We start from the raw sequence: 103,169 nt of genomic DNA, 5'->3' as shown, positions 1-103,169 counted from the left end.
CGATGATTCCTTCGCTATAATCGATAATACTGCACAAATTTTATCAGCGAAACGATGTATTGAAGATAGTTCCATTATTCTGAATGATCGGGCGTCATCGGGGTCATCAATAACTACGCACGAAAATCAGTTTACCGCTGAAGAGGTAACAGCGCATTGGCCAATTGAGGATTTACCGCTGTTTCCTGAGCTGCATTTGCTTCCTGATATTGTCACAGTGGATGAAAATGATCCACAGATTTCCACAAATAATGAGCAGCGAATAGAATCATCCATATTTACAAAAGCACAACTTCCATTTTCTATGGAGGAAACTATAAACATATCAGATGATGGAAATGATCCACAGATCCCAACAACTGATGAACTTCAAGAAGAACCAAATACAGAACAGCATCCAACTGTGGAAATTTTAATGGAGCCACCACAGTTCCAAGGCAGACTTATGCCCCAAAGATACAACACGCGTATGAAGGTAAAAAAAAACCTATCAGACTTCATAGTTCAAGAACAGGAAATGTTAGACAGAGTGAGAAAGAACCAGCAGCGACCAACTGCACGTGTCGCATCCACTCCACACAATCAATGGATCCATTCAAAGGATTGGGTTCATATAAATCTACTCAGAGTTAATCCAATCAAAAAGCTCCCAAACTATTCCCTAACAAAGCGATACAAAACCAGAAAGACTAGTTTCAAAAATTAGCTTGTGACCTCTACCACCTCAAGTGCCGTGTGTTCAATTACTACTTCAACAATGGGCTGTGCGAAAAAAAACATGAAATCAAAAATAAAACTTGGCTGGTTAAAATAATCAGGAAATCCTGTAACTTAAACGTTAGTATTTACATAATAATAATTATTAGATAAAGATAGGTATAATTAAGTTTTTTAATGTGTAAATTATTTCCAAATTTTCTAGGTTTTAAATTAAATTAAAATAAATATCATTGTTTTAACATTACCCTCATACTACCTACATACGGCGTAATTTGGTGTCACATTATAAGACATTTATTATACTAGAACGCCAGCTTCCGGTTGTATAATTTTAAACGCTCTGGCTTTTACCCGTTGGCTGTAAAATTAACTGAATCAAGTTTAACATTATACATTTTTTAAATAAATATTTTAAGTTTATTACTAAACATTAATGTAATAATATTATTTTCTAGATACATAAGATCAATAATTGTATTCATCGTCTATATTCATTATTCAAGGGCGGTGTTAAAGAGAAGCATAAAATAAATGTATACCTATCAAAAGCTAGTACATAATCATTACATCCTAATAGATCCTAATCAAAAAAAAATTTTTCTCTACCTAATTTACATTCCTAGTATTAATTGTTTATATTTGTAAATAGATGTAATAAGAAATCTAAATAAAGTAAAAAATATGTATATATTAAGAAAAATATAAACAGTTGTTCCAAAAATCGCGTACCACCTAAATAGTTCTTTGGTAAATCAAAATATCTTAATGTGGATTTTTCATATGTACATTTTTCATTAAATTTATACTTTTATATTAGAACTTTAATTAAAAATTATTATAGATTTCTGTCGAAAATATTACATTTAAATATTCATTCACTTCAAAGATACATCGGGTGATGCCGATTTGGGATATCATTCGGGCCATACTACATAATATCATATTACGTAATTCATGTAAAAGAATTATTTATTAGTTTATTACTGTTGAAGATGGTATTTTATTTCAGTAGTTAATACCTATGTTTTGTGTTTTAAATAAACCAATTTTTTTATTAACCCCTGAATTTGCTCACATCCCAAAAATACAAAAAGGGAGATGTAATTGAATGTTGAAAATTACATTTTATTAGCTTAGTACAAATACTAATACTGATGTCTGTGCAATTATAATATAATGTATAATTATAATACTTGTCCAGAATTCAAGGAATTCGAAGAGATATTGTACTATATGAATAAGTTCATTTTTAGTTCACTATATAGATTAAAATATGTATTATGTACCGTACCTAACTACTGTTACGAGACCGATATACGCCCTTAGCCAGTTCGTTTTTTATTAAGTGTAATTATTTTTGTATTGACAGTTGATAGTCAATGTTCTGTACGCTATTTCAGGTTTTTCCGCCAAGGACTTAATGTTTACATTTTATGAATTAATATTTTTATTGATAATTGTTGAATTTGATCAATAAATGAATCATCTTTTGATTCCATCAACACCCTAAATTTTGTAGTAATATTGACTTTACATATGTCCTATACCTACGACCTACGTATTATAATAACTAATAAGTGTTTTAAGTTGTTCACCAAATTATGAAACATTGAAGACATTAATGCATTGATTGTACTATTGTAGTGGTCAACATATTATTAGTGATGATGCGCTACATTATAGAAAAAAAAAAAAGGAAAAAAAATGTATACAAGACAATTAATATGATAGGTACAATAAGTTTTCTGATAGTATACATTGTTTGAGATATATTTAGTATTAGTGTTATATTTTTTTCAGCAGGTTCGTTCAACTACTGGAACATTTTTTAGTTACGGTAAAGAACTAAAAACTGCTTAAGTGGAACCTTGTTTTAAATTTTCAATCCTTGGCTATACAAATTGAAAATGTTATACATTTTTAACTACGATATCATTTTCAATTTTCAATTTGATAAATATTGTTAACATTTGAAATTTAAATGCTTATAAAAAAAATCGTGCCTATATATACTTGATATTTTCAACTTTTATTGTAACAATATATCAAGAGTCTTGTATTCAATTTTCATGCTTTTTAACCCAACCAATAAAATTTTATTGACATTTATATAAACAGCAATTTAAAAAAATGAAAATTTAAAATGCCCGTCCACAGATTAAAACGAGTTAAAATATTTTGAAAAATTTATCAAACATATAGTGTAAATTTCAAGTGTCCACAGTAATTTGCTTTTGAATTACAACAAAATAAGAAAACCGCTACAAGAACTGTTTTTGCTTAAAAATTCCCTTTTTCCTCAATTTTTTATCTGTTTTTCCTATTGCTTTTGACAACTATTGGGAATTTTTAATTTTGACCCTCCCGAATGCACCAATTAGATTCACTTTCCTACCAGAAAAGTTGCTGTTAAAGAAAATACTATAAGAAACCGTGATGACAGACACAATAAATAAATAAATAAATATAAAAACACATATCATTGTAAAATCAATACATGTTTGCATCACTCCACTCAGAATCTAAGATTTCTAGTAAGTAATAATATTAAACATTTGAATGTAGACAATCAACAAAAAATTCATGTCACTAAAAGTTACTAAATAAAAGAATCTTGAACTTATTCGTAGAATATCAATGGAAAACTACTTGTACTATTGTGTTCGTGATCAGTGGACTATTGGGAGTAATAATATTATTGCAATATTGCATAATTTTGGAAAGTTTGCAATACTTATCTGTCCACTTTAACAAAAATAATATCTGTCGTTAGTCGTTACCAATCACTTTAAGTAAGTACCTGTATACCTGTACACAAATACATTATACACTTGTCAGTTGCTTGAACTATATGCGTATAGGTTAAACAAATATTACCAAATCGATATCCTTCCAAATATAAACAAATTTGTATTTTGCACAGAGAAATTGATCACAATTTAGACGAACTCAAGTGAAAATAAACTAATTAATAAAATTGATTATGTCACACTATATTTGATGATTTATAAGAAATGTTATGGTGTAGATAAAATAAAAATGATAATAAAGTAGTATCTCAAATTTCACCCAGTTGGTTGGGTAGAGGTGGGTATAGTCTGGTAAGACAGGGTTATATCTAATTCAGAATTTTTTGAACTGTGTTCCTCGAAACTTAAGTGTTTTTTTTCAAAATGTTCAAGAACATTATTTTAAAAATCTAATTAAAGATTAGGAGAAGCTAGTGGCAAAAAAAAGGTTTTTATTATAAAGAAAAAAAATGTTTTTATACTAAATAATAATGTTTATAGTATATCTTAACTTCTATAGTGTACTTATAGTGCTTAAACAGTATACAGAAATAATATTTGAGCGTCATTAATAAAAATGGATCAACAAAAACAAAATACAGCAATATCTTTGATGTTGAACCTTATATCCAAGTAGAACTTTCATCAATAAAGCCCAATATCAAGAATATTTGTAATAATAAAAAGCAATTTCACTTATCTCATTAAATTATGTTTATTATATTATACTATTTTTATTTCTTTATTAAAATCATTTTTGAATTAAATACAGTATAATCATTATTATTACATGCAATTATTATAATTTGTATTGCAAATAATCCTTAAATTAAATAAACACATTGTAATGTATATGTTACGCCGAATTTATGAAATTGCTGATTTCATGGAATCGGCAGAAAAATTGACGATTTCATGAAATCGGCAGAAAAATTGACGATTTCATGAAATCAGCAATGTTGTTGCCGAATACGTGAAATCGGCAACTCAAAGTGCATAATACCGCCGTTTGCGTGAAATCGGCATGACCCAAAACTATAAAACATAATTGAATTTAAATAAATTTGTAAAACACTGGAAACAAAATAATAAAATATAATACTAATGTGTAAAAAAAATTTGTATTATATTTAAACATTTTGGCAAGTATGGCCGGGATGGCATGCCGAATTGCACATCATCTTGTGTTCATTTTCTAGATGAGCGATTTGTACGACAAGTACAACGTCGATAGCCTTGTCCGGTCCCAACTGACCCCAATCTAACAAGTTCCCGTAATGAATATTCACTTTGTTGAACGGCTGCTATCGTCAGAGAATAGTACTTTGTAGCTGCCGAACTGTTCCGCTCCAGCCATGTGCTTAGAATCCCCTCTTTAGTCCCGATACGAAATTTGTCACCTTTTTCTTCTATAATAACTGCAAGAAGGTTGGCCGCATCTCCTCACCCTCAATCAACCGACGGGATTGACACCAGCACATTGTCACCAACTTTTAAAAGAGGGAGGATGCCTTTGCCTCTAGTTACCATCCTGTCCGCTTGACATTTTAAATTTTGAGCTGCAATGTTGCGTCGGTTAAGAGCAGGATGATCGAGTTTCGTATTGGGAATAATATTATGCTGTAAACACGCAGTAGTGGCTTCTAATACTTCGAATACTTCCCTATCATTATAGAATAGTTAAAATATTAATCTCGCAACGTAAACGCACTTACAGAACCGTTCAACGTTCGTACTTCACTCACTGTTAGCACCAGATGAATCGAAGACTGAACGTTAAACATGTAGGTAATGTTTGTAGTTACAACATTATTTTATCAAAACAATAAAAATGGCTCAGTAATTAAGATAAAATGCTTGTACGTATCATAGCGTCAATCATCATTGGTAATAAAGATTGCGAAGTGGTAATGCCGATCAGCACTATTTATGATTATATCATAACCATGTGTTACCGAATTCAAGCAATCGGCAGAAAAAAGTCTGCCTAATTCACGAAATCAGCAATGAAAATTTGCCGATTTCTTGAATTTGGTAATCAAATTGCCGATTTCACAAATTCAGCATAACATATATAATTATTAAGATAAATATACTTACTATTATTCATTATAATATAAAACGCCATAAATTATAAGCCAGTGGCTCAACCAAAGAGAGTGTTTTGGGCGTCATCATAACCACACACTTTCAAAAAAAGGTCGTCATTCAAAACCGCACACATTTTCACCTTAATCCCACGTATTTTTCCAAAATCAAACCGTTCAATACCGCATATATTGATATGTATCAATAACGTATACATTCATCTAAACTTGAGTAACTTGGGGCTAAATAATCTTATCATTTAGTACCACACACCAGATAATTATATTAAATCAAGATCACAAAATCATAAAAATAAAACTTTCGGGATTATATGCAGATTACTATAACTACACGTTTTTCATATCATAAGACAAGATACGATCATAGATTTTATTTTCCCTATTATAAGTAGGTACCTAATAAGTAATAAGTTAACAACATTTAGTGTGATCGCGTCTCTCTTCGGCTTCAAGTACAATTTGACAAGAATTTACAGTGCCTACAACAATTTAACATAAAATTCACATAATGGACGACATGATACAAGTGTACACAAATAATAAAGGTGCGCAATCAATAATTTATCAAAACTATGCATATCGACTTTTGCGTACATATAAAAATTCCGGAGACTTAGTTTGACAATGCATTAATAAGTTATGTAGTGTTATGGTGACGACAAATGCACAAATAAATGTTTAAATTAAACAACATAAAAATGAACATAACCACGAAAACAATGAAATTAATCCAAATTTAAAAGAAATGCGCGCGGTGTGCCCTTTAAACGTAGGTCGCAATTACAATTATATGAAAGACCATTAAAAATTATATAGAAAGAATTATATATGTCTTCGGGAGTGCAGATAATATTGATGCTATAAGACACTCTATGTATCGTAACACGCGAAAACTTCTACCCCCTGTGCCTGTGTCACCATTAGTTGTTTAGATGCTCTTAATAAGATAAAGGAGTCAAACATCATACTAAATAATGGTGAACGATTTGTGTTTGTGAATTAGTCATCTCAAATAATTATAGTGACATGTAAAACAAATCTCCAATTTTTATGTAATGAAATTGAATTTATATTAGCAGACGGAACTTTCACTTATTGTCCGAAACATTTTTACCAACAATATACCATCCACGGTATTTGTAAACAATATTATGTACCACTTGTTTTTTGTTTTTGTACCATAGAAAACAAAAGAAATTTATAAACAAATGTGGGAAACATTAAAAGATTTATGTTTAAATTGTGCTAATAGCGTATTCCAGTCTTCTTTCTTACTATTAGATTTTGAACACGGAGCTCACATTGCTACTAAAGAAGTATATACTTTAATTATTATTAAAGCTCGTATTTTCCAACTCGGTCAACTATGGCACAAAAAGTCAGTTCTATTCCAATATTTAAAAAAAATTACGATAATATAAATTCACAATCTGGATTATGGAAAAATAAATAAATAATAAATATATCTTGAGTTAATATTAATTAAATGTTGTTAATTTTATTTTTTTCAGATAGATGTGTTAAAACACCAATAGATACCTAATGACTGAAACCAAATTTCGACTCATACAAAACGGCCAGGTGAACCGTACGCGCGAAGTATGTAGGGAGAAATAAAATCGATTTTAAATATATTTAACCGTTTCATTAACAACGAAATTAGTTTAATTGATTATTTAAAAACATTAGGCTGTACATTTATTTCAATTTAATTATATGCTGAATTATTTTTTATAGTTATAAATTAGGCGTCATTGCCTAAAACAATGAATTGTCACGTCTATATAGTAATGTCACACTCACTTACGTTAATGATTTTGAGTAATCATAAGACAAATACAACAATAATCTCCGAATACAGAATGATAAAAAGGGGTAGAAATCCTGTAAGAATCGTAATATATTAATATATCTATACACATTATGGTCGTAAATCAATTATTATCATTTATCATATCATAATAATCTTTAGCTTAAACCATCCAAGAGGAAATAATAACAATAATTTAATAATCTAACATATGAAATATTCCCCAAAATATGAGGACGCAATCGGAAAAATAAATGAGGAGGAGCTGGTCCTATCAGGAGAGACCTAGCTAAACCGGAGGCGTCTGCTCAATAACGAGCGTGCGTAGACAACCGTGTTGATAGCGAACGCTATTGTGCGTCAACGGCCACACATCCACCCGCTAGCATTTATGTGAGAACTCTTTGGTAAGAATGACGATATTACTATACAGCAGCCCATACAACTACTCATGAGTTGCTTCTTTTTAAAATCCAAAGTGGGGTTCTAAATCGAGTGTTTGTTATTTCAAAAGTTATGATTTTGACGAAACAATTTTTCGTTCACATAATAATGAACATTTTCTTTGCTGCAATCGGTACCTAGTCAGGTAAGATGTATTATTATATGAATTACATTTCTGGAAATATGATATTTATTATATTTCAAAATATATTATTATTTAAAGTACCTACATCATATTGTAATTTTAGGCATCATAATTGATGCGCAACTTTCATTCTCAAGATAAATGTCACTAAGTTCCAACGACCATCTAAATAGCTTTAAATACTAGATACAAAAAAAATTCACTTTATTCACCCATATACTTAAGAAATTACTATTGTGAGTGAAATTGATTTTAATAATAATATCTTAATTCAACCAATATCAGGCGTGTTGAATCTATTTTAGAAAATCTAGGTTGGATAAGAATATAAGATAATTAAAAACAAAACATTAAAGTAGTAAAGCGACTGACGAGTGTCTTCAATTTAATAATACTTGACATTATATAAGATAAATATTTTAATATTTATAATATTATACTTGCAATAATGTTTTAATTGTAATAGGTCATATCATATGACATTTTTTCTGGTCAAATTTATTTCGCAATTTAAAATAGGTAAGTCTAATGTATATCATCTATGAGAGTTACCCATCTGCCTTAACTATCCCCCATCAGTAATATATCCATAATCCATCGATCAATTTTTTGACCGTATCATAAACACAAGAACACTTTATTTTTAAAAATAAATAACTCATAAGTTCTATACCATATTTTAATGATACTAATGTAAATTAAATTATATTATTAATTACATCCTGTCTAAATCACATAAGCAAATTTTGGTATTGAAACTTTTTATCTTATTGTATCACAATACACGTGTATTCAAGAAAAACGTTTTTAATAAAATTGATTGAAGATTTTTTTTTAATATTTAGGATTAGCATTAAATGCATTATGTACATAATACTTTATACTCAATAAAGGTTTTCGCACGATTTGAACCTTGTATAACCTGTTGAGTGGTTGGAACACCCGAGGACCCGACCACTTTATATTTGAATATAAAAATAAATAATATATATTCTACTTTTCAATATACGAGTTAGTGCACAGGTGTACTTATATCATTATGCTGACAGTACTATTATTGATCTCACCATCCCATTAAACCAAACAAATAACTTTTGACAACATTTTAAAATATACAGTATTATTTAATTTAAAATGTATTATAAAATAAAACCTGCAGTCTGCAAGATTCAGAGTTTGTTTTTTAAATGCAGTGTATAACTAATTAACTAATTAACTACCTAGTGTAATACCTAAGATAATTTTAAATAACTCCATAATTTTAAATACTAATTGAGCTTGGTAAATCATTTTATTCAATAGCACATATGTAAAAGATATAACAATATTTTTATTGAATTATAATGAACATGAACAGTAATAATACATATATAATCTAATGTACACAAATATATACAATAGTCTATTTTTAGTGTTTAATTTAATATAATTCGTAATTTATAAACAAATAGTTTTTTTTTCGGATTAAATAAAAACAATTCGTTTGTAAATTTTTTCGATCATTATACAATGAACGTCAATAATAAATAGTACATTTATAATAAACCCAATATACATAAACATATAAAATATAAATACAGCGCAATTGGTATACTGACCTAAAATACAAATTTTGTTTTAGGCGCAACTGGTCCATGCTCACCTAACTAATGTAGTAACCACTGGGCACTGGTACTATTCTGACCCAGCATGTGCCGTTTAAAAAACCTCGAGTACGGTGGCATAGGTAAAATAAACTGTATATAGGTAATTATAAGTGAACTATTAATGTATGGGTTGTATATTAATATAATAAATTTGTGCATACCACTATTCATAATTTAATAAATATATTAACTATAATAAAGTATAACATAATATTATGTTTGGGATTTTAAATTGCCCCATATTTTTAACTTAATATTTAATATCTTTTAACGTAACTATCTTTGATTTTTATTTACAATTAATACAGATACTGCTCACTAGTTAATTTTTAAATAATTAAGGTTAAAAGTTATTAGTTATAACTTATAACTAATTTACAAAATAACTGGTTTACTTTATAACAAATAAAAATAACTAATATTTATCTAACCCCTTTTATACTAAATATTTAAAATTGTTATCAAATATAATTTTTTTAGTGTTCTAATTACTAGAAGACTAGATTAGTGATGAAATTAACAATTTGTGCTTTATCAATCTCAATTTATTTTACAAGTCATTACTCATTATTAATATTAGTAGAACTACATTTTGCCGACCTATAGTAGAAGTTACTTTTAATTTTACCAACTTTACCTCAAAAATCCCATTTCAAGTGATACCTAAGTTTAAAGAAGTAATACCTATGCACTAACATAGATAATAGGTATATACTATATGTTATATGAATTATCTATTTATTATCTTATATTAATATATTAACATAGACCAGAGAGCCTTGCCCGGAAAAAGTTATGATTGAATAAATGTCTCTTTAAATGTAAATCGTATTATATTATAATTTATATCCATATCCCGCCTGCCGTTGCCTGTGAGATTCGCTTGTGATTATGCTAGAAGTATATTAGCAGGTGGATTGCAGACCCCGCGAAATGCGTATGTAAATGTATAATTTAACTCTAAATTATCAAAATTAGACCTAGTTGTATATACATTATACACAATGTATCATCTAATATCCTCTAGATTGTAGCGGACAAGGCTCGAAAAATAGCTTTAGGAATACCGTTTTTACTAAGTTATAACTTATAAGTTTATAACTAATAATTGCCGTTGGTTACAAAAAAAATATATTATTATTTAATTTATTTTTTTGCTGCAGGACAGATGACGTCGCTAAAATTTCATCACCACCTCTCATTCCTCTCACAATCCCAACTTCATCGTTATAAATTGATGCCTAAAAACCTGCTCCGTGATATCCTCTTTAATTAAAAAAAAAAAATTAAGATGGTCGGTTGAGTAGTTTTCGAGAACATTAGCGTCAAAGGTTTCAATTTTCACAACATGTAAATAAATTAAAATTAAAATAAATAAATCGAATAAATTGTTCACAATAGATAGGTAACCAGAAGAAAATGATTATTCATCTCATTTTACCCGTGTACCTATTTATAATATAAAATTAATAAATTACTAAATATGTATAAAATATTATTATATTAGATTTTAAGGGATTCGATGGGTACCTACAGTTTTTAAAAAGTTCAGTACATGCAATTTATCTAAGAGTACCTATACGTACCTAGTAAGAGACAAGTATGACCATTGATTATAAATACTATTTATTTTGGTAGAAACCCCAGTGATCGAATCTCCTTTATTACCTAGTAATAAAGTACCTATAAGCAAAATTATTTAACTATTCCAATAATTGTTATAACTAATATTAGAAGGTTTTTGTCCACCTGTATACAATTTTTTTAATTTGTCTAATTAATTCAAGGTGTAGTTTTTAAACTTAGCATTGATGTAATGATGTTAATAAATATGCCAAGTATCCTACTATAATATGTACCATACTACCATGAATTTGTTAAGAGAACTAGTCGCTGAACGTAGCGGATCGCAAAGCCTAGTGTTTGCTGTTTAAAGACATTTAGTTAAAAATATAATGAACTAGAAGTCTTGAAGCACTTACACTATTCTTTGAAAACACTGCATTTAGCTCTATTGTCAAGAAATAATTTGGTTAACCGAACTGTTTTTATAATATAAGTTATATTGTATTTATTTTATTATTTAATAATTTAAATACTTGACAGAAGTAAATAGCTTAAATATTTAAGTATGAAAGGTTCATGACGTCACTGCTTACCATAATAGGTGTATTGTAAACAATTTTGTTTATGAGCGTCTAAAAGTAAAATGTTGACAAAATTCATCAAGTACAAGAAATTGGCAAACTATTTCGTGAGATTTAGTCAAAAGAGACATGCAGGAGCTGAGGCTATAGATTGGTATGAAGGCATGGACCATGTGTATAATAGAGTAGAGTAAAAAAAAATTTGTATTGACTGCAATGAGCCTAAATGTTCTGTAATGCTAAAAAAAAATAACCAACAAATCTAAAAAAATTACAAACACTGTTATTTTTACGTACATTTTAAGTTCAAATTTGAACACAGTTTTTTTTATAGTTATTTTAGTTTCAAATTTGGACGAAATTAGTAATTACATATTACTCCTAAGGGCTAAGAGAAACAGCTTTAGTTATTTTGTTGTGATCTAAAATATTATTTGTGGGTGTATGAATCTTTAAGAGTACATTATATATTTTATTTTATACTAAATACTAATATATTATAGACTGACACTGTCGGGCGTCATCGCCGTCTTCACTCAGAACCGTTTATTACCTATATACAATGATAATTGAATTCAAATTTAACGTATCTATTACAGTGACCCTATAGACACCAAATGTACAGCAGAGTGTTACATAATTACCCACTTTTCTTTTTATTTAATCACATTTCATATCTGTTCCATAGTATGATTCCGGTCATCATCATCCCTCCATTTCTCCGTTTCTACATAGAAGACTATGTTATCGGCAAACCTAAGTGCATTATGATTGTTTTGCAATATATTCTATTTTAAGTTCTAACTCCTTACTTAACTTGTATTCTTAGTGCATCCATCACTTCTTGGATATCTAAATTAAAAACAAATAATTCAAAAACAAAATAAAATTCAAAAGATTCACAATAAATTTAAAAACGTTTAGTTAATCTGTAAGAAAAATGTGTACATTTGCATATTATATGAGTAATTTGTATTCTTCATGTTTAATTTCACTAACTATAGTTGAAATAGATTTAAATAAATAGTATTTCATGAGCTGTGGTCAATGTGTCATAAATGAAAACATTTTAGCAAAAATAAAAGACCAGAAATCTTTGAGATGTGGTACTGACTACTGAAAGAGTATAAAAGGATAAAAGTTGGATAGATATTAGAAAGGAAAGCATACGAAAAAGTAATTACAGTAGGGTCTCGATAATCCGAACGAGATTGGGCAAAAGGGTCGTTCGGATTACCAATTTGTTTATTTTTTTTTTTTTTTTAACCTATGGCTTCAAAAAATCAATTTAATTGTAATTTAAATTATGAAATTTATTTTTTCTGTATTAATCATGTAAAAACTCGTAATTTAAAAAGACAATGAATACAAAAAAATTATATAATTATAATATAATATATATTGCACAGCCAGCTAATATAACATTTAATGCATAATATGAACCTTATTACTTAAAATATTGATTTATTTTTTTTTTATACTGGTTCCTATTTGGTGATTAAATGCATTGTCCCGCAAACGTCTAAGCAAACATTGGTTTAACACACAACTTTCAACGTTTTGTTCAGCACATTCGATGGGCGTATTCAAGTCTTTTGTGCGATGTACAAACGTAATCGACAAATTTCATAACCGGAAAATACTATTACATATTATGATACACATACATATTACGTATTAATATAGCGATGCGATAATTCTCAAGCTCGTTGAATTACAGCTTCTTTCGGATTAGCCTATGTTCGAATTACCGAAACCCTACTGTACCTACTTAGAATTGTTAAAGAAAAACAAACATAGATGAAATTAGAGCAAGGCGTTGAAGAATAGTTGGATATGACCTGAGACACACAGAAGAGTTGGCAGTTGCATAATATAATATTATATTATATATATGTATAATAAAATGTATTGTATTATAATTGTAGAAGGTATCTACAATAAAAGGAAAGAGCACAACAGGGTGTTAACAAAAATCTTATGGTATACAGAATCAAATTAAAAATTATCAAGTGGCAAAATATTTATGTACTTAATAGACCTAAAAGTCTATTAATATAAAATGTATAATATTTTCATGTACTTAAGGTAATTTGAAATTATCTACATTTCTATTGAAAATTAGACAACTTTTTTAAAGTGTGGTTGAGTCCTTTTAATTTTTCTAGAAAGTGAAAACATTTCTGAACGTTGATTTTGAACTATGATTGTAAGAATGATAATTATAAGACATCATCTTTAATGTATAAAAACTTTATAAACAAATTATTATTACCTTGCTTATAGTTTTAAATATTTCAACAAACTTACTTTTATCTTATATATTATTACCTACCTACTCTATCTAAACAGCTTTATTTAATTTATAATATTTAATACTGTTATATTATTAAATAGTATCTTAATTTATTATTTAAAATTGTATAATTTCTTATATGATTAAATATATTTATTATTATTATGAATCTTATGTAAAACAATAGAACTTTAATCCCCGCTACAAGCTATAGCTTATATAGGGGACTAGTAACTCTTTTATTTAATTATTATGTATAATGTACATATTATGTTTTGGTTACAATAAATTATTATTATTATTATTATTATTATTATTATTATATTACAATTTGTGGTGGGCCATAGAGGGGAGACTTTTTAGTATAGGACTGGGCCTACCCTAGTCCACCCCTGGCTCCCTCATGTATCAATAACGCACTAAATGAATATTAAAAGGACGCTATACCCGCATGTGTTGTCTCCGTCTTACAAGATATAATAAAAAGCCCATGAGAAGCATTCCATAATAATCTTATCTTTAATTTTTAAAAACGTAAAATTTGATATATTTACGGAGACAACACATGCGGGTCATCTTAACAAATTATTTTGTTTACTTTTTTGTGTAAAGTATATTCAATTTTTTTCCAAATGCGTCAACTGACCTAGTTACCCGATAAAATGTCTAATAACTTATTTAAATTTATCTTGAAGTTTAATTAAAAACAACTATCCAAAAATGTTTTAATTAATTTTTTGTAAGTTCAATATTATAACAGTTAAAAAATGTTAATATTTCGCATTTTGAAGGGTTGAGAGTTTAAATTCAAAGAATTGAAAGTCATTTTCCAGTTAAATTCTTGAAAAATTCAAATATTTTATCAAAAGTTGTGTACAATAAATTACTATGATAATTAAAATAAGATTTTTAGAAAACACAGACATAATCAGATCCCATTAGTATATAGTATTAGTTGTAACCAAATTGTTTTTTTTAAATTGTAATAAGTATTATTAAGCATCGATCACTTGCCTGCAAATTTTAAATTTGTCTAATCAATTCAAGGACTAGTATTTACTTTTAACATTGATGATAAAAATATGTAATGTGCGTACTATACCTTGAATTTGTTATGACTTATGAAAACTGATCGTTGAATGTCACAGATTGCAGAGCTTAGTGTTCAAAATCTTGAAGTCAAACAGTTTAAAAAAAATGAAGTAAATGTCATGAAGCCATCATACTAGTAATGGAAAAACCATATGTTAAGAAGTTTAGCACAACCTATTCTTCAAGAAGTCATATGGCTAACTAAACCATTCTTTTAAGTCATATTGCATAAATTGTATTATTTAATAATTTAAAAGCATTAATGTACAGTATACCTTTCACAGTTATTCACAATATTTTAAACATTTATGACAATTACTTTAACAATGTACACATTTTGCACATTTAATGATACAGCACTACTATAGGTAGTTACAATGTATTCAATTAAAGATCTTTCATTAAATCTAAATTGTTATGCATTTCAATGCATTTTAATTTAAAAATGTTTAACTTAAAGTATTAACTCCTCGTTGAAAATTGAGTGCAAAGAATTTTAGACAATTGATAATAAATTGATAACGTTTTATAATATAGAATTGTTTAAAAAACATTTAAATACCTAGACAAGTAAAATTTATCAAATTGATTTATACAAAAATAATTTATAAAATACAATATTTTTAAAAACTTAAAATTTTAAAGTAAAATTATCTAGAAATTCTCTAGGCTAAACTGGTATATAAAAATAATGCACCGGGATGTTAGAACCATATTATTCACATGGTTTATCATCCCGATACAGAATAATGTGGGATAATTTTAAGGCGGTTTAGTCAAGCAAATTTCTAGTATGTAAAACTTTACTTTTGTTTTTGATAAATTTTTTTATAATATCAATTAATATCTAAGACCAATTCACGTGTAAATAATATTTTTGAGGGTAAATACAAAGTTATTTTTATTATATTATTCAAAATAATATACAAAAATATTTATAGTGTACTTGTGTAATTTATTTTAATTTTATTTAAATCTAGGTTACAGAAAAAAGTTTTGATTCCAGATATACTGATTAATATGTAAACAATTTTTAATTCTAAAATTTGACAATATCTAAGTATTAAAAACTACTAACAGTTATTTAAAAAAATTATAAGTTTTATATGATTTTAATTGGTATACTAAGGGAATAGATAATAATATTTAACATCAAACTAAAAAAGCCGCCATACCTGCATGTGAGAATTTTAAACAACATTTCAACAAATCACAGTTGTGTTCAGAGGAATCCAATATTTGTTTTTTCTAAGTTTAAATAATATAGTAAATTGGCCTATTTTAATGGTACGAATATTACATAGAACTGATCTAGGCCTAATGAGTATTAAGTATGTAAAATATTATAATTTGAAATGTTTATAACACAAATTTTCAATATATCAAGTTTAAATATCAATAAAAGCCCAACAAATGCCCTAAATAAGATCTTCGTATTATTATTATCTTTAAATTTGATAATAAGTAAATTCACTTTTATTATTAAAATTAACACCAAGTGGATTCTATTAGATACAAATGTTCTATGTCATACATTTATGAGGTGGAAAAACACATATAGGTGTAAAATAAAAATACAATTTTTCACTTTCAAAAAAAATGTATGTTCTACATTACTTTAATTACCAATTGTTATTAAATAGCATCAACACAAAACAAGGGTTTAAACAAATTTTTCATAATTTACCTATACAATATTTTTTGTGATAAATAACCATTTTCGAAAAACTACATAGATTTAAATTTTTTCTATAAATTAATATACATTGTATATATTATATGTATACATATTTTTTGACTAGTGACAAGCTTAATATTTTATTGATTTAAGTTTTAAATAAAAATGCAAAATCCAGATGATCCCATGATCTCAACTACATTCATCAAAGTTACAACACTGTTTTCAGTATAACATCAATTCCACAGAGAAAGACTGAAATTAAAGAACAGTACATTCACATGTTTTAGTTCAACATTAATGTCAATAATAAACAGATAATAAAATCATAACACAAACACACGCCCATAACATTTTAATACATCTTGCTGTTACTCAAAATGATTTATGTCTTCTTTTCTTTCTTATTAGTTTTCGATGTTTCTTCTACATCACTATTTTTCTTCTTATCCGCTAACTTGCATTGATTATACACATTGTTCAAGTCAAAAACTGCTTTGAAATTGGGCTGAAATATTAAAAAATGAATGAATTTTTTTGTTTTGAATCTTTTAATAAGGCATACCTCAGTAAAAAAAAATTTAAATATTTTTCCTTTGCTATCATAAGTTGGTCTTCTAAGTTCTTCTACTCCATTTTTGAACATTATAACAGTTGGCAATTGTCGACTTAAAGATGAATCGCTAATATTATATTTTTGAGCAGCATCAGGATATCGACTTATATCTATTTTACCAAATTTAAGATATTTTGTATCATACCTGCAACACAGTTTATAATATTTTAATTTTTATTGTTTATCACTTGCTACAAATACTTAATTTATATTTATATGAGGGGTAGGATAAAGATACCTGGGCACACCTGTATATAGAAACCCATAACTAATTATTTTTTATTTTCTAAGAGTTGAGGTTGGGTTACTATATTTTATACTTCTATGTTAAAAAAAAATATCATCATTTATATTTTCCGGGATGCATGAAAAATGTATTAATTTAATGGTCCAATAAAATTTAATGGACCAATCGTGGACCACTAAACTATGTTTAAGGGATCATTAGCTCATTATTGATTCGATGTGTAGTGATTATTCATGCATAACTTTGTTATTATTTTAAAGCTATAAAATGGAAATATGTATTTATTTATTATTTTATTATTGTAATCAATTATATCACTACAGTAGAGTCTCGGTAATCCAGCAAATATCAGAATAGAGGACTTCCGGGTTATTAAAGTTTCATATAAAAACGTATTTTTTCTTTCAAATACTAGGGACATTTTGATGTAACAAGTAGTACAATACAATAACAAATCATTACACAATACACACATTAACAATAACTGGGGGAATAAATAGGGGGACGAGGTGACCGAGTGGTCTGACTCTTCCGCTGCGACTCAGCCGGTCGCGGTTCAATCCTCGGCCACCGGGCGGCATTTTTCTCCGGACAAGTCGCGGTGACCGGAGAGCAAGTGCTGCCATCCCCCACCCCCGGGGCATGGCAGAAACCTACGGGTGCCCCATTCGAAATTCTGCCAAAACAATCACACACGCGTGTTCCCCCCTACCGTACCAAAAAACATACAAAACCATCAATACAAAAAACCTACAGTACCTACTAATAGCTAATGGCCACAGTTGCTGGGTTCAGGATCAATTAAAAAAAATAATAAAATAACTGAATAATAATAATAAACCAATCTAATTGGTTCATTCAAACTTAAATCAGTTAGTTTTAATAATTGTATGTTTTTAGCAAAAAGTAATCGGATTATTGAACATACTTTCTTATTGCACTGTGGGGTTACCGAAAGTCTACTGCATTATTATCGGAATTATTATACTATCATAATTTTTATTAATAAAGAGTAGAATAATTATATCAAAAATGAATAGTACTCTATGTTTTTTATTATTTCAAACTTAAATATTGTACGTAAATAAATATTGAGACTTTTGTTTAAGAGCTTAAAATACCATTTTCTTAAATTTAAAATAATAACATTATTATAAATGTTATGGTTGTCGTATAATTACGATACACCCTCACTATACAATACTAGTATTTACAATATTGCAAATGTTATGAACGCATTTATTTTAATGTACATTTGTTTAATTTGTCCATAATCAATACATACTGAACAGATAATTGTGAAAATATTGGAGCAAAATTAGCACACGTAGGATTCCACACAGTATAAAAACAAACAAGCCATACAGTATGCTGTTTATTTTCTTTTAGAGCTTCTTCTAAAGTGGCCAATGATCTGAAGTACAACACATTTTCTGGGCCTGAATATGTTGGCTCTGGTAGACATAAGCTTACAACTATAAATTAAATAAAAATTTAACAATCATTACTTTCATGTGCAAGCCAATATTTTGATATACTGCAATATTATAATACAATAATAATATTTATATTATCATTGATTATAACTCATGAAATCAATAGGTAATACAATGTTTTGTTATTTAATCTGTTTAAATAGGTATTAAGTTTGGGAAAAACGTACAGGTAAGTTAGAAAAAAACAACATTAATGTAAAAACTTATATAAAAATGAGTGTATAGCTTATTTCAAAAATTAATTGAATTAATCCTAGATACCTATTTTATTCATTTTCTATTTTTTTTTTAAATTAGTATACTGATTTTTCACAGCAATCTACCACTTATGAAAAAATATATAAAACTGCATACCAATAATAACAGCAGTGAAGAATAAACCAAATCGAACATCTGCATAGAACCACAATAATAAATTTGCTCCTTTAGTGTACAAGAAACTGGATGAGAGATAAGCTAACATAGTGACACTTCCAGCTTTTCTTGTCCGAATCATTACAACAATCATGAGGAATAGTAATATTTCCAATTCTTTCTGTAAGTAACAAGAGTTAATTTTTAAATAATACAAAATTGAAAACCATCATCTTTGATTGGTTATTCAACGAATAAATTACTTACAGCATCTAATTCGCAAGTCTTTTCAGTTGGCGAGAATATATATTGACAAAACATATCCGTCTTTTTGCAAAACACATACGAACACGTAAGTATTATGTTAATCCAATAATAAGGTTTTAGTAAGAGAATCAACTCTTTCTTTTGTATCACCATTGTGAATAAACAATGGCTTTTTGCACTTGTATAAAAGCAACTAGATATAATAGATGAAGATGAAGTTCGTTATCGTCGATCGGAATGTTAATTAATGTAAACCAACGAAATTACTCCAGAAGATATTCAAAAGAAACGAATTTTGTTTCTATTCAACAAAATATTACAAAATTGCAATATTGCATTATTGATATTTAATAACACATTAACACGGTGCCATATTATCACGAATACAGGCATACAACGATCAGCTGGTTTTGATGTTAAGAGGACGGTACACCCGTCCCGCATGACGTGTTGTTTCTGTCTTACAAATGTATGACATATTATCAAAAACTGTTTAACTCATAGATAATAAAGATATCTTTATCATCTATAGTATATATTATAATTCATAACCACCGTCCTATTATATTTGTCTATGATAACCACTCAGGCTATTGTCTAAGCTGAACAACCAAATTTTCACACGATAAAGAGGAAAACATGTTAAATTTTACAACTTGGCCTTAAAACGTGGTTTTTATTTTTCGACATCACAAAATATACTAAAAAAGTTCCTTATTCAAGTTTGAAAAACTAATAATAATGAATTTTTAAATAATAGAAACTTTTTTCATATTTGTGATGTCGAAAAAATAAAAACTAAGTAAATGTTCTCTTTATGGTGGGGAAATTTAGTTGCTTAGCTTGGAGTATAGCCTGAGTGGTTCTATCCCAAGCAAAACAGTTTTTGCTATATTATATATTTGTAAGACGGAGACAACACTTCATGCTGGTTGAGCGTCCTCAAAGGCTAAAATTACCATTTTATATTTATTACGTATAATATTAATATACATAAACATAGCACATAGATATTACAGTTGCCATCCTAAATACTATACTAATTTAGTAAATGAGACTCTATGGCCTAAGATATAATTATGGTAAATACTTGTATACAAGTGTACAATATAACGGTAACTTGACCCCTCCATACCAAACAAATTTTTTTCAAAAATTAGGCTAATGCAGTTGTTAAATAAGATATATAAGAGAATAATAAAAATAAAAAAAGAAAGATTCAAAAATATAAAATGTATATATTTATTATTTATATTTTATTCTTACTCAAATTTCACTAACACTTTATTTTATATAATGTTGTTTACAGAAAAACATGAAATAAAAATTGCAAATGACAAAGTGTCACATATAAAAAAAAAGCGTCATGAAATCAACTAATTTGTAACTGAAATTGTAAACCATAATTTATTGAAAATATTGTAATTCCTGTATAGGTTGCAGAGCTGTATAGTATAGTATGACAAACACAATTATTTTATAATATCAAATATTAAGCATTAGGTTTTTGTTTTTATCCTTAAACTTGTATGAATTGAATTAATTTGTATTTGGAATTTAAGTATTAAAATCTCAATGATACCATTCCCTACTAAGATATAAAATTTTAGTTGAGAAATAAAATTACAATGCATTAATTTAAGTTCTTAATAAATCAAATGTAGATAAGTGAGAGCTGTTTAAGTATCCATTTTTAATTATCATTGAATTTATTTCATTCAACAATATTAATAAGTAAAATATAATTCTATTTTTGAAAAATATGACCATGTACCTACCTCAATAATATTGTATGTAAATTATATTGGTGTAAGATCCAAATGCATATGAAAAAGGAGAAATTATTGCTTTAATTCAATGTTAAAAAATAATGGGAATTTGATATCAAGGAAATTAAATATGGTGTTTATTCAGATATTTTAACTATAATACATTTATGATTGTATTTTTTCAAGGGAGCATTATGCCCGTTCTTAAAATAAAAACAAATAATATTATTATGTTATTATATAATTTTCATGGGACATGGGAGGTACTACAGGGGGGAAAATTAGGCAACTGCCCCTCTTGCCGACTGTACCTATTTTAATATTTAGTTCCTTGAATCTCGGTTTCCTAACTCTAAAAAGATATATTTTTATTGTATTTTCTATACAAAATTTGTTGCAGTAACATAAATAGGCTCACAAGCATAGATAATGAATCGAGAAAAATAAGACAACGGAAAAAATTAAATATAAATGTGAACACACGTACCTATACTCATGTCTCATACTCCTTATTAGTAATTACTAATTACCTTGTGATGTGCGCCTATAGCAAAATATAATTTTATATTATAATGAAAATATTGTCATCAATTATCATGAGCAATTTTTGTATAAATGTAGTGTATTGTGTATATACACCTAAGATGTTATACTTATACCCCTGATGTGTTTTTACTTATAACTTAACACTGTATATTTTGTATAGATAAGTTTAAATTTATGTTTAAATTCTTTTTTCTATTAAAAGTTGTTTTTCATATACAATTAATAGTTAAGTATATGCCATATTCAGACATAAAATTATTTATATTTGAAAATTTTCATTGAATAAATAGATAAAAAAATGTTTCATATTAATTGAGTCTTCACATATAAAATTTCCTGTATTGACTATAATAATTGATGAGTTATTAGTCACTAATTAATAGTAGAGTATAGGTACATGTGTTCATATTCATATTTAATTTTTTTTTCTGGGCTTTTTTTTGTGGACTTTTCTTCTGCCTACTAAATTAATTGTATTTAATAATTTAGGTGACAATGATCCAGATGATCAAGGACGCATGGAGTTATAAGATAATTAAATAAATATATAAATTCTTATTATTTTTTTTAAATACAATTTAGATACAACAATTATTATGAATTAAGTTCATGTTATTTTTTCCAATAGTAGGTATTAGGTACTAGCCTAAAAATGTAGACTAATTTAGTGATATAAACAGTTAATATTTTCTGCCCCCCCCCCCTACTAAGAGAGTCTAGTACCACCTATGATGATTTTTACCTAGAACATTTTTAATGTACCTATTTTAATGATTATTTTCGCTATCATTTATTATTTTATTTTATTATAAGTAATTATATGCCTTATGAATACGGGTTATATATTATTTCTTAAAACAATTGTACCAATATACTTCTTTTGTTTAAATGCCTAAACATTCAATCATTTTTGTGATTTTCTAATATTTTTTTTACTTCAAGTTAGAAAGAATTTAATTTGGTTTTATTTTAAACTGTATTTTCATTAAATTTAGTTTTATGATGCTTTTTAAAATGTTGAGATTGTCTGCTTGCTGATTTATACAAAAGTTTCATTTATTTAAAGGCATTTAAATCATAATTTATGAAAAAGAAAAATTTAATTGGTGAATAAGCCTTATAGTTATTTTGAGTCTTACATATTCAACTATTTTTATGCCAACTTCATCTTATGACTTATGGTTTAAGCATTTTTACCTCTGATTATAAAACTTTTTAAGCCCATTATTATTTTTTCTTTTTATAAATTGGATTTTTATACCAAATATTTTTGATAATTTTTCAATATTTTGAGAATACCAAACAGTTAAGACGTATTTGACTATTATTGTAACCAATAACTATTTAATGTAATTCTAAATAATATTCTATGTGTACTGTTACTGTGTAGTATTAAAGAATTTAATAATAGTCGGATAAGCACACCCCGTGACTCTTACCTACTTATACAACTTATATTCATTCAGGGACTTTGTTTAATTATTGATTATTCAGTTTTGGAAGAGTTTTTCATCTGGTTAAGTTTGTTAAGGGATAGAGGCCCATTTTCTTTGTTGCACACCCCATAGCAAATTCCCACTTCCTATGCACACTTATGAGTATAAGACTGAACTAATATTACAAATTGAAAATAATATAGACTACAGAGCATTAAATAGTAGGTAGGTATAACTTAAAATTAACTTAAAATTTAAAGTAGTATAGAAAATTATTTTTCAACTTTTAATTTTTATAGTTCAAATATAAGTATGCAGGGGCATCCGTAAATAGTTTTGATGGGGGGAGGAGAACCTATTTTTTAAATCAATAATCTGGTTATATCTCGATAAACCAATTTCAAACGTTTGGAGAACTTAGTCAATTTTATCAACTTAAATTTTTTTTATAATAAGACTACATTAAAAAATATATTAATTTTGCATTAATCTCTCTGATCAATCTTTTTAAAATGGGTATCTAAGTATCTTTAATGCAATAGGTACCTCATCATAATTCTGTGCACAAAATAATCGAGTACCTAGCTGGTGTATACTGTGTAGTAAAAACATCATATACTACCTACTCTATTAAAACACGTGCACGCCTATGCTACAGATATAACATTTGAGAATACTTATAGCCTATAGGAAATAGGACCGGTCTTACCATCTCCGATTAAAGTTGATGGATATTGGATAGTATGTAAAGAAGCATTAATTTATTGTGTTTATGGATTTAAGATCGAATGTTTCTAATGATATTGTTTTTTAAATGTATGTTTATTTTAGTCACTAGCAAAAGTGATGATGATTTAAATAATTCTTTCCAATAGTTCCAACCATATCAGCATTATCAACTATATGAGACTTAGAGATTAAACATTCAAAGAACACTTCAGAATGCACAACCATACATTTGATGTACATGCTTAGGTAATTACTAATTTATAATTATTTTCATTCACCAATGGTAGTAAATACAGCTGTCATAACTCATAATTTTCTATATTTCACAATACGTATAAAGTATGTGTTTTATTATTAAATAAGCGTTTTACATTAGTAAGAATATTAGATCAGTCAAAGTATCACTATATGCATCCAATTGTATAGGTATTTGTATGGCTACAGGCTATCCCGATCTCCTATAAAAGTATTGCTGAGAGATTTCAAATGAACCATAGTATAGAGTACCTACTTAGTAACATGTACAGAACGATAATTTCTAGTGTAGCTTGTGAACCACATTAAATGGCCCACAAACGAAATAAAAGGTGAGGTGAGAACTTGTACTTACTTATTGGAATACGTATTCGAACTTAAAACTATTATAAATGTTTACAATAGCCAGTAGGTACCTACCTTACATGTAGGTACAATATATTTTTCATTGATCCAGCGACTGTATAATATTTTATTATTGTATTTTGAAGTTCAATTCCGAAAAAAAACCGTTATGAGTTGTATTATCTAGTTAAATTGAACATTGTTTTTATTATACCCGCTATACCTACAATATCATAATTTAAACACGAATAAGTATAAATCATAAATTTAATAATTTAAAATGCAAATACCTACTTAAGTACCTACTTAGGTAGTGAATAAAATATTAAAAAATGTTTTAATTTTAAATTACTAGTAAGTATAGTCGTATAGACTATGGTATTACACAATTTATAATTTAATTAGTTAATATAATTTAAAAAAATTGAACACAGCCACACTGCAGGCAACAACAACAAAACCGGGTAAATGGATGTCGCTCTGCTGTGCAGAAGGTTACAAGTGGGTCACTGTAGTCTGTAATAGATGTAGGGTTGGGCAGTATCTTCGATACAAGTATCTTAGCCCTTAGGACTTAAATACATTATTGTATCTTGTATCTTATATATTAATATATTATATGAAGTATCGAGTATCTTGTATCTCGATACATTAATGCAATACTTTGAAGAATTAATTGTTTACAATTATTTTCATTCGCCTACCTAGTAGTAGTACATTCCCATGGTTAAATAGTAAATAGCCATGTACATACCAACCACGACTATTTGACCATGTGTAAAAGGCGCAGCAAATTTAAATTTATGTTTACCATAATTTAATTACAGTATTAATTTATTTCAAATTATCAACAATCTGGTTTTCACAACCATAATTAATTATATTTTACGATTACAAATACAAATACGCAGTTACAGGTGATTTTTCGAAAGCTGTAGCCTACAACTTTTAGGGAATTATTTTTTAACCCATTAGCCATATTTAGTTATATCTGTGGACTGTGAGACACCACACATGCATTTTTAACGGGACTTAAAGTCTTTACTGTATAGATACCTATACGACTATATTAGATATCCGTAATCTGTACGGCATAGTTCATAATTATTATTATAGTGCTGCATCGTACATGTATAGTGTATAGTCTATACCTTTCGCGTAATTGATGACGGCGGTAAAGTATGTAATGAACACGATAAGATTAGTAGATGGGTACTATAGATACGTACCTATTGGCTATTGCCTATATGTAGTTTATGACTATCTGAATAATTATGTACATGAATAATAATAAATTGTGTTGTAGAATATTACTATTAAGTTATTAAATATATGGTATATAATAACTAATTAATGTATATATTCCAAACTGTGTATAGATACAATTTTTAAAAAAAACCTGTGACTAATTTTATTTCGAGGTACCGGTATTGAGTATCTTAATACTTAAAATGAAAGTATCGAGTACCTATTATCTAGTATTTCGATAGGTACTCCAAATCAAAGTATCTACTATATTTAGTATCGAGATATTGACCTTTGAGTACCTTGCCCATCCCTGAATGGATGGTGTTAAATTTGAATTCAATGATATAAAATCATTGTATAGGTAGGTACGAAAAATGATTCTGAACGAAGGTCATCATGTCTAAAATATTACTAGGTAATTTAGTCATTTAGAATACTTGATGAGATTATTGCGATTAATAAGTAATTCATTTTACTATTAAGGAAACGTAATACAGTAGGTCGAAACTCATTTTTGCCAAAAAAAATACATTTGAAAAGTTATTGTGTGTATAAAGTATATTAATATACTCTTAAAGTTGTAAGTACAAATGAATAATATTTTTAGACTGCAATAAAATAACTAAAATTTTTATTATTGATTATTTAATATATAATTTCATCCAAATTTTAACTTAAAAGAGCTATACAAAAAAACTGTGTTTATTTATTTTTTAGATTTTTTGGTTACAGTATTATAACTTGTGTAACTATACTTATACTTATGTGCAACTTTGATGTAAATTGTTGATGCTTATCTGTAAAAGTTGAACATTTTATAAATATTAAACTACAAAATAATTCGTACATTTTAAATTTGATAATTATTGTTGTCAAAATTTGAACTTTAAATGCTTATAAAAATTTTATGGAATTTGACTTCCAGGTAGAAGTTTTTTTTTAAGATAAACAAACTTATAATTAATCTTGTATTGCATTTTAAAATCTTAGATATAAAAATAAATTTTATTATGAATTTCTAACTCAAAATAATTTGTCAATTTTCGTGATTTTTACGAATTTTGTCAAAGTTCTCAATTCAAAAGCTCATAAAGAAATATATTGTGGATTAATGGTTTTTTTTAATTTCCACTAACAACAACAAACAACAAATTGTATACAAATTCAGGCAACTTTCACTAAATGTATGATCAATTTTATACCTACTATGATCTACTAGGTGTCTAGGTACCTATTTATTATCTATAAATATAAATACAATTTCTTAAATATAGTCAACTTTAAGAGGAGAAACCAGAAACGTTTCAAATTTTAAGTTCACAATAATACATTTTACTCTATTATTCTTAAAATTAGAGTGAATTTACCTCTTATAAAATTTGAAGGCAAGAATATTATCTAGGATTTTATTGATATTTATATTTTAAGTAAGTTATGGTCATTTTAAAATGTTTTAATAGGGCTATGATTAATAATATACTGTGTAGGTACAGGTTTATTTTATTACAACTGCGAAACTCTGTGCAGGCCATCGTATAATAATATACTATTATTACTCGTTGGGTATTGTTAAGTTGTTTACTTCTAATTTAACATGTAATATTAAAATGTGACAATATTGGGTCTGTTTCTGAATTATTATTTTCTTTATCTATATGGTGTAATCCTATAGTTACGTTACATAAGAATGCCCAGTACGACGTACTCGGATAGTCCGCGGATGTATCCTGTAGACAACTGGACAAATATTATATATTATTATTATATTATTATCATTGATATTATATAGGTACACAATATATAGTATTGTGCGAGGATTCGAGGACTTAGAACTTTAGAAGGTAAGGAACTATATAAAAAATAAGTAGGCGGAACAGTAGGTGCTGCTTGTGTGACAGTACTGTCGTATAACCATATGAGTTTATGACAGTATTATCATGACAGTACTGTCCCGTGAAACTCGCCAAGGACAAGGCGACAACGGAGACGCAGCGACCAGACGGCAAGACGGGTGCGCCGCCCGTTGGTGCCTTGGAGGTAGATCACACGCACGCACGCACGCGCAACGATCCGTTCGTTACGAAAAGTCGCGTCCTGTACGTCATGTTGGTACGCCGCGTCACAGTGGACGCATCGACACGGACGCAGACACGCAGTACGCAGACTCAGACGCCGCCGCCGATCGATCCGCACGACGCCGACGCCTAAACGTCGTGTGCACTGTGCGAACGCCGAACGGTACGCGCAGCATATTTTATTGAACGTTCAATACTTCAATACGCCATCGCTCGGCAGTCGGCGACCGACGTACACACAATTCTCGTTCCCCCCCATCCGTTCGTCCGGTGTGTCGCGTTTCCGTTCATCTCGTTCGGTGGATCAGTTGTAACCGTGTTTTATTATAATTATTTTCTCATTTGCGTGCAAGCTTTTGTGCGCCCGCCATTGCCATTATAGACTGTAGTCCAATACGGTCTGTACTGATTACCTTCACACACGGGCCGGCTACCGCCATCACATATGCTGCTGTCGTAACACGTCGCGGCGCCCATCGGCCATCACTCCGGGACGTAACATAACAATGGCAGCCGTCGAGATCAAACCAAATTTCGTGAAAAGCGTCTCCTGGTAAACTATCAAACTCTGTTTATTTTAACTATCAGTGAACAGTGGTCAGAGACATTTTTTGTTGCCTTACGAAACATTGACCTGACCAAGCAAAGTGATTCGGTGTTGTTCATGAATGTCTATACGCAATGTTGTTTATAGCACCAATCTTAAGTCCAATCCATGTCTTAAGCTTTTTTTATGACCACTGTTGCTGAGAAATTCTCTGTTCTAGTTGTGTACAAGTGTACCTATGTGTTATGTACCTATTTCACAACTCAAATCATTATCAAACCTATTTATATAAAAAAATAACTTAATTTAATTTCCTTAAACATAATGTAATGATGAATCCAGTTAATCGTAATAAAAATAAAATCCGGAATTAGTTTGATTGTGCCCGAAAATATCAAAATAATTTCTGTTGACAAGAGGGGGAAATCTACTGCTGTTATTTAAAGCACAACGAATATGTGCCCACCGCCTAGTGCTCACATACTATGTACGAGTTGTAGGTAAGAACGCCTACATTCAAACTCGTTTTTTTATTACGATGATATCAGTAAAATATGCTAAAAAAATATTTTGATAGAATTCTATGGAAATAATGCATTACATTTGAATTTAATATAAATTCTTTAGTAAATGTATTTATTTCAATGTTTAAGGTTGGGCACAAACCTGTGTTGGCAATTGAGTACTATTAATTAGTTTAAGTTACTTATTATATTACAATAAATATCATTATCCCACTGTGTATTAAACAAAATAGTAAAGCTCTTTTATGTCCAATTAAAAGGACACCATACCCAATATGTTGTGTCCATTGGACTAACACATAACATCATCCCAAACAATATATTCAGCACTTCTAATTGTATTGTAATCTTGAATATCGGAGAAAAAATTGACCTATTATGAAATTTAAAGGTAAAAACACAGATAATTAATATATTATGTGTCATAAATCTTGTTAATATCCATTATAAATATGTATAATATATTGTTGTCAAAAGACCACTTAGGATTAACTAATCCTATATACTTAATAATAAATTAAAATAAATAAATAATGCTTTTACCTTTAAGTTTTATACAGTGAGTACGACTTTCTTTTAAAGAGAAAGAAAATTACTTAGTACATTTATCATAATTTTATTAAATAATAATATATCTTGTGTCCATACCTACAATAATGGTAACAAATTGGTACACCAAAGTACCTATTATTAATTTATCTTTATATAAACCCCGTAACTGTTTGACATTAACTCAGTTCAAAAATAAATAAAATTGTATTGAATTTTTAAATGGTTTTTAATTATTATTTATGTACTTCGCTATACCTATTTTGTTGTTAAAAGTTAAGAGGACGTGATACCCGCATGTGTTGTCTCTGTCTTACAAGTGCGTAACATAGCAAATTGTACGCTTAGCAGAACACGTGTAGCTCCGTTAATTTAAAAATTAAAGTGAATTGACCTCTTGGCTCTTATAAAATCTAAAGGTAAGATTATTATCTAGGCAACCTCATAGGCTTTTTATTATATTTTTATTTTAACGCGAGTTATAATTATTTTAAGATGTATAAAAAATTAACAATTTTAAAATACTCATAACTCGCGTTAAAATTAAAATATAATAAAAAACCTATGAGGTTTACTAGATAATAATCTTACCTTTAGATTTTATAAGAGGTCAATTCGCACTAATTTTTAAACTAACGGAGCTACACGTGTTCTGCTGAGCGTAAAATTTGCTATGTTACGCACTTGTAAGACAGAAACAACACATGCATGTATCACGTCCTCTTAATAATAATTATAAATTTATATGTAACATTTATATTCATTAATATACCTATTATTAAATGTTTTGGCCTAGAAGTTGAAATGTTTTCCATTGCTATTCATTACGTTTTTTCTTGTTTAAATCAAAATTTTCTGGCATAGGTAATTACTTTACTAAATGGTATTTTTGATTAATTTAAACATAAATGGAAATCCTTATAAATCACTTTAGTTACTAATTGGTAGTAGATACTAATAATAATTTACCAAAAAAATAAGGACCTATTTAGGTACCAAATAAATATTATTCCAAGTATTATGAGTCTCAAAATTAATTTGTTGTGCCTGTATATTTTATTTGTTTATTTTTTTTTTTTGATAACCTATGTACTTAAATAAAAATAAATTGTTTCTAATATAGTATTTTATTTATTATTTTAGTTTTATCAATGATTTATCTTACCGTGAAGCTGTTGAAAATTCTGTGAATTATAACACAAGATTATGTATAGAACGGCGATTAAGAATGCCATTTTTGGATACACAAACAGGTACTTATGAAATAATATTTATGGTTCTATGAGTATTTTGCTAATAAAAACTATTTTTCATTATGCAACTAATCTTAAATTATAATTCTGATACCTATTTATTAGGTGTAGCTCAAACACATTCAAGTTTATTGATGCTGGAACGACAACGTATGCCTGGGTTAAATAACGGTCAAGTTTATACATATCCTTCCAAACGGTGGAAGAAGAAAAGAAGACAATACTTGTTAAATACTTGTAATAACAGCTCTGTAAATTCATCTGTATTCAATTCTGGAAGACGTAAAGAATCTGGTTAGTCTATTAGAAGTAGTACCTATATTAATAATGTTATAGGTGAAATATAATGTATGATGTAATAATTTATTTCTCATCTCTAAATTATTTTATTTATAAGGTTTAGCAAGTGGTGGTGATTCTGGGGATGGAACTAATTCATTCAATATTGATTTACATACTGGAGATAGTCAAAATGCGATTTCAATCAATGAAGATAGTAAAGATAGCCTTGGAACAAATACTATAGTATCTAAAGATGATCAGGCCAACCAAAACAGTTCAAACACTAAAGTATCTTCTGTAAGTACTAAAAATAATTTAGTCTAGTTTGTGATACTAAATAAATTTTAAAAAAAGTTTGATTTATAATATTTATTAACAGAGACATTTATTATTTTTAAATTCATGTTGCATTCCTGTTCCTATAAGCATGTTCTAAGTCCAAACACTACGAAAAGACATTCTAAATTATTTAAAATTCTTATTAGAGTATTAAACAGCATCTTTTAACCAGCCAATAATGCTATGACAAAATTTGTCTTTATCAAATGTGTTATTGTATTAAATATTGAGTTTTTTGTTTAAGGAATGGTATTATGATGAATTTGAAATGCAAGAAATCGAAGGATTTGAAGAACCTGATGCAGATTCAGATTATGATTATGAAGAGAGTTACACTAAACGAAAAAGGCGAAAAGGTGGGAAGCCTGGTCGTAACAGTACAAATAATGAAAGTACAAGTGGTCGCCGCAGTACAAAAGTGAGTAAATATTAATAATTAACTATTAAGTAAATGTAAATGATATAGGAATATAATATGTAAGATAAGTAACTATTTGATAAACCTATGAAAAAATCTTTCTAACTTCTCCAAGCTTCTTGTAATGATAAATAAGGTATTTAAAATATAAACATATATGTATATATATATATGAACATTTATGAAAGTATTTCAGTACATAAGTTCTCTGTGCTTAGCTCTTCACTAACAAATTTTACTTATTTCTAGATATTCAATGGTCTTTTATGTTTTTTTTTATATCCATCCATTAAACTTTATTAGGTTATGTGTTTAATTGTATGGTATTTTGTAATATCTGGTCTACAAAAAAAAAACGTGATCAACCATAGGTTACAATTGTTAACATTATTATATTAATATTATAAATCATTTAAATTTAAATCAAACAATTTTTTTCTAAATAAAATAGTTGGTATTATAATTAGTATATTATAGTGTAATTATTACTAAAAATCATATTACCTATATATTTAATAATATCCACTTAAGACACTATCCGAATATAAAAAACTAAATTATTCATTTATTTATCCCTCCACATAAATGACAATATAACATTTGGCGATTCGCCCCAATGATTTTTCTTATGCCTCACATTTTTTAAAATTACCATAATACTCAATAGTTCATAACCAAGACGCTTTTTCAAGCTTAAGAAATAATCTTCATCAGTGGTACATATAATTGCAAAACTCTTTTGATAGCAGCAATTAGTGCTGGCCATCTGATTTTACTTAAGTCTAGTAATATCTAGTTTTTGGTACTCGGTCGCCCAACAAATTTTTTTGTTAATTTTTGGGCTACCTTCTAAAAACCGGGCATTTTAGTGTCGCAAAGATTTCCAAAGGGACAAAGGTACAAAAACAGGAAGTATGGTCACCCTACAATATATGCATCTACTATATAGATGCTATTTTTAATGGTTTTGATTTTTTAATTTGGATTGTGTATTTTTTATGCTACAAAAATCGACCGATTTAAATGCCATGTATATGTACACAATCACTTTTAGTGTAGAGTTTTAGTTTATGTGTTTTACTAAATATAAAATTAAGTAGACTTAATCTGGAGTCCAAAATTAATTTTGATAAAGTTACTATCGGTTGTTATTACTTGTTTAGATATCATAGATTGTCAACATTCATAGCTTTTAAAATAATTTTTTGCATATTTTTAATTTTTGAGTTCACATTTTATAATAAATTATAAAAGTTCATTTTTTTACACTTTCTATAATTTTTCTTAATAAAACTATGTAAATGCTTAAAATTGTATTTATGCAATTTATACAAATATAAATAAGTGATATTTTTAATGTTTTATAATTAATTGTTAATATGAAGGGTTCAACATCTGGAAGAGGAAGAAAAAAAGGAATGAGTGGTTTCATTGATCTTCAAGATCCAGATAAACCGTATGCATGCGACCGTAAGTACATTTTTTTGCATTTGTGTTATATTTTGGTTAATGCTATTTAAGTCATTTTTATGTACCTATTGTGGTCTTAACATTTTTATAGTCGTGCACAAACTTTACCATAACCAAAGATTAACTTGCAATCAAATATTGCATTTATTTTTACCCTAATTATTTCAATTATGTCAAATGAGCATACTATACCATAATGCATGTTGTGTTAGCAAAACACAATGAGGTGGTATTATTCATACAAATAAAATTTAATGTCGGTTCCCTCTATATCATACATTTATTATAGGCAGGTATAATTAAATTAGAACTTAAATTTATTGTAACTTTAAATTAAGAATTACTATTAAAGTTTCTAATTAAAACAATTTTAAATAGTTATTTTATTAGTCTATAAGGGTCTTAAAATTCTTACACAAATTTTGGTAGTCATTATCCTTAATAGTATTTTGGGTTGAACAGTATAAACAAAAGAGTTATAGATATATTTTTTAAAAATGTTACATTTTTTTTATGAACAGTTAATTCTTTTTACTTAAATATGGTGTTTTATTTATGTAAAAAATATTGCTTTTCTTAATTTATTTTAAAGTCTTATTTTATATCTACTTGGATTTTTTTTTATGATTTTGTAATTTGTATTGCGGTTGTCACACCGTGTCAGTACTCTAGTTTAACTTGTTTGCGTTTGAGTGTTTTTGTTTGTCGTGACCATTATTCCGGCTGTATGAGGGTGTTAGCGTATGCTAATGTTTCAGTATGTGGAGCTCGTTACAAGACTCGACCTGGTCTTACTTATCATTACACTCATTCACACAAGGAAAAACCTGCTGCCAATATACCTGTAGCAGATGAAGAGGCCAGTCAAGAGAGTGGTTTAGTATCAACCCCTGTGTCTCCACAAACACAACAGTCTCAACCATTTGAACAACAACAAACTACAACAGGTTGGAGCAAATTCCAGGACAGTTATGTCACCTTCCTTAATGCCCCTGGTAATCACTAAATCGCTTAAAATAAAAACTTTCTTCCGGCTGCACGCACTTTAGCCCTGCCTTTTGCTAAAATATTTTTCTTGTTGATTCAAAAAAAAAAATCATAACATCCATAAAAATTTGTTGATGTTATAATCTGATTAAATCAAATAGTAATACATAATTTACATTGTTACCATTTACAAATATTTAATTTAATTTAAATCATTAAATTAGACTACAGAAAAAATATTTAAAAATTTAATTTGAATTACTTGAACATTTGTTTGAAGAATATTTTTATTCTTAAGCCAAATCCATACCAAGGATACGATTGTCCTAAATATATTTCTGAAATTGTCACAAATATTATTGATTATGCTACAGTTCAGGATAAATTACTAACATTGTCATTGATAATGTCAAAAACATATGTTAACTGCAAATGTATCCTGAGTTGGGTAGGTCGTAAAATTAGCCAATCAAACTATATGATAGATGGAAAATGTATTAATTGTAAACAAAAGTGTTTAAGTCAGACAAATTCTTGTTTATTTTGCAAATGTAGTTTTTAAAATGGTTTACAAAAGTATTTTATATTGTTATTGTGATAGGCAGTATTTAACATTATAAACGTAAATAAGTTGTTAATATTTAAAATATTTAAAGTTATGATAGTTTTTGAATAAAAAAATTATTATAATTTATTTGCATGATTATTACATACATTATTCGTGCAAATTTAAATTAAATCTAAAAAAAAAATTGCTATTCAATCGAGAAATTCGTTGTTATAACAATAAATTGGTAATGAATAGTTCTTCATTAATTTTGGACCTTATTTGAGAAATTTTTTGATCAATTTTTAATCATATTTTGGTTTAACATGTGTCTTTAATAATTAAATACTCAATATTTCAATGTTTTTTGAAATCTTTTAATATTATTTGGTGATTAAAGAATGTTTAATATTTTGGGTTTCCTTTTTTTAATATGCCATCTACTATGTACACTTTTACATAATTTCAAGAAAGTAGGATTAAAATTAATTTTCAATGAATAAATTACATCATATTCAAATGTTAACTGAAATACCCTACAATTTATAATTTTAATTTATTTTTTTTTACCAATATTTATTTTTATAAATTAAAATTAAAAAACTTAATTTATGCTTTTTGCTTTGCATGCAATAACTCTCTTAGTTGTTTACCAGTGGGTTTCCTTTCTATTCATATTGTTTATGTTATGCAATCTGAGTATAGATCATAGTCCAATACTTGTTTTATCATGTGATTAGCATTTATGAGTGTCACAATTATTTTCTGTTGAACATGTATTTAGTAAATTATAAAAAGTTTTTGCTTACAATGAATATAGACTACTTGAGCATTATAATAACCGTATTGCATTTCTATTAGTAGTGTGAAGTAAACTAAGGCCATTTGATGTTGGATTTTATCGAGTCTTAATCAACTTTGTATTTATAAATTAAATACCACCTAGAGAATTTACTGCATGTGAATGCTATTGTATGCATTAAACTGTAATATTGAAGTACTTTATTAAAAGTTTAGTTGCTTAAGATATTATGTTGAATTTGAAATAATTTTTAGTTTTTCTTTAGTTTGATTTAAAACAACATAAAAAAGTTAAATTGGTACTTATTATGTTACCTGAACTGTATGGTAAACAATTATTTTGAATCCCATAATAATACCACCTAATTTTCTAAAAAAAAAATTTGATTGGCTTTACAGTTCTATCAACTCAATTATGACTTGCTTAAACATTTATTTTTTGTTGTATTGTGTTATATGACTGCTGTATATTCATGAATATTATATTATTCAAGCACTTGATTCATGGACTTATTATTGGTATTTATAATATGTATTAATTTAAATCTAAGGCAATTAATATAATCATACACAGCAACAATGTAATTTAAATTTGGTAAGCGTTAGTCGTTTTATACTATAAACCTAAAAGTTTAGCACTAAAATTTAATTTTTCTATGTAGTTTGTACTATGTTATTTATGTTGTAATTTGTGCTTATTAACAACATAATCAACAGTATACATATTATGAGGGGTACATGGAAACTAGTAATATTCATGCTAAAAATATCATTAATTCGTATATTGTGTTTATTCAAATTATTTAGCAATAGCCAATATTGTTAAATTATTTCCAATACCCATATTATTTTATACTACTATAACTTAAAAGATTAATTTAATAATATATTGGGGACATTTTGATAGTTTTTCAAAAGTTCAACTCAACATTTTATAGATATGGGGTGTTTTCCCTGTACCTCTCATTTATATGCAGAGCTGGGCATGAATTAAAATCAAAAAGACTTTAATGCAAGTGTTAATTGGACTTGTAATATTAAAGCCTTTTTGATTGTATGGATTGAGGGGTTGTGATTTTAAGCTCCGTCTCTTCGAACCAACAACGTTTTGAAAAGTTATCGATCTTTAAAACGACAATGCTTTACCAGTGACTTTGATAACCCTTGGTAATGAATACAAATTGATTTAGGATTTAACTCATTATTTTAATCAGAATTTTTCGTTGTCCGTTGATGATTGGTTTGTTTGTCTTATTAATACAAATTGTTTTCAAATTTAAATCATGATTTGTCCCAGCTCTGTGTATGCATGTGTGACGAGTGCATATGCGCTTGAATGTGACGTTAAACAAAAACATATATTTCATTATTAATTTTCAAAGAATAAAAATAAAATAAAGCCCCTCTTTTTGTTTGTTTTTGTTTGAAGGATAAGATGGAGGTGGCAGACGTCCCGAATGACAGAAAATATTATTTAAGGGTTTAGTGGTGAAGGTCTGGGCCATACCTTGTGTACATCAATTTATGGCAACATTATCATTATAATAATGCTGGTGGCAGTGACTTAACCACGGTCCTTAAACCAAAATAATAACATCACAATAGCATAGAATACTCTAATAGCTATAATTTGTTTTATTTTGTTAAAATTAAATGTTTTTTTTTTTTATTTGTGGACATCAGACATTCCTACTTATATTAGTGAATTTTAACCCTATATTGTACTGAATTAAATCACTTAGTATAGATTTTTTGTATAAATATTTCCATGTGTACTACTAAATAATTATTGCCTTATTATGAAACATGTTAAACCAGCATTTAAATGCTTAATATGTAGCACATTATAAATTCAGTATTACACATATAATCTGGGACAAATCATGAGCTTCCCTCCAATGTACAGTCATATATGAATTTTAATTTATTATAATATATAGATAATTATGTAATTTATAATGATGTAAATTCTAAAAAAAAAAATTATTGTGATATTTTATAACTACACCAATCATTTAACTAGGCAGTTGACTTATTTATTTATTTTCAATTTATAATATTATTAAGAAACATCTATTTATTATTTATTGGCGAGTTAGAAAAGAATATAGTGAGTTCTTTAATTACAAATGTTATCGTCGTTAGAGCATATGAGATGCATAGTTTTTCATAACAGTTAAAATGTTAAAAAGTATATTATATTATTTATGAAGTACCGGAATTTTTTATTTTGTTTTGTTACATTATACTTTAATTCTTTGAATCTTTTATTGGTTCAACTTGAAACAATTAAATTTGATATTAAAAAAAAATACTTTTTAAAATTCAAGTGTTTTATTAAAAATATTGGAACCTAAGCAATAAAATCTATACATCTTATTAACTGTTTATTTATAAACATCTACAAGCAATTAAATTCAAGTTTAAGTAAACAAATGTGATTTTTATTTTTAAAAAGATGCATACAAATGTGTTAAACACAAATTTACTTATTTATGAAATTTTTCTTCTAAATTATAAATTAAAACATGAATCCATAAAAAGTGTTATTTATTGTTTATTTATGTAATATTTGTTTTCTCTAGTCTGTTTTTTACAATATTATTTGTTTTTGTTTAAATCATTTTTTAAATTTATATTAACACATTGAATTATTTAATAGTACAACTTTTGTCAAATTAATTTATAATTTATCTAAATGATAAATTAAGATTATTACCTATAAAACATCTTAGGTATATTTTTTTTAAAGTATTATTTACATCAGTCCAAATTATTACAAATTGAATTTTTTTTATACTTAATCTGTTGGTAATACAGATATTTAAATGGGACCTATTTTTGCATACAATTTTGGATAATATGTACAGTTAATATAGTAAAAATAAGCATTAAAAATTAATATTTCTCTTTACTCAAATATAATTTTCCAGACCTGCATCAAATTATTATCATAAATTGTATTTTTATCAATTGGTCACTTTTTATTTCAATGAGTGATATTATATCCCCTATTTTTTATGAAAAAAAATCAATCAATTATAGTTAAAAATAGATGAATGTTTGTAATTTAGAAATATTGGTTAATCAGTTGTTTATTGATAGTATATAATTAAATTTATCATGTTTCAATTTATTAGTTATTCAAATACTATAAGAGTAATTAAAATCATAAATACGTTTATGTATACTTTATATATATACACTACACATCATAATAATTTTTGTTTTTAACACAGTTGTCCGCGTACCTGGTAGTAGTAAATTTTGAGTAAACCTAGTATTTTTTGAGCAATGAATATAAATTTATCATCAAATGTTTTTAAATAAGTAAATTATGTTTGGGAAATCATATTGCATTGAACAAAATCCATTTTTAAGATGGCTCAATATAGAAAAGTGCTCTGATTTTAATTTTTACTTAATTTAAAAAAATATATTCAAACATGTGTAGTATAGTACATATATAGTAATTATTTCAAAGACATATCTTTTTTAGTTAAAATAAATAACTAAGTTCATTATCATGTCATATATTATAGAGTTGTCTTAAAATTGGAAATTGTCCCTTTGTGTTCAGTTCCGAGTTAAACTCTTGACTATTTTAAGTCCATATAATTCATTAAGGCAAGGGGTGCTGTACTATGGACATATTTTGGGTTATGTATACAAATTGTTTAATTCAAATAAACCATGAAGTTACAAATAATTATTGTTTTCTTTTTTATAGTTATCCTTTTCTTTCTTCCTAAAACATCTAAAAATGTTTTTTTTTAGGATAATTATTTCATACTTATTTGTTATTGTACTATTGCAAAAAATTAGTAATGAAATATTTTATTTTAATAGAAATTTAAATTTGTAATAATTTTAAATTATTAAACTTTCAATAATAGTATGAAAACATTAAAAATCCCTGTTAAAATATTTTTAATATTATATTTTCATTGCTTCATCAATTGTGTAATATGTATTCATATAAAAATAAAATGTTGATTGATGACAGGAAAATAAGATAAAATAGCTTAACACTTATTTTTGGTAGTTATATTTAGTATAGTTAAGTTTTTCAGCTGGTTTTATTTAGTTATAGAATTGTATTATTACTATTACTATTATTATTATTATTATTATTATTATTATTATTATTATTATTATTATTATATTATTATTTTTATATAAATAATAATAAATTATAAGAGTAGGGAATTAAGTTACTGTGCAAGTTGCAGTGCATCACACCTCTGGGAATAATTACTTCCCTACTACAAGACTATTTGAAGTATGCATTGTGATTTGTAGACCCAAATGCATGGTTTGGTCAAGGTACAATTGGACCGAATCAATGGTGATATGTTTCAGGTGCTTCAGGCAGCAACAATACGCCCGTGGCTTCTCCTGCTCCTCACTCAAAACGGGTTTCAGCTAGGATGTCAAACCATCAAAACAATTCTCCACTGGTGACATTGAATCCAAATGAAGCAGCTTCGAGCACTGCAAGTTCAACTTTCCCATCAACTGCTACTCCAGCTAAGACTTCACATAACAAAGCAGTTTCAAGAGAAGTAATAATTTGTGTTAAAATAATTAAATGTATGCAAGCATTTTAATCATTGTTCTATTCTAGGGATATACTAAAACAAAATCTGGAGGCAATAATAAATCTGCAAATCCATCACCATATTGTGATTTTTGTTTGGGAGATGAAGTATCTAATAAATCTGGGCAACCAGAAATATTGATTTCTTGTTCGGACTGTGGCCGTTCAGGTAGAAGTTTTTTTGAATTTTATTTTGTTAAATATACTTACTTCTTATGTCTTATAGGCCATCCAACGTGTCTGCAGTTTACCGCAAACATGATTATTTCTGTTGGGAAATATCGCTGGCAGTGCATCGAGTGCAAATGTTGTTCGATTTGTGGAACATCAGATAATGATGTAAGTATAATATTTTTATAATTATATAATACTGCAAAAGCTATAATTTTTATTTTGTTCGATAATAGGATCAACTTTTATTTTGTGATGATTGTGACCGTGGTTATCATGTTTATTGCTTAACACCACCACTTACATCACCGCCAGAAGGTTGCTGGAGCTGTAAATTATGCATCAAAGAATTCCACTCAAAATAATTTATGTCTATCCTAAAAAGAATTTTTTTTTTAACTTATCAACCTTTGGGCTGTATAAATGTCATCTTGAATAGTTAACCAAATTATGTTCCATAAGGTTTGTTTACAAAATATAATTGAGTTCAACCATTGATCACTAGATATTTATGGTCAATCAGTATTATATAATTTAAGTTTTTTTTTTTGTAATCGTACTATTTTTATAATTTTATAATTGCCAAATTTGGCTCACATAAATTAGTTCAAATTATAATTTCAATTAATTTGTTTTGAATCTATTATTATTATTTTTACTTTTTTTTTTTTAAACCATTGTGTGTAATTGACTATTATAAGTGATTTTTTTTCAATATTCAATGATTAAATTTATTTGTTTCTACAGCTAATTATTATTTTTTTTTTTTACTCAGCTATAAATGTATGGTTGTATTTCCCATTTGTGATTAATAATAAGACACAAAATACAAAACTTCTATTTCAAATGTTGTCATTATGTATAGCTAAACTGATGATCTTGATTAATAAACAATTAAAAGCAAACATTATTTATGTTTACCAATTTTTATTTAATTACTGTCAAAAAAAAAAAAAAAATGTAATTATCCAAATAATTTGTAGTCCTTGTGAAATTTAAAATCATTTTGTGTTATAATTTATTTTACTTTGAGTATGATAAAACAATTTTTTAACAACATCTGTTGTGAGAAATATTATAATAGCAAATTATTGTTTGATGTACAGTTTTATTCAGAAAAGAAAACTTGTAGTAAAAAATCTAAGTATTATTAACTATAGATCACATTTTATGCATAGCTTAAATTTAAATTATAAGTGATTAAATATTAGAGATGATTTAAAATTTTTACATTCATTGTTCTGATTTTTATATTATAAAAAGTATTGAGATATTAATATTATAATATTATCTCCTAACTTTCTTATTCACTTTGTCGTATACTTCTGGAAAGTTGTATTCACAATTAAGCTGCATTCTTACACTCTGATACAAACAATGATTAAACATTTTCTTGAACTCATTTCTATTCAAATGAGTACCAACATACATCATCTTAAACCTAAAATTAAATTTTAAAAAGAAATATAATTATATTTGTAAAAATACACACTTTTAAAATTTAACTTACCCTTTCAACTTCAGTACAAATAATTCTAAATCCTTCGCAATACCTGAGTTATAATTGGATACATTGGGCTCACCATATAAACCAATATCAATGTACATATTGTCTACTGATGCATGTGAGTGCACGAGACCGTAACCTGGATTTAAAACAGCTGGGCATACCCAGATAGGATAAATCTAAAATTATAGTGAATAAAATTTAAATTTGTTGTTGTTGTGTAATGTGTTAATATTATAAAATGTCTTCTCAATTACATTCAAATGTTCATGAAATTTTTCCACAGATTTTTTCAGACAAGAAATTGGTAGTATGAAGTCATCTATGAAATGATGTTCATCGTACAATTTTTTAATGGTATCAGTCTGTGTTAATTTCAGTAGCGCCACTTTTGCTGGCATTATCCATCCCAATAGATAACGAAATACTATATGGTTTCCAAAAGGTATTATATCCTATGTACAAATATCATACATACATTACTGTTGGTACATCCAAATTCTATAAAATGTGTAATTATAACTGTATATTACCTGTACTTCCCAGAATAATGAATTATTATGTCTAAAGTAATAATCTTTTAAAGGAATATATTCTTCGGCATTCCTTTGTGATAATAGGAATGATTCAACATGTTTAAAAAACCACGGTTTGTAAAATCGACCAATTTCATTAACGTTTTTCTAGGAAATAGAATTTTTTTAATAAACAAATACAGTTTATATTTAGGGCTGTGAATTTAATGCACTAATAAACCAAGAGTTAAATCCAAATTAATTAATGTACTTAATAGTTTGAAATGTACAAATCTAAATTATGTTTCTTCTCTTTTGCTAATTAATTGTATTGGATCACCAGTTTTATATGTATACCAGTTTTCCAGAATCCAGATTGAAATGTTAGATCGTGGATAGTTACTTAAAGAAAACCATGGCTAAATGAAGTCAATTACCTAATATTTATATTTAGACATGAAGACATGTACTTAAAAAAAAAAATATGACGATAGGTAACCATATTTTATTAATAATTAGATATTTTAAAGTTATCATTACATGAAATACATTTTATAATGTTAACTATTTATTTAATAACAATTGATTTTATTTAAAAGTATTAAATACATTTTTGTATGCTGCATTACTGTTTGTTATTTATGTTACAGTTAAAGTGTTGAATCAGTTCGTTTATGAAATAACTAGGTAATTTATAAAATAACTAAAACTTGTAGGTAATGTATATAATTTATACTTTAACTAGTTATTTTATACATTCCCTGGTATCACTTCGTTAATGTGTCAAATTGTAAATAACAAAATATAATAAATATAGTTCTAACATTTTCATCAATTTAATATAACAAAATCAGATAAGATTGACCTAACCTTTTATTTTTTATCTATTCGATACCTACCTACACATTATAATTACAAGAGTGTTATTACAACTATACTCTCGATCCCAGTTCACAGTTCACAGTATGTTCAGAAAATTTGTTAGCTGTAGAAGTTCCAAATAAAAGTATTACATTAAGATCTGCGGCAACTGCGCAGTCACTGGGAACTGGTCAGGGTTTTTTTTAAGTGAACTTGTACCAAAACATGTGGCACGAAGCGATATGTTTGTAGAAAAAAAAAGTATTGTGCAACTCTAAATGCCATAATAGCCTTACATGAACAAATATAAATAAATAATATAACTATAATTAATTCAGTAAAATAAAATATTTTAATATATAGGTACTTTAAATTTTAATGTATTTTATACTTTAACGGATATCAAACTGAAATTGTATATAATAACTAGATATTCTATGAAATAACTAGTTAAAGTACAATTTTCATGTATTGTTTCATACTTTAACTAACATTCGTAGGTAATTCATGAACTTCCTAGTTATTTCATAAAATAACGGAATTCAACACTTTAACTGTAACATTTATATTGTTTAGTAATTAGGTAATATTATGTATTATTTGTAATGATATACAACAATATCATACTTCGATATTCAACCAATTTTACCTACATGGATGTGGCTAATTTATCGAAGTACATCGATATTCAATATTATTTCATAACAGCTTTAATATTCTATTAATTTAAGTTTTGACAATTCATTTAGGGCAAAGAACGATAATAAAGGCATACACAACCCAAAAAACGCGGGTTATAGACCCACAGTACCTCTCCACTAGGTAACGTCTATAATCTGCAATATTCATTCAAATGATAATGAATAACGATATATATAATATATCGTATGTGTGTAAGTAAAAAGGTAAAATATAATTAATTACCATGCTTTGATTGCCGTCTGTCATTTTTCCAGTCATCAGAACTCCATCATTTTTACTATACATTAATAGCTCTACAAAATCATTATTTTCCGTATCAAGCGTTTCTGAGATGAGGCTGGATTGAATTTTTTCCAAAGAACTAATCGGGCGATACTGGAGTCTGACATATCTAACATTTTTTAATATAGGTAAGTGGTAGGTATATAATATGGTTAATAGGGGAATAAGAATAATTACGCAAAAACTTTTTTTACGTGCTGGCAAGCAAAGCAACTTAATATATAGGTACCTATATAATATTATGTATCTAAGATAATATAATATAATAGGTACAACGTGTGTAAAATAAATAATAATTATTTTTATTGCTATAAATTTCTATTTACTGCAGAAGACTTTACTATACTATAATAGTGTTTTTAGTAGAAAGACGTAAATTGGTGTCCGAGGCTTATTTTAAGTAATATTATTTTTGTGATAGACGATAATTATACTTACCCAAGAGCCAAGGGACTAGGGACAACATGATAATAGGTTACATTTTTTTAGTGGTAGTTACCTACATAATAATAAAGCATAACACAAACAACTGACTAAAATACTATACATAAAATCATTGATAGGTTATAACTCATATAAGTTATAACATAACAATTATAGCGATAAAGTTTGACTTTTACACCAATAAATAAAAACCGTGTCTAAAATAAATATCAATGAATTCAAAAGGTCATTAGTCATTAGTCATTACTCATTATAGTTGACTATTAATATGTGGGCGAAATTTACTGTACCCATTTTAAAAATCGGGTACAACATATCATTTACTATACTAGTGTCTATACTCTTGGTCTTTTTTACTACATACAAGGGTACCCAAGACCCACGTATTCACTGTAAACTCAATTTACAAATGTCCACCGCGGCTATGCTAGAAATTAATAATTATATAGCTAGAGGTTAGGTTAGGTTATGTGTTGCTGAGAATAATTATTCTAAGGATCTGCCATCGTCCACCTTATGTAAGTATTTTAGTCTTATTTAAGAAAATTACTATTATCCGCCAATAATTAATAATTTATTGTAATAATATTCAAAGGTACCTAACACAAAATGGAACACCTGCTACCTGCAGTTTGTAGACCTCTACAGCACCAACCCACACTCAATCTTGTACTTGGTGGCTGAGGCAACATGAAAACATAACCCGTATGATAGTCACTTGTAGGTGTTATGCAGATGCAGTTTTTTTTATTCATAATTGATTTGATCCAATTTTTTATACCTACTTTTTTGCGGGCATTATTCTGATGTCGATAGCTGTCAAAAATCCCAGTGTACCATACGAAAATGGAATACTTTCAAAAACGTCTGGATTCTCTGCCTACAATATATCAATAATTAATATATTAACTATAAAAATTACCAATAAGCATAGGCGTAATTTCAGTTTTTGACTTGGGGGGGGGGGGCTATCCATATATACAAAAACCCTCACACCCCTCAAACTAACATAATCTATATAGCATATACAAATATACAATATACAACAAGACATACTTAGAATTTATATCTAATCACCTTTCTTACTTTTACACTTTTCCCACTAATATGTATAATTTAATTAAAAAAGTATTTTATGAAAAATACATATACCTAATAACACACGTATTTTGTAATTGCTAGGTAATAAAATAATTAAAAAGCGGGTAAGTGACTAAGTGAGCGACGCTTTGCTGTACACTGTACAGTAGGTTACAAGTGGGTCACTGTAATGGATGGTATATTGGTATCAAATATGAATTCATTAATATAATATCTTTGTATACGAAAAACGATTCTGAGCGTAGACGGTTTGGCGGCATAGGATATTTTATATTATATATCGTTATTATTACTACTGAAACCAATACGTTGAAATAATATTATTTGCATATTATCATATTTGTATATAATAACATACATTAAAAGTTTCAAGTACCCACGAATAATATTTTTAAAACACAACAATATAATAAAAATCGAAAAAAATTGATAGTTAAAAATGTCCGTAAACAGCTTATAAAAAAACAAGCCTAAATAAGAAAATCATTCCATGAGAAATCAAGTGAATATCCAATGTTATAGAAATTTGAACTTCAGACGCTTATAAATATTTGATTTGACTTTATTTTAATAATAATACATTCTTTTTTTGATAAAAGTGAACAGACTTATGATGAATCTTGTAAGAATTTTCAAATCTTAGATATAAAAAGAATAATTTTTATGAATTTCCACCTCAAAACAATTTTAAAATGTTCGTAATTATTGCGAATTTTGTCAACATTTAAACTAAATTAACTTTTTTAAATACAAACCATTATTGGAGCTTAGCCACCCAAGCCACCCTCACAAATTGCGCTTATGCAGTTATGCTAATAAACACGAATTGAATCTTTCACATACGACATAATATTATATACTATAATATAATAATACATACCTCTGAACATGTGATCAAATCACCGTCGGCTGTGACGAGTTCGTATCGCGTACACGTTTTATGAAACAACCCAAATTTAAAAGACGAAGATTCCAATCCAATGCCCATAACTAGTCCTCCTAAACAAAGAATAACATAATATTAATACTATGATACTTACCACCTATATTAAAACCATTATTATTTCTAATCATGATCATTATAAAATAGGCATAAAGATATTTCATATACGATGTACCGATAGTCAAGTCTTCCAATTCTAAGGCGACGGGTACTGTCCATCCGGATTGGATTAATATTGGAATTAATTGGCCCACTGTAATACTTGGTTCAACCCTTACTGTCTATAATTATATGAGCAACAATTAAAACGAAAAAACAATTGTCAGCCCGTCACGAGGTTACATAATATAAATAATATATTAATATATTATACTAAACCAACGATCAGACCTTATTATAACAGTTAGTATAGGTATACAGAATAGAGAAGGTAGTTGGTGGACTTACCCAGTAGCAAGGTTGGGCATATCATAATTACATGTAATTAAGTTACAAGTTACTCATTTTCAATTTAACTTGTAACTTGTATCTAACTAAATAGGTAGTGCATTTAGAAGGAAAATAATTTTTCATATTGTATAAATATATATGCAAACGCTCCTGCATTCAAAAAAATTGTGAACACTGAACAGTGTCTATTATTAAAATTGATATAGGTACAACTATATACAAGTAATAAAATAAGATATACATTTGTTTAACAAAATATTTGTTGTTCGCTAGCTAAGCGAGCTGCTTTGTGTGGTTAGGTGTTGTAAATATTTTCTTCTGTTTTTGAATGATGAATTGGGTGGGTGGGGGTGATTGGACTTTAATTAGAATTGAACCACCTTTTTTTACTGAACTCGGCACCACCGTAACTAGTTACACATTTTCCTAGCTGTAACTTAATAATATGAGAGTTAAAAGTTATGCATTGTGCTTTTTGTACTCTTAGTTCATAAGTAGGACTGCAAAATCAAAAAAAAATGAATTCGTCTATTTTGGTTTTCATTTTTCCCAATAATTAATCTAGCCAGTGTATATTCAGTGGTTATACAATGATGTTTGGTGTATCTTTTTTTCCTAACATAAACCGATCATAACCTTGACCGTGCCCGGTCAATTATTCTTTGTACATTTACCAATGCCACTTAGTACATACAGTAGAACCTCGATTATCCGAACCTCCGTTATACGAACCCTCTATTATCCGAACTATAATTAGCGTATCCGAACGTTCTGTTATCCGAACATGAAAATTCGTATCCGGCCGGTCGGATCGGAAAACTATCGTTTTTGCCTTTTTGGATTATTATTAGTACAGGTTATGTATTTTACGTGCGTCAATCATTAGTAGATAACCAAAACGCAACAGGCTTATCTAAAAAATATAATACATACATATGTAAATAAAATAAATGTTATGTACCTATTTCTTATAATGTATGATAATGTTTTTGATAATGTAATTTATGTATGTAATTCTAATAAAATATTAATAACAATAATAAATATTTAATTATAAAAATAGTAAATAGTTAATACATACGTAATTCTAAATTTTTTTTTTAAATTTCCAATATCCGAACTTTTGCGTATCCGAACTAGGTGCGGTCCCAATTAGTTCGGATAATCGAGGTTCTACTGTAGTTACATAACTGTATAACTTCTATCTAGTAGTTTGTAACTTGTAACCACTAACCAGCTACAATAAATTGAGTAACTTGCTCAACTCTACCCAGTAAGCATTCACTGACTGTATTTTTTATCAAAAATATAACAAACTCCATTCACTAGTAGACACTGACTATGAGGTTAATTATTTGAAACATAGAAACATAATAAATGGTTGATATGAAACGTGATTCTTATTAATAGTAGGTAATTATTTTGAAAAGCACTGGACAATTAGTACCGAGTACTGACTTATTTATTAGGTACCTTTATAATATGTTCAGTAATATTTTAGATTTATGTGACACAAGTAATATAAGTAGGGTGGCTTGTTAAAGAATTTAAATTCCAACGTTTTTGTATAATCTCGTGTTCTCGTTATACTAAACTTTAGTAACTAAATTATTGTAAATATAAAAATAATAATAAACAAGTATCCAGTATCACCTGACATTGAGTTTCTTCAATAATTACTGCATGTAAGCATGTTGGTATGAATAAATGCATAGAGTAAAATAATATTACTCTGAGGTATGAATGTAGTGATTTCAGAATATCTGAATATCTGCGGGTGAAAGACACCACAGAGCACAGACTTTGTATAATAACTTTTATATAGAAACAAAAGGCATGTCGATGATTATAATTACTATTATTATTATGGCCAATATTCATGGCCATTGGTTATACTAATATAAAATTATAAAATACGTATACGATAATCGCTTACCCGATTGTGACTATCAATAGAAATCATTTTGTCCAAATGGACGTTTATGTTAAACATGCATTTCTTATATGTCATTTCAGCCAGAGTCATGCTCCTCCAACTAGGTCTGGCCGTACACATCACATGGTTGGGAGCGTATACTTTTCTATGCCGCACCTGAGTGGGAGGAGGAAATATAAACGGTTAACGAAAGGCCAGCATTCATTATACAATAAAAGGCATTCATTGTACACTAAAATCACACTTTTTTTTAAAATTATTATAACATAGTATTATAATATAATGCAATACATAACAAGTTATATAGGTATTTACCTCACACTGAATGTTTTCAACTTTTTTTTCGTGGTCAAGTCCGGTACTACGGCGACGTGACCATGCGTTTTTTTCGAAGGTGGCCCACACTTTTCCCATCATGGTGCAGGGTAGAAGGAAGAATACTACAAACACCCATCGGAAGTTCACCAAAACGTATTCCATTAAAGAATTCGAATGCATGTTTGTATTGGAATGATCTTAAGATACATAAAAATAAACAAATTTTTTATCGAAGAGTTGTAACTTAAAAAAAAAAGTTAAGTGGGTAACTTTCTGCTGTACGCCTGTACATTAAGTGTCTGTGTCGAGATAGTTACTGTGATGGGTATGTTAAATTTGAATTCAATGATATAAAACATTGAATACAAAAAACAATTCTGACCCAATACGGATTGTCGACCTATAATATTACTAAGGAAGAATATATTTTATAATATTATTGTGATTAAATTAATTTATTTTATTATATTGGAAATAGACATTAGTATACTATATTACAGTAGGTTAATGCATTTGAAAATGCCATATTGTGTGTATATAAAATATATAAACTAATATTAATAGTGCTCTTAAAGTTTCAAGTTTCCACGAATAATATTTTTAAATTACAATAAAATAGCTAAAATCATTATTCTTGCAGGTTTCAAAATGTAATTTCATCAAAATTTAAACTTAAAATAACTGTATATAAAATATTTTTGCAAGACCAAAACATTCCCGTTTTGGTTGGTATAAATCTAACTCATTTTAGTTATTTTACCATCATATGTCCCATATTTTACCATGTTACCATCAAACGTTTTGATATATCATGTATTCATGTGCATTTTATTGTATTGTTTGTATGATTTGACCAAATTGCAATCATTTACTCGGCGTGGACATTGGTCTAGGAATAATGATAAATATGAATAAATAATAAAAATATAATACATTTTGTTATTTATTTATTCCATTTAAAATTAGTTTGTATCACAATTTATTAAAAAACCTTTTTTCGTTCTGCAGAACACTAGGAGAACCGCTTTAGTTTTACTTCCCCTGTAATAAAAATAATGTTAGGTTATTTTTATTGTAACAATTTCCTAAACAAGAAAATAATATATTTGCGATGTTGGGTATAGTAAAATTGTTTGCTATTTTATTCGAATTATTTCGTAAATAGATCCGTAGTCACGATTTTCTTGTAGTTAAAAAATTATAAATTTTAAATTTGTAATAGCTAAGAATTGAAAATTTACAGCAACGATTCTCATAAATAATTCATACTGTAAGTTGGTATACTGTAAGTTTTGTAACCAAAAACTCTAAAAAATATACAAACACAGTAATTTTTTATAAACATTTTAAGTTCAAATGTTGACGAAATTACATATGATAAGTTAAAACCAAGACTAACGATTTTAGTTAATTTGTTGTAATTTTAAAATATTATTCGGGGGTACCTACTTGAGATTTGTAGAGTACATTATTGTATTGCATATAGACATACAGTATACACACAATGACATTTTCAAATGCAATTTTTTTGCAAAAATGTATTTGACCTATACCTTTCTCATAATATTTTCACTATTTATTTACTATAATTTATGTCTTTTTAAATTATTGTCGATGAATATTTTTTTGCTCTGTCAAAAAACTTGAAAATGCAATACAAGGTTCGTCAAAAGTTATTTTTATAGCAATTCAAAATTATTTAAGTTACATATAGATACGCATGGTTTTTTTTATAAACATTCAAAGTTCATATTTTGACATATTATTTGAAATTATTTTTTAGTTAAAACTATAATTACTTTAAAATGTGGAAAATATTTGAGTTTTATAGCTGTAAACATTACAAATTGGAAATAAAAATTCTCATAAGAAGTTCATACCATAACATAATAAACTATAAATAAATAAATAAACAAAAATAGATATATAAAATAAGAATAACAATTTTAGCCTAACCTAACCTTGAACTGTCTGAAGTCAGTCATTTAATATTATCAAATTATATTTCAAAATAAATCCATATATATACTTGTGAATATATTTTGTTTTGTTTGTTCATATGAATTATCAATGCCTCAATTGGCTAAGTTCATAATACATTAATAGTAATCGCCATCGATTTTGCGTTCTTTAAGTATTGGTTTCTCATTTATGTTTTATGCTACTTTCTAGTATTCTTTCTACAAAAATTAAAAATACACTAAATTACATCAATGAGAGAAGTTTAGAAAATTAGACCAACCCTTTAAACATCAAAAAATAGGTAAAGTAAATAGTAATATTAATTAAATAAACCCATTTATTTTGGTCATAGATACAATTGTATAGGAATCCATAGGTATTGTATAGTAAATTATATATTTCGTCTCAAGTGTAACATAATTATTATTATTTTGAGTGGTTATATTATTATACACTAACTATAGTATAAAATAATATAATATTCATCACTGTTGTCCATTTATACAATTAATTTTAAACGTAATTACTATTAATTAAAACAAAGATTAAGAAATGAAATATGAACAACAGACATAACTCCAATTAACTTATAATTCAATAATGTATTGTATAAACTAAATAGTATATTATTATCGTAGGTAAATCAGCAAAAAATATAAATATGTACTATGGTATCAGGCGTGAATATAATATAATATGATAATTTAAAGCATTCGAAATTCGTCTACTGGAAGGTTTTCTCGATTTTCATTCTGTGAGTCATATATATTTTTTTATTACATTAAATTATTATTGCTCTACATTAATTATTTGAACAGATTGTGTAATAAAAAATATTTAACATATTTTATAAAAAAAAAAACGAGAATATTTATCTATTAGTTATTAAATATTAGTTATTACCACGAATCACGATTACCAAGTTCCAACGAACACCACAACTTGACAAAAAAACACGAAGGCGCTTCAAAATTGCCTATATTAACACCGTTAAATATGGCGTCCTCATAAAAGAAAAAGGAACATAGGTAATCAAAAATGTGATAAATACATAATAATCAACAACACTATAATGATAACAGCGTAACTAAATAACGCTCTTTCGCAGTTTCGTCTCAAACTCAACAGTCATTTAAATTGTGCCTGCGCGATTATCGCAAGTTGTGTGTTGTTTACCTTTACCGGACTTTACTGTCGCAGTGTCGTACTCGTCTAGTCTGTCTGTGCCGTTAGGTTACCTGGTTACCACAGGGCCACTGTCCTGTAGTGCGTTTTTCAAGGTATCACACGTCGGACGTGTTAATAGTGTCTTCGTCAGAAGCATGTTGTCAACGGCTAGTTCATTCGAAAGCATCCACAAGGGGCAAATTCTTTCAACGGATATCGATTATTACAATAAATATGTTTGTACTAGTTCTGCGGATGGCGTCATTCAAATTATCGATAGCGACAACCCAAACTTGTATTCAGCGATACAATTACAAGAACACGTTGGTCCTGTGTGGCAAGTAATGTTTTCACATCCAAAATTTGGATTTTTAGCTTCATGTGGATCTGATGGAAAATTAATCATACGTAAAACTAATAATGAGGGTGAGTGGAAGGTTGTTTATCAATATGATGGGCACAAATCATCAACAACTTCTATAGATTGGGCGCCATATAAATCTGGAGCAATCATAGCCTGTTCAAGTGCTGATGGTACTATTTCAATACACACTCTAATTAATAATGATTGGTCTGCATCAAAGATACCTAATGCTCATTTAAATGGTGTTAACTGCATCAGTTGGTCAAATGAATTATTAAATAATAATTTGCTATTAGTTAGCGGAGGTAATGATAATAAGATCAAAATATGGAAAGGTCAAATAGGTATGTGGAACATTATGTATGAATCAGACAATCAATTATCTACCATCAAAGATATAAGTTGGAATCCAACTCCTGGTCTATACAAACATGTATTTGCTAGCTGTGCCTCAAATGGTAGAGTATTTGTATGGGGAAGTGATGATTATTATGATTGGGTACAAACAGAAATTGACCCCGACGACTTGCAAAAACAAAAAATCAGTTTTTCTCGTTTTGGAACAGTGTTGTCTGTTTCAATGAACAATTATGTTGTAAAACTTTGGAAACAAATTGATAAAAAAACTTGGATGTGTATGGATAAGAGTATTTCCAACAGAAAAACATTGGATCGTCAAAACAAAAATGTTAATCAAGATATATTTTCTACTATTGTTTAATGAATATTATTTTTAATATATTAATTTTTATTTGAAAATTAATGCAATTTAAACATGATTCTTGACATAATTTACTATGACTGCTGTTTTTGTTAAATAAAAATTTTTTTAGTTTTGTATTGAATTAAAAAATAATATTTTGAACAAATACAAATAGGTATTTTATAAGTCAATTAATAAATATACAATGTTTCTTTTTGAAAAACTTTTTTTATTTTTATCACATTTAATATGATACTGAATATTGAATTTGAATACATTTCTTAAGAGTACAACTTTTTTAGTTAAACTTATCATATTTACATGTTTTATATGGAAATTAAAATGATTATAATAATGTTTATATAATTAATTGTATAATATATGTCATAATCAACCAATATTCAAAAGGAATTTAATTTATTTTAAATGTTTAAAACTTGTTTTTATAAATAAAACGGTATTTTAAATTGTTGAATTTCATAATTAATAATAGTTACCAAGTAAATAATAGTACTTATGGTAATCCTAAAAACATAATGTAATAGTCCATTATTGGTTTATTAAATTTTGGTGAGTTAACAAATGACTTAAGTAAATCAGTTTGTATATAATTCGGCATAAGTGTGATCAATAACATGTTATGATCACAAAGGTATAGATTTTATTCAAGTCACTTGCTTATATTATCATTCAAATTTTACAATTATACACTGTTAAGTAGGTTTGTAAAATTTTTACATTATTTTTACATTATTTTTGTGACTATTAAGAGAGAGAACAGAAACAAATCAGAGTACTTGTAAGTCAACGAGAAATGTACTAATAAGTATATAATATTATATAAGACATGCATGATGTATTTAACATATTTTAAGTGCATATAAATATTATTTCATATATTTTGTATAATTTTATGTTATAACACACCAATAACTATTTACTTGGAGAAATTGTTTTATCAATTTATCCCTATTATAGTTATTATCTTTAATATTTATAAACTTTAAATACTGCAGTATAGTTACCTATATGGCTATAAAACTGTCTTCGGTGTGACTGTATAAGAATTAAAGTTGGTATCATTAGCAGCTGCCAGCTTTTAAGATTAAATATTATAAGGGTCACAAGAACTAAGGGAACTAAACTGAACAACACTTAAAAAAAAATTAACACATTTTATGCACACCATACTTGATTGGAAACCAAAACATATTTTTTATGAAATATACATAAATACATTTACATTATTAAGTCATAGTTATTATTATGGTAGGTATGTGATTGAAATTTTCATAGTGATTGATAATAATGATAATATATATGTATATAAAAAGTAGAAGTAGTTCTCATAACTATTATAAGCACGTTTCCTAGATAAAAATTATCCTAGGTACCATGTGTGGTAATCATCATACTTATTAAAAAATGTCATTCTTTATTTTCTTTTCACTAAAAAAAATTAATTTATAAATAACATGTATTTACTATATTCTTAATCTAAATTCCAAGATAAAATGAACAAAAAATTATGGCCGTAAGAAATTCTTAATTCAATCTTTACCTCAGCAGTTATTACAATAAATGCGATGAAATACTTAATTATGTACCTGGCTGAAGATACATAAAGTTCTAGTATATATTTCACATTAAAGCAGCTCAAAATCTATATGAATGCGTTCAATAAACAATTTTGTAGATGGCAGACTTCAGAAAGTACTAAAGTAGTACTAAAGAGTAAAGACTGAACTAGAACTAATGAAGAGAATTATTTTGGTTAGCTTAGCCAGGTAGGAAATTTATTAAGCTCATCATGCTTGTATAAGTTAGTCAAAAAATATTTTTTTTAAATAAAATAATGGATAAGTTAAAATTATACCTACTTAATACCATAAAAAAATCATTAATAAATTAAATTAGTAAAATGTAATGATTGTAAAGAGATTAAAAAAATATGTTCAATGGGGTCATTATTAGTTGCCTGTTATTATATTATATGTATTCACTATTGGCTATTTCTTCTTATATTTTTATAGTCTATAAGCTATTGAGTATTGAGTAATTTACATTTTATCCAAAGGCAAATACATAATACAAATTTAAAGGTATGATTCGTGCATTGTTGACACCAAGGTGTATTTATTAAATAAATAAAATATTATAAATTTATTATCAGACATGATGTATTTGTATTATCATTTATCTCTACATCGTGATTACAGATAATGAGGGAATATTTTCGGACTATTGTCGAGTTTATCAAATGTCGGTATCACGATTCACGACAAAACGTCAATTCCACGTTCACAATTTCCATCCTAACCTTTGTAAATGTTAATTTTGTAGGTTATACCGCCGATTTTTGTTTTCGTTGTGATTACGCCCGCCTAAATAGTGAATGTCCAATTGGAAATATTATTGGTTATTCGTTAATTTATTTTATTAACGAAAAACGAACGAAGATCGTCACTTGTCGCTGTACGCTGAACTTTGTGATTTTGTTCCTGAGATTTTGTACTGCTGTAGCGGTAATTCGGTTTTCATTAAGTAACATTAAGTAATTCGTTCGAAACATAATTAATGAATTATTGATTTCAACTGTCTGGAAGATTTTTCTTTGAATTAAATCGTTAACAATCGTAATTAAAAACGATTGTCGATAACAAATTATTCGTCCTATTTCATGTTCGTCCTGTTCACATTATATTAATAGTATTATGTTGAGCTTGGTACGAAGTTAATCGCATCTACGTCAAACGACTTTCCTAGGTTCCACAGTCAAGAGTCATGGACCGTCCGATTTTGGTGAATGAATTTGAAGACATGGGAATGACCATCCCGGATGACATCATTGACGAATGTAAGTATTTATAAAAAAAAAACTAAAAATGGATATCATTGCCTAGAGCTTTTGACATGAAAGATATTTTTTTCAACGTTTGTTAGTCAATTTTCTATATCACAGTTGTGATATATAGTAAAAATATTGAAATATGATTGTGCTCTACAAGAATTATAACGGTCTAGGTGGAATTGTTCACTGGTTTTTATGGTACTTGCAGTTGTATTTCTAAACAGAATTGGTACCTACAATAATATTTACTGTTTACTACTAAACAATGATTTTATTCATTATTCGTGGTAGGAATAAATGTAATTCTTAGAAAACCTTTGATTTTTATGTCCATTGCTTGTTTTGTGATTTTTAAATGAGATTAAATCTGTACACATTTAGGTATTTTAGTTGTTCAAATTTGTTAGGTGCGACACCATACAATTGGGTATTTATTTGGTACCTATTTATTATTAGTAAATGAAAATATAGTGCAGTAGTAAGAAACTATACAAATAAATAGTTGTAAACTGTTAATTTTATAGTAATAGATTTAATATAATATAATATTATTTTTATATAATCATGTGATATTAAATTATAGATTTTTAGACGTAAGTTTAAATTTTAAAATATATTTTAATTATGTCACATACATGATAATATTTTACTTAAATCCTGATATAAGATAAGACAATAGACATTCTATTCAATTTATCAGTATTTGCAAGATATTAATTATGTGAGTTAATATAACTTATTCATATTTATTTTCTATACTTACCAATTTAATAGCTATGTAAATGTTCCCCAGATGGTCAGACTCAATACCTACTGATCACTGTACAGTTAAATCGTTATTTATCTACTTTGTTTGTTGATTGATTCTAGAAGTCTGTAACAGAATAACATTTCATTTTATTTATAAGAGCCAACACAAAAAACCACATAATACTGACTAATAAATGTTTAGAATTCCTGTTGACAATATTTTACAGTATTTTATATGCTACTTATTATGATATATTTTTTTTATTGTCTTGTAGTAGATTGTTAACATAAATGGATTAGCATTTCCTACATTATTCATTATTTTTAAGATACATATATTAAATGATTATATAATGTACCCAAACTGTACAACTAAAAAAACTTGAACCTGTATTAATGTTGAACCCAGTAGATTGCTTCAAACCAAATGTCGCTTTTAAAACCTTACTAAAATTTTCCTCTCGGTCAGAAAAAAAAACTTGTATTCAACCCAAAAACAAACCCAAGTAATGTGAGAGTGATATACTAATGATGTTGTATTCATTGAATTAATTAAATTAAAATAGAAAAATTAAACCAAACATCATATTTGTGGGCTAAATATCTTATTGTAATTAAAATAAATGAGTAATAAAAAATATAATTAATGAGGTTTTTTGGTAAACCACCCTTACAATATTTATATTTTATTATATCATACCTATACATTTAAAACACTTGGTGTCTTACATTTGTTCTATATTGTTTATTCCAAGATTTACAAACATTTTTAGCTCACTCCATATGCATGTTACTAAATTAATCTTAATTCATCGCTAGCTCTGTGTATTTGCAAATATAGACCTTGTGTCTCGTGTCTTGTCGTCACTAAAGTAAAATATATTAAATTATGTATTACATTTTTATTTTATTATACATTAAATTGTATTCAGTAATTCAGTATAACTAAATGTCTTGTGCAGTTTAACATATAAATCCTCCCGTATTCCTCTATTTGATATTTTACAGTTATCTGTCACTGATACACTGTTTCAGAAAAAAAAACAGACTCAAAAATTCCTTACATCTTCCTATCCTGGAATCCAACTAATAATTTTTACTTGAAGGCTTTGCTAAAAAACACAGCATGAATTGCGGTTATAAATATTTAAAAAATATTTCTTCCGAGTATAATTAACTGAAATACAAAAGCAATAAATATATAAAATTGAATAACTTTGAAATATTGTTGGTAAAGAATGAATGAATACATTTTGATTATAGGTACTATATTTAAAAAAATGTAGTGTTTACTGTAAGTTATATATTAACAAATACTAATACTTAATACTTTTTGTTATTTCTTAGGTGTCATTATATGTCATGCACATAAAATATCTGCATCAGACTTAGTTGGATCTTGGATAGCATATTGTGCATCGTCTCAAATCGATTCAAATGATTTAAGTAAAGATAGGCTTGCTACATTAGTTAAATCTTTCAAGGTTGATGACAAATTAAAAGCCAGTGACAAGTAATTTCTCTACTTACGTATTATAATAGTAGCTTTAATGTCAGGTTGCATGAAAAATGTATTAATTTAACGGTCCAATAAAATTTAATGAATAAATCATGGGCTATTGAATCATGTTTAAAGGACGATTAACTCACAATTTATTCGTTAAATGTTTAGTGATTGTTCATGCAACCTGGCATGAGTATATCAAATTACCTATTGTCTTAATATATCAAATACATTGTTTAAAAAAAAACTTATTTTGTATGTAAAAGTTAAGTATTTTTCTATACTATCTTGAGTTGAAAACATTCTTTTTCTTACTCATGTTATAAATAATAAATATCAACAATATTTATTATTTGCAGGAAATTGATTGTAAATAAATCCAGTTTAAATGAAACAGCTCCTACACAATCAGTTTATAGTCCACCATCAATGAGAGTAAGTTATTAATTTATTATTAAACTTTATTGATTGACCATGATGACGACTATTGTGGTCTCTTAACATTTTTCTCAGTCAATAAAGATTGAAGAATTGCAATATTTTTATTGACCTATTGACATACATTAAAACTATTTAGTCGTATCGCAAAATAATTTGAGCATTATTAATGACTTTGGGACAATTTATTTGTTATGAACCTTATATTTTTAAATAGGTTGATAGTGGCACTTGATATATTTTATATAAATATTATGGAGATACTTAACTGACATATTATTAGTATAAGGTATTTTATAATTTTATACAACATAATACAATAATTTTCTTTTTTGTTCTACAATTGGAGATCTTCAATTGAAGTACTTTATTTTTAACATCACTAAACTCTAAATAACATAATATTGTCACAAAATAGTACTAAATGAAATTGTTTTTAATAATAATGATATGTAACTGTCATTGTCTTTTTGAAAAAAATTCCTTGTCTGTTGTGACATGTCAAATTAATGTCTACGCTGTAAAAAATGTAAAAAAAAAACAAATACCAAGTAACCGTTTACAATGTATCGTATTACTACAATTTTTATGTTTGGAACTTACTAACGTAAAGACTAGAAAAAATATCATGTTATTGATTGAATTGTCATTGAATTAAAATTCCAATATGTTAATACTTAATACATATATAGAACAAATATGTATAATATATTGATTATATAAGAACTAGTAGTTGCGTATTGATGATATTTTCCATTATTTGAATGGATAGATTATATAAATGTACCATTTTTAGTTAATTTGGTTGATTTTGAAGTAGGTTCATAATTATTGTAGTTTTATTAATAAAGTATAATTTTACATATTATACAAATAACATTTTTTGTAATAAAATATTAGTTAAGTGACCTGCACCAAGACCAGCCCTTTGCTGAAATACAAATCTACACATAATACTCAGCTTTGAGGCATAAAATATACCAGCTGACTGTGCATTTTGTTGCCTGTTAAAAATGCCAACTTTATATGATTCAAACTTTGTTGAATTCTTTATAATATTTAGTGAAATGGTGTTCAAGACTTAACGATTTTCATTGATCATCTTGAATCTCTAAATACTTGTGCAAGCACCACTTTAAAATTTAAATTTTGGAAAATGCTTTCTTGATGCACTTGCATGGTGGTATGAAGGTTAGGTTGAAAAATGGAAGCCTCAAGTTATTATTCTTTAGGCTTTATGTTGATCAGTTGGTGAATCAGTCAGGAAACGTTTGATTATATTATATTATAGCCATCTCGTTCTGCGTAAACTCACTTGTGATTTTGCTATACTCCGGCCCATGAGAGATCAGTACCGTCACGTGCATGCAGAATGACCAGCAGCGACGGCGCGGAACCCGATTTCCCCCACTATGTGTCGCAATCATCGCGTGCTACGTGGGAGATGCGCGAAATCGGACACGTTTTGGTCAAATAGCGGTACTGATCTCTCTTGGGCAGGAGTATAGATATATATTATCAGGTAGGTGATCCACCAGCAATCAACCCTGAAAAATGTGAATGTAAATGTATAATTTTTAAATTCTAACTCTGTACATTTTCTCAAAGTTATACCAAGTTTGTGGTATGGCAAGCTTGTCAAAGTGCCATCCGGTGGTTTCTGATATAGCTATATAACCTGACTTCCCTGGAAAAAATGATCAATTAAGAGGACTACTCAGGGGTAGTGTGGCTTTTTGATACTAAAACAAATTTTAGAATCGGTTAAGTAGTGTCAGTGATAACCCCTAAAAACAATTTTACCGCAAAAATATGAAGTATAGATAATAATATTGCTATATATATGAATTATGATATAGTAAAGTATATTAAGTTCTTTTATAAATTATAAGGCAGCATTAAAAAAAAAAAAAAAATACAGAAAATATGAAAATAAACCATGTTTCTATTAAGTACACGTTTAAATATTCTTACAAATTAGTTATTAAAAAATATATTATAATATATTATTCTACTATTATATATTTTATAATTTATGTTACATATTTTTAGTTATATACTCATGAAGTCCATCAACTTCTATGTAATGTTAAACTGTATTCTTAAACTATCTTACTCTACTATTACTTAACATGTGTGATTTATTTGTATTTTGTTTTTAACTTTTTAAGTGCTAATCCTTGTTTTTATGAAGGTATTTTTAAATTTCTTATATATATATATTATATATATTTATTACAGTTTTACTTGACTACATAATAACTTTCGTTCTTATGAACATATTTTGTATACTTTTAATAAATAATAACCATAGTATACATACTCTAGCATTAAAATTTAGAAACATGAATAAGAATACAAATTATTACATAGTTAATTATATCTGTAAAAACCTTTTATTTTTATATTGGGTAGTTATATTTAGTAAAAAATAAGTATTCTTTGTTCATTTTAAATTCAATTTTCTGATTAAATTATTACTGGTTAATCATTCTTATAAATATTTTTCCCCTAAATGTAAGCATGTTGTTGGTAATATCTAATACTATTGCGTTATTTATTACTTATACAATTTTACTTGTTGATTTGACTACATGATACAGGCTTTCATATAATAATTCAATGGTAGCCGGTAGGGTATGTATAATACGATATAATGGCCCTTCATCTCTAAATTTAACAAAAATGCATTAAAAAAATAACAAATTTCTGTCATTAAAAGGACGTCTTACCCGCATGTGTTGTCTCTGTCTTACACACCTACGACGGCAAATTTTTGTTCACCAGACTATAGTGTGCTGTTATTTTTGATACTTGAGTGTATTGGCATGACATTTAAATGTAAGATTATTATCTAGGGTCCTAGGTAGGCTTTTATTGATATTATTTTTAAGTAAGTAATGAGTAATGACCTTTTTGAAACCATACATTTTAAAATGATCCTAACTTGCTTAAAAATAATATTATCAATATAAGGTTACATGGAACCCTAGTTAATAATCTTACCTTTAAATTTTATAATAGGTCAATTCACTCTAATATCTAAACTAGGTACAACGGCTACTGATAGTGTCTTAACTATCTTGATAAATATTTTCTACTTAGTACAAAAAAATGCCGTCCCAGTGGGAGGGATGCCCTAGGCGTCCATACATTTAAAGGGGTGACATATAAACGAACTATAAAAAGAAAAATGTTGTGTTATTTTAGATATTAATTTTCCTTTTATACTGTAGTAAACCTACCAAATTGTGTACACTATTATACTATTAAATATAAAATTATGTAAATTATGTATGATATGCCTACAATATTGTATAAATATCAGTATTACCAAAGTTTAGAATATTATTGATACATTATTAAGACGAGTAGACGACGCTACACCAGTGTGTGTTGTCTCTGTCTTACAAATGTACAACATAGAAAAAACGGTTTCGCGCCGGATAGAACCACTCAGTCTGTAGTCTTAGTAGATACACCAAAAGTGTACACAACATTGAAGATAATATTTTCTGTGTCGTAACGTTTTTATTTGTTTGATATAATTAATGAGAAAAAAGTTATATTACTTTTAAAAATCTGATATTTTTACGTTCTCCGAACTTAGTGACTGTTGATATATTGATCTTTTCATAAAAATAAAAACTCTACGACACAGTTAAAATTCTACTCCATTCATGATGAAAATGTGGTTTCTTAGTTATTGCTGTAGCCTCCTCGATTTTTTCCCGCGCAAGACAGTTTTTGCTATTTTACATTTGTAAGATGGACGCAACACATGCGGGAGTGGTCTGCTCCCAATGATGATTTAATATACTTCAATTAGAATTTCCACTAATAACAGCTTATGAAGAACCTATTGTAGTATTACATTCTCAAGTTATTTGACAGTGAACAATTTTTTAACAATAATAATTTTAAAAAAAACTAATATAAATCGAAATTTTCTTATGCCTATATATAGTTGAAAAATTCTATAATTTTAAAATGTTTATGTATCTACGTCACTGCGGTTATTTTCTTAGAGTTAAACCAAAAAAACAAAATCAATTTTCGAAAACTGCGTTACATAATTGTAGTTTTTCGTTAATTTTTTTGTTTGTTTTTTCATGACGCTTTTGAAAATTTTTGGGAATTTTCACTTTTGACCCACCAAAGTACCAACTAGATTCACTTTCTTACCCAAGCAGATGCTAAAAATAAATAAATAATTGAAAAACATAAAACACATTGTAAATTATAAAATTAATAAATTAAAAAATACATCAATACATTCTGATCTCCTCCCAGAATCTAAAATACCTAATTTACTTATGTCTCTTCTATAACTGATACTGTATAAGTGTATCAACATCATGCATAATTTAATGTAATATGTAAAATCTTTTGTTTGTAAATTACTTCCGAATTATGTATCTGAAATTGATCTGATATTATATTATTTAAAGCTAATACCTAAGACTCGATAACCATTACAAGTTGTGTTTAATAAACATTTAATAGTTACTTAACATGTATTTATTAAACATCACATCTCAAAGTTTCATCCAGTATCGTCAAAGTCATCAGTTATTAGAAATTACCTAAACTTGGTTCATAATTCTCACATTGTCAATTTTCAAAAGCAGGTACCTTTAATTAATAAGTATTAAATATATTTAAATAATGAGGTTATACACTATAAAAATGTGAAGTTATTTTTAGGTACATATTTTTTATTTATTTTCTTGGGGGGAGGGGGGGGAGGCGTCAAATATTATTGCCCTAGAGTGATATTGGCGGTTAGGACGGTATTGGATGGAACCATGGTTTTTATATCGAGATTAAAAAATCTTATTAATTATTAGCGTACGCTGATACATACATAATTATAACATTAATATTCAACTAACAAAACAAAAAATTGGATATTTATGTACATAATATATTTTAATATTATATTGTGTTTTCGAAAGTCGCGCTCTATAAATAAAATTGTGTTCAGTGTGGCGGTTATCAGTATTATTTTTGACTACACTTATCGTCCCGGTACGACGGTAGGAGAAAAAACCTCAGAAAAACGTCAACCGCCCCAGCGGCCCATAACCACCGCCAACAAGACGTGGTGCCAGTGGTTGGTCTCGTCGAGTGAAATCTGAGAAACCGAAATCGATCGAAGGTTAAATCATTATCTATACCGACATGCGTGTGCGTGCGCGCCTATTCACGCGTGTATCGTCCTCGTATAATAAAACACCGGGCACTGGTTCGATATTTTATTGTATTAAATTTTGAATCGTGTTAGGATATAAGAATATTAAAAAGACGGGTGTTTGGCCGCGTTGTTGGCGGTGTAGGTAACACAAAAGCGGGGTGGACGGTGTGCGCGTGCGTGTTTGTGTACAACACGCGCGTGGTGTCCGTTCGTGCGTAGGAATAATAATAATAACGATGGTATGGTGACGATGGTGATGCCGATAAAATAACGGGCCGTGAAAAGAAGCTCTCCGGCGCACAGGGCGATCATCAACTATGTTTGTTGTGCATTTCTTGTACCCCTAACCTTTGAATTCAAATTGTATAGTTCTGTTTACAATCAGAAACTGAGTATTTAAGACGCGTTGGGCACGTCATGTTCGAATGTTTTTCCTTGGTATATAAGCTCATTAAACTTACCAGTTACCTTCTGAAATCAATGGTAGGTACTCGGTTTATTTATAGTTTATGTAACGGAATTATTATTAGTCCACGCAAATTAATTGAAAAATATTCTAAAAACAATAAAATCTTTACACATGTATAATTACGGTTCTATGTACTATTTGTTTATTTAAGAGGACGCTACACCCACATGTGTTGTCTCCGTCTTACAATTAATGTACAACACACCAACATGTCAAAATTGTTTTGGGTGGAACAACGTACTCCCTCTGTAAGTATAGTAGAATATTTCCAAAATTCCTCATGCATTGGAAACAACTTTATCTGTGTCATAGCGTTTTTATTTTTTGGTAGCATATATAATATTAAAGTTATCAGTTTGAGACCATTACATTTTTTTTGTTGTTTTCATTAAATTATTAAAAAATTATCAAAAAATTAAAAACGATACGACACAGATAAAGTACTTCTGTATGTGTTGTGAGATTTTTGTTATTACCATTACTATAAATACAAAGGGAGTATCGAGTGTAGTTGTCAAACAGTTTTTGCCATTTTGTACATTTGTAAGACGGAGACAACACATGCGGGTGTATCCTTTTAACTGCTTTCTAAATAAATACGAGTATGTAGTTAAAAGTATCAAATAATACCAACTTTCTTTTTTAAATAAATAAATTTATATAGTTTCCATTGATTTTATTGTTTACACATTAATGTATTTTGTTAGCGTGTGAACAACACACCTGTATTATAGTATATGGTACCTAAAGGATAATTATAGTAATTTTATTATCTTTGAATTTTTATTAATTTCGGTTAATGCAATTTTTTTCACGTAGTACGTACCTCGGGGCGTAGGAACAATATCGGGTGCCCGAAAGATTCACATACTCAACTCTCCCGGCTTCCCGCCAGTCGCGGGTCGTCGGTTCTACCGGATAATTAGTCAAATAATAACAGTTGTAGTAAAATAGTCTTGGTTGTTACTTTGGTATTTTGACTTAAGTGTATCGTGTATATAATGTGTGCATAGAATAGGAAAACACTATATTGTGTTTGTGTGTGTGTGTGTGTGTGTGTGTGTGTGCTCTCACAGTAACCTATTATATATTTATAATATTATTATTATTATGCTGGAAAGCCGACTGGAATCCACCGGTTGCCGCCGCATCCTACCTGACGGCATTCGCGCGGCGGTCCCCTCATCGCCACCTGATTGGTCGGTCGGTTTTTTTCTTCTCTACCTTTCTACCGCGTGTGTCGCCGTCTTTGCGTTCGAGCTCGTGTGTATATGTGTTGTGTGTGTATGATGTGTTGTGTGTGTATCGTTCAAGGCCAAAACGCCGCGGAGAGTCGGTTGTGTTTTATCCTGCTCGGCCGTGTGTGCGCGCGCGCGCAATTGTAACTACTCCTTCCAGTGGTGGCGTCGACGCCGCCGGTTTGCCGGTTGGCCGTTTGGCGTCAGCGCCTCTGCGGTTCATTTTCCCGTCGGTACCTGGTCCGCCTCGTCGTCGTCCACGCCGCTGTTTCTGGAACACCGCACGTCTCTTCTAACGGTAAACTCACTATACATTTTCTTTTTTCCCGGCCGATCTCGCTTTGTTCTTTTCGAGGTGACTATTTTTTCCTCCTGAACATTTTGGGTTGTCCCATCGATTACTCGCTCTAAGCTATTTTTTAATTTTTAAAAACAACGCCGCGTTTTCTCCCATCGATCAAGTAATAATTATTTCCCCCTTTGGCCTGTATGTTTCGTAATCGCCGCCGCAGTCAATTGGTTACCACTCCGCCGGCTCCTGCCCGTTCTCCACACTCGCCAGTCGGTAATAATCATTTTAATAATAATTTTTGTCGTTTGTGGAGGGAAAGTGAACGTTGTTTGTTGTTATTTAACTCGTACGACGCACTCACGTAATAGCTCTTTCCACACCGGCAATCGTTCGCCCAGTACGCGACGCGCGCACATCACGGTATCACACGCACATAACGAGCAAGAGGCCGCGTCCGCTCTCTTTTCGTGTATATTTTTTTTGTCAAAACCGATTCCGAATTTCTTTCTGTCGTCCGGTCTATAATTGTTCTTGGCGTTCTACGGTACACATTCTGATATTGTCGTCATCGTCATCATCATCATCACCGTCATTATCGATAAACCGAAACCTAAATACATCACGACGTCGTCTGTATTTTATCTTTTCGCGCTGGGTTCAATTATTATTCAATTGCTTTTTTAACATTTTTTCCCATCCCAACAGATAGTTTTGCCGTGTGCGTGTCGGTAGTTGCGCGCGGTCATTATAACCGTTACGACTCGCGTTTAACGATATACTTACTTTAATAGTACTATTATTGCTTGAACATGTGTAGACATTTTATACATTATAACCTACGATCGTTGTACACTTGTTGCTTTCGTGATTTTTCATTTTGTTTCGTTTGCATTGATATGCCAATCTCGACTGGTACGGTAAGCTGGTGTGTGTGTAGGGAAGTCGTTTTCCCATGAACCGAGTTTTTTGTTATACCCATTTTGTTGTAGCGTGTAAGTTCAATGACTATATAATATGTATATACGTGCGTGTGTAACTTAAATGGTTTTTGTTTTTCATGGATACATGCCACCGCCCAGCGTGTGACTGCTATGTAAACGATGCGTAATGTACAATGGTTAGACGGTCCGTGGGTGTTTTTCTAGTCGACACTGAATATTCAAAGCTGTGACTAGATCTACACTCATCAACTGCTTACCTGTTTCGTGACAACTTACGTGCATCAGTTTATTTTTCTGCGGTCAGGACTGTGCTCACTCTGCTGTTAAATACTTGGGTATACACCGTTCATGTTGTGTTGTATAATTTATTTTAGTATTTCGTTCCAATTATTATGTGTATTTTTTTTGTGTACAGACATTTCTTGGAATTAGATGAATTGTACATGTCTATTTATTACGTAATACGTTGTGTCTTATACAGTATCGTTCAGTTTTATGTTTAAACTAAAAATATACATTATTCGTATGTTCGTAATGTACGTGCATTGTGGGAATTAATTCCCAACTTATTTATACATTATTATTTTTGTAATTTAATGCTACGATTTTGTTCAATATAAATATGGGCGTCTTATCAAAATTATTATTTTCGTTATCAAATATGTCTTTTACTCTTATTCTACCTATTATGTTTTCAATATAACAATATTATAAAATAAAATACGTTTTGTGTTTTTATTATTATTTTATACCCCTTGTGATATGATAATATGTTGTTTAAATTAAGTGTGTACAAATAACTGACAAGAATTTGCATTGATTTCTCGTGATTAAATTTAAAACATGATACCAAGTCAGTAAATCGTGTGATATGAATATAATAATCAAAATACATTATACAATTTAAGTTAATTTGACCTTCTCTAGATAACAAAATCGATTCAGTGTATAGAGAAAATGAATGACTACAGTAATATCCTATAAATAATAAAAATTATATTACATTAATATATACCAAATTGTAATATAAATGTTGTTCAATATGGCGAGGACTGTAGATAGATACTTATAAAGTGTCTAAAAAGTTAATTTGTTAAAGACTTCAACCTGTGATTATTTATATTGCCTGCGAGGTCTAAAAACTGATGAAATAAACTGGTCGTTGTATTTATAATACCTAAATATAAGTAGGAATATCGTATTTTTGTTATTAATTTAATATAACTGGTTGTTAATTATATAATGATTATTGTTTAATATTCACTACCTATTCTGTAAAATGTTGAGATTATCCACAGAATGACTAAAGTTTAAAATGAACCTATTGTTATTCAAATGTGGATAATATTATAATGGTTAATTATATTTAAATGTATAAGTTCTGTTGGTCTTCAACTTTTGGTATTAAAATATTTATTAAGTCAGAGGTGTATATTAGGATTTTCTTGAGGAGGGGGAATGAATTTATCCAGTGGTCACTAACCCGAGGGAAGCTTTGCCCCCTCACTCTTCTCACCATCTAGGTTGCCTTAAATTATAATAACTTTTTTACATAATCGATACGAAATACGTTACCAGAATATTGTACTAATATATGTAGCATACATCATAGTATGTAACCTACTTGAGATTAAATATTTAATAAAATTCCTATTTCAAATATAATATGTGGCATTCCAACATTATTTTTTTCAAAAAAATATTAAATATAGTGACCGAATCACTAATAGTGTTTCGTATGAAGGATTTAATCCTCTTTCATAATGATATACCTAGAGGTAAAAAGGTCTAATATATTGACATTTATATCTAGATTTTAATTATAATTATCTCAACATTTTCAAAATTCAATTTTTTATTTGTTGAGAAGTACAAATATATGATGAAGTATTATTTTTGGATTCATACTTATGTTGTCTTAGAATAGCTAAAAAATGTTACTATTTTGCAATTCACACTTATAATATTGAAAATTAATTATCATTAAGTTTAATGTAGGAATGAATAACCGTTGTCTAAAGTACCTACAGACATATACGATTGTAAAATTAGTATAACATAGTATTAAATTATTAGTATTTACTATACGTATACCTATTATAGGTACTGAAATTGGAATATAATCACCCTGTCACAGTAATTTATAACAAAAACTGAAAAGTCTAAAATTGAAATGTCGGAAGTTTTCGCTCAGCGGTCGAATCATAATGAACATGATTCAATTATTACATGCGTATTATGTTCTAAAAATGAATATGAGCTATGCGGGTGTATAATATTTTCTTATATTATATTAATTTAATTATTTTATACAATAAATAGTATAAATATTTAGAATATTCCTTGCTTATTTTCTCAGAATCAGAATTGATTATTATTACAATTATGGACGTTACCTACTCGTCGTCTAAGGTTGAATCTGTAACAATTTCGTGTCTACGGATTACGATTAATACAAAGGAATCTGTAATTATAGAGCGTGAACGTGTTTTATTACATATCTTTATATATATAATGATACTGTACGTGTGTATGTCACTGAACTCCTAAACGGTTAGACCGATTTGAATGCTTTTTTTTTGTATACGTTTGGGTGACGCCCTGGATGGTTTAGATTCAAAATTGGACCCGGGGAGTTGATCAAACAGGAATTTTTAGATTTACAAAGGAAATATTTGTTTATATACGGTTGCTATTGGTTATAGAAGAAGTATAAATATATTTATTAGAAATTGGTATTTTTTTTTTGTTTATTGGTTGCCTGCAGTGATTCATCGGGCAGATCAGCTATAAGCATGCATACAATTGAATTTTCGCACATTGCCTACCAAGGTGGCTGAGTTGCACGTATAGCCGCTCATCGGCGTGTCCGCAATCAAAATAAAAATAAAACATATTATTTATATAAAGTCCTCATCAAACGGGATCCTCAATGCACAGCAGGTTTGCATAATATACTGCTCGTATTATCACCATCGAGTCTCATATAGATTTGGCATTTTTAACGGGCAACAAAGTGCACGACATCAGTTAGTAATATGTATATAAAATGTATGTGTAGAGTATTGAATTGCCTAATACAGCGGGGGTTTTCTTATATAATATTATAGAAATACTTATCTGAACATGTGTTCCCTTGGGATGCACAATAGTAAAAATTCCATGCTCTGTATCTCCTCCTAAATACCTCCGTATTTAGTTATGTACGTAAATTAATTTACAAGTTTAGAAGTGAGATATCGGAATGACTATTACCAGACACCTATAGCTGGGTTTATTTTTATTTCGCAGTATTATATTAATCAATTTTATTATTAATATTAATTGATAATAAAGTGATCAACTTTATGCTAATTTACGTGTCAGAAATATTATGTACGTAGTATAATAATATAGTCTCTGTAACCCGAAACTGACGATAACTATCTACCTGTGGGTCAGGATTATTTGTATAAGTTTATTATTATCGAAAACATTTCTAAATATTTTAGTAGGTTATAATAAAGATTGATTTGAGACTCGAGCATGCTAGGTTGACCATGTCTATATTTTTTTAATTTCTTGTGAAGGTTTTTAAGGTCGAAGAATGTTCATTTTTTTACATGGTATTCATTCGATGTGTCCGCAGATTGCGTATGAAATACAATAATTTAAAATTTGATGAGTACTACTTCACAAGACATTTAAATAATAATAATTAAACATTTTTCTCGTTCGTTAACAATCTTCAACAGCCTTATTTATGCTCTTTGCGTTCGTTAAGAGTTAACATTTATTCTCGTGGAATCAATTCGACCAATTATCGCAATACGACCGCCCATGATATAATTTAAAAATTGGACTGTTTATCGAATCAACTGGTTTTGATTTAATTTAACAATTTGATGTGTTCCCTTAATATCCCTCTGCAGTGAATCATATTAAGGACATGATACCATTCAAAGATACATTCGCTCATGTATTAAATGTTATTTGTTATGATATGTTTCGCAATATTATGTTCTTGTCTTAGAAACACTGTTTGTACTTATTATTTAATAAGACTCTCACATATTGTAATGCTATAATTTATGAGTATGTTGAACTTGTGCGTTTTGAACGATATTTGTATCGCGTGTACACAATCAAAAATAATCTGATTGGTTTTTATTTTTTTTAAACATTTATGTTATAGCTTTTATTAGTGAATAAATTAAAAATACTCGTAAAGAGTTTATTATGGAAAATAGATCTTTTAAAAATCACAGATGTACCACACACCTGTAGGTACATACGTTCATTTAAAACCGTATAGAATAATATGCTACATCTGAATCATCTGATTAGTGTGTACCATCAATGATTACTACGGATTAAAATTGTCTTTTCATATTTTTAAAAGAATTGTTATGTATAAATTTGAATGTATTTGATTTTTAATGGGTCTGGATTGACTGCGGCCGTCGGTTAATATAAAACACAATGCAAAATAATGCGCCATTCTTACCACTATAAGGTTAATTTAATTTTGTTGTAACTTTAATGTCATAATTCAATAAAATTGAGATTAAATAAATCAACCAATTTTTTTGACTGCTTAAAAACTTCATTATTTATGTTTTGCAAACAAATTTCAATTTATTTAAAATAAATTAATATATTTTGAAAGACGTGAATAAACTGTCTATTACTATGATTTATCCGTAATCCCAACCTGAAAAATATAAATATCAGTATTATGTTATTATGATACGGCATACTCAAATGTTTTTATTTGCCTACCAAATTGAATACTTTTCTAAATAATACAGGTATTGAACGATATTATAATTTTTGTTCGCTGTATATTTGTACCTATTGGTTTTTATAATAATAATAATAACAACAGTAATGTTCGATTTATACTTTTTGAAAATAATCATTTCTGTTGAATTGATAAATATTCTTGTAACGTTTCAGAATACACAGGCAACTAATATTATACAAATCGAAAATGAATTCAAAGTATCGGACTTTATTGATGAAGATAATATAAAAGAGTATGTATGCTAGAAGTATAATAATTTTATCTTAGTTACCTACGTTATTTTATTATTGTTGTTCGTATAAGTTTTTTGATTTTATGGTGTTTTAATATAATTTAAATAATATATTATTCTTGTTGGTTCGATATTTTGACTATAGCCAGTTTATGTATACTTAGAAGGCTAACCTCGGCTATATATAAATATCAACGTTAGTACAAACTATGTATCATGTATGTACAAACTACAAGTAGTAGGTGTAACTCTCTTACCAACAGCAATAATTATAATAAATGCGTATTGGCAAGTTTCGAAATTAATTTAGTTAGAAATTTAGAATCATTAGGGTATACCTAAGCTTCAATAACTATACCGCGTTTTATGTTAATTAGTTGCGTGGGTAATAACTAATAACTATTTCTTATTCGTAGTAAGTGTCATACTAAATATTTGCTGTTGTAGATGAGTATAATATACACATACATATATCATATTATGTTACATAGGTGTGATTTTAAGTCTGTATTATGAAACGCAAATATATGTACTTTGTTTGAATATGAAATTGTTAGGCTGGGTTCTTTGTAAAAGTTATAAGTCAATTTTCTTGTAGTTTATAGATCCGCAATTGTTTTGAACGAATGATTCGCCGAGTACGGTTATTTAGTATTTATACTCCCTTTTTTCTTCAACGATGCAGTTATATTTAAAATCTGATAGGTACTTGGAATTTTTAAATATACTTACTTAAATAGTACCTACCACATTTTAAAATTCTTAAGATTTTTTGTACCACTTAAGGAGTGTCGTGTGGAGATTATCTCCAGGAGATATATACAAGTATTTATATTTCTGTTTTTCAAATGAACTCCATTTTCTGTTGTAAATTTTTTGGATGACAATTTTGAAAATGTTCACTTATTTAAATCAACATTTTATACGAGCACTTTTTGATTGAAATTTATGTACGAAAGATGATAATTGATAGGTCCATGATTCTAGGCTTGGAAGATATTATGGGATCTAAAATGTAAGTAATTAATTTCAAAATTTATAATTTGCAAAATCAATCTTATATTTTTTAATACCCATTTTAAGAACTATTGTCCATATTCTTTAGTTTACAAATATTTAATAAATAAAATCTTAACTCAAAATGTTCAGTAAAATTATCTACTAAATAACTACAGTAAAAACGGGATCTCTAATTTGAAAAAAGAAGTAATTGCGTGTAGTCAAAAATATTAAAATACAAACAATAGTTTTCGTCAAAATCGATTTTGTTGTATGATTCAAAAATGAATGACTGTAGAAACTTTTTTCAGTTAATATTTATATTGATTTTTTCTAGCTGAGAATACATTTCAAAATATTTTTTTTCTTATTTATAGTTAGGTTTCAACTTATTTATGAAAACATTTTGTTTGTCAGTAAAGAAGCTTAACAATTTTAATACAATCGGTTTTTCTATAATTCGTCCTTACAGTAATTAAACATTTTTTTTTTTGTAAAATCGCTTAATTATAATTTTTACAAGATTTGTCAAAATCACGAATGTATCTAAAATACATTATATTAGTTAAGAAATCATAACATTTTAAACTTAAACACCTAAAGGTAAGTCCCTACCAAATAATGAATTTTGCGTTTTGCGATTCAATACGGTTTTGTCAAAACTATATAATTAAATAAGAGGTGCCCTCTAGTGTGCTTTTTGTATTTTATGTTTTCAAGATTTAACGATAAATCGCTTTTATCGCAAACTGAAACAAAATATTTTGTTTTTCTGTAATCAATCGCAGTTCTGAAATCTACCAATAAACATGTCAGCGTTTCGGAGAAGTTAGCTGTTGCTGTTCTTTTTAAAATTCCAATTTGGAACAAAAGCCATGTAAATAACAAAAAATAATTGGAACTAACACTTCAAAATGTGTACACCTCCAAATTACTAAAATCGTTTGATAATACATTTTTACTCAATATTTAAAATGTTGGAAAAATTTGAAATTGGTCATCAAAACGTGATGTGGCCTTTTACCAAGTAATCTTGTGTAACATTAATTTACACCAGACATTACCTAGGCATTAAAATTAAAAAATGTATTAATTTTTATTTTTTAACTAAAATATTATTCATTCTTTACATTTTTTTTCATGTTTTTGACGAATTTTGTAAGCATTCTTATACAAACGCAAATAAAAAAAGTTTGATGAACTACAACAACAATTTAAAATCGTTTTTCGTCAAATTCTGAATTTTCCTAATAATTTCTGTTTTACTATAATTTTAGATTTTACAATGATATGCGTCTTATCAGTGTTTCATCGCCTTTTCTGGTAGGAATGTAAATCTAGTTGGTACTTTGTTGAGGTATTAAGCAAACAATTCTTATTTGTTTTCAAATGCGTTGAGTAAAGTCTAAAAAATTAAGGAAATACGTGCAGGATTTTTACATAAATCCAGTTTTTAATAAAATCGATTAGGTTTTTTTTCTAAAACTAATAATCGTTAATACTTCAAAATTTTACCAAAATCTTATACGCAAATTTTCGACACAAGATAACCTTAAAAAAGTCTTGATTTTTTTGAGCTATTTATAGCCATGAAAAAAATTATAGATTTTTTTTAGTTCTTTTTCTAACATCGTTGATACATAATATTTTGCTAGTTCAAAAACCTAAAAATTAAGAAAGAAATTTATTAAGATTTCTCATAATTTGCCATAAGTGTGATTAAAAAGAAGTTATTATTATACTTATAATCCCACAATGAACAGACATTTTGTAGCTAAGTCATTGAGGACTTAGCATGATAAATTACACAATTTTGTGAATTTACACAAAGATTAAAGTTTTAAATGTATTCTTTAAACATATTTTTAATTTAACATTGAAGAAAAATCTAAAACGTTATAGTTTATATAGATATTTACTTAATGATATTGTTATTTATCATTTAGCATTTATAATGAAAACGCAGGAATGGCCCCATCAAAATCGTATATGTTAGGTTATCGCAAAATCATCAATCCCTCCCATCGCTAATCGCTTTTGATGGGGGCCTTACCTTCAAGCTTGAAAATGTTGTAATTACAAGGTTCCTTATAGGTTTTTTTATACTGGAAATTACAAAAAAAAATTTAGCATAAGTACCTATGTATTTTTTTATGGGTGATTGAAGTTTAAATTTGGTCCTCAGTGGATATTTACATGTAAAATAATGATTTGTTATTCCTTTGTTATTCAAAAAATATTATAACTAGTGATAACGGAACTTTTCAAGCTTAGTTAATCTATTTAGTATTTTTATTTCACAGTTGCTTCTTATGACCTAATAATTACCTAAAAAGCACCTGGCGTAGTGGCGTTAACTAAGTAGTGTCCTCTAAAGGATAATTTATATAATATGTACATCGGTTGCTCTAGCTGACTTGTACATTACATTACACCTGTTAACTGATGAATGATGATACTCAAGGTAATACACGTGTACTATGTACAAGTGTTCATTCTATGATATACTTAATGATATAACCCGTATCCTCATAATATTATTATTGATTAAAATGATTAGGTACCTAGGTATTATAAAATATGTCATTATAATTAGGTATTGCTACCTAGTGCCTACGGTTTTCTGAGTTTTGGTGTATTAAGACATATTTTGATTATTAAACATCTAGATCTAGTTAAAACTTCTGGTAATTTCGAAAGAAAACTTGGTATATACATAACTGGAAATATTATAAAACGCTCATCTTCTGCCTCGCCAGTCATCGGTATGATATATTTAAATGTAGAATATAGTTTTAAACACTTCATGTTTACAGTATACTTAACGATGAAACCTTGATGTATCCTAATTCCTAAGCTAACGAAAAATCAGTAAATAATGATACCTATTAAATGAACAAAATCAAAACAAATATAGATCTACGATTAATATTGTTATTATAATTTAGAGAAAATGAGATTTCTACTACTGGAGATGTCACGTGCAATTTTGGACTGGGAAATGTTAACAAAAATGATTCGTCAGCTAAAGTGGAAATAGCGTGCTTAATGAAGCACGATTTATGGGACAACTTCATATTTGGTCATGTTAATTATCAAAAATTTGACGACCATGTCCAGGAGTTAGTGAACGATATCATCCAGAAGAATGACCTAAAACCTGTAACATCATTGTCTGGACTTTACTGTGGAAACAACGTAAGTATAAATAAAGATAAAAACTACAAATTCATACATGATTAGTATACCTAAACTATTTGCTTCTTTTAACAGTAGTCATTCATTATCTTAAAAATATTTTTATTATTTATTATTGTTATCATTCATTTATCATTTCTACTTTTTTGAATGACATCATATTATCAAAGATGGGTAGTAACTAGTTAAAAAGTTAAGGTTAATTTTTTTAAACTTTTGAACTTAACTAGTCAGTTAAGATTTTAATCAAACTATGAACTTTACTAGTTTAATTGACAGTAGTTACTTTTATAATACAAACACTTTTGTTCTTTTTATTGATAAAATAATTTTGTACCAAGATATATTTTAGTAAGTAAGTAGGTAGGCATAATATTATAATATGGCCTTAACTTTGCTATTTGATGTATATATTCAAAAAAATTATTAAATTATTTATTAATATTTAAGTGTAAATAGTTAAAATATTTAATTATCATGTGAAATATGTATTTACAGTATACACTGTACTTTGAAATAAAAGTTAAATACAATTGTTTGTTATTCTTTAGAAAATCAGAAAAAATTCAGCTACTCTTTATGTGATTCATGCACTATTATACTAATTTAAAAAAGTAGACTAACTTTTTTAAACTGAGTTAACTGTGTATTTTTTTCTATATTAACTTTTAACTTTTAAATTAAATCAATGATTTGTTAACTTCTAACTTATCATTCTTGTGTTCTTTTAACTTAACTTAACTTGAATTAATTATTTTCATTTTGAGTATTTCGATGCAGATACCTTACTTATGCTTGTAACTTGTAAAATGATGTAACCTATTTGTAACTACTCGTTTGAAATTTGGTATTTATGTATTGAAATGCTCTGAAATATATTATGCTTCGGAATATGAAATTAAAAATGTGTGTTGTTATTAAGAGAATTAAAAACTTAAAATTTATAATGATGAAGTGGTAAAAAATATTGTTTTTTATATAATCAAGTTGTATGTAAAAACTACTTTCATACATTTTATTTAAGATAAAATTAGTGTTTTGAGTAAGAATCAACTTGTGTGCATGTAAATATTATTTAAAAAAACTGACGTACAGCAGTGCTCGAATGGTAAAAATAATATAAGAAATATAGTATTCCCTTTGTTCGATAAAAATATGGACATGTTTGTGTGTTATTTATTATATTGTGTACTGAAGTGTTGCAATATAATATTATTTATGACAATAATGACAATGTGTTGAATGAAATACAATAAACAATTGTTGATTTATATTATTTGATATTTCAGACAGAAATAACGATTTCTGGCAGTTTGCGGTTAATAAAAAAAGAATTATTTCTTGATTCCTTGCATGGTTTTATAAAACTCGATTTGTCCGAAGCCGAACAACCTATAAAGTCATTGTTTGTGAATCAGATTTTAGTTGTTACCGGGTCCAATCCGGATACTAAAGTTTTCAAAGTCAAACAATTTTATGCTGACGCTTCACTGCCGCTGTCAAATAAATTACCGAGCTTTTCAATAGGTTATTGTTACTGATATCTATTTTCTGGCAATATTATTATAATTTGCATTAGTGTCTTAAATCATACGAAGATATTTTGTAATGTAAAATACTTTTTTCAGGTAACTTAAACTTAATGGTTGCCGCGGGACCGTTTTTTAGCGAGTTGTCTCCACATGGAAAGTTATTGAAATCTCTGGTACAAAAAACAATCGAGTTGGAAGCACAGGTGCTGATATTGTTTGGTCCAATTTTTGATGCAGATTTCGGTACGCAGTTGAACAAAAGAACATCGGAAGATGTTCAAAAATGCTATGACGAAGTGTTAGAAGCTACACTGAAACCGTTGTTTAGGTTTGTAACTAGTTACACGTGTGAATTTCAACGTATACAGACAATTAATTAATTTGTGTTTTTATCTAATTCTAGCAACCCGGCAACTCAAAACATAAAATTGTTGGTATTTAGTTCTTGGAAAGATTCCGAAAATTATGCTTTCTACCCAACTCCTCCAAATTCTGAGTCGAGCTTGCCAACTTTGTATCCCAACAACGCTTACATGGTGTCTGATCCAAGTGTGTTTTCTGTCAATGACATAATAATTGCTGGTAACGCGAGTGATTCTCTTATGGGTCTACACGTTTCAGCAATTAATCAAACTCGGTGAGTTTCAGAAGCATTTATGTTATCAGCAATTTGCATACATGCGTCCCTAAAACAAAGTTGGAAGTATAACATTCAATTTTTGTATAAAAACCTTTTAAACTAGAAAAAAATCTAACACAACTAATTCCAAAAATAAATCTTTATTCTACCTACCAAAATTGTCTAACAATTATTGTATGCAATCTTCACTCTCTAACATATATTAATTTCTATAGGAAACGTAATAATTAATAAACAACATGGGACTAATTTACACTTCATTTTCTGGCTTATCAACAATATGTCTCCAGTAATAACAATTTTCCATTTACTTTTTTTATAGTTAGGTAATTGAACCCTTTCTGTTATCATTTTAAGGTATTCTATTAACTATAAATGAAGTTATAACTTTATACATATAAACCTAACATAAAGGGAAGATAACTGTATATTTTGTGGATGGGATTTATTTCTGTATTTATGATTATTATTATAAATTAAAGATGATTTTGTTAAATGTTTAAGAGTTTGAAATATATTGTTCCAACACTGATAAGTTCATCTTAGTGCAACTTTGTGTGTTCTAATGGTTATCTATTGTTCTTTTTTTATAGAGAAGAAATGTTTACTAAACTAGCCAAACAAATTATATGGCAACGATGTTTGCACCCTTCGTATGTTGCTAACCCTAACGTCCCCGTGGACCACCTACTGTGGTTAGAACATAGTACATTTCAGCAAAATACTCCACACATTATACTGACATCTTCGCAACTCCGTACATTTATAAGAGTAATATTTTATGTTAAATATGTATTAATTTTTTATTCTTGTACTTATAAAACTAAAAGTTATAGAACTAATTGATATAAATTGTTGATTAAGTCATTATTTTATTTCAGGTGATTGAGGGTTGTATGGTTATCAACGTTGGACAGTTAGTCAAACATAACTCCCAAAAACAAGCAGTAGCAGGAACGTATGGTCAAATTCAAATAGCACCTCCTAAAAATGGTAGTTGGTCAACTCAGACAAATATTTCAGCTGAAATCGTTCACATTTAATATCTAAGCAACATATTATTATTTTTTTGTAAACTAATTTCTATTTTTTATCAACAACCATGTTAAATAAAATATGCTAAAAGTAGCTAAAGGCATTTTTTAAAGTGTAAAAGTTAATGAATTTCTGTCTGGATTAAAATTTTTATTTATTGAAGTGTTTTATACTGTTTATTTATATTTAGGAAAAAATAATTTAAAAGCTAACCTAATGGTTTGTTGGACTTTTATTTAGGGTCATATTTTTAATTTTATAAATTGATATAAAAAAAAATTATGTACCTGTATTTAATTAGGGAACAGATAATATAACTCGGAGAAATAAAACATGTATATTGTTTAAGAATTTAAAAAGGGTACATAATTGTGCAATAAATACCAAACATTTGTTTGAATATTTTTTAGTATGACAAAATGTTTATGTGGTACTGTTGTAACAATCAGACTACGTCCGTTTGATGGTGTTGAAAATAAATGAACAAGAGTTTGACTTTTCTTTATAATTTGAATACTTTTTATTTAATTAATACAAAACACAATAAAATTACTAAGTCCAAAGTGACTATATTAAATAATGAAGACTAGCGAGATGTGACTTTAATATCCTAGCTCCTAGCTTGTCGTTGGTGTTGATCCGTCTAGTTCGTCTAGCTCGGTGTTGCTGGTCCGTCTAGCTCGGTGGTGTTAGTCCGGCTAGCTCGGTGTTGTTGGTCCGTCTACCGAAGCCTATTCGTGAGACGTTTTTATAATGGCTATACTTGGATCATATCCCTGCCTATTATCCCACTACTTTACCATATAAGGTCATACCGTGGTCAGCCACGCGCTGCACACGCCGGATGTCCCTTGCTTATCTGGTCGTTGTCATCTCTACAGAGGCAACACACACTTTTAGTGTGAACTATTTTAATGATATTCATATAAGTAGTTATATATCTATGAACATATACGTTTCGAGGTCACGCGCAATAGATGCGTCGTAGGCCTCCTTCAGCATATCGTGTTTCTTCTGTATATTTAGAACTACTGGAGGGATTTACTGGAATGATTATTTATAATATGTAAAACATAGTCACAGCTCGCTACACTGTCATGTAATCAATTATTCACTAAAAACGGTCATTTTGCATTAAGGTTCTTGCATTTAAAACTCATTCACCCCCTATTGCTACTCTAAAATGATAAATAATTTTTCTTATTAAACTTATGAATTTTTATTCTCTGTTGTACCTATATGATGTGCCACTTCTTACCAATCTTCCATAAATGTATCATCTAATAGACTATTTTGTGTATAATTTGAAATAATTAATAATTATAATAATTGATAAGAATAATTCATGTTTGTAACATTAATAGGTAAAAATTAGCTTCTGTGGTAAATCTGTGTATATAAAAATGGAGCAAAAATGTATAACAATTCATCAATTGAGACCGGCTGGGTCGATTTGGCTCAATTTTTTGTTTAATTGTTTGTAATTGCCAGGAGAAGTTTTTACGAAAAAAAATTTTGGAAAAACCCTTTTTTTACATTTTTTTTTGATGATTTATTTTTTTGAGTTCCGGAATGTTTTTTTCGAATTGGAAGAGCTACAGCAAACTTAAGCTTATAAAATTGTCCATATGGCATAATATATATCGTTAACATGGGGCCCTCGGCAAACACCAATAAAATGGATCAACATGGAGAAATATGTTATGTATTGAAGGTTAGGTATTAATATTATGTTTTTCTATATTATAAAGTAAAGTTTAAATTTTGTAAAGTGATAATTTTCCATTTTTCGTTGTTACCAGAAAAACTGCGCAAGTACAATTTTAGTTTATTTTATTTTACTAATCTAACAAGACACTATCCTGGATGGTTTAGATTTACAATTGGACCCGGTAGGTCCGACCCGGGGAGTTGCTCAAACAGAGATTTTAAGATTTACGAAGAAAATATTTGTTTGTATACGGTTGCTGTTGGTTATAGAAGAAATATAAATATATTTAGTAGAAATGGTTATTTTTTTTGGCTTATTATTTGCCTGCAGTGGTTCATTGGGCAGATCAGGTATATGCGTGCATACAATTGAATTTTCGCACATTGCCTACCAAGGTGGCTGAGTTGCACTTATAGCCTCTAATCACCGTGTCCGCAATCAAAATAAATATAAAATGTTATTTCAATAATACACAGCAGGTAAGCATAATATACTGCTCGCATTTCACCACTGAGTCTCATATAGAGTTGGCATTTTTAACGGGCAACAAAGTGCCCGGGATCAGCTAGTATGTTATAATTGTATTATTCTTTTACTAATTTACCAAATTGTGTAATCTATATTAATTTTTATAAATTGTTTACAAATTGAATTAATTAATTTTGCTCATTCATCATGCACAATAAACTTTGTTCTTTTATAAGTAAAATTTAGTTTTTTTGCATATCAATTTTACTGAATAAACTCAACAGTAGATACGAAGACTTATAGTTTGCATGTTTTTGTTAGTTATTTAGTTTGAATGATTGCAAGCTATTACAGCCATTGTCCATTTGTCTAAAAATGAAATAATTGATAAGTACCAATGTGAATCATAAGTTGTACCAAACTGCTTGATTTGTGTTAAATAGTTCAAAAGGTAGTTAAATTGTACTATTTTTGATCACAGAATTGGATTATCCTTGTCGTATCAAATGCCCTAATTTTGTGTATGAATTAATTTGTGCCCTGATCGTCAATAATATTCTCTGATTTTTGTTATTTTTTGTCGTACTTACCCTGTTTCTTCTATCTTCAGTGATTTAACCAGAAAAATAAAAGTAGGAGGGACAATTTGATATAAAAAAAATTAATGACCCTAACAATCATTGAAATCAAGTTATTCCTCTTATCTTCTCCATTCTTACTCATAACTTTTTAGCATAACTAATATTATAATCAAAATACTACATTGTGTACAATAAATAAAATCATGTGTGGCATACAAAAAATAATGTGTGTGTACACATGACACAAGTAAATATTTAACTTTGATTGAAATCAAAATAATTAAATCGAACCTAACTGGTTGGTTGTCGACTATTGAATAATGCTAACATTCAATAGTAGAACAATAATAATTTTGAAAAACAATACTTAGATATTCAAGAAACAAAATTTATTTTAATTTTTTACTCACACAGATTACTCTTATTCCTACAACTGTCTCCAAGATTACTGGAACTTTGTCATTAAATCTAATCCCTGATGTATAAATGGTTCAAAAAAGTTCAAACAATTTGGGAGGAGGAATATGTTGAATCACATAGTGTTGTTTTGCAATATTCTATATATTTTTTACTCCAATGATACCAACCAATTTGCCATTCCAGTTCAAATGGCTCCAATTTCCAGTGTAATTAAGCTTTGCAATGACTATTAATAAGGCACAAGGTCAAACATTAAACGTTGCAGGTTTAGACTTAACCGTCCAGTGTTTTTCCCATGGTCAATTGTACATAGCTCTGTCACGTGTCACATGCAAACAAAATCTATTTTTGTTGGCTGTAGAAGCTAGACACTTAAAGTGATGTATCCAGAAATATTAAATGCTTAAGACGCAAAAAAAAAAAAATTATACAAATATATTCCACACTTATACATAAATTACACTAAAAAATTAATCAAATTAAATATATGATATAATTCATAAACAAAATCTATTTGTGCTGCCCCCAGAAGGCGAGACACTTAACGTGGTGTATCTAGAAATATTTAGTGCTTAAGAAAAATTGATATAATTGACAAAAAAATAAAAATCATACATCACAACGAAACAAATATATTCCACACTTATATATAAAATTATACTAAACAAATTAATTAAATTAAGTAGGTATCTGATATAATTCATATCAAACTTTTCACATATTCCTAAACATAATAAATGTACTGAAATCTAGCAATAGCAAGGCATTGCCAGGTCAGTTAGTATCATATATAATCAATTTATTGTATTTATATAATGTAACTAGTTGACCCGGCAATGCTTTGCTATTTCAAAATTTCTCAAATATTAATTTAATATTTATTTTCTGAATGTTAAATAATTATTTTTATTTTAGACCACTTTTAGTCACGTCTTCATGGTAATGTAGCCATATAAATTTGGAGTTGGCACTGTGTATTCTTTATAATGTTGAAAAAAATTTATGAATTACATCTCTAACGATATGGAAAAAGACTGCCGGCAACGTGGTAAACCTGACCCTGTACTTTAACAGTAGCTTTACTTTTGTCTAGGCATTTTCGAAAATGAGAGTAGTATGTTGGTAATAACCTTCAATCAAATGTATAATCAATTACGCCTTCAAATAATTAAACCAACCAACAATCGGCAATTAATAAATAACAATCAAAATCGTCACCAGACAACGCGAGAGCACAATACCTGCCTCACAAAATGTATACATAGGTATACAATTTACAAATTTATTTTAACTAACAATAATTACTTATTAACTTTATCGGACTGAATTTATGCCTTAAACCTTCTCTGTGATGTCCTCTTTAATTTAAAAAAAACTGCACGAAAATTGAATAAGTAGTTTGGAAGTTTATCCCAAACAACAAAAGAAAGCGATTTCATTTTATATAGTAGTATAGATAAAGATATAGATATAGATATATATATATTTTGAATTTGATAGTAAGGTGGATAGAAATAAATTGACCGCAAAAAGCACAAAAACTTACCTAGGTAATACATTAACATTTTACACAATAGTTATCAACAATTTATTATGCTTTGGTTTGGTTTTCATTTATACAGTCTAAATGTTCAGAAACCAGAAGAAACAATAGACAAATTTACTTATTAATGTAATGCAATGAGGTAATACTATTTGATAGGGTTACTTTTCTTGTAATAGCAAGAAGGTTAGGTAAGGTTAGGTTTTTCTGGTAAAAAAAAGTAACTGTCACCGATCAACTGCAGTGTAGGAATTAGGAAATCTATTAAAGTATTGACATATTGTCTATTTTAGTTATAATACAGCTTGAACAATAAGCAATTATTTTTTTACATTTTAAATGACTTTTTTTCTCACCAACATTATCAGGTGATCACAATTTCTTAGCTGTTGGGCATCATCCATTGTTATTGTGATAACTGATAAGTATAATTTTTTGTTACCTCAAAATTTGGTGTAACGTTTACAATATCATCATTTTTTTAAACAAATTGTCTGTATAATTAATTTGAAAACAATAAATAATCGGCAAGTATTTTATTCAAAAATTTGTTTTTAAAAAAAATACATAAAATAAATAATGCGATATAATATTGAAAAGAAAAACTAAAATATTGTTAATAGATGTTTACATATTTTGTTAACAATGATATATATCTTGGAATTTCGTTATATCTGTCAATAATTTTTGTTCTGGCAAGGAAAAATATTTATATTGGTTTTTAATAATTACATACTTCAATACATAAGTTGTTTATAAACGGAAATTACAAAAACAATCAATACATACAAAAAAAAAAGAACCTATTAATAAATAATTAAATAATAGTTAGAACATAGTTGGACAAATTTCGGTGTATAATTATGTAAAAAATAAAATTGTCTAAATAAATATTGCTATTATTATACAAAGGTTAGGTTATGACACCATATGATCAATGATGGTTGGATTCAACCAAGTATCTGATATAGGAATTCCGTTGTATTTATAATTTTTAAAACCAGTTATATGATTTTTTCCTAAATACCAATCAACGACACTGTCGGTGAATGTACTATTAAATGTTTGCAATGTTTGTACACTTTGCTCATTGTCAAAGTCAACAAATACTTCAAAATTTAAACAATCTTTGGTGCAACATGTTTCATATTTCTTCGCATTGATCTCGTCGTGCGGTTGGTCAAATCTCAAAACCACTTGTTTACCTCGGAAACAACGAAACTGCTCCTTAGGAACACACCAATTAGTAGCCATTTTTCCACCCTTCTTTACTTTGAACATCACATACAAGTTTGTTTCAACCATAATATTTGATGTTAATATATCATTGAACTTGTCATTATTCAGTATATTCCTTAAAAATAAAAAAATATTAAACACATTTAGAAGATATATAATATGCACATCCATAGGAAATATACAATTTTTAAATTAAAATAAGATATTTAGGAAACAGCTAAAACAATTTTATGGAGATATTAGAGAATTGATGGTCATTGCCCAATTATTATTCATATATTATCACTATTCAATATAAGTATTAAGCCCAGATTAAGATCTCTAGAGCAAGGATCCGCAACCTTTTTACATATGCAGGCAATATTTTAATAAAATTTGCATTGAGAGTTGCATACAAAATTAAAATTTTAACATACAGTATACTGATATATTTACGGATAGCAACAATCATATTTGAGTTTAACATTACAAAGTTGTCCTCATAAACTAATTTTGAATTTACATTAGTAGAGAAAATTTAAAAATGTAAAAATAACTATTAATTAATTCTTGAGTGTAAAAGTATACAAATATTTAGTTGTTACCATTAAATATATTTGGAGGGCTGCAAGTTGCAGATGCCTGCACTAGAGTAAAGTGATATTTTATGAAAAAAACAAGACAGACAATTTTAGATCAACATTAAAAAAATAACCATAATTCTTTAATAATGTAGGTATAAATAAGGTATGTGGAAATGAGGCCATGCAGGTTCAAGAGCCATATCTGAAAATTTTGTGCTCATGGTCATCGGGATTTTTCTTTAAATTAACAATAAAACACAATGATAAAAATAATAATATAATAATAATATATTGTAATATCACAATAGGAAATTTCTGATTCCACCAAAATGATAATGATAAAAAAAACTGATACAAAAAAAAAATTCAAAAATATTATTTTTGCTTAACTGCATTGTTAGAATATTTCATATTTTCATCCAACTTCTTAAGTCTCTAGGAAAACCAATGTTTTAAATAAACCAATTTTAGTTTTTATAAAAAATTTAAAGTAAAACAAAAATTGACAAAAAGTTTTCTTTATAAGCATTTAATGTTTTTTTATTATTGTAAAATTTGTTATTGAACATATTATATTATTGAAAAAATCTTGTAGTTATGGTACATACTTGGAATTTAATGTTGAAAAAATATAAATTTTATAAACAAATGTATTATTATTGTTTTTTTTTTCAGATCTTAATTGTACCAATAATAATAATCTAGATACATTTGTTGCGGGCCTTGACGCTCTAGGCACCCTATTCGCTATAATTAATATAGAATATATTGACCTTAACGTTATTACGGTCTTGAACTCCGTATATGTAATTAAAATATTATAATGATTAAATATTAATTAAATATTATAATGATGAATATGTACTATCTGCACCTATCCATGTAATAAAACACTGGACAGGTACATGACTAGAAATCGTGGACACGATTCGCAATTCTAAGAATCGCTAATCGCTAATCTAAGAATTGGCAACAACAACCGAAAACACGAACACATACAAACTGCACGTGCCGCTACATCAAAGGAGCCGCCACCACTTATAAGGGAGCCCGTGGGACAGCCTGGGCAGATGTATCATAGCCACGGAGACCTGAGCAACTTCTCGTCACACGCGCACACGCTATTGTACTATTACTATATTTTCTGCTGAATAAACATAATTCTATAGTTCAATTTGGTACTTGTTGATTTGTCTCTAAAGCTTACGGCTTTTGGAGCCTTTGAAATTACGCACACAACACATTTAAATAACTTTCTACCAGATTTGAGATAAGAAAATAAAATTATAATTTCTTCAAAATCTGCTATATCTAATTATTATTTTTGATTCAAATTTCAATGATGTACTAGATTTTATAAGCCCGTGGCCAGACGTTAGATAAATAAACATACATATAGATTTTTTTTAATAAATAATTAGTATCAAGTATCATTAAGTATATATTGAATAGGTATTGTATTTATTGTACATACAATATATACTCAATACTATTACTAATACTTTATACTATAATTCCTTTATCAAAAAACGCATGATGTACAAAATATCACCATATGCTTACACGTGCTTGTTTAAACATTTTTTTACAGATTCTACCTATTAAAAAGAAAGTTAAAATATATGCATATATCTGTACATAATACACATATAAGTAGATAACCTGACTGACTAATCAACATACAGTCTAAACTATGATAGCTAGAGACTTGAAATTTGTATGGTACAACTGGTTATGACAACATTGGACGTAACAACAATATCGGCTAATACGCCTTAAAAATCTGGCCGCAACACACATTTTAATTGTATATTATTATTTTCATAAATTATCGTCAAATATTATCAGTGTAATTACCTACATAGATAGGGTACTTTCACACAGTTATTATGTATTATACAAGGTGCTTTTATGTGTTTGTAAAATAGCATCTAAGGTATCAACAAATATAATACACATACAGGATCTGATTAAGGAGTTGGACGCCTGTAGGTTAGGGTTGATTTGGCGCCCCAAATTTAACATTGGCCGATTGGAGCCCTTGTAGCCTACTCAGCCTATTGATTAATCAGGCTCCTGTACACATAGTACATATTATGAGATATTACCTACATTTTCATATTTTAGTCATGTTAGTGCAGTTGAACTTGTTCATTAAAACATTGAAATGAATAAACAAAACAAGATTATTGAACCGTAGACAAATTGTATAAATCAGTAAGTAGAGAATATTGTAAATTTTTCATTATTAAATAATATTGACAAATTTGACAAATAAATTCATTAAAACTCACTACACAAAATATGCTTTAAATGATAAATCAAAATAGCTAAAAATCACTAACTTTTTAAAATAATTGAGTAACTTTTAAATTTTGTTATTGATCACCACATTAATTGTATTTGAAAAAATTATTCATGTACATAATATGTATTTTAAATTCTAATTCTAAGTTGTAATAAAATAATATGTATGCATATGGCTGTTATTTAACATGTATGAATTATAAATATGTTAATAATATGTATGTATTTGAAAAATTTAATTAAAATTATAATAATATCGATGGCTAAGAGGCCAAAAGTTGTATGTCCATTTTTTCTCAAAATCGTTTTATTAGTCCATTGGGTTTATCTGGGTCGTCTTTATGATTTGGTAAAACATTATAAGTCAATATCATAAGTAAAACAGGTTTTATTTATACTTTAATTTTTGTGTTTTTAGTGCAAGATAGGTTTTTTTAGTGCACACATATAACAAGTCCTAATTTAATGAGACATACAATAAATATTTTAACATGATCTAAATATTAAGCGGACAAATATCACATGTCCGGACTTGTTACTTTTGTCAAAAATAATTCATTCAATTTTGGACGTGTAATGTCTTAGATAATATCGAATTTGTTTATCTATTTATAAAAAATGAATATGTCCGGACGTATTATTTTGTCGAAAAACTATTTTTAATCTATATCGTTTTAATCACTGATGATACGTCAATACGTCGATCCGTCGACACTGTCTTCATAATAATATTAGTATCGATAAGATTTTAATAATTATAATTTATAATCATTTGTATGACAATCGTGACATAATAATATTGACGTGTAGTTGCGTGTACAGTCTTGTGACTTGTGTGACTGAGTTTCCTATTTTATTTTAATTGATTAATAGTCAAACAATAAATTAGTTAAAAATTTAAATAATAACAATATTGTAATTATTATCATGAATTCCGGGCATTCTAGCAGTAGAGCTAAAAGGATGTTTAAAAGTAAAGTATACTTTTTATTATTATTTTTTATTTTTATAATATGCCAACAGTATTTTGATTTTGATTTTATGAGTAAATTATACTTTTTCTTTACCTAATTTTTGTATTTGTTATTATTACACTTGTATCTATTGAAGAATTGATAAAATAGAATAATATTCTTTTTAGGATTTGTCAATAAATTATTATGAATACAAATTATAACTATGGTAATGTATAATTATGTACGACATATATTTATATTTATTACTCTAAAGTCTAAATAATATGATATCATCAATTAGCCTAAAATATCATTAAGGGCGGGTTTTATTTGACTAAAAATTTTATGAAAAATGCTACTTTATTATTTTTCAATAAAAAATTCAATATTTTTTTTATTTTTAAATTTTTTACTGCAATTATATAAACATATTGAATTTTGTATATCAAAAAATTAATCTTAAGTACATAATATTATGATTAACTATTTATATAATTAATTAATTATAGTTTATATTAAATTAACAACTTTTAATAATAATAATAATATGTCCATCAAAACCTTATATGTCCACGGTAAAATATATTATAATTGCCATTCATAACAAGTCCCATTTAAATTTGAAAGAAACATTATAATTACGTCTGAAAAAAATGTTAAGACCTAAAAGTAATAATTTATGTTTTCTACAGAATATTTTACAAATAAATCAATTGCAATACCGAAAAACAAAAATCTACAGCAAAAATTATTTGGTGTACAATAATTTAAAATCTTAAAACTGCTCTCCTGTAAAATTTAGTGTTTGGGACATACAACTTTTGGCCTCTTAGCCATCGATATACTTGTGTGGTTTAAAAATGCATTGTACGAATAAAATACGAGAGTATAATTTATTACATAATAAAAAAAAATATCAAATTTGGTAATAATGACATATTTTATAGTACTTTGATCGTCGTTGTAGATGATACTGACTGTATTTTGTAGTATACAATAATGTAAGATGTATTATGTATACCTATATATTATATCATTTATACATTGCATGGTTGCCATTAAGCCTTTACTTAAGTAAATAAAAAAAAAATTAAATAGATAAATAAATAATTGCAGGTAATAATAGAATGACTCACATTCATATGTATGTTATTTGTATACTATCACTGTTTATAAATACTTAAAAATATGTTTCAATAAATACATTATCAATAAAATAAAGAAATTGCAAAAAGTGGTGTTTTTAAATCTTAAAATCAAATACTTATAAGAATAATTATAACCAAGGTTCGGGACTTATAGCAACTGCATACATTTTATTTATTGTAAAATGTAGCAGAGTGCAAAATAAATTAATTTCTCAATGCCGTGATACCAAATCTAAAAATTGAATGTGCATATTTTTGCATATTTCATAAATTTTGCCGGAAACTGCTTATTTTTATTTTATTGTGCTTAATTTGTATATTTTAGAAAATTTTTCGAAATTTCAACTTCACAAATTTCACCCGATCTAAAAAAGAAAATAGTAATGCAACTTACTCGCAGTCTTATGTACCTATTTGCTATATACAACTCACAACTCCTTATAATTTTCGTGGTTTGAAAATATTATGAAGGCCTGATTGCCTGTATCGTTACATATCATATAATATGTTGCGATACGAATGATACAATAATTTTAATATATAGCAGTTATTAAATGTTTTTTGAAACTAAAAGTATTCCCGGTAAATGTAAAATCATTTATTTATTGATTTAAATGAAAAATTTAATTTTTAATTTTTCCCATCTATATATAGTTGACAAATAAAATTCAAAAAACTCGGAAATTTAAGAAACAAGTTAACAATCAGTTATTTTTAAAAAAATTTTATATTAAGTACATTAATTGTAATTAATAATTATTAATAAAATAATAAATAATAATAAGTATATTAAATGCATATTTTTAATTTTTTTATGCATATTTTAGGGTTTTTAAGTGCATATTTTAGCGCTTATTATTGTGTTTTTAAGTGCTATAAGTCCCGAACTCTGGTTATAACAGTAGTTTCTTTTATAATTTGCTGCATCATCTTAATTCTAAACATAGTTTGACGCATAAAGTCAACACCTATCTGAAAGATATTAGATTAACGTTAGCTTTTTAGTATTTGTTGAATTGTTATATAGTGTTTTTGTGCTTACATCAAAAATATGCCCAGAATTAAGCAGTGGTGAATCATAAAATGTATTGATATTTTTCCATTATCCTAACTACATAGTCCCTATTACTTTATCCCGACTACTAAACACGAACTAAGTGCCAGAGTATGGTAATATATCTAGTAATAATAAATAGGTAAATCCTAATACATAATATATCTAAAATATCTAAAATATCTAAAATAGCATGTTCATGCCTACATTCAATACAATAACAACTAGTTGTCACTCATCATCTTAGGGGAAATAATAGTATTTATAGTACCTATAAATATTCCAACAGACAGTTCTCAAAAATACAGTAACAACATTGGTGGGTGGTATTGGTACATATTATTTTCATACAGATAATGGTTAACATTTCTTCAAGTTTATCTTAAAATATAATATTACTAAGTATATTATAAAAAGTATAAATTACCACTTAATATAATTTAAGCTGACTACTCTAAGAGACAATATATACATGGAACCACTTTATACCCCCTCTCTCATCTAGGACTGAATAATATAAAATAATTTACTACATCAGGAATGTTAAGCCTACTTTTAAATATGAATCATAACCTAACACAATTTTTTCACATATATAATTTTGAAGTCTTATTTTTAAGCCTTATCATTGCATAAAAAATAATTTTTACATGTAGGGTTTCAATCTTCGTATTGTTAATTGTTAATATAATTAAATATAATTTGAGAGTCAAATTTGATGAGGCTTTTAATATTGGTACCATTTGTTCAGTTTTATTTTATTGTTTCCACTTATAACATTAAGATATTATTAACTATAAGTATAATAAGTACTCACCTAAATACATTATCTATGTGCTGCCTAGAAGAATGTTGTTTTTCAGAATGTGAATAACTTAATTCTGGTACATTTATATTGAATACAGTCAAAGGATTAAGTACACTTGAACCAATTAATATAACGACTGATTCTATATGGTTTTCCACACGATTAAGAAATTCATTTTCAATGCACTGAAAAAAAAAATATATATAAATAATAGTAGGTATATTAAATAAATTCAATAATTTTAAGTAATTAAAGCAATAGGAATCAAATCAACCAAGTGTAGATTGTAGGTACATCAGTATGTATATATTATACACAGTTCCAAAAAGATTTTGTCTTTTAATTTATTAAAATATAGTAGGTAGGTATAAATGATTACCTTAAAAACTGTCTCAAGACTTATTATAGCATCTGAAACTTTCTTATAATATTTCTCTGACTCCAGTCTGTATTTTTTTTTCAAATTACAGCGATTACTTTCCTGCTTCAGGAAAAAAAAATAACTTAATATTATTTAAGACCTTGAATTGGATCTGACATTATAATAATCTAATAATAGTGTTATGAGCAACTCAAAACAGAATTGTCTTCAGAACTTACCTCTAAGTTCAGTTCTTTGTATTTTTGTACATATAACTTCAAACGGTCGTACGGATAAGGAATGAGTTGCTTTTCATAGACCAAATATTTTATAAGCGTTGTGATTAAGCTGGAAAACGATTGAGGTGTCATGATGTCGGACAAGTGGACGCATACATCACAAGTTGCCATGGTAGTACTAATCCCGCGAAATCCTGTGAAACACAATGTCCGTAAAATATGTATCGCCTAATCGAAACTCGATCGGTCTGACCACAATCTTACTGACTAGAATCAAAAATCTCCAAACCGTATTGAAACTGTATCGCAACTGTTCGCACAACGATAAAACGAAAAACGATTTCGACTAAAACCGAAACGCATCTAGGAAGTTCACGATGATAATGCGGTTGAATACCAATGGCGTAACTACTTAAAACATGTGGCAATTACTTCAGTTACTAGGTCAAACAATATAATATTGCTTCAATAATTAAGTGGCATCTTGTGAATTACATTCAAAATTTACACTTATCAGAAAAACGTAACGTTCAAGTTCGTAATCGCAGTGATAATAATCATGTTATTTTATCAGCGTCAGCAGTCTAACGTGTCCATAGACCTTGTAAGGTCCATAAACGTGTCACGTCCGCGAACAAGGCAGCCATTTTTCTTCCACGAAACGTTGCGGTCGTCATTATCGGTTCGTGCTCCCGCCGTTTGGGCGGCAAGCTGACATTATTCGAAATTTAGGCGGGTTTTTCGATAACGTTTAAAACTGTCGAACCTCTTCAACAGCAAGACTGCGATGAAACAAATTAGACAAATAACTCAACTAAAGCGGCCTTAGTTATGCCATTATGCTTGTTGAACGATAAGTAAACATACAATTATTTGTACAACAATTTGTTGTTTTGTATTTGTACTTAAAAAAAATGCTCACTCTTATTTATTAAAACGTAAAAAGTAGTAAAAAGAAGTTTATAAGACCAACTGTAAAAATGTATATAATATTTTCAGAACAGAATCTAACTTATTTTAATATATTTAAAAGTTTAAAATTTATTTAATATTAAACAAAACCTGAGATCTGAGTGGACGAGTTATTTTATTTGATGAATTACATACTGTTTTAAATATTTTTCTACTTATTTTAGTACGTGGTACATGGTTATTGTGTATAAATAAATTATTGTACTAAATATTATACTTGAAGTTAATACAAAAATAATAATAATCACAGAAATAAATGAATTCTTACATATAGGTACGACAAAATGCGCAGTACTTAATTAATGACGAACAGAAAATTATTTTTTTTACAAGTACCCAGGCATGCAGCACGCCAGCACACTGCAAAATGCACTCACATACCTTGCGCTGAAAAATCTCAATTAACACAACACATGTACCACCTATATTACTTTTTACTATATTCGGTACTAGCTGCCCGACCTTCCACCGGAAGAAGTTATTTTTTTATAATTTAATTTAAAAACATAAGACTATTTTTTGGCTATACAAATAATACAACGATTATAAAATAAAAAAAATAAAAAAATAAAACATCGTTATCGGTGAATATCTGAAAATAATTGGTAATTAGTTAATTATTATTATTATTATAATGAGGGTTCAAAACCGGTTTCCTTCTTCTCCAAAATCAAGTTAGATTCTTATATATATAGATGATATAAAGATAGGCAAAGTAAAACAAAACGATTCCTATTAAAATGTTCGAACAATTTAAAGACAAGATTTTTATCTGAATCTGAATTAGAAGTAACTTGAACAGATATATATATATTGATTATTCACGAAACTATTTTCTTATTTTGCTGTAATTCGAAAACGAATAATGGTACTTACAAATTTGATATTTACACTAAATGTTTATTTTATCAAAACATTTTGACACGTCTTCAGTTGTGTATAGACATTTGAAATTTTACGTTTTTATTCTTATTTTATTCTTATTTTATTCTTATTTTATTCTTACATTATCAGGGCACTGGAAACGTCTATAAAACAACTGAAGAATCCGTCCACGCGAATGTATCCTCAATTGTGAGATGCGTGCGTGTAACAACGAGTGCACGCGATTCATCCACCTCAACAGTAACACGGCCGCATTTAGCTCCAGTCTCGGCACGGACAACGGTTTAAGTAGAGCTAATTTTGTTTTCGACCCGACCAAAATGACTGATGAAGCACGGGGGGCGTAATGGATTCGCAGAAATACGAGAGGCGCATAACCGTGTTGCGACGCATCGCAGAATCAGTATAACGAGCATTGAGCACCGAACTCTGTACATCGGTTTGTTAACATCATTAAGCTGGAGATGTTTTGTCATATAAGCAAATCTTTCGACCACTACTCTTGTATTCAGTTTCCTGTGAGGGGAAACTGTGTGCTAAAACCTACAAACACAAAATACAAGTAATTCAATCCAAAGTTCTGAGGACGATATCCAATGCTCCATGATTTGTTAGCAATGAGGCACATAACAAAGGCCTAAAATTAGCCACAATAACAGAGTACATAAAAAAATTAACAACAAACATCTTCAACCACATCAATTTACTCGCAGTGCGAAATTTTACTATCCTTCTTCTATACGCCGATTCAAGCGTGGACTCCCCACTCCCACACGACCTTTTATTATAATTTAATTATCTTAATAATTGTAATTACATTTAAACATATTAATATTATTTTATTACTAACGTTATAGTTAAAATACCTTCCATTGTCAAACATTATAATAATATCATCCTTACTGACTTATGATAATATTATTATTATTGTTATCTTTTTTCCTAATGTTAAAAATATGTAACTATGTTAGCAATACGTTTAGTTGACTTAATGTCAGGGAAACTTCATACAATTATAAAAAACAAAAAATGAATAATACTAAGTACGTTTTATTATTTATAAGAAATTGTCACTTGACTCAATCCTGACTACCGTTCCTTATACAACTATGAATTTTCTGATGACAAAATTCATTCCTTAAACTCCAGTATGGATAAATAATCCATTAAAAACATTTTCAGAGCAGCAATTCGTTCTGCATTTACACTGTGCACTCATTTACTTTCCATTAGTTTTGTTAGGTAGGCCTGTATGTTCTACGCCTAAGTTTAACAATCTTTTAACCTTTTCAGATTAATAAACTTTAATTTTAAACTATATTATACCACGGATTATATTAATGTATAATCTGTGCTTTTACCATGAATGATAAATCAATATTCATTCAATGTAAATTGATATACGTGTTGTCATGATGATCAAAGTGTGTAGAGTAAAAATTTACACTTAATAAACTTATAACATAGTGATATGTAACTCATCAATAATTATAATATGTTTATTAACAAAAATCATTTATGACACAATGAAAATTATTTTCATTTTATTAATGTCAATCAAAGTGGCATATTTATTTAAACCTCTTGGGCTAAATTCGACTTATAACAGCAACACAGGACTTGTGTTTAATGGTCAAAAATATAATCCTGAGGAATATCCATACGTAGTAACTATTAAAATAAATTCACGTATTAAGATGACACATGGGATTTGCACAGGTACTTTGATAAAACCATTGTACGTACTAACTGCTGCCCACTGTACGTGGGATACAATACCATCACAGTACCAAGTGAGTATACGTTAGCAGTATTTCTATTATAATTAACGAACTATAGTCCAGAAGTATTCAAACTGCCCGTTGCAGCTCCTATTGGTGTAGTGAGAGTTGGCTAAGGGAGCTGCATCAAAGAACCAGAAACCGAAATTTATGTAGGTGATAGCCAATATAGCCATAGATATAAACTTATAGTGAATATAAATATTATCATTATAGCGATTATGGACACGATAACGAAACACACGTGATAATTTCAATTAGTTTCATTTCTAGTACTAATATAATATCTGTAAAATATTGTGAACACACCTTAGCCCTTAGGGCCACGGAATGAAAAAATTTGAATACCTCTGAACTATACATTACATCATCCATAAATACAAATTTAAATACATGGTTACTAATGTTACAATGTCTATGATTAGGTATATGCTGGACCTATTTTAGACCCTGAAGATTTTGGACGGGTATCCAAAATCCACATTCCCAAGAAATATAAAATACACAGGCTAAACAGTAAACCTAGGACGGGAGACATAAGTTTGCTTAAAGTAAGGTCTTAGAGTGCTATTTTTTTGTTAAACAATGAATATTGGCTGTTTGCCTGTTTATCCGTATTTAGCCGTCCATAAAGAAATTACACTCTTGCAAGCAATAGCATAACCAGAGTTAACCTCCAACTACTCCATATTGTAGTCATGTTTACTGTACGACAGTGGTCATCAAACTATGGGTCACAACCCAATTTTGGGTAGCGTAAAGATTTAAGATTGAGTCGCGATAACTGTCTTAGTCTACTGTTTAAAATTTAAAAAATCCAAATTTATATATTTATAAACCTCTATGTATAAAAGAAAGTTACTTTAGCAATCATAAACGCAGAGCCGAACCTATTTCAGTTATCGAATTGAAATTTTGAAGATGGATTTAAAATATAATGTCAAGTTACACTAAGAATGGATTTTTCAAAATTTTGATTTTAAAGGGTTGAAATCTGCAAAAATAAATTGTTTACTTAGAGTTTTATGGAAAACACCGAATACCTCAATTATACGAATGGGGTTAACAAAAAAAAAATAATACTCTGCTTATCGATATGCGATAAACTTGTTTAAATATACAAATTATAATAATAACTATTGAATCATTTTTTAACAACAATATAGAATCATCAGAATCATTTGTAAATATTATTATTATTATAATTATAATTATTTTTTGAAAAGATTTTTTGAAATTTGACCTCGAAGGGGATAAAACGGGTTTTTTTATATAGCTATATATAATACAATGGCAACGCCGTGACGGGACAGCTAGTATTATATTATGGGTATAAATGTTGGGCATGACTCAAAAAAATTATTTCATATGACATCGGATAAAATAATTTTAGAGTAAACAATACAATTCAATTTTATATTTGTAGAATTTAAGAATGGTACTTAAAGCTGGGTAAAATAACGCGAGTTATCACTAAGCCTTAATCGATAAAAAATTCGGTTATTTATCTATAAATTGGATATATTATTTTCATAAATTACTGCTTTGTCGTCGTGTTCAGAGTGAATATCGATGTATTATAAATTATAAATGTTAGTTGCGTTCAGTCTAGTGATCTAGCCGTATTAAAGAAGTGTGGTCTAAGTTCTTTTTCCTAACATATAATTATTTTGGATAAATTTGTTATTCGGAAAAGTGGCGGTAGAGTGGGTGATGAAAAGGCTTACATATCTCATTAATTTTCGTTTGTATTATTACGGGGACTTTTTTTCTGTATCATAACATTTATATTTTTTTTGTTATTACATAAAATGACATAATAAAAATTATATAGAAAAATTTTAATTTTAATTTATTCTGTTATAAAAGCATTTCTATAACGGTATACCAAGACATTAAGCAATTTTAACTTTTTTTGGGTTAACAAAGCTGGCATTGATCGCATTAACTGTGTAGTAAATAAAATCTGTCAAAAATCGAGTTTGAAGACCACTGATGTACGGGATGTAACTGCAAATGACCTGACGAAGTAAAAATTAAAAATGGATACTAGTTTAAAGAATGAAAAAAATTATGAATATTATATGGACGATAATTAATTAAAAATTAACTTATGTTACCAAAAATTATATTTTGAAAACAGTTATTACGTTAGCAAACAGAAGAATTAAAAAAAAAAATTGTTACAAACTAATCAACTGAAATAATAAATAAACCTTCTTGGATAAATAATTATTTCACTCCTGAGTTCATTTTCAAATAGTAGCATAATTATAGGTGAAGGAGATATGTGGGCTGGACTCCCCCCCCCCACAGGTATTTCTTTTTGGAATTGATTGCCGTATCAATCTAATTTTTTTAACCATATTTAAGTACTTATTTCACTATACATATTACAATTTACAGGTATTAAGTAATATAGTTTATTTTATAGGAATAATTTATGAAAATCTGAATCCCCTATTCTAGCCGTATAAAGTACATAACTAAAATAATGTTACTGCGTAATAAACACTTATCACTATTGCACAGATATATTGAAATGCGGCATATACCATTAATGCAGCTAGCTTTCAAGCGATTATTGTAAATTTTTTTGTAAACCTATGTACTTCACCGAGAACATCACATGAACGATGATCCAATCAGAATTTGTCGGTCATATTGCTCTGCCACACTCTGTACCTAACTACCAAGGGTGGACCGAGATCCATTCTACGCACTATTATTGAAAAAAAATCGGTCCTATATCCTATTAAAACCTACAATTTTAGACTTTGGTACTTCACCAATCACAATGATAAATTAATAAACGGGTGATAAATGTATTTAAAATTAAAATTTGTTTGAGGCAATATTAATTGTTTATTATTTATATTGTATTTAAAATCGTTAATCATAGATGATATCTAGAGTACAATGCCTTAAAAAATGCATTTTAACTGCAACAATGTCCTCAAAAATGACCAAAAAATTGTTTTAACATTTCTTGAATATGAACAAAAACATGAACTTAACGATTTAAACTCGATTATCATGTAACACCGGCTAACCAATTAGTTGTTAGTGATTAGTTTATAAAAATCATAACTAGTACAATCAACGTATGATGAATAGTTGAAGCGTAAATTTTGAAATTCCCAATTAAATTAAATCCAAAATATAAATATCTGTACATAAATCATGTATAAACGTGCAATAAGAATCAATAAAAATTACTTGAAAATTATAACGATTATTGCTGAATAAACACTAATAAAAATGCAAAAAAAAGTTAAATAGTTTTAAATTCTTTGATGTACTAGTATGAAAGGGATTTTGTACTCGAAAAGCATTGGCGGGAAGTTTCCAAAAAATAATGCATTTTGCATTTAAGTACGGACCCTATATGGTTATAACTGAAAAGCATTTAAGGTTGAGTTGAGTGGAGTGGATTATGTTGGTTTACTGCAAAGGTGTACTAAATAGATTAATAGAAGAGGTCCTACAAAAATTGTCAACAGTAATAATATTATACCATGTGGATTATTTTGTACCAGCCCGGGGTACATTAGATGACTCCGGCCCACTGTGCAATTGCACAGTGGCACAGTGACCCAGTCTAACTACAGTACCTATATGGGTACTACATATAATATAGAGTATCGTGTGTAACCGAAATTCTTATAATATAATCAATATATTATGTATATGCCAAATACCACTCGCTCACTCACTCATTTATCGTTACATTTCAAAAACTACAAAACATATGGACTTGAAAATGGAATAGTAGTTCCTCCTAATGATCTATATATGCAATAAGAAAGGATTTTATAATATTCGCATTTTGAAGAGGTAATTGTAGAAATTACTATTATTATTTTCTTTTTTACGAATGGTTACCATTTGTTACTCAAGCAGATCAGATACAAGCATACATCAAATTGTCATGCTTATGACCTAGGATAAAGAATTATATAATATATATATATATCATAAAACCAAAAGTATGTGTGCAGCATATATTCGTTCAAACGTGTCAATAACATTGGTTCATTGATATGCACATCTCTGTTTATGAATTCTGGTTACTCATATGCTATTTGAATGTCTCATTTGCAGTAATATATATTACTTCTAAAAAGTTACTGCTATATAAATCAATAGCGTTTTATCCTTGCTACATAAATATTTTGATTCTTCATTAAGTAAATTGAATGTTATTATGTTTATAATTTATAACATACTATTAAAGGTGGGCACTATTAATTAACTATTCTACTGCATAATATACCAAAATATTTACTTCATGTACATACTCGTATTTTTGCATTTGAATATATTATGATACAGTATTAGTATTATTATTTTATTCAGCTTAAACGCCCATTCAAAAATGTTAAGAAATATATACAAATTGGTGGAAACAAAAAAGAATTTGCAGACCTCAACGCCATAGAATGTATTTTAATTGGATTTGGTGGTATGGATACAAAGGGCACATTAAACCCAGCAGGAGCTATGATGACCACTAAGGTCAGACATGGTCAAGCAGCTTGTAAAAATCCTAATAAGTAATAAACACAAATAATTCAGTTATTATTTGTGGATCTTATAACTGATGATTACATTATCTGATTATTTTTTTAGCATGGGCACAAGGTGGGCAGAATATTTATGTGCGATTACCCCATTCCCGTCGATGGTATGTAAAGGAGACAGCGGTGGTCCAATGATTTGCAATGGAAAGCTCTATGGATCATGTAGTTATTATTATAATTACTCAGCTCCGGACATAAAAGGTGCTGATAGCATGATGAGATGTGGAGGTCCTAATATGCAGACTGTACACGTGTTCCTAAGCTATCATTCAAAATGGATAAATTCTATAATAGAAAAGAAAAAGAAAAAGAATTCCGGGAGTATGCTTAATGCACACCTTACATTGCACACAATCATAGCACTATTAATGTATGGAGTGTTGACTAGTATTTTAAAATAACAAAATGTAAGACATATTTTTATCAAACAAAATCGTGTTTTCAAGACGTATTTGTATCAGTCTGGTCCAGTAATTTCTAGGTCTTACTTATTAATTTGAAACAAAATGGGTACTTACTACCTTTTTTTATTCTGTTACCTAAACGTAAAATGTAAAAATTAGCTGCATAGTTAAATACAATATATAGTCAATATATCATATTAGTTCCTACCTTATTCTGTATGAATTAATAATGTATGGATTGCAATATGATATACATTGGTCTTGAGTGTTATCCGTTTTAAAACAGCGTAATTTTTCTATGTATCACATGAATATCGATTACCCAGAGAATTCAAAATGTAGAAAATACGTGCGTATCTTAAAATCGTTAAATTTGAAGACTGATATATTTAGCTAGGTCACTCATAACTAGGTTTGTCCGGTCAAAATCCGAAATATGACATTTTGCCCAAGGGTTGTGGGCAGTTCTCGTTTTGCCTGGGCGTTTTTTTTCCCTGAGACTTGCCCGATTTCGACTTTTGCCTGTAACAAATATATATATTATGATATATTATAACGTGATATATTATAAATGAATTCGTACACATAGGAACGACAAAATGCGCAGTTCTTAATTCATAACGAACAGAATATTACTTTTTTTACAAGTACCCAGGCATGCAGCACACTATAAAATGCACTCACATACCTTGTGCTGAAAAATCTCAATTAACACAACACATGTACCTATATTACTATATTAGGTAACGTACATGTCCCCAGCCCCACCCAATAAAAATGTTTACATTTTTTTCAACTCAACATTTAGCAGAATATATAGATATATATAGATATATATAGATAGGCAAAGTAAAACAAAACGAATCTTATTAAAATGCTTGAACCATAGGCGTGCGCAGACTTTATTCGCAGGTTATGCAATAAGGAAAATAGGGCCCCCTCACAAATTCTAATCTTTCCTTAATTTATTCTAAAAAACAATTCTAAGCCGTTAAACATTTTTTTTAACACATATAGGATTCAATTTACAATCTAAGTTTTTG

The 103,169-nt window shown here is 28.0% G+C and overlaps 7 protein-coding genes and 2 long non-coding RNA genes across 21 annotated transcripts; 4 read left to right on the top strand and 5 right to left on the bottom strand.

Annotated features, from left to right (window-relative positions):
* Positions 1–17,010: 17,010 nt before the first annotated feature.
* On the bottom strand, positions 17,011–20,246 carry LOC111030249 (thioredoxin-related transmembrane protein 2 homolog). Its single transcript, XM_022309662.1, has 5 exons — positions 19,856–20,246; positions 19,589–19,769; positions 19,024–19,213; positions 17,441–17,636; positions 17,011–17,383 (listed from the first exon to the last, which is right to left on the bottom strand). Exons 1-5 carry the CDS (start codon positions 20,006–20,008, stop codon positions 17,261–17,263), a joined length of 843 nt encoding a protein of 280 aa, XP_022165354.1. The 5' UTR covers positions 20,009–20,246; the 3' UTR covers positions 17,011–17,260.
* Positions 20,247–28,317: 8,071 nt separating this feature from the next.
* LOC111030235 (zinc finger protein ubi-d4) lies at positions 28,318–41,656 on the top strand. 3 transcript variants are annotated; one of them, XM_022309644.1, is made up of 11 exons: positions 28,318–28,811; positions 31,022–31,131; positions 31,237–31,425; positions 31,529–31,710; positions 31,997–32,170; positions 33,556–33,640; positions 34,399–34,587; positions 40,338–40,540; positions 40,603–40,744; positions 40,802–40,914; positions 40,983–41,656. In XM_022309644.1, exons 1-11 carry the CDS (start codon positions 28,765–28,767, stop codon positions 41,109–41,111), a joined length of 1,563 nt encoding a protein of 520 aa, XP_022165336.1. In that variant the 5' UTR covers positions 28,318–28,764; the 3' UTR covers positions 41,112–41,656. The 3 variants fall into 3 exon arrangements, with proteins under 3 accessions (XP_022165336.1, XP_022165335.1, XP_022165337.1); XM_022309643.1 differs by having other exon boundaries at positions 34,399–34,635; XM_022309645.1 differs by lacking the exon at positions 34,399–34,587 and having other exon boundaries at positions 28,319–28,811.
* Positions 41,657–41,772: 116 nt separating this feature from the next.
* LOC111030231 (delta(24)-sterol reductase-like) lies at positions 41,773–57,792 on the bottom strand. 7 transcript variants are annotated; one of them, XM_022309635.1, is made up of 13 exons: positions 55,027–55,784; positions 50,797–50,846; positions 50,566–50,694; positions 49,803–50,002; positions 49,488–49,643; positions 47,277–47,382; positions 47,039–47,157; positions 45,843–45,937; positions 44,554–44,722; positions 42,787–42,936; positions 42,511–42,708; positions 42,257–42,432; positions 42,034–42,187 (listed from the first exon to the last, which is right to left on the bottom strand). In XM_022309635.1, the coding sequence occupies exons 3-13, from the start codon at positions 50,588–50,590 to the stop codon at positions 42,034–42,036; spliced, it is 1,548 nt and encodes a 515-aa protein (XP_022165327.1). In that variant the 5' UTR covers positions 50,591–50,694; positions 50,797–50,846; positions 55,027–55,784. The 7 variants fall into 7 exon arrangements, with proteins under 7 accessions (XP_022165325.1, XP_022165327.1, XP_022165326.1 ...); XM_022309634.1 differs by lacking the exon at positions 55,027–55,784 and adding an exon at positions 52,671–52,755; XM_022309637.1 differs by lacking the exon at positions 55,027–55,784 and adding an exon at positions 52,671–52,755 and having other exon boundaries at positions 50,588–50,694.
* On the top strand, positions 52,865–54,093 carry LOC111030232 (protein SEC13 homolog). The gene has a single exon (XM_022309641.1). It carries the CDS (start codon positions 53,090–53,092, stop codon positions 54,017–54,019), a length of 930 nt encoding a protein of 309 aa, XP_022165333.1. The 5' UTR covers positions 52,865–53,089; the 3' UTR covers positions 54,020–54,093.
* LOC111030230 (DNA polymerase alpha subunit B) lies at positions 56,362–80,265 on the top strand. Its single transcript, XM_022309632.1, has 11 exons — positions 56,362–56,683; positions 56,768–56,858; positions 58,950–59,115; positions 59,466–59,541; positions 72,620–72,699; positions 76,647–76,896; positions 78,186–78,423; positions 78,525–78,756; positions 78,832–79,065; positions 79,662–79,839; positions 79,950–80,265. The coding sequence occupies exons 2-11, from the start codon at positions 56,786–56,788 to the stop codon at positions 80,109–80,111; spliced, it is 1,689 nt and encodes a 562-aa protein (XP_022165324.1). The 5' UTR covers positions 56,362–56,683; positions 56,768–56,785; the 3' UTR covers positions 80,112–80,265.
* Positions 80,266–80,675: 410 nt separating this feature from the next.
* Positions 80,676–81,216, bottom strand: LOC111030233. Its single transcript, XR_002604080.1, has 2 exons — positions 81,053–81,216; positions 80,676–80,978 (listed from the first exon to the last, which is right to left on the bottom strand). It is a non-coding gene; the product is annotated as an uncharacterized LOC111030233 (long non-coding RNA).
* Positions 81,217–85,350: 4,134 nt separating this feature from the next.
* Positions 85,351–94,165, bottom strand: LOC111030247. Of its 5 annotated transcripts, none has more exons than XM_022309659.1 (5): positions 93,755–94,165; positions 93,502–93,695; positions 93,281–93,385; positions 92,911–93,086; positions 85,351–86,180 (listed from the first exon to the last, which is right to left on the bottom strand). In XM_022309659.1, exons 2-5 carry the CDS (start codon positions 93,670–93,672, stop codon positions 85,745–85,747), a joined length of 888 nt encoding a protein of 295 aa, XP_022165351.1. In that variant the 5' UTR covers positions 93,673–93,695; positions 93,755–94,165; the 3' UTR covers positions 85,351–85,744. The 5 variants fall into 5 exon arrangements, with proteins under 5 accessions (XP_022165351.1, XP_022165349.1, XP_022165348.1 ...); XM_022309657.1 differs by having other exon boundaries at positions 93,766–94,164; XM_022309656.1 differs by having other exon boundaries at positions 93,770–94,164.
* A 2,890-nt stretch (positions 94,166–97,055) lies between these two features.
* LOC111030242 (arginine esterase-like) lies at positions 97,056–102,053 on the top strand. Its single transcript, XM_022309651.1, has 5 exons — positions 97,056–97,151; positions 97,565–97,690; positions 101,499–101,695; positions 101,772–101,884; positions 101,965–102,053. Exons 1-5 carry the CDS (start codon positions 97,056–97,058, stop codon positions 102,051–102,053), a joined length of 621 nt encoding a protein of 206 aa, XP_022165343.1.
* A 34-nt stretch (positions 102,054–102,087) lies between these two features.
* LOC111030248 lies at positions 102,088–102,644 on the bottom strand. The gene is made up of 2 exons (XR_002604083.1): positions 102,335–102,644; positions 102,088–102,261 (listed from the first exon to the last, which is right to left on the bottom strand). It is a non-coding gene; the product is annotated as an uncharacterized LOC111030248 (long non-coding RNA).
* Positions 102,645–103,169: the final 525 nt, after the last annotated feature.

This window comes from Myzus persicae, unplaced genomic scaffold (assembly GCF_001856785.1).
Source record: "Myzus persicae strain clone G006 unplaced genomic scaffold, MPER_G0061.0, whole genome shotgun sequence".
Taxonomy (NCBI): domain Eukaryota; kingdom Metazoa; phylum Arthropoda; class Insecta; order Hemiptera; family Aphididae; genus Myzus; species Myzus persicae.
This window is presented reverse-complemented; position numbering and strand designations above follow the sequence as displayed.

Excerpts from the sequence above, each read along its gene's own strand:
- LOC111030249 (XM_022309662.1), bottom strand. The coding sequence starts at position 20,008 with ATGGTGATACAAAAGAAAGAGTTGATTCTCTTACTAAAACCTTATTAT. Across the intron at positions 19,770-19,855 it reads AGACTTGCGAATTAGATGCT|AAAGAATTGGAAATATTACT; the intron begins GTAAGTAATTTA and ends TGTTACTTACAG. Across the intron at positions 19,214-19,588 it reads CTTCACTGCTGTTATTATTG|TTGTAAGCTTATGTCTACCA; the intron begins GTATGCAGTTTT and ends TTTAATTTATAG.
- LOC111030235 (XM_022309643.1), top strand. The coding sequence starts at position 28,765 with ATGGCAGCCGTCGAGATCAAACCAAATTTCGTGAAAAGCGTCTCCTG. Across the intron at positions 33,641-34,398 it reads TAAACCGTATGCATGCGACC|TATGTGGAGCTCGTTACAAG; the intron begins GTAAGTACATTT and ends CTAATGTTTCAG. Across the intron at positions 40,541-40,602 it reads ACAAAGCAGTTTCAAGAGAA|GGATATACTAAAACAAAATC; the intron begins GTAATAATTTGT and ends GTTCTATTCTAG.
- LOC111030232 (XM_022309641.1), top strand. The coding sequence starts at position 53,090 with ATGTTGTCAACGGCTAGTTCATTCGAAAGCATCCACAAGGGGCAAATT.
- LOC111030231 (XM_022309633.1), bottom strand. The coding sequence starts at position 55,084 with ATGATACCAACTTTAATTCTTATACAGTCACACCGAAGACAGTTTTAT. Across the intron at positions 47,383-49,487 it reads CTATTGATAGTCACAATCGG|ACAGTAAGGGTTGAACCAAG; the intron begins GTAAGCGATTAT and ends ATATAATTATAG. Across the intron at positions 42,937-44,553 it reads CAGACGGCAATCAAAGCATG|AAAAACGTTAATGAAATTGG; the intron begins GTAATTAATTAT and ends TCTATTTCCTAG.
- LOC111030230 (XM_022309632.1), top strand. The coding sequence starts at position 56,786 with ATGGACCGTCCGATTTTGGTGAATGAATTTGAAGACATGGGAATGACC. Across the intron at positions 78,424-78,524 it reads ATTACCGAGCTTTTCAATAG|GTAACTTAAACTTAATGGTT; the intron begins GTTATTGTTACT and ends TACTTTTTTCAG. Across the intron at positions 78,757-78,831 it reads ACACTGAAACCGTTGTTTAG|CAACCCGGCAACTCAAAACA; the intron begins GTTTGTAACTAG and ends ATCTAATTCTAG.
- LOC111030247 (XM_022309659.1), bottom strand. The coding sequence starts at position 93,672 with ATGGCAACTTGTGATGTATGCGTCCACTTGTCCGACATCATGACACCT. Across the intron at positions 93,386-93,501 it reads ACAAAGAACTGAACTTAGAG|CAGGAAAGTAATCGCTGTAA; the intron begins GTAAGTTCTGAA and ends TTTTTCCTGAAG. Across the intron at positions 86,181-92,910 it reads CACATAGATAATGTATTTAG|GAATATACTGAATAATGACA; the intron begins GTGAGTACTTAT and ends TTTATTTTTAAG.
- LOC111030242 (XM_022309651.1), top strand. The coding sequence starts at position 97,056 with ATGACACATGGGATTTGCACAGGTACTTTGATAAAACCATTGTACGTA. Across the intron at positions 97,152-97,564 it reads CAATACCATCACAGTACCAA|GTATATGCTGGACCTATTTT; the intron begins GTGAGTATACGT and ends GTCTATGATTAG. Across the intron at positions 101,696-101,771 it reads GCTTGTAAAAATCCTAATAA|CATGGGCACAAGGTGGGCAG; the intron begins GTAATAAACACA and ends TTATTTTTTTAG.